This window comes from Oncorhynchus mykiss, chromosome 10, assembly GCF_057628025.1.
Source record: "Oncorhynchus mykiss isolate SJ-2025 chromosome 10, ASM5762802v1, whole genome shotgun sequence".
NCBI classification, from domain to species: Eukaryota; Metazoa; Chordata; class Actinopteri; order Salmoniformes; family Salmonidae; genus Oncorhynchus; species Oncorhynchus mykiss.
Window position 1 is genome coordinate 14,008,738 of NC_143031.1, and position 131,273 is coordinate 14,140,010.

Genomic DNA, 131,273 nt, shown 5'->3' on the forward strand with positions numbered 1-131,273 from the left:
AAAGATATAAAACTGTATTTTTTTGTGAAGAATCAACAATAAGTGGGACACAATCATGAAGTGGAACAACATTTATTGGATATTTCAAACTTTTTTAACAAATCAAAAACTGAAAAATTGGGCGTGCAAAATTATTCAGCCCCTTTACTTTCAGTGCAGCAAACTCTCTCCAGAAGTTCAGTGAGGATCTCTGAATGATCCAATGTTGACCTAAATGACTAATGATGATAAATACAATCCACCTGTGTGTAATCAAGTCTCCGTATAAATGCACCTGCACTGTGACAGTCTCAGAGGTCCGTCAAAAGCACAGAGAGCATCATGAAGAACAAGGAACACACCAGGCAGGTCCGAGATACTGTTGTGAAGAAGTTTAAAGCCGGATTTGGATACAAAAATATTTCCCAAGCTTTAAACATCCCAAGGAGCACTGTGCAAGCGATAATATTGAAATGGAAGGAGTATCAGACCACTGCAAATCTACCAAGACCTGGCCGTCCCTCTAAACTTTCAGCTCATACAAGGAGAAGACTGATCAGAGATGCAGCAAAGAGGCCCATGATCACTCTGGATGAACTGCAGAGATCTACAGCTGAGGTGGGAGACTCTGTCCATAGGACAACAATCAGTCGTATATTGCACAAATCTGGCCTTTATGGAAGAGTGGCAAGAAGAAAGCCATTTCTTAAAGATATCCATAAAAAGTGTCGTTTAAAGTTTGCCACAAGCCACCTGGGAGACACACCAAACATGTGGAAGAAGGTGCTCTGGTCAGATGAAACCAAAATTGAACTTTTTGGCAACAATGCAAAACGTTATGTTTGGCATAAAAGCAACACAGCTGAACACACCATCCCCACTGTCAAACATGGTGGTGGCAGCATCATGGTTTGGGCCTGCTTTTCTTCAGCAGGGACAGGGAAGATGGTTAAAATTGATGGGAAGATGGATGGAGACAAATACAGGACCATTCTGGAAGAAAACCTGATGGAGTCTGCAAAAGACCTGAGACTAGGACGGAGATTTGTCTTCCAACAAGACAATGATCCAAAACATAAAGCAAAATCTACAATGGAATGGTTCAAAAATAAACATATCCAGGTGTTAGAATGGCCAAGTCAAAGTCCAGACCTGAATCCAATCGAGAATCTGTGGAAAGAACTGAAAACTGCTGTTCACAAATGCTCTCCATCCAACCTCACTGAGCTTGAGCTGTTTTGCAAGGAGGAATGGGAAAAAATGTCAGTCTCTCGATGTGCAAAACTGATAGAGACATACCCCAAGCGACTTACAGCTGTAATCGCAGCAAAAGGTGGCGCTACAAAGTATTAACTTAAGGGGGCTGAATAATTTTGCACGCCCAATTTTTCAGTTTTTGATTTGTTAAAAAAGTTTGAAATATCCAATAAATGTTGTTCCACTTCATGATTGTGTCCCACTTGTTGTTGATTCTTCACAAAAAAATACAGTTTTATATCTTTATGTTTGAAGTCTGAAATGTGGCAAAAGGTCGCAAAGTTCAAGGGGGCCGAATACTTTCGCAAGGCACTGTAGAGAATTTGTTTCACTGGCCTCCACACAATACCCCATAATGTCAAAGTGGAATTATGTTTTTCCAAATTTTTACCAATGAATAAAAAATGAAATATCTTCAGTCAATAAGTATTCAACCCCTGAATATGTTCAGGTGTAAAAATGTGCTTAACAAGTCATATTAAGTTGCCTTGGCTCACTCTGTGTGCACTAATAGTGTTAGATAACATATTTGTTTAATGACTACCTCATCTCTGTACGCCACACATACAATTATCTGTAAGGTCCCTCAGTCGAGCAGTGAATTTAAAAACAGATCCACCATAAAGACCAGGGAGGTTTTCCAATGCCTCGCAAAGAAGGGCACCTATTGGTAGATGGGTAAAAAAAAAAAAACAGACATTGAATATCTCTTTGCGCATGGTGAAGATATTAATAACACTTTGGATAGTGTATCAATTCACCCAGTTGTCAGTGACTTCTGCCGATGTCAATGCCTCTCCTTGTTCGGGCAGTAGACGTCACCGGTCTTCTTGCCATCATTGATCCATTTTCCATTGGTTTTGTCTTGTCTTCCTACACACATGGTTCCAATCCCATTCATTGCCTGTTGTGTATTTAACCCTCTGTTTCCCCTCATGTCTTTATCAGAGATTGTTTGTTATTATTTTTGTGTTTGTATTGGTGCGCGTGAGGTCCTCGTACCCACTTTGTTTTGTGTATTTTTTCATGGTTTTGGAGTTATGTTTTTACATCATTAAACTACTCTATTTTACCAAGATAAATTATCCTGCGCCTGACATCCTTGCCACCTATACACACACCTATGACAAAGATACAGGTGTCCTTCCTAACTCAGTTGCCGGAGAGGAAGGAAACAACTCAGGGATTTCACCATGACACCAATGGTGACTTTAAAACAACTACAGAGTTGTGGACAAACTCTTTACAGACGGACAGCTCTTCCGAGACAGCTCCAAAACACCATGGCTGTACTAAATTATACGGGGACGTCAGGTTACAGAAAAAGATTATGGGGCCGTTAAAAATATCTGAACATTAATCATTTGAAATGCCCACACGCACACACAATTACACTGGGGCTCTTCCATGCCGTCCCTAGGAGGGGTGCGTCACTTGAGTGGGTTGAGTCCCTGACGTGATCTTCCTGTCCGGGTTGGCGCCCCCCCTTGATCTTTGTGAGATCTTTGTGGGCTATACTCGGCCTTGTCTCAGGATGGTAATTTGGTGGTTGAAGATATCACTCTAGTGGTGTGGGGGCTTTGCTTTGGCAAAGTGGGTGAGGTTATATCCTGCCTGTTTGGTCCTGTCCGGGGGTATCGTCCGACAGGGCCACAGTGTCTCCCGACCCCTCCTCTCTCAGCCTCCAGTATTTATGCTGCAGTAGTTTATGTGTCGGGGGGCTAGGGTCAGTCTGTTATATCTGGAGTATTTCTCCTGTCTTATCCAGTGTCCTGTGTGAATGTAAGTATGCTCTCTACTTCTCTCTCTCTTTCTCTCTTTCTTTCTCTCGGAGGATCTGAGGCCTAGGACCATGCCTCAGGACTACCTGGCATGATGACTCCTTGCTGTCCCCAGTCCACCTGGCCGTGCTGCTGCTCCATTTTCAACTGTTCTGCCTGTGACTATGGAACCCTGACCTGTTCACCGGACGTGCTACCTGTCCCAGACCTGCTGTTTTCAACTCTCTAGAGACAGCAGGAGCGGTAGAGATACTCTGAATGATCGGCTATGAAAAGCCAACTGACATTTACTCCTGAGGTGCTGACCTGTTGCACCCTCGACAACAACTGTGATTATTATTATTTGACCCTGTTGGTCATTTATGAACATTTGAACATCTTGACCATGTTCTGTTATCTCCACCCGGTACAGCCAGAAGAGGACTGGCCACCCCTCATAGCCTGATTCCTCTCTAGGTTACTTCCTAGGTTCTGGCCTTTCTAGGGAGTTTTTCCTACTCACCATGCTTCTACACCTGCATTGCTTGCTGTTTGGGGTTTTAGGCTGGGTTTCTGTACAGCACTTTGTGACATCAGCTGATGTAAGAATGGCTTTATAAATACATTTGATTGATTGATTGATTGATTGGTATCAGCAACATACACTACATGACCAAAAGTATGTGGACATCTTAGCTAATGTCAAAGTCAATATAGCTTATAGAATGAACACCTTAATAAACCTGCTACAATCAGTACAGTGTAAGGGCAGCAAGCAGCTTAGCAGTTACACTGGCAGGTCTCGGTGGCAATAAATTAATAAAAACAAAAGCTTACCAGTGTAGCGTTCATTTCCCTTCACTTGAACTAAGGGGCCTAGCTTGAACCATGAAAAACAGCCCCCAGGCTATTATTCCTCCTCCACCAAACTTTACAGTTGGCACTATGCATTAGGGCAGGTAGCGTTCTCCTGGCATTGGCCAAACCCAGATTCATCCATCGTACTGCCAGATGGTGAAGTGTGATTCATCACTCGCGTTTCCACTGCTCCAGAGTCCAATGACGACGAGCTTTACACCACACCACACAATGCTTGGCATTGCCAGCAGCATACCACCCTGCGTACCACTGCTGGCTTGCTTCTGAAGCTAAGCAGGGTTGGTCCTGGTCAGTCCTTGGATGGGAGACCAGATGCTGCTGGAAGTGGTGTTGGAGGCCCAGTAGGAGGCACTCTTTCCACTGGTCTAAAAAAATATCCCAATGCCCCAGGGCAGTGATTGGGGACACTGCCCTGTGTAGGGTGCTGTCTCTCGGATGGGACGTTAAACGGGTGTCCTGACTCTCTGAGGTCATTAAAGATCCCATGGCACTTATCGTAAGAGTAGGGGTGTTAACCCCGGTGTCCTGGCTAAATTCCCAATCTGACCCTCAAACCATCACGGTCACCTAATAATCCCCAGTTTACAATTGGCTCATTCATCCCCCTCCTCTCCCCTCTAACTATTCCCCAGGTCGTTGCTGCAAATGAGAAGGTGTTCTCAGTCAACTTACCTGGTAAAATAACGGATAAATAAAAATAAAAATTGTGCATGGTGATCTTAGGCTTGTGGGCTGTCATGTACTGTCATGTTGTGTCTTGTCTCTGTCCTTTCCCTTCACCCTGTCTCCCTCTGCTGGTCGTTGTTAGGTTACCTTTTCTCCCCCTCTTTCCCCCAGCTGTGCCTTGTCTCCTCCTAACCACCTCGTCACCCCTTTTCCCACCTGTTCCCTTTTTCCCTCTGATTAGGTCCCTATATCTCTCTCTGTTTCTGCTCCTGTCTTTGTCGGATTCTTGTTTGTTGTGTTTCATGCCTGAGCCAGACTATCGTCATGTTTGCTGTAACCTTGTCCTGTCCTGTCGGAATCTGCCGGTCTATCTGAGCCTACCTATGTTTGGTTATTAAAGAAGCTCTGTTTAAGTTAGTTCGCTTTTGGGTCCTCATTCACTCACCATAACAGAAGAATCCGACCAAGAATGGACCCAGCGACTTCGGATCCTCTCCACTCAGCCGTCGGAATCCAGGGAGCGATGCTAGGCAGACACGAGCAGGAAGTGTCTGCTGCTCGACATGCCGTTGAGACCCTGGCCACCCAAGTCTCCAACCTCACAGAACAGGTTCACCATCTCCGCCTCGATCCACCGGCCACTTCCAGGGCTTTCGAATCTCCGGAGCCCAGAATCAATAACCCGCCGTGTTACTCTGGGGAGCCCACTGAATGCCGCTCGTTCCTCACCCAGTGTGATATTGTGTTTTCTCTCCAGCCCAACACTTACTCCAGGAGCACTGCTCGTGTCGCCTACGTCATATCTCTCCTTATTGGACGGGCTCGTGAGTGGGGCACGGCAATCTGGGAGGCAAGGGCTGAGTGTACTAACCAGTATCAGGACTTTAAGGAGGAGATGATACGGGTTTTTGATCGATCTGTTTTTGGGGAGGAGGCTTCCAGGGCCCTGTCTTCCCTATGTCAAGGCAATCGATCCATAACAGACTACTCTATTGAGTTTCGCACTCTTGCTGTCTCCAGTGGCTGGAACGAGCCGGCCTTGCTCGCTCGTCTTCTGGAGGGTTTCCGCGCAGAGGTAAAGGATGAGATTCTCTCCCGGGAGGTTCCTTCCAGCGTGGATTCCTTGATTGAACTCGCTATTCGCATTGAGCGACGGGTTGATCTTCGTCACCGAGCTCGTGGAAAGGAGCTCGCGCTCTCCGTCGCCTCCCTCTCCGCATCACTACCATCTTCCTCTGCCGGCTCGGGTGCTGAGCCCATGCAGCTGGGAGGTATCCGCATCTCGACTAAGGAGAGGGAACGGAGAATCACCAACCGCCTCTGTCTCTATTGCGGTTCCGCTGGTCATTTTGTCACTTCATGTCCAGTAAAAGGCCAGAGCTCGTCAGTAAGCGGAGGGCTACTGGTGAGCGCTACTACTCCTGTCTCTCCTTCAAGATCCTGCACTACCTTGTCGGTCCATCTACGCTGGACCGGTTCGTCAGCTTCCTGCAGTGCCTTAATAGACTCTGGGGCGGAGGGCTGTTTTATGGACGAGACCTGGGCTCGGGAACATGACATTCCTCTCAGACAGTTAAAGGAGCCCACGGCCTTGTTCGCCCTGGATGGTAGTCCTCTCCCCAGGATTCAGCGTGAGACGCTACCTTTAACCCTCACTGTTTCTGGTAATCATAGTGAAACCATTTCTTTTTTAATTTTTCGTTCACCTTTTACACCTGTTGTTTTGGGCCATCCCTGGCTAGTTTGTCATAATCCTTCCATTAATTGGTCTAGTAATTCTATCCTCTCCTGGAACGTCTCTTGTCATGTGAAATGTTTAATGTCTGCTATCCCTCCTGTTTCCTCTGTCTCTTCTTCACAGGAGGAGCCTGGTGATTTGACAGGGGTGCCGGAGGAATATCACGATCTGCGCACGGTGTTCAGTCGGTCCAGGGCCACCTCTCTTCCTCCACACCGGTCGTATGATTGTAGTATTGATCTCCTTCCGGGAACCACCCCCCCCCCCCCCGGGGTAGACTATACTCTCTGTCGGCTCCCGAACGTAAGGCTCTCAAAGATTATTTGTCTGTAGCTCTTGACGCCGGTACCATAGTCCCCTCCTCCTCTCCCGCCGGAGCGGGGTTTTTTTTTGTCAAGAAGAAGGACGGGTCTCTGCGCCCCTGCATAGATTATCGAGGGCTGAATGACATAACAGTGAAGAATCGTTATCCGCTTCCTCTTATGTCTTCAGCCTTCGAGATCCTGCAGGGAGCCAGGTTTTTCACTAAGTTGGACCTTCGTAACGCTTACCATCTCGTGCGCATCAGGGAGGGGGATGAGTGGAAGACGGCGTTTAACACTCCGTTAGGGCACTTTGAATACCGGGTTCTTCCTTTCGGCCTCGCTAACGCTCCAGCTGTCTTTCAGGCATTAGTCAATGATGTCCTGAGAGACATGCTGAACATCTTTGTTTTCGTTTACCTTGACGATATCCTGATTTTTTCACCGTCACTCCAGATTCATGTTCAGCACGTTCGACGTGTCCTCCAGCGCCTTTTAGAGAATTGTCTTTTTGTGAAGGCTGAGAAGTGCACTTTTCATGCCTCCTCCGTCACATTTCTCGGTTCTGTTATTTCCGCTGAAGGCATTAAGATGGATCCCGCTAAGGTCCAAGCTGTCATTGATTGGCCCGTCCCTAAGTCACACGTCGAGCTGCAGCGCTTTCTCGGCTTCGCGAACTTCTATCGTCGTTTCATCCGTAATTTCGGTCAGGTGGCAGCTCCTCTCACAGCCCTTACTTCTGTCAAGACGTGCTTTAAGTGGTCCGTTTCCGCCCAGGGAGCTTTTGATCTCCTCAAGAATCGTTTTACATCCGCTCCTATCCTTGTTACACCTGACGTCTCTAGACAGTTCGTTGTCGAGGTTGACGCGTCAGAGGTGGGCGTGGGAGCCATCCTTTCTCAGCGCTCCCTCTCTGACGACAAGGTCCACCCATGCGCGTATTTTTCTCATCGCCTGTCGCCGTCGGAACGTAACTATGATGTGGGTAACCGCGAACTGCTCGCCATCCGGTTAGCCCTAGGCGAATGGCGACAGTGGTTGGAGGGGGCGACCGTTCCTTTTGTCGTTTGGACTGACCATAGGAACCTTGAGTACATCCGTTCTGCCAAACGACTTAATGCGCGTCAGGCGCGTTGGGCGCTGTTTTTCGCTCGTTTCGAGTTCGTGAGTTCTTATCGTCCGGGCTCTAAGAACACCAAGCCTGATGCTTTGTCTCGTCTCTTCAGTTCTTCAGTAGCCTCCACTGACCCCGAGGGGATTCTCCCTGAGGGGCGTGTTGTCGGGTTGACTGTCTGGGGAATTGAGAGGCAGGTAAAACAAGCGCTCACTCACACTCCGTCGCCGCGCGCTTGTCCTAGGAACCTTCTTTTCGTTCCCGTTCCTACTCGTCTGGCCGTTCTTCAGTGGGCTCACTCTGCCAAGTTAGCCGGCCACCCTGGCGTTCGGGGTACGCTTGCTTCCATTCGCCAGCGTTTTTGGTGGCCCACCCGGGAGCATGACACGCGTCGTTTCGTGGCTGCTTGTTCGGTCTGCGCGCAGACTAAGTCCGGTAACTCTCCTCCTGCCGGCCGTCTCAGGCCGCTTCCTATTCCCTCTCGACCGTGGTCTCACATCGCCTTAGATTTTGTCACCGGACTGCCTTCGTCAGCGGGGAAGACTGTTATTCTTACGGTTGTCGATAGGTTCTCTAAGGCGGCTCATTTCATTCCCCTTGCTAAGCTTCCTTCTGCTAAAGAGACGGCACAAATCATCATCGAGAATGTTTTCAGAATTCATGGCCTTCCGTCAGACGTCGTTTCGGACAGAGGTCCGCAATTCACGTCTCAATTTTGGAGGGAGTTTTGCCGTTTGATTGGGGCTTCCGTCAGTCTCTCTTCCGGCTTTCACCCCCAGTCTAACGGTCAAGCAGAACGGGCCAATCAGACTATTGGTCGCATCTTACGCAGTCTTTCTTTTCGTAACCCTGCGTCTTGGTCAGAACAGCTCCCCTGGGCAGAATACGCCCACAACTCGCTTCCTTCGTCTGCGACCGGGCTATCTCCTTTTCAGAGTAGCCTCGGGTACCAGCCTCCGCTGTTCTCATCTCAGTTCGCCGAGTCCAGCGTCCCCTCCGCTCAGGCTTTTGTCCAACGTTGCGAGCGCACCTGGAAGAGGGTCAGGTCTGCACTTTGCCGTTATAGGACGCAGACTGTGAGGGCTGCTAATAAGCGTAGAACTAAGAGTCCTAGATATTGTCGCGGTCAGAGAGTTTGGCTCTCCACTCAGAACCTTCCCCTTAAGACGGCTTCTCGCAAGTTGACCCCGCGGTTCATTGGTCCGTTCCGTATTTCTCGGGTCATTAATCCTGTCGCAGTTCGACTTCTTCTTCCGCGATACATTCGTCGCGTCCACCCGGTCTTCCATGTCTCCTGCATCAAGCCCGTCCTTCGCGCCCCCGCTCGTCTTCCCCCCCCCCCCCCCCATCCTTGTCGAGGGCGCACCCATCTACAGGGTCCGTAGAATTTTGGACATGCGTCCTCGGGGCCGTGGTCACCAGTACCTCGTAGATTGGGAGGGGTACGGTCCTGAGGAGAGGAGTTGGGTTCCCTCTCGGGACGTGCTGGACCGTGCGCTGATCGAGGATTTCCTCCGTTGCCGCCAGGTTTCCTCCTCGAGTGCGCCAGGAGGCGCTCGGTGAGTGGGGGGGTACTGTCATGTACTGTCATGTTGTGTCTTGTCTCTGTCCTTTCCCTTCACCCTGTCTCCCTCTGCTGGTCGTTGTTAGGTTACCTTTTCTCCCCCTCTTTCCCCCAGCTGTGCCTTGTCTCCTCCTAACCACCTCGTCACCCCTTTTCCCACCTGTTCCCTTTTTCCCTCTGATTAGGTCCCTATATCTCTCTCTGTTTCTGCTCCTGTCTTTGTCGGATTCTTGTTTGTTGTGTTTCATGCCTGAGCCAGACTATCGTCATGTTTGCTGTAACCTTGTCCTGTCCTGTCGGAATCTGCCGGTCTATCTGAGCCTACCTATGTTTGGTTATTAAAGAAGCTCTGTTTAAGTTAGTTCGCTTTTGGGTCCTCATTCACTCACCATAACATGGGCGGTTGCTCGGTCATGGAAACCCATTTCATGAAGCTCCCGACGAACAGTTATTGTGCTGACATTGCTTCCAGAGGAAGTTTGGAACTCTGTACTGAGTGTTCAATGACATTCTCTGTAGACTCTCTGCTAATAGCCTGTGAGCCGCGGCTTTAGGGTTTGTCCTTACTTGACCAATGGGACCTATTCCTCCCTCCCCCAGCAAACAGGAAGAACCCCGCGGGACCTTAACCCAACTCTACCAGATGCAGACCAGACATGGAGACAACTGTCTAATATTTTGTACTTGTCTCATTGGATGGAAACATGGTACCAAAACCAGTACATGTATTGTCTCTACATTCTCACTAACAGGGATGTAAAGACATTTGTGCATAACATTTGAGAGAAATAAGCTTTTTGTGCGTATAGACAATTTCTGGGATCTTTTAATTCAGCTCATGAAACATGGGACCAACACATTACATGTTGTGTTTATATTTTTGTTCAAATGATTACTAAGTAAACTACATCAGGCCTACATTTTTTAAAATACATGTTTTATTAAATGCTCCACACATTACTCTGGTGTGAGTAGCCATAGCAACTGCTCCATTTCAAATAAAATAAAATCAAAGTGTATTTGTCACCTGCACCGAATACAACATGTGTAGACCTTACAGTGGTGACATGCTTACTTACAGGCTCTAACCAATAGTGCAAAAAAGGTACTAGGTCAACAATAGGTAGGTAAAGAAATAAAACAACAGTAAAAAGACAGGCTATATACAGTAGCGAGGCTATAAAAGTAGGGAGGCTACATACAGACACCGGTTAGTCAAGCTGATTGAGGTAGTATGTACATGTAGATATGGTTAAAGTGACTATGCATATATGATGAACAGAGAGTAGCAGTAGTGTAAAAGAGAGGTTGTCAGGTGGTGGGTGGCGGGACGCAATGCAGACAGCACGGTTAGCCAATATGCGGGAGCACTGGTTGGTCGACACAATTGAGGTAGTATGTACATGAATGTATAGTTAAAGTGACTATGCATATATGATAAACAGAGAGTAGCAGAAGTGTAAAAAGAGGGGTTGGGGGAGCACACAATGCAAATAGTCCGGGTAGCCATTTGATTACCTGTTCAGGAGTCTTATGGTTTGGGGGTAAAAACTGTTGAGAAGCCCTTTTGTCCTAGACTTGGCACTCCGGTACCGCTTGCCATGCGGTAGCAGAGAGAACAGTCTGTGGCCGGGGTCTTTGACAGTTTTTAGGGCCTTCCTCTGACACCGCCTGCTGTAGAGGTCCAGGATGGCAGTCGGCTTAGCCCCAGTGATGTACTGGGCCGTACGCACTACCCTCTGTAGTGCCTTGCGGTCGGAGGCCAAGCAATTGCCGTACCAGGCAGTGATGCAACCAGTCAGGATGCTCTCGATGTTGCAGCTGTAGAACCTTTTGAGGATCTCAGGACCTATGCCACATCTTTTTAGTTTCCTGAGGGGGAATAGGCTTTGTCATGCCCTCTTCACGACTGTATTGATGTGCTTGGACCATTCTAGTTTGTTGTTGATGTGGACACCAAGGAACTTGAAGCTCTCAACCTGCTCCACTACAGCCCCTGTAGTCCACAATCATCTCCTTAGTCTTGGTTACGTTGAGGGATAAGTTGTTATTCTGGCACTACCCGGCCAGGTCTCTGACCTCCTCCCTATAGGCTGTCTCGTCGTTGTCGGTGTTGTGTCGTCTGCAAACATAATGATGGTGTTGGAGTCGTGCCTGTCCATGCAGTTGTGGGTGAACAGGGAGTACAGGAGGAGACTGAGCACGCACCCCTGGGGAGCTCCAGTGTTGAGGATCAGTGTGGCAGATATGTTGCTATCTATCCTCACCACCTGGGGGCAGCCCGTCAGGAAGTCCAGGATTCAGTTGCAGAGGGAGGTGTTTAGTCCCAGGATCCTTAGCTTAGTGATGAGCTTTGAGGTTACTATGGTGTTGAGCGCTGAGCTGTAGTCAATGAAGAGCATTCTCACATAAGTGTTCCTTTTGTCCAGGTGGGAAAGGGCAGTGTGGAGTGCAATGGAGATTGCATCATCTGTGGATCTGTTTGGGCGGTATGCAAATTGGAGTGAGTCTAGGGTTTCTGGGATAATGGTGTTGATGTGAGCCATTACCAACCTTTCAAAGCACTTCATGGCTACGGACGTGAGTGCTACGGGTCTGTAGTCATTTAGGCAGGTTGCCTTTGTGTTCTTGGGCACAGGAACTATGGTGGTCTGCTTGAAACATGTTGGTATTACAGACTCAATCATGTTCAACTCATGTTGAAAATGTCAATGAAGACACCTGCCAGTTGGTCAGCACATGCCCGGAGCACACGTCCTGGTAATCCGTCTGGCACCGCAGCCTTGTGTATGTTGACCTGTTTAAAGGTCTTACTCACGTCGGCTATGGAGGGCGTGATCACACAGTCATCCGGAACAGCTGATGCTCTCATGCATGCCTCAGTGTTGCTTGCCTCGAAGCGAGCATCGAAGTGATTTAGCTCGTCTGGTAGGCTCGTGCCACTGGGCAGCTCGCGGCTGTGCTTCCCTTTGTAATCTGTAATAGTTTCCAAGCCCTGCCACATAAGATGAGTGTCAGAGCCGGTGTAGTATGATTCAATCTTAGCCCTGTATTAACACTTTGCCTGTTTGATGGTTCGTCGCAGGTTATAGCAGGATTTCTTTTAAGCTTCCGGGTTAGAGTCCCGCACCTTGAAAGCGGCAGTTCTACCCTTTAGCTCAGTGCGAATGTTGCCTGTAATCCATGACTTCTGGTTGGGGTATGTACATACAGTCACTGTGGAGACGACGTCCTTGATGCACTTATTGATAAAGCCAGTGATTGATGTAGTGTACTCCTCAATGCCATCAGAAGAATCCCGGAACATGTTCCAGTCTGTGATAGCAAAACAGTTCTGTAGTTTAGCATCTGCTTCATCTGACCACTTTTTTTATAGACCGAGTCACTGGTGCTTCCTGCTTTAATTTTTGCTTGTAAGCATGAATCAGGAGGATAGAGTTGTGGTCGGATTTACCAAATGGAGGTTAAGGGAGAGCTTTGTACGCATCTCTGTGTGTGGAGTACAGGCGATCTAGAATTATTTTGGTAGAACTGATTTAAGTTTCCCTGCATTAAAGTCACCAGCCACTAGGAGCGCCACCTCTGGGTGAGTGATTTCCAGTTTGCTTATTTCCTAGTGCCGCATTTGGCTGCTCCATTTGGCTGCTCCTCAGCGCCAAGAGACTGTTGCCTATACAGTGTACACACGGCTGATAAGATTTTGGCAATGAAGGCAGTCCTTCTATTTACCCAGAGTCTGAATAACTCATGACATAGACATATATAATTGTGCATATCTCTGCTTGCATCTTAGGTAAGTGACTGGAGTGAGACACGCCGAGAGTGAGCCGGGGGAGGGGGGACATTAAGATTTTTTTTTTTATGACTATGTTAAGCCTACAATTTTTTAATTAAATGCTCCACACATGACATATTTCTCGTCCTTTCTGGTCCTGCATCTTTTGCATATTCTGACCTATGGAAAATAGTACAACAATGACATAGCAAATTAAGATGCGTGATGCAAGCCTTTTGTTTTGATGACAAAACAAAGTAGCCTTCAGACCTGTGGAAGTCTTGTCTTTCAGGGTCCAGCTCCAACTGACAGGTTGAATACCATGTGCCTTTGTTTTTGTTGTTGTTGAAGGGGTAAGGGGGTGGGCTCTAGATGATTCTATCAACCAATCAGACCTGTATGTAAATGTATTCAAATTTATATCACCACGCCAACATAGTCGGACTGAACATTTCAGTGGTCCAAGGAGGCTCACTGAGATTTAGTAGACAAAGTGATGATTAAAAAATAAAATGAAAAGGACTGAATTGGGGCATTAATAAAATACACTGTTTATTGTGGTTCACATTTTCCATTTTTAAAAATGTCACAATCATACGGTGTAATAATTTAAGCATTCTGTAAATGCAAATGTAGTGGACAGAAAACAGTAAGTTCTCGTTGGGTTGTGCTGTCAGTATGTGATTATGCATGTCATTTTTTTTAAACAAAAAATCATAATGCTAAACAAAACAAGAAATTAGAGCCTTTAACGCTATATACCCACAGTATATTCACATATCCACCTCCTTTTATCTGTATAGGTACTGAAGAGTCAAGACTCAACTCAATGTTAAAAGCCAGAATGGATACCACAGTAGGGTGTGTGTGTGTGTGTGTGTGTGTGTGTGTGTGTGTGTGTGTGTGTGTGTGTGTGTGTGTGTGTGTGTGTGTGTGTGTGTGTGTGAGTGTGTTTGTGTGTGTGTGTGTGTGTGTGTGTGTGTGAGTGAGAGAGAGAGATCAATAAAATGTTCAGGCACTGTAGGTAGAGTGTACACCTCCAGTCTGAGGTCAGTGGTGAGAGGTTTGGTTCAGTCCACTTCTGTCAGGCCACATGGCCTCCTAAACTCTTGACCTCGCTCATGGATCCATTTGTTGGACACTGGCAACAGAGAGAAATATAAAATGTCAGTGCCAATCTCAATTCTCTCCAATGTGCCAGACTAAGGGCTCTCCAATGTGCCAGACTAAAACCTACTACTAACGGAACGACTCAAAGCACGATTACAGTGAAATTCCTTTCTTGTAAACTCTTTTCCCAACAATGCAGTAATCAATATATAGTACTATAAAGTAAAGTAGAACAAAAACACATGATAAATAGATACAAGAACAGAGCTAGCTAACCAAGCAAACCAGATGACAGGTTTCAATACAACCTCACCAGATCAAATTAATGCTAGTTCATGTTAGCTAGCAGACTTGTTTCAACCTTGATTTGCAAGCTAATGTTAGCTAACGTTAGCTAGCTATCATTCGAGGACTGACTGTTCTCATAAAAGTGTATTGTGCAGTGCAAAAATAAATGAAGGATCCATCTATAGTGGTAATTCGTGTCATGTCTGACTACTGCAGTACTGCTTGTCATTGTGATAGCTAACAGTCAGCAACAAGCCCAGACAACCTAGCTAAACGTGGTGTCAGCATTCAGCGGTGATTAGCTGGCAGTTGCTTAGTAAACCTGGGCTGTGAAACTGAGCTCGAATTTATCCCTAATTTGGCCTTAATTCAAAGTGCCAGTGGAAATGGGGTTAAGGGCTATGTTGAAACATACTACTACCAGGAAGACTCCACTCACAGGTAAAGGCTTCCTATTATCAAAGTAAGTGTATGTGCCATCAGAAGTTTGTAAACAAAAACACTGCCGTAACATTGCTATGAAGGTTTGATTGCAGCCTACATGAGGGATACATTAGAGAAACACAAGGAAGACTGACTAGGAAGTAGTCAAATAAACACATCAAATGACTGACACCAATAAACATATTGAGATTAGAGAGGCTGCTTGTGTGTTAAGATTCAACTCTCCATCTGACTCACCCCATTTACTTCCTACTAACACAGGACAGGCAGCGTGTCTGGTCCTGTAGTCTCCCTCTCCACTCCTAAAGAGGTTGTACCAGAAGACTGCAGTTCCCTGTGGACACACATTGAGAAGACATACCCTGTTCAGTACATGTAAGTCACCACTGCATCAACGTAATGGCTCACTATAAGATAGTGTGGGCCCTCTCAACTAAGGCTAACATTGTATGATGGCTACGGCTAGGAGATTTCTCTGACCGTGTGACCTGACCAATAGTTTTTCCTGGCCCCTAGTGCTGAGGGCTGTGCTTGGCAGCAGTCACATTGTTTATATCTCACCTTTTTGGGATAGATAGCTGCTCCAAAGTCTGGAAACACAGTGGCTCCTCCAGCTTCAACATCACTCATCTGTCAGGGAAAAGACTGCCTTGTGAGCTGGCTTCACTAATACACTGAAGTACTCCACCTAATACCATTTACTGTAGCCTACTTCTCTAAGGGATGTGTTCTGTATTTACATAAAAAAATGTAATGTAGCAGGTGTAATCATACAAATTATAGTTTCCAAGTTGTAAAAATATATCTGTAGCAATTCTAAAGTTTACTGAAGATCTGAAGAAGGGTTTTGAAAGTCTTGAAGTCTTGAAACTATGACAACATTGTTTAATAATACTAAACATAACACCAAATCCATAATAACCAGTCATTCAACTAGACAGAAGTGCAGTATAAAAAGTAGTCATCCAAAAGCACTGTAGTTCTGCAAAGCATGGCATTCTACCTCTATTTACACACTCACATCATATTTATAGTATTAGCATGGGCCATTAAATGAGATAGAATGTTATGGTGTACTGTAGGGCAGGGGAGGGCAATTCCAGTCCTTGAGGGTCTGATTGGGTACAACACAGAAATTAACTGACAGACTCCAATTGTCAATTTCCAGTGTTTGACAAACTTTTTTCCCACCACCATCTACTGTAGCAATGTTAGTGGCCGTGTCCAAATACCCATACTTGCATCCTAAATAGTAGGCATTTTTTTATTTCTTGGCTAAGAGTTGAGGAGAGATTGACTGCATCACTTCATCTTTTTATTAGAAACATTGTTGAAAATCCCAAATTGTTTGCATAGTCAACTTACACACAGCTCTGACACACAATTACCCCACCAGACATTCCACCATGGGTCTTTTCACAGTCCTCAAATCCAGGACAAATTCAAGAAAGTGTACAGTATTATATAGCGCCCTTATTGTATGGAACTCTGTTCCATCTCATATTTCTCAAATAAACAGAAAACCTGGTTTCAAAAAACAGATAAATTAACACCTCGTGGCACAATGCCTCTCCCTTATTTGACCTAGATAGTTTGTGTATGTATTGGTATTGAAATGTAGGCTACATGTGTCTTTAAAAAAAACGTTTAATTGATGTAGTTCTGTCCTTGAGCTGTTCTTGTCTATTAATGTTCTTTATTATGTCATGTTTCATGTTTTGTGTGGACCCCAGGAAGAGTAGCTGCTGCTTTTTGGGACATCATCTCTGTGTTTTAATGGACACCACCATGATAGCCCTAACTCAAACCAGCAGTTATAGCAAGATCAAGTATGTTTACCACCACAACTCCCATCAGTTTCTATACTACGTTATAGTTGGCTGTGATAGTCTGGCTATAAACAGCCTGAGTAGGCCTATAACTCCATTCCTATTCTTTTCAGAGTTTAGAGAAAATAACTATTATCAGGCTGGTTAATGCGATGCATGTCTGTTGAATTTGAAAAAAATACACCCGCACTCAGTTCCGCCCCACCTACTCAGCCTGTCAGGAGTCGCTACTGCATTGCGGCCGTGGCCTGCTGTATACTTTTTACTAACCGGTACGTGATAAATAGTATGCGACGACGAGTACATAGTATGAAGTTTAAGTATGTAGCACACTAGTATGTGTGTTCGGACACGGCCAGTGATTTTATGAGTATGCGGTAACATTGATTGACATTCCATGTTTCTCAACCATTTGGCAATCAATTGAAGTCCAATATTGAAATGGAGGTCATGGATCTGCGAAAAACAATTATGCAAAACAGAGAGCCACAAAGAAGAATCTAATGGCTCTATTCAATCTGTTAAGGTAATTGCCGATTGAGCCGACATATGCAGCATTCAACGTGAATGCAGACTCCGCTAAAGCGGGAACATTGCCTTTAAATTTCAATCACTCTGTAATGTTGAATAGAGCCCTAAATCATTAGCTGCTACTGTAAGTTGACAGCAGCAACTGGATTCCCATACTTACGTAATTTAAAAAAGTAGCCAGACGATTTCCAGTGCCTAATGTTTTGAAAGCATCAGGTTCCTCTTTCTATGAAGTAAAACACAAGTTGAATACACACAGGGACATGTACTTACGTAGTTCAGGAAGGTAGCAAGTCTATTTCCATCGACCATGATGTCCTGAGGACGCTGCAACAAATGTTTAGAACTTTTAACCCAGACTAAAATGTCTGTTGGATCCCGCCATTAAAGAAATCCTTTGTGACCAAATTGATTGTTAATATCTGTTTGACTTAATTTGGTTATTGAAAATCATTGGGATAAATTGACTAATTTCACAAAAATATGAGCAACAATTGAATATTTAGTATATTAAATATAATCTAATATTGAATCCTTTGATTATAGATTAGATTAAGTGGATATATTTTCATGTAGTCCAATTGATACAGTACGTTGCGCACTTCAACTGGGTGCCGCTAAGAATCAGTAGAGCCACTGTCTACCACTGGGTTGAGGACCTGAGCATCTTGCGTGCAGTCTGGAATCTTCCTAACGGAAGAAACATACTCACTGAATATAAAACCTGAGGTCCCCAAGGCTCAAAGTGCAATCTTCATCATGCTGTGATCTGCATGTCAACAACTTCAAACCAGCTTCTGACGTTGTGTTGAATGTCTTTTTTTTTGCATGATTCACTATTTCTTCTCAAGTAAATTGAACTTGAGAACTTTTGGTGTGTGCACATGTATTTGTCTAAACTTAAATTGAGATTTTTCACTTCAAAGTAAAAAATGACCTGGACTAAATGTTACAAAATTCAAATGAATTTGGTTGGAGGTAAGGATTCTTGTTTATGATGTCGTTTATTTCACCTGTGGTAGGTTGCAGGTGCCTACAGGGTAAAAATAGCCATTCAACCAGTTTTGAATTGAGAAAACAGAACATTCTGCTCCGTTGCACTCCATTGTAAAATGCAAGGCTGCCAATATATCTGTACATACTGTTCCTAACTATTCTTACTCTACTAGGAATATGCCCTCTGAGTTATTCTCCTTCTAGGAATATGCCCTTGGGGTTATGGACTTGGTTGAACTGTCATCTAGGTCTCCTTTGGCAATCTGCCATTTAAGAATTCAGGGCCCCTCTTGGATACACACCACTCTATCTGTGCCACAAATGACACTGTATTCCCTTCACTCGATAGTGCACTACTTAAGGAATAGGTTGCCATTTGGGAAGCAGACTCTAGCAGTCGGTGAGAGCCAGAATCCCCCTAATTTTACAGGTCCACATTGACCTTTGACACTGTCTTGCATGTTGACAGCTAAATGTGCAGCTCTAATTTATTTTTAGGTCAACATATATTGTCATTGTAATGGAGAAAAACAACATAAGCAAGTGGCATGTGGCTACACGTGTGAAAACGTACTTCTCTATAGATCACAGCAGGATAAACGACTACATGACTGTTAAATCTCTTCCCAGATGCAACAGAGAGCACACTTTAGTCCCCGTCTAGAGGTTACCCTTACCCTGGAGAAATCAAAATGTGGCTCGTATTGTCCTCCGACCCCATAGTTAGCAATCTGTTTAGTGAGACAAAGAGTAGAAGCTAAGTTATTGGACAACCTCTGGGCCTCATCATTCAGAAGTTAACTGATCGGATTTCTTGAATCGGATAGGATTAAAGTCGTAGAAATATAATTAACAGAATGGGCGTCCCCATTCAAGTCAATGATACGCCTGCTCTATTCATTCTATTTCTATGCATTTAATCAAATCCGATTGCCGAAATCCGATCAGATAACTTTTGAAGCCTGAAGTTTACAACGACTCACACAAAACCAGATGACTGTTAAATGATCAGCTAAGTTTCACAAAGTGAAGAGGGGTATTCTAACATGATGCCCAATGTTGATATGAGTGTAACAGGTAAACTACAGTATACCCCTGTCTAACACGACTATATGTATAGTTATCTATGTCTACCAGGTAGGCTCATCGCCGCAGGAAGTAGGGGTGCTGAGGGGATTGCAGCACCATCTGATAAATTGAAATTAACGCCCCAGCCCCCCCTCTCACGGCCATGGGTAGACTGTATGTATTATGTATGTGATCGGTACCTGGAGTAGTTCGGCAGTCTGCGTTGTCAGACCTGTGATGTCCTCTATCCTTTGGTTGACGCGTTCAATAACAGGGTCCTCTTCCCCCTCCAGCCACGCACTGAAGGACAAGACATCCACTGACTCAACCCAACAACATGACTCATTCACCCAGAGATGAGTCATGACTAAACATGATCTACATAATGACTCACCTTTTGGATACCCTGTAGTTTGCTGTGGTCAGAATGCCTGTTATGGGGTCTCTAACAGTAGCTCTTGCAAGCTATACAAAGACATACAGTATAAATTAATATTGACACCATAGTGTGTTTCTGAGACATTCTCTCTCTTATGATAAGATGTTTCAATACTACCACTGAGACATACGGTATAGTATTCCATCTACTAACAGAGACAATCTAAGGTTATAGTGGAACTGGAACTGGCCCAGTTTGCTGCTCCTCTCACCCTGGGCTTGGCCAGCTCCTTGATCTTCTCTATCTCCTGGTCTGACAGAGCGTTGAGGTAGCGGACGATGTGTGGGCTGTCCCACTCATCCTCCTCCTTCATGGGCTGGAGCAGCAGACGAGGGTTCCTGTTCCCGTCATGGTAGCGGCAGTACAGCCGGCTGCGCCTCTCAGTGGTCTGGATGGGTTGGAGGGTGGAATGGGTTGGGAGTGTGAGTTAAAGTGGAATTCACATCTCATCTCCAAAACCCTGTTAAGTTACCTCACATCTCCTCTCCAGTGCTTAATTTGTAAATTGGGAGGTGCCGGAACGAAAAGGGAGGTGAGTTGGGTGTGACCTGAGGGGTTCTGAGGTACCGGAACACCAGAAAAAACAACAACTTTATAATAAAACTTTGCATGCATATCATGGCTCTTGCGTGTTGGCATAGAGCAGTAGAGTGGAGGCGCATTCAGAAGCTGCACACACCGGGGGGGTGTAAGCCTAGAGTCTGAGAAAAACTGGGCCATTTATGAATGCATTTCATGCAATTCTACAAATTTTTGATAATTGGAAACTTTAGCTGAATCTTTTTTAAAACATCACAAATGATCGAAATGACAGGGTACTTTCACACTGACAAACTGAGAATCAGAGATCAATAAAAACGTCCTTGTCTTGAATCCATCTGTAGCTTAGACCTAGGTGTGTGGAGACACACATAATGTACAATATGAGGAGGAAATTATAGTCCTAAAAAAGCTTTCCAGTTTCACTGACTCACCGAATGATGCGTAGCTCACTCACCGGCGATGGCCGATGCGCTCGTGCCAAAAACTTATATCGCTCTTGTTTAACTTTCTAAAACAATTCTCTTCACTCAATAGGCCTATTTGGAAGTTGATAACTATTTGGCAGCCTACAGTCAGATTAGTCATCTCTTTCCAGCAGGAACCATTTGCTTTCCAACTTGTGTTTTTCCCGCGATTGTATTCTAAATATTGCGAAAGGCTTGTTTTGGCGGCTGTATGCTGTTCACTGACAGATGTGCATTCTTGACTGTAGGCATGCCTTGTGATTGGGCTACACACAATCCACAGATAGGCAATACATTATTATTATTTATTTTTTTACAAGCTATTGTTGATCCTCTGTGGCTAAATTATAGGTCTGCTTCTTGTGCAGTATTCTGAATTATTTAATTTATTTCTGAACAGACAGCAGTAATTCTATAACTTTGGCAAATGTATTTCAATATATCAGGGGTGTTGAAGCACCTCCAGCCAGTGGTGTAAAGTACTTTAGTAAAAATACTTTAAATATATGACTTAAGTAGTTTTTTGGGGTATCTGTACATTACCCTAGTATTTCCCTTCTTTACACATTTTACATCACTACAATCCTAAAGAGAACAATGTACTTTTTACTCCATACATTTTCCCTGACACCCAAAAGTATTTTTTACATTTTGAATGCTTAGCAGGACAGGAAAATGGTCCAATTCACACACTTATCAAGCGAACATCCCTGGTCTTTCCTATTGCTTCTGATCTGGTGGACTCACTAAATACACATGCTATGTTTGTAAATTATGTCGAAGTGTTGGAGTGTGGCCCTGGCTACCCCTCAATAAAATGCCTACCACTTTGAAGATGCAAAATATTTTTTATTGTGATACAAACAAGATATAAGACAAAAAAACTGAAAACTTGAGTGTGCATAACTATTCACCCCCCTCAAAGTCAATACTGTGTAGAGACACCTTTTGCAGCAATTACAGCTGCAAGTCTCTTGGGGTATGTCTCTATAAGCTTGGCACATCTAGCCACTGGAATTTTTTCCCATTCTTCAAGGCATAACTGCTCCAGCTCCTTCAAGTTGGATTGGTTCCGCTGGTGTACAGCAATCTTTAAGTCATACCATAGATTCTCAATTGGATAGAGGTCTGGGCGTTGACTAGGTCATTCCAAGACATTTAAATGTGTCCCCTTAAACCACGCAAGTGTTGCTTTAGCAGTATGCTTAGGATCAATGTCCTGCTGGAAGGTGAACCTCCGTCCCAGTCTCAAATCTCTGGAAGACTGAAACAGGTTTCCCTCAAGAATTTCCCTGTATTTAGCGCCTTCCATCATTCCTTCAATTCTGACCAGTTTCCCAGTCCCTGCCGATGAAAAACATCCCGACAGCATGATGCTTCCACCACCATGCTTCACTGTGGGGATTGTATTCTTGGGGTGATGAGAGGTGTTGGGTTTGCGCCAGACGTAGCGTTTCCTTGATGGCCAAAAAGCTTCATTTTACTCTCATCTGACCAGATGGTCATATGTTTGGGAAGTCTGCCACATGCCTTTTGGCAAACATCCAAATGTGTTTGCTTATTTTTTTCTTTAAGCAATGGCTTTTTTCTGGCCACTCTTCTGTAAAGCCCAGCTCTGTGGAGTGTACGGCATAAAGTGGTCCTATGGACAGATACTCCAATCTCCGCTATAGAGCTTTGCAGCTCCTTCAGGGTTATCTTTGGTCTCTTTGTTTCCTCTCTGATTAATGCCCTCCTTGCTTGGTCTGTGAGTTTTGGTGTGCGGCCCTCTCTTGACAGGTTTGTTGTGGTGCCATATTCTTTCCATTTTTAATAATGGATTTAATGGTGCTCTGTGGGATGTTCACATGTTTTTTTATAACCCAACTCTGATCTGTATTTCTCCTCTATGCATGGGTGTCAGAGCTGTGTGCCAGTAGTTTAGACAGACAGCTCAGTGCATTCAACATGTCAATACCTCTCATAAATAAAAGTAGTGATGAAGTCAATCCCTACTTCACTTTCAGCCAGGAGAGATTGACATGCATATTATTAATATTAGCTCTCTGTGTACATCCAAGGTCCAGCTGTGCTGCCCTGTTCTGTGACAATTGCAATTTTTCTAAGTCCTTTTTTTGTGGCACCTGACCACACGACTGAACAGTAGCCAAGGTGTGACAAAACTAGGGCCTGTAGGACCTGCCTTGTTGATAGTGTTGTTAAGAAGGCAGAGCATCGCTTTATTAAAAACAGACTTCTCCCCATCTCAGCTTTTACTGCATCAATATGTTTTGACCATGACAGTTTACAATCTAGTGTTACTCCAAGCAGTTTAGTTATCTCAACTTGCTCAATTTCCACATTATTTATTACGAGATTTAGTTGAGGTTTAGGGTTTAGTGGGTGTTTTGTTCCAAATACAATGCTTTTAGTTTTAGAAATATTTAGCGCTAACTTATTCCTTGCCACCCACTCTGAAACTAACTGCAGCTCTTTGTTGAGTGTTGCAGTCATTTCAGTCGATGTAGTAACTGATGTGTATGGCGTTGAGTCATCCGCATACACTCTGGCTTTAAAGTTAGTGGCATGTCATTAGTAAAAATTTAAAAAAGCAAGGGGCCTAAACAGCTACCCTGGGGAATTCTTGATTCTAACTGGATTATATTTGAGAGGCTTCCATTAAAGAACACCCTCTGTGTTCTGTTAGACAAGTAACTCTTTATCCACATTATAGCATGGGATGTAAAGCCATAACACATACGTTTTTACATCAGCACTGTGAAATAGCATTGTATCTAGTCAATCACAGGTTTACTTAGGGTTGATGAAGATGCAAAGGTGGAGAGATGAATGTTGCAGGCTCATGTCTATCAGAGCAGAGAGATATCATAGAAAGGGAATCTCATTCCAGTTCTGTGAGAGATACAGGCGCAAGCTTCTCTTACCACAGCAACGGTCACGCGTTGGTCTATAGGCTTTAATGTTGCTCAAACCATAAACCCGGGCCGGCCCAACACAAATCAATTCTTAGAATATCAGGTACGTTTTCACATTATGTTTTTTAGGGGACAGGATCATTAAAGAGGAGGCAAATTGAATTAACCCTGATTGCTTTTTTGGAAATTTGTACATTGCACATAGTGAAAATTATTTTTCATACCACGAGAGGTACTGGGTCCTTGAAAATGGGTTCCAGAACAAAACAGTCCGGCAGGATCCAGCTCAAATTAAGCACTAATCCCTCATTCATGTCACCACTTGGACAGTTTATTCATCATGGGCCTCTCTCTAGATTGACATTATCGAGGCATAGCCATACAGATTGTAAATCTAACTTTTGGCCATTACCCCTAATCAACTGTCTTAGAAGAGTCTTAGACAATCAGTCTCTTACCATTTTGACTCCCTCTCCCCTGCACAGGGCCTCGTAGATCTCCCTTTCAGGCAGGTAGTCATTGGGTCTCTTGTAGGTCCCCAGCTGGATGGGCTCCTCTGTGGCTGGCTCCTGGCCCTCCTGGTTCAGCTCGTTCAGCTGCTTGGACAGCAGCTTCTCAAAGTAACGCAGGTTTCCTCCTGCCCTCTGGTGGCTAGAGTCTGTAAGAACACCACGGGTCATGCAGTTACGCAGACTAACAGGACATGGGGAATATGAGGGAAATATATTAGAATCAGCATTAATTCATTGTGTGATTGCACAATTCAACAATGTGTAACTCTCATCACTGGTTTGAGTGAATAACAACTGTCTCTCTCTACATGCTACTAAAACATGTATTTTTTTTATTTTCTTTTCAAGGATAGAAACACTTACATTGAATGTCTGAAATAAGATGCCCTCTTGTGGTCTTTAGAGTCAGTCAACTGCAGTTATTTCATAATTGCCATTACGTGTTATGAGATGAGAGGCAAGACTAGGGATTATATGGCAACATTGCATTCAGTTACAGTGCATTCGGAAAGTATTCAGACCCCTTGACTTTTTCCACATTTTGTTACATTACAACCTTATACTAAAATTGATTGAATTGTTTTTTCCTCATCAATACACCATAATGACAAAGCAAAAAAACAGAAATATCACATTTACTTAAGTATTCAGACCCTTTACTCAGTAAAGACCCTTTACTCAGTACTTGTCTTGGCTATGTGCTTAGGGTCGTTGTCCTGTTGGAAGATTAACCTTCACCCCCCAGTCTGAGGTCCTGAGCACTCTGGAATGGGTTTTCATCAAGGATCTCTCTGTACATCACTCTGTTCATCTTTCCTTACTAGTCTCCTAGTGCCTGTCGCTGAAAAACATGCCCACAGCATGATGCTGCCACCACCATGTTTCACCATAGGGATGGTGCCAGGTTTCCTCCAGACATGACACTTGGCATTCAGGCCAAAGAGTTCAATCTTGGTTTCATCAGACCAGAGAATCTTGTTTCTCATGGTCTGAGAGTCCTTTAGGTGCCTTTTGCGGGCTGTCATGTGCCTTTTACTGAAGAGTGGCTTCCGTCTGGCAACTCTGCCATAAAGGCCTGATTGGTGGAGTGCTGCAGAGAGGGTTGTCCCACTCGAAGGTTCTCCAATCTCCACAGAGGAACTCTGGAGCTCTGTCAGAGTGATCATCGGGTTCTTGGTCACCTCCCTGATCAAGGCCCTTCTCCCCCAATTGGTCATTTTGGCTGGGCGGCTAGCTCTAGGAAGAATCTTAGTGCTTTCAAACTTCTTCCATTTAAGAATGATGGAGGCCACTGTGTTCTTGGGGACCTTCAATACTGCAGAAATGTTTTGGTACCCTTCCCCAGATCTGTGCCTCGACACAATCCATTCTCGGAGCTCTACGGACAATTCCTTCGACTTGGTTTTTGCTCTGACATGCACTTTTAACTGTGGGACCTTACATAGACAGTTGTGTGTCTTTCCAAATCATGTCCAATCAATTGAATTTACCATAGGTGGACTCCAATCAAGTTGTAGAAACATCTCAAGGATTATCAATGGAAACAGGATGCTCCTGAGCTCAATTTCAAATCTCATAGAAAAGCATCTGAATACTTATGCAAATAAGGTATTTCTGTTTTTTTTGCAAACATTTAAAAAAAAAACTGTTTTTGATTTATCATTATGGGGTATTTGTCACGACTTCCGCTGAAGTCGGTCCCTCTGCTTGTTCGGGCGGCGTTCGGCGGTCGACGTCACCGGTCTTCTAGCCATCGCTGATCCACCTTTCATTTTCCATTTGTTTTGTCTTGTCTTCCCACACACCTGGTTTCAATTCCATCATTACATGTTGTGAATTTAACGCTCTGTTCCCCCCATGTCCTTGTCGGGAATTGTTTATTGTTGTGCTTGTGCACGTTATGCTCGTGTGTAACGGGTTTTGTTTCCCCATTGCTTTATGGTTCTGTTTATGGTGGTTTTGTTTATTAAACTGCGCCGTTGGAAATCAGTTTTTGCTCTCCTGTGCCTGACTTCTCTGCCGCCAGTACGCACCCCCTACAGTATTGTGTGTAGATTGATGAGGGGAAAAAATTATTTAATCAATTTTAGAATAAGGCTGTAACGTAACAAAATGTGGAAAAAGTGAAAGGGTCTGAACACTTTCCGAATGCACTGTATTTTAGTTAGGTCAGTTACAGTTACCTTGACAAAAACAATCTACTGACAACTCCCTAGTACGGTATTTCCCTTAATATACTTAAAACGCTTTAAACGGTTAAAAGTAGCACTTTTCCAGCCACAAACACACAAAAACATATCAAAACTAGGGAAAACTACCCGGCAATATGTTAATCTAGCTAACTACAGTTGCTAATGTTACTCTTTTAAATCTGATTCTTTCCTTGGTAAATATGACAGCGCTGGTAGATTTTCCTAGCTGTTCGCCTTCGGGTTTGGTCCATTTAACTTCACATTCAAACAAAGCAACCAGATCGCCATAATTGCAGCCTTCAGCACACAACATCACTGATGCAGTTCAAAATAGTAAACCATGACCACTCTCTTGGTTACACCCTGGAACTATGGAAGATGTATATGAGAGTTGGTGAGATGGTGATTATGTGAGAATGCATGAGAATATTAGATTATGTGAGGAATCTGTGTGAGAGAGTGAGAGTATAAGAGATTGAGATAGTGAGAATGTGTGAGGGAGAGTGAGAGTATAAGTAATTGAGATAGTGAGAAATTGTAACAGAGAGTGAGAGTATAAGAGATTGAGATAGTGAGAATATGTGAGAGAGAGTGAGAGTATAAGAGATGGAGATAGTGACATTGTGTGAGAGAGAGTAAGATAATAAGAGATTGAGATAGTGAGAGTATAAGAGGTTGAGATTTAGAGAGTGAGAGAGAAAGATGTCTCTCGTGTTCTCAAACACCCCTAAAAATAAGCTGGATATTAAACAAGTTCTGAAGATGTTTCAGTGTTATGTTGCGTGTGTGTCCTACCGATGGCCACTAGGCGGCGTGTCAACTCGATGGCGCGGGGCAGGTCTCCCATCTGGTAGACGGAGTAGCTGAGATAGTCCAGGACATCGGCCTTGGACACCACGTGCTCCTCCTCTGCATCCATCTGCCTGAGGGCCTGCTGCATCCACAGCACTGCGTGGTAGTAGTCTGCCTCGTTGTAAGCCGTCTTCCCCATATCGTAACAGTCATCCACTGTCAGGATGGCGTTGTGGTGCATCCCTGCAGTTATAGTATAGTATAGTTAGGGTTGCAAAATTACAGTAACTTTCCTAAAATTACCAGGTTTTCCAGAATTCCCAGTTGGAAGATTCCTGGAATCAGGAGGGAATTAGCAGGAAATCCGTGACTCCTCCAAACAGGATTTCTGCAAAGTATTGGAATTTGGGGAAATGTTGCCAACCTTAGTATAGTGTAGTACAGTATAGTATTAATGCACCATTTTGTTCTTAGCACTTCATAACAACTTCCATGAATAAGACTATCTATAACCAGTTAATGAACTGTTTATGAGGTTTACTCCATAAATCCATAATGGTGCTGTGATACTGTAGATTATGTTGCTATTGCAACAATAAGAGGGGCATATCAAAACACTTTGCTTTTTATCCTTTTTCTGACAGAGTTGTCAGACTTGGTGGGGTAGAATCCTAAGAAAGGATGCACATTTGTTGTAAAACAAATATACACAGTGAATGTGTGGCCAAAGCATCTGCTCTTGGTGTCAAGGCTGTTCTGGTTTAGCTTGCATTTCTGGAGAGGTTAGACATCTGTCTGGAAGAAATAGAAACCAATCTGCAGTAGCACTTAGCTTGTTCGAAGCGTTCTGGAAGGGCCAGGTTGAGATACGCTCAGCTCACACACTGTGATAACACATATGGAGGCTTCTAGAATCTTCCTTGGCAGCATTGGAGTGATTTTATCTGTGTCTGCAGGGAGTCAGAGAGAGAATAACAACACTCCTTCTTTACCTGGCAGTTTGCCCCTGGCGAAACTCTCAGAGTCCAGTTTGTACGTGTCCTGGAGACGCATCAGTGCCTTGGCAGCACCTTTCTCATCCTCCTGGTCAGGGAAGTACTGCCTGTGTACTGTCATGTTGGAGATAAACCCTGAGGGACCACAGTGATACATACACAGAGTGAAACGGTTTAAAATGATTCAAATCTTGTGAGTCATCGAAAGCTTTGTCCCAAGTACCACTCTATTCATTTTATACTGGACTACTTTTGACCAGGGCACATAAATAACAAATTGACCAGGACACATAAATAACAAATTGACTGTGAGCTCGATACAAAGTTTCTGTAGAAATAAATCAAATCAAGCCTGAACTGTGCAATGTAGGGAGTAGGGAGTAGGGAGTTGTAGTTTCAAACAGGCCAATATTCTACATAGTTTAGAGCAGAAAACACGACAATTAACTACAATGACCATAATCCTTTGCATGCCCGCTTACTTGTCCGTTCTGTGTGGAGCAGACACGGAGACGGAGAGAATGTGCGAGAGGGATAGAAAGCAGTTGCTTCGCGAGGTATCTTTACCTGAAAATATATGATCTAAGTGATTGATAGTTGCTATTCAGAGATCATAAAAGTATGCCTTATTTACGTTAAAAAACGACTAAAAATGTTATTTTGTCAGACAGCATAGGCAGCAGCTCTATAGAGATGAGATGATGACTTGGAATAAAGTCATTAAATAAAACAAATATTTTATTAAAGTAAAGTCATATGAAGAAATGATGGTTAATAAGTGATAAGCAGTAATGGGCAGTCACTAGCATCATGGGACTTTTATAATTGTTTTATTCTGTGTTGTTAGAGAATTCCCCCCACATAACGCATAGTGCATTTACTGTCTAAAAAAATGACTGAAATCAAAAACAGTAATAATTTGAAGTAAATTTGAAATGAAACCGAACCGACCTCAAGCAGCACTAATCGCTCAGCAATAATAAGGTGCTATTTGGGATGTATACAAATAGTCGAAGGCACCAAGCACAGAACATCTGCAGTGGAGCTGCCTGGTGTGCAATGATAAAATATGTGATCTAGTGTGTGAGGTTCAGATAACTAGAGAATGTAAACAGTGATTCTAGTCACGTATAGCAGTGGTTCTCAAAGCTCTCCTCAGGGAACCCAAGACATTTCAATATTTTGTTGACTCACCTGATACACCTAATCAGGGGTTTGCTGATTAGTTGACAAGATTAATCAGGTGTGCTGGCTCTGGAATATATCAAATACATGGAACGGCTTGGGGTCACTGAGGAGAGGTTTGAGAACCACTGACGTATAGGCTAAGGGAGACTAGCTGATATAATAACGGTATCTACAGGTAGTTTTGTTGCCTCTAGTGATGGCTAGATAACAAACACACAGAGTGTGTTACGATCCAGCCCTAATATCAAATACACTGGACCTTCCATTTAGCCTCCTTCCAGACATCTGACAAGACCAAGTTGGTGGGTCCACATTTATGCTCGGTTGCATGGCTGTGCATACAGCATGCAAAGACAAACATATAAGTAAGACAGAAGACAATTACACACACGCACACGCACACACTGAAGACGTGACCAATGTAAACTGATACAGTTACAGCTGCACAGCCAGTGTTCTCTCTCTCAGCTCCACTCTACTCTGCAGATGTGGGGTTGGAGCATGATGGATCACAATTGGCCCCACACCCCTTTCTCCACAAGCCTCCACACACCCACACAGAGAGAAGCTATATAGAAGCTGTAACCTCTCCCTCTCTCCATCCCTATCGTACCGTCTGAAGGGTCCTGCAGCACCAGGCTCTCCAGCTCGGACCACTCCGTGTTGAGCCTCTTCATCAGCTTGTAGGCGTTGACGGGGTGGGCCAGGTAGCCCTCCGGGTCTAAGGTGGAGGCACGCGTCAGCACGTCCAGCTTGTTGGCCCAGCTACAGCACATGGAGGGAAAGAGTCAGGTTCAGGCTAGTAGAATAGTATCTCCAGTCGTGCTACAATCCGATCATTGATCATCTCTCAAACTGACCTATTCCATCTGTCAGTTAGGCATATTCTGGCAAATGAACATCATTGGGAAAAAAAAGGCTAAAAGGATTCTATGGTTACAGATTCTATGGTTACAGAGTCTATGGTTACAGAGTCTATGGTTACAGATTCTATGGTTACAGAGTCTATGGTTACAGATTCTATGGTTACAGAGTCTATGGTTACAGAGTCTATGGTTACAGAGTCTATGGTTACAGAGTCTATGGTTACATATTCTATGGTTACAGATTCTATGGTTACAGAGTCTATGGTTACAGAGTCTATGGTTACAGATTCTATGGTTACAGATTCTATGGTTACAGAGTCTATGGTTACAGATTCTATGGTTACAGATTCTATGGTTACAGAGTCTATGGTTACAGATTGTAGTGTTCACCTTTTCACAGCATCTAGTTTGGATTCCTCTGCTTTGATGTATTCTTTCAAGGACTGAACCAACTCCTTCTCTGTGTATATCAGGTCTGTCATTTGACCTAATAGAAGGTTTAAGGGAAAAAAGCAATTATGTGAAGTTGAAAACTGAAGACGACTCATTCAATGTCCTGAATCTTTTGTGTCATAACAGACTACTGTACACCTATGTTATAAACGTGTTAGGCAACCAGGTCGAGTCATTTCCCATGATCATCATTTCCTGAGAGAAAGTGGATGCAGAATGTGCTTCGGTTTAATGGTCTGTGAAATATTTAAGCTATTTTCTGAACAGTTTCCGACACAGACTTTAGTAAGTGAAAACGCAAAAAAATGCTCAACACGTAGCCTCCTCTGCTGAGATTGTGTAGTATTATGTGTCCAACCACACCGCATTATAAATACCCATGTGTCTTTGAGGTAAGGGGGTGTGGCTCCCGATGTATGCAGAAAACAATTCCATAGCAACGCTGGACAGTTAGGAGTGAGCTCAATGCGGTTGCCAGGAGGACAGTGAAACAGCTTCACGGCACATTTGTATCTTAGTCTAATGTCTGCCAAACTAAGCAAAGTAAAGTAAATTACTACTTCAACTAACATTATACAGGCTGCTAGTGCCCCTTGGAGTGAAATTAAGTTCAAAATGTTATTTCAGAAATTGGACTGAATAAGAACAACTTCTACTTGCTTAGTTACTAACATTTGTTGTATTGAGAAAATCTGTTAATAAGGCTGCTTTAAACGATGTAAACTCTCCTAAGCTTTGTCTGATGCAGGCGTTTCCTTCCGTTGATAGCTTTGCTGCTTTTATGCTGCTTTTATGCGGGTCAGATGTGAGAAGAGTTCAGAGACTTAGAAAATGTGATCGAGATAATTATTTTATTGACCTATGCCATGTTCTTATGCTATCTGAGTGACTCAAACATTATAACAAAATCAATGTGGGTCCCATGCCATGACAAAATACTCCTGAATGCATCATCTTTGGCATTTTAGATTCTCCCTGGCGGTCTAGCTTTAATTTGGTGATTGTTAGTTCTCAAAGATTCTTTATTTAAATACTATATAGGAACCTTATCTTTTTTGCATACTTTATATCTGGTTTAAGTTGTTTAAGTTTACACTGAAAAAGTTGTATTATCATTTGATTTTATAGTTTGGACTTAGGTGGTCAGAAAAAACATTTAGGTAGCCCACTCAATACTTTTCTACACAAAAAACCCTGATGTTATGTCATACATATAAGGGTAATGGTATAGGTATACTTATAGATTTGTAGTGGTACAGGCATACACTCCAGAGGCGTAATGGTATAGGTATACAGTACATATAGGCTTACCTATAGAGGTGAAAACTTCAGCCTGTACGCTACAGTAGCAGCAGACCAGAGCCAGGGAGAGGAGGGACGGGTATTTTCTCATTGTACTGGTAGACAAGACCTGCAATGACATCACACAATCACGTCAGTCAGTCATTCAATTCAATTCAACGTTATGTATCCCCTCAGGGGCGATTAAGAAAGGCATGTCAGTTAGTCATTCAGGCATATCCTTTTCATTATCCACACAACAAATTACATTAGGCTTTCAGAGATGCAATATGAGAAAAATTGTTTAACTGGCAATGTTTCCATTATTTGAAAGTTGTCTGTGCAATAATGCTGTGTTAATAGTTTCCAACAGGCCTTTCCTAATATGTGAGCCATTACTGGCCAGTTGTTACTTGGTAGGCCCTGTGCTGTCTGGCGTCTTGTCATCTGAGTCTAAAATGGCTGCAAAACCAAGGGCCTTCATTGGGGCTGGCCCGTCACGTGCCAGATGAGAAAGGATGACTAATAGAGTGAATCTCAAAAGAATTTCCCTTGACTCATCATATACGCTCTCTTCGCCTCCTAAAACACATCAGAGGGAAGCTAGTGGAGCTTTGGAGTAGAAGACTGCTAAAAGGTCTGGTAACCAACTACAGTATGTCTGGAACTTGGGTTCATGGGGTCTTGGGGTTAGGGGACATGCAGAGTGTACTAGACTGCTGCTTCATTTGCTTCCCTAATGGTTAAGAATCCCCAAAATCTGTCTGGCTCACAAATACAGAGGAATTACTTGGTTGAAAGAAGTACTCATTCGACCAAAGACAAAACAACATGTTCCACTTTCTCTCTCCTATATAAAACCCCACATACTGTTGACATAGACACTCAAAAGACATACTTCAGAGAGAGAGATAGAGTTTACAGTGAGGTTATACAGGGTGTGAAGCAGCATTGTGCAGTGTGTTTCTGAACTCTCTCCAGCTGCTTCACCATATAATTCCTGTTATGACTGTTTACTGACAGTTTGTCTAATAAATCACAGCTCACTCCAAACTGTCTGGACCCCTTTCTTCTCCTTAATCCAGCTCGAATTTGGGATTACCACCACCAACAACGTCTAGTAAAATACAGTGTGATATCTAATTGTCAAACAGAGCTCATGAATCTGAAGCATGCTAAATGTGTTCTATGGAGTTGGGGAAAAACTAGCTTAATCAATAACTGTTTGTGTCTAGTTTTGATTTAACCGTGAAAGCTATGACAATGGATTTAAAATTCTTAAATATTTGTAACTAGTTCTACATTATGCTTCCAATTGTTTATTACTATGCTATACTTTTAAAAGTGAAACACTGAAAAGGGAGGGCAGAATTGATAGATTTATACGTACAGTATATGCCATAATTTTGCAATTCATTGTTTTCATCAAAATTATACCAATCCCTTGAGTCTTTCCAGATGATGAGTCCAATAATAATTTGTGTGATATTATGAGCAGAGGGAGAGGAGGAGGTGCAGAGATGGCTTCTAGCTACAGCACTACCTACAGTGCCTTCGGAAAGTATTGACCCCTTGACTTTTTCCAAATGTTGGAAATAATTTGACCCTGAGCTTGCGAAACCACGATTTAAAAAATAAATAAATAATATTTAACCTTTATTTAACTAGGCAAGTCAGTTAAGAACAAATTCTTAAGATTGAGCTCTTAGCCTGAATACCAAGGACGTCTGGAGGAAACCTGGCACCATCCCTACAATGAAACATAATGGTGGCAGCATCATGCTGTGGGGATGTTTTTCAGTCGCAGGGACTAGAAGACTAGTCAGGATCGAGGCAAAGATGAATGAAGCAAATTACAGAGAGAACCTTGATGGAAACTTGCTCCAGAGTGCTCAGACTGGGGTGAAGGTTCACCTTCCAACAGGACAACGACCCTAAGCACACAGCCAAGACAATGCAGAAGTGGCTTCGGGAAAAGTCTCTGAATTGTCCTTAATTGGCCGAAAGAGCCCGGACTCGAACCCAATCGAACATCTCTGGAGAGACCTGAAAATGGCTGTGCACCAACGCTCCCCATCCAACCTGACAGAGCTTGAGAGGATCTGCAGAGAAGAATGGGAGAAACTCCCCAAATACCAGTGTGCCAAGCTTGTAGCATCATACCCAAGAAGACTCGATGCTGTAATCACTGCCAAAGGTGCATCAACAAAGTACTAAAGCGTCTGAATACTAATGTAACTGTGATATTTCTGTTTATTATTTTTTTACCAGCAAACATTTTTAAAAACCTGTTGTGCTTTGTCATTATGGGGTATTGTGTGTAGATTGATGAGGGGAAAAAACAATTTCAGACATTTTAGAATAAGGCTGTAACGTAACAAGATGTGGAAAGTCAAGGGGTCTGAATATTTTCCAAAAGCCCTGTATATCTGTGATATAGGTTGTATCACATCCGGCTGTGATTGGGAGTCCCATAGAACGGAGCACAATTGGCCCAGCGTCGTCCAGGTTTGGCCGGGGTATACGGTCATTGTAAATAAGAATTTGTTCTTAACTGACTTGCCTAGTTAAATAAAGGTTAAATAAAATAAATAATGACAAAATATCGGCATGGGTAAGTTTTGTCCCCCCCAAATAACGGAATTGGTATCGGACCCCAAAAAAAACATATCGGTAGGGCTCTAATTTATATACCAATCTAGCTACTGACTGATTGTACATTATATTTATTTTTGCTTAACATTTTTTTTAAAATTTTTTAAAAATTTTTATTTCACCTTTATTTAACCAGGTAGGCAAGTTGAGAACAAGTTCTCATTTACAATTGCGACCTGGCCAAGATAAAGCAAAGCAGTTCGACACATACAACGACACAGAGTTACACATGGAGTAAAACAAACATACAGTCAATAATACAGTATAAACAAGTCTATATACGATGTGAGCAAATGAGGTGAGATAAGGGAGGTAAAGGCAAAAAGGCCATGGTGGCAAAGTAGATACAATATAGCAAGTAAAACACTGGAATGGTAGATTTGCAATGGGAGAATGTGCAAAGTAGAAATAAAAATAATGGGGGTGCAAAGGAACAAAATAAATAAATAAATAAAATACAGTAGGGAAAGAGGTAGTCGTTTGGGCTAAATTATAGGTGGGCTATGTACAGGTGCAGTAATCTGTGAGCTGCTCTGACAGTTGGTGCTTAAAGCTAGTGAGGGAGATAAGTGTTTCCAGTTTCAGAGATTTTTGTAGTTCGTTCCAGTTTCAACATTGACCAGAGGCTGGGATGAACTCACAGTGAAACTGTTGCTGTGTAAAAATAGATATTCTCTAGTTAATCTGGATAAATGACCTGATCAAGCATAAACACACACACCCTCCCCAGGCTGAGAACATGCTGAGACAACCCACCCAAGCCTCAGACTTCACCTTTCCAGATATCTGTCATTTCCTAACATTAACTCATTACTCACAACACACTGCTAAAACATTCATCCCACAACACCTTTCACCTCAGGAGTAAAATTTCCCTCAAATTTTTTGGGGCGCTGAGCAAATTTCAGGTCTGCTGAGTGCAAACTTCAACGTTGTGAAAATTCTGTGTGTTTACTGTGAAAACTGAGGCTGTACCCCCTTTACTGTTTCAGACAGTGGTCAAGTAGATTACTGTGGATGATGATAATGTAGACCTACCAGAGTGGCCTACCATCTCTCATCTCATCTCAAAAACAATGGAGAAAATGCATCCCTTAACATGGAAATAGCTGTTCAATCCTTCAGCCTAAAGCAGCAGCCAACGTGTGGTGTTCAATGTAGTTCTACATCCCATGAGACTGAAAAAAACATGCAGGGCTGTTTATACACATCCCATACCATTATTACAGAGAATCAGACAAATCATGCAACCCTACCTATTGGCTACTTAGCTTATTCAAACCAGTCTCAAAACTCAACACTGCCCCTTTAAGACAAAAAAAAGCTCTTTACCCCACTTGCCTTTCAAAGTTGTCTAGAAATGTACACGTTTTGTGTTCTTGTAAGAAGCAATCACTCGCCCATTGCTGACTGCAAATTATCTATAACTGGACTAATTACTCACAAACTAGCAAAGGATATGAACAAATGTGCACACATGGCTACATGCAGCTCTCACTTTGATCTCTAATCAAATCAAATAAAATTTTATTTGTCACATGCGCCGAATACAACAGGTCTGGGTAGCCATTTGATTAGCTGTTCAGGAGTCTTATGGCCTGGGGGTAGAAGCTGTTAAGAAGCCTCAAGCACTCACGACCGCTCATTCTGTTAACACAGTCCAGTTCAAAGTGAATGGCACAGATCTATATTTGCATATAGGCGTGCTGCAACTCTGATTGGTTATGGTGCACCGGTCTGTGTCGAGTACAAGCCTGAGTCGTGCCTGTCAATGCAACAGAAACCTACTCCGATGCGTTTTGCATACTAAGTCTTGCATAGTTGTTTCGGGCACGTTGCATTGAAAGTGGCTCAAATTGCATTGATTCGATTACAATTCCCACAGTAAAGCAAATGTTGATAGTGTTACCTATGGGGGAAAAGTTGAATATTGTGCTTCTCTGCGCAGGCTGATAATTCTTCTGGGCGGCAGTCTCCAGGGAGCTGCACGCCCCCGCAAAGCTTAGAGGGAACAGGAGGCCAACCCGCTCACTCCCTTCCATCTCGGCAGCACACTAGTAAAAAATGTTTTCTCTGTGTTACTTGAGTTGAAAGAAGGAGATGTGTTCAAGAATAGAACTCTGAACTATTCCAGAGCAGTATTGGCTAGCAAGTGACCTCTCCAATATGTATGATGAGCTGAGATCCAGTAAGTTTGATAAGGGTCCAGAGTTGACAAAAGGTCAGGGCTAAGTGATCAAGATCCTCAATACAGTCCAGGTCTTACTGCAACTGTTTGTTGTTTGTCAGCCTGAGCAACCTTTGACGTGAGCTCCACAATGAACTGCAAAGCATCTAATCAAGGACGCAGCAACACTGTTCAGCATTCAGCCTCATGATGTCACTGCTAGCTCACCTCTATTTTGGCATTTATCTGGATATCTGTTTATACAGTTTGACTCAAGCAGTGCAGGCACTCATTACACAAACTTGATCTAACAAGAAGCTCCCTCCTGGCTGTGTACACATATGGGCTCAAATAATTCCGGTGTTATATTGCAGTAACATTCGCAAACACTTACACCGCACACAGACGTACGCACACGCACACGCACACAGACTCACACGCTCCCACAAGTAATGATGTTCTTTAAACAGAATATTGAGATGTAAACCTACATTGTAGTAGAGTCTCTGTACACAGATAATGAATGACATTGCAAATAAGAAATGTCCTTTGCAAGTTTCTTCCTCCAATTAAATTGAATTTGTTTCTGGGGAATGATGACTTTGTTCCTTTGTCTTATTTGAGCAGTTCTCTCTGACAGTAGGGCTATAGAGGAGTAAATGACGTCAATGACGACTTGTCAATGACGACTTTACTGAGTCTGATGGATTATAGAGCAGAAATGGTTCAATTCAGTCTGAAAATGTGTAGACATTTTCTTATTTCTTATTTCTCAAACTGATTGTTTTGGGATGCTTGCTTCTTAGTTTTCTCAGTTCTGTAACCTGCATTGCTGCTTGCCATATCTGCAGCCAGAATGCACAAATATGTACTAAAAGTAAGAGGTTCCACCTATGGCAATATCAAATATGCATTGTAATACCGTTATAACTAGGCTACTTAGCCTATCGCGGATCTTTCTATTGTTTCCCTGTTAAACAGATAAATTAGATATGTGTATATTTGATTCACGGATCAAAGTAAAGTAAAGTATCCAATAACACTCCCCAGCATAAGGACAAAAATAACCCAGACCGGCTGTCTCAACGTCTGGAAATCACATCTTCTTGCTACTTCACGCCGTTACAATGCCAGTGACGTCAGCCAAGACACCGACTTTTCTAGAAATCCCCGTCACTGGAACACTTCTGGGTCTCGTGAATGTAAATTGTTCTGAAATCGCTCTATTTTTTTTATGTTGAGAGAAAGGTGAATGTATATGTAATGTTATAAATACCTATTGCTTACCTACCCCTCAAAAACCTGAAGTTATAATGGCATTCTGCAATATTGGCTAAAACTTTTAAAACTTTCTCTGCAAGTAATGTTAAATTTTTGCTGCATTATGCTACAGTTGCCAACAAGGCACGTAAAGCAAACAAATGCGCAAAAGCGAGCAATTCACGATTTCATTAAATAATTCGGCAGAAATCCCAAGTTTAGCATCAAGAATGTCCCATAAAACGGGGCAGTTGTTATTGACAACCATACACAGCATGTTAAAGTAATAACATGATGCGCGCCTCGGTGTGGATATTACATATTAGATCAAGTAAGATATCATGACAGTATGCATTTGGAACATGAAAATGTATATGAAATCTTACCGTTTCTTTCCCTTGCAAGACTATCCTACACCTTTAACCGCATCAGAACATATATTCAAGACCGCCCGGGGTAGGCGATTAGCACGAGTATTCTGCCAGCAGCACAAATGATGACGTCAGTTTTATGTGGTAATGACACCTTCAAAATAAAACACCCTCATTTCAAAACAGTGCAACTCATTCAGATTATATTGAATTTGTATACATTTTTATGAGTTTTTTTTTAATCAATGGCCACAGGGGTGGTGGAGAACGAAGTGCTGCTGGGTATGTATGACACAGTCCCCCTCCAAAAATAACTATATTTGGTTAGTAGAGACCCTACTTTCCCATCTTACTTTAGTTGAGGCAGGTAGATTCGTTATCTCTTTTACAAGCCAATAAACATCTCGTATACTGTGTATTGAAGTGAATGGAGTGGGTGGATTAAGGAGTCACCAGTACTCTGTATTAACGCCGTTACGCAGCACAAGAGACCCATTTAAATTTTGCAGACTCTATTGAGTAATTCAAATACCTTATATTTGTATTTTATTAAAAGTGTATTTAAAAATATCTATAAATTAATGAATAGCTTTCAACATACCAGTATTTGAGTAAACGTTCAAATGCTTGTATAAATACTACAATATCTATTTTTAAATACGTCAATTTATCCTTTTCATTTTTTTAAGGTGTTTTCAATGCTGTGAAAAACAGTTGTACTACACTAGAGTGCAAAACAATTGTGATATTACAAAGTTTAACATGTCTTTGCAGGGGGACTCTTGTTCTTTTTATAATCCACGATGATAATGCGAGGATAATATCCTGCTGCCAGGAGAACGGTAGTGTGACGAGCAGAGATGTTATCCCTGCCACGTACAGAACCTCCTCTCATCCGTAGAGAAGGTCAAAGACCTCCTACAAAATGCGCACTTCATTCTGGGACACTTCAACCCCACCGGTGGTATTAGCATTAAATCAGACTCTTATAGTTGGCTACTGATGACAAACCGTCATAGAAGGGCTGTGGATACCATGGCGCACTTAATGGAAGGAAGGTCTTTATTACCAAAATTATACATTATAAAAAGGTAGCACACCTACAACCTAGCGCACAATGGTCAAAATTCCTTCTTGTAGGCTACTTTCCAGCGCATGTCTGAAGCCAGTTTAACTGGAATGTTATGTAAATAATGAGTTGGTTCGAGCCGTTCGACACGTCTTGGAAGAGAAAATACATTTTGGGATATAGACTAGGCTACAGATGCAACCAACATTCATACTGCTGTCTGGACTGAAGGTAATTACGGTAATATAATACATGCCCAGCTGCACGTTTACACAGTCCAATTTTTTTTCTAAAGCACTAAAGTTCTACATCATTCTGGAAACTCAAGACATTCCACCAGAACTCCTGCTTCACTCGGCCTAGTTTGCATTTTTAGACCTGTAAAGTGCCAATCTTTTAGGTCATTTGGTTATTCATGATTAATTGCTGACCACTCAGTAATGAAGTTAACAATTAGGTAACAAAGAACTGATTCCGATTTTGAGGTCAGTTTTGTGCATGCAGCTACAGCCTGCATGCCTACAAGCAACAAGCCTATTGATCAATTTTGAATGAAAACCATAAAGGAAAATGCAACACTGTTGCATATAATCTGTCTAACTATAAATTGCGTACAAACTAGTAGACTGTTTCCATACTCATTATATTGACATTAGGCCTTATACATCAGTAAATAGGTCTATATGTTAATATTAATTACAAGAGCCTGTAATCATCTACTAATCATGAGCAATAGCCCTTACGCATGTATGTTTATTTAATTAAGCATTAAATGAACTACACTATAATGTTTATAGAAAGATTATTTGAAAACAGACTCAAATTAAGTGTTACTAAGCTTAGGGTTCTTGCGCAGGTTAGGTTATTTCCTTATAAACACTTACTTGGGATGAATAAATGGCTCTAAATTACTCAAATGTGAATGTAATTAATATATCATTTAAATCTGAATTTAAAGATATGTTGTCTCCTGAACTACTTACCTTTGAAAAAGGGTTGTTGTCAAATACTATCCTTATTTATGGAAACGTCAAACTCCACTTTTTGATGAGTATATTGTATTTTCATTATTTTCTACTTTATGAACCACAGTATTGTTTCTGAATGTAAATCAACTCTTCAACAGTTCACCATGGAATTGAGGGGTGAAACTCTATTTTTGAGAGAAATCAAAGATTATCTAGTATATTGACAAGATAGCCGAGTGACCGCTCTAAGAATGGAAATACATGTCCTTAATGATTGAATGCAGGCCAGATCAGGTGGGACCATTCTAGCCAATGAGAGGGCAGATACAGGTGTGAACAACAGTCACAACTAAGTAATTTTTCTCAAATCAAATTGTATTTGTCACAAATTTTCCCCAAATACAAGGGTGTACATGTTACCATGAAATGCTTACTTACGAGCCCTTTCCCAACAATGCAGAGTTAAAAAGTGTGTGTGCCAGTGGAGGCTGCTGAGGGGAGGACAGCTCATAATAATGGTTGGAAAGGAAGGAATGGAATAGTGTCAAACACATGGAAAACAAGTTACCTTCGATCCACAGAAAAAGGACAATGTCAGAATTTAATTCAATAAGACAAAAGCTGTGAAATGGAGAGTTGAAAATAAAGAGAAGAGAGGGACAGAAAAGGAATGTTTGTGGTAAAAGAGGATGATAGCAGTGCCGACTATGTTATGTGTGATGATAGTGAGGTACTATACAAATTTGACAGTCACATGACGGGGACTTAAAATAGGCCTATGGCACTTCAAGGGAACGGTTGCCGACTGTTCAGATGGGTTAAATTGAAACTGAAATCTGGACACTGACTGTAGGACCATAATCTCTGACATATCCTAATATGAACTCCTGCAGAATTAAGCATTTTTTTGCAGTAACATGATACACCAAATATAGGCTACATTTTGACTTGGGAACATTGACGTTAGTGGAGAAATATTATTTATTTCTTTCAGCATCTTGAGAGAATTAGATATCATCTGTAGAGGTGATATCTTTATCAGCATCATAAAATCTGATAGTATTTCCACCAGATAAAATGTGCATCCAAGCCAAACTAAAATTTTATCAGAAACATGTTGGGTTGTTTTCACTGATTCCTATTTCCTTACAACAGGTCAGATGATGTCATTTGGACATTTTGCACAGAAAATATTACCTGGTTTTTTTTGGTTATTGCATTTTCTCCCTGGTCCTTAAACGTCTTTGCTCCTTGAAAGAAGCAGAGATCCCAAAGAACTTTAACTAGATTGAAGCATTCATTCTATCGATTTATGATTTATGACATTATTCTGGTGAGCAAGGGTTTATTTAGTCTTCTAGGGCAACATATAATGACAGCTGCAAGTTTCTATTTATAGACAAGTTTAGTAACAAATAGCTTACCAAAATGTTGGAAATTAAAAGCAGAAAAAAATGATATATATATACACTCATACATACATACATACCCACAAACATACATACATACATACATGGGGTGGCAGGGTAGCCTAGTGGTTAGAGCTTTGGACTAGTAACTGGAAGGTTATAAGTTCAAACCCCTGAGCTGACAAGGTCGTTCTACCCCTGAACAGGCAGTTTAACCCACTGTTCCTAGGCCGTCATTGAAAATAAGAATTTGTCCTTAACTGACTTGGGAGGGACAGAGTAAAAATTCCCTGTCTTAGGTCAGTTAGGATCACCACTTTATTTTAAGAATGTGAAATGTTAGAATAATAGTAAAGATAATTATTTATTTCAGCTTTTATTTCTTTCATCACATACCCAGTGGGTAGCCTTGTATTTGGTAGCATTGCCTTTAAATTGTTTATCTTGGGTCAAACCTTCCACAAGCTTCCCACACTAAGTTGGGTGAATTTTGGCCCATTCCTCCTGACAGAGCTGGTGTAACTGAGTCAGGTTAGTTGGCCTCCTTGCTCGCACACGCTTTTTCAGTTCTGCCAACAAATTTTCAATAGGTCAGGGCTTTGTGATGGCCAATCCAATACCTTGACTTTGTTATCCTTAAGCCATTTTGCCACAACTTTGGCAGTATGCTTGGGGTCATTGTCCATTTGGAAGACCCATTTGCGACCAAGTTTTAACTTCCTGACTGATGTATTGAGTTGTTGCTTCAATATATCCACTTAATTTTCCTGCCTCGTGATGCCATTTATTTTGTGAAGTGCACCAGTCCCTCCTGCAGCAAAGCACCCCCACAACATGATGCTGCCACCTCCGTGCTTCACGGTTGGGATGGTGTTCTTCGGCTTGCAAGCCTCACCCTTTTTCCTCCAAACATAACGATGGTCATTATGGCTAAACAGTTCTATTTTTATTTCATCAGGCCAGAGGACATTTCTCCAAAAAGTACGATCTTTGTCCCCATGTGCATTTGCAAACCGTAGTCTGGCTTTTTTTTACGGCGGTTTTGGAGCAGTGACTTCTTCCTTGCTGAGCGGCCTTTCAGGTTATGTCGATATAGGACTCGTCCCATGGTGTTTATACTTGCGTACTATTGTTTGTACAGATAAATGTGGTACCTTCAGGTGTTTGGAAATTGCTCCCAAGGATGAACCAGACTTGTTGAGGTCTACAATTTATTTTCTGAGGTTTTGGCTGATTTCTTTTGATAATCCCATGATGTCAAGCAAAGAGGCACTGAGTTTGAAGGTAAGCCTTGAAATACATCCACGGGTACACCTCCAATTGACTCAAATGATGCCAATTAGCCTATCAGAAGCTTCTAAAGCCCAGACATAATTTTCTGGAATTTTCCAAGCTGTTTAAAGGCACAGTCAACTTAGTGTATGGAAACTTCTGACCCACTGGAATTGTGATACCGTGAATTATAAGTGAAATAATCTGTATGTAGACAATTGTTGGAAAAATGTCTTGTGTCATGCACAAAGTAGATGTCCTAACCGACTTGCCAAAACTATAGTTTGTTAACAAGAAATTTGTGAAGTGGTTGAAAAAAAAGTTTTAATGACTCCAACCTAAGTGTACACTTCTGAATCCAACCTAAGTGTATGTAAACTTCCGACTTCAACTGTATATACAGTATATATATGTATGTGTGTGTGTATGTATATATATATATATGTGTGTGTGTGTGTGTGTGTGTAAACTTTATATATGTAAACTTCCGACTTCAACTGTATATAAATATATTGAAGTCGGAAGTTTACATACACTTAGGTTGGAGTCTTTCAACCACTTCACAAATTTACACATATACACACACACACTAGTGGTGTGTGGGCCAACAGTTTGTTTACCTGCACCCGCCCACAATTTCAAATAACCACCTGACTATATGTGATGAAGTGAAAATCTGAGGCCAGCATCCAAACCTAACCCGTTATAGAAAATGCACTGTAGGCTACAGTCAGAGACAGTGTATGGATTTTTCGGCAGGGGGTGCAGGAATTTCTATATATATATATATTAACAAACTGGTTTTGGCAAGTCGGTTAGGACATCTACTTTGTGCATTCCTGCATCCCCTGTTGAAAAATCATTACACTGTCTCTGACTGTTGGCCCACGCACCACTAGTGTGTGTGTGTGTATATGTTTAGTCCAGTGAGTGTGCACAGAATCAGTGCAACAAAGGGTCAAGGCAATAGTCCGCGTAGCCATTCAATTAACTGTTCAACAGTCTTATGGCTTGGGGGTAGAAGCTGTTCAGGTGCCTTTTGGTCCCAGACTTGGTGCTCCAGTACTGCTTGCCATGCAGTAGTAGAGTGAACAATCTATGGCTTGGGTGGCTGGGGTCTTCGACAATTTTCTGAGCCTTCCTCTGACAGGTATAGAGGTCCTGGATGGCAGGGAGCTCAGCCCAAGTGATGTACTGGGCCATCCACACCACCCTCTGTAGGGCCTTGTGATCAAGGGCAGTGCAGTTGCCATACAAAGCGATGATGCAGCCAGTCGATGCTCTCAGTGGTGTAGCCGTAGATGCTCTCTCAGTGGTGCAGCTGTAGAACATTTATTTTTTTACCTTTATTTTACTAGGCAAGTCAGTTAAGAACACATTTTTATTTACAATGACAGCCTACACCAGCCAAACCCAGATGACGCTGGGCCAATTGTGCACAGCCCTATGGGAATCCCAATCACAGCTGGTTGTGATAGAGCCTGGAATTGAACCAGGGTGTCTGTAGTGACACCTGCAGCACTGAGATGCAGATCCGTAGACTGCTGCGCCACTCTAGAGCCTCGGTTCCATGCTGCATCTTTTCAACCTCCTGGAGGGGAAGAGGCGCTGCCCAATATAATCTATTATTTTGCTCTGTTTGGTTCTTAAACGGTAAACGGTTTCCGTAATGAATACACCCCTGGTTAGATACAAGGCTGCATTATTCAGTTACATCCATTGGGTGTCAGCAATGGTCCATGTGTGAGAAAAGAATAATGTTCTGAAATGGTCATGTCTCAAATAAAGGACCATGTTCTTTCCTTATTGTACCTTGGCCCTACAGGGCCTCTATACAGGTATCATAATAGGCTACTAACATTGATTATCAGGTATATATTATTATTACATATCATATCATTGTAATACCGTTGAAGATACTAAGGTCAGCAGATGTCACCCTCTACAGAACTTTCTGAACTCTGAACTCCATCAAATGGCAGAGTAAAGCTTTCCATCATAAAATTGGTTTATTCACTTGTAGTTGTTTATCATGTGCGACGTAGGCTATAATATGTATGTTTTGTAGTCTGGGTCAGTTTGATTGTATGAATATTCCGATATTTTGCTATTGTTTATTTACGTCAGGCCTCACCTCTCTTTCACCTTTCTCATTGTGACCCTACATGAGGAATCACATCTTGTTGACTCAAACAGGTGTCTCATTTATTCTTAACTACTAAACACAAAGGTATTCCGTCACCTCAGTTGATTTTAAGGAATAATATGCCATTGGGTGTATTTTACACCTTAGCAGAGGCTCTGAAAGCTCTGACTGAGACAGTGATTTAGTAATTACGTGTAAAGCGGCGAAGGCATGGTATGAAACCAAAGACAGTAGTCCTCTATGGTCCTCTGTAGCTCTGTTGGCAGAGCATGGTGTTTGCAACACTAGACTAGTGGGTTCATTTCCTGGGACCACCCATATGTAAAATGTATGCATGCATGCATACAGTGGGGCAAAAAAGTATTTAGTCAGCCACCAATTGTGCATGTTCTCCCACTTAAAAAGATGAGAGAGGCCTGTAATTTTCATCATAGGTACACTTCAACTATGACAGACAAAATGAGAAAAAAAATCCAGAAAATGTAATTGTAGGATTTTTAATGAATATATTAGCAAATAATGGTGGAAAATAAGTATTTGGTCAATATCTCACGATACATGGCCCCATTCATTCTTTCCTTTACACGGATCAGTCGTCCTGGTCCCTTTGCAGAAAAACAGCCTCAAAGCATGATGTTTCCACCCCCATGCTTCACAGTAGGTATGGTGTTCTTTGGATGCAACTCAGCATTCTTTGTCCTCCAAACACGACGAGTTGAGTTTTTACCAAAAAGTTATATTTTGGTTTCATCTGACCATATGACATTCTCCCAATCTTCTTCTGGATCATCCAAATGCTCTCTAGCAAACTTCAGACGAGCCTGGACATGTACTGGCTTAAGCAGGGGGACACGTCTGGCACTGCAGGATTTGAGTCCCTGGCGGCGTAGTGTGTTACTGATGGTAGGCTTTGTTACTTTGGTCCCAGCTCTCTGCAGGTCATTCACTAGGTCCCCCCGTGTGGTTCTGGGATTTTTGCTCACCGTTCTTGTGATCATTTTGACCCCACGGGGTGAGATTTTGCGTGGAGCCCCAGATCGAGGGAGATTATCAGTGGTCTTGTATGTCTTCCATTTCCTAATAATTGCTCCCACAGTTGATTTCTTCAAACCAAGCTGCTTACCTATTGCAGATTCAGTCTTCCCAGCCTGGTGCAGGTCTACAATTTTGTTTCTGGTGTCCTTTGACAGCTCTTTGGTCTTGGCCATAGTGGAGTTTGGAGTGTGACTGTTTGAGGTTGTGGACAGGTGTCTTTTATACTGATAACAAGTTCAAACAGGTGCCATTAATACAGGTAACGAGTGGAGGACAGAGGATGCCTCTTAAAGAAGAAGTTACAGGTCTGTGAGAGCCAGAAATCTTGCTTGTTTGTAGGTGACCAAATACTTATTTTCCACCATAATTTGCAAATAACTTCATTAAAAATCCTACAATGTGATTTTCTGGATTGTTTTTTCTAATTTTGTCTGTCATAGTTGAAGTGTACCTATGATGAAAATTACAGGCCTCTTTCATCTTTTTAAGTGGGAGAACTTGCACAATTGGTGGCTGACTAAATACTTTTTTGCCCCACTGTAACTAAGTTGCTTTGGATGAAAGCATCTGTTAAATGGTGCAGTGGTCTATGGCACTGCATCTCAGTGAAAGAGGTGTCACTACAGTCCCTGGTTTAATTCTATGCTGTATCACATAGGGTGTTGCACAATTGGCCCTGGGTTTGGCCAGGGTAGGCTGTCATTGTAAATAAGAATTTGTTCTTTAACTGACTTGCATAGCTGTCTAAAGTTAACTTTTAAAAATATATGTTACTGTAGGAAGATGTATAATATTTATAGATTGTAGAATGTATATAGTATGTTCCATCATCTGACACTCTGATGACTATGTACTGAATATGTTGGTGGCTTTGTCTACTCGGGTATCAGGTAGCTGAGTATTGTGCATATAGTGACAGAATTGCTCGAAAAAACGTCATTCCTTCCACCTATTTACTTAAGTTAACTCTAATAAACTTTTATCAGTCATCTGAAGGAACTGTACTTGAAGGTATACCTCTACTACTCCAGAACCTTTTCTCCAGAGCTGATCGTTCTGCCTGGCTTCCAGAACACAGAACATGACAGAGAAACAAAAGGCAGGGAACAGGAGATTTAGGCTGGGTGAATTAGTGTGTCCAGCCCCCCAGCCAAGGAATGACTCAAGGGCAATCTTTCAACGAGAGGGATCAGGTTACAAGCCGTGTCTGTCATTACAGCTCACTCTCCAACAATAGAGCTAATAGTCTTTTTGTTGACGTTAAGCTGGTAGATCATTTCAATCAGTTGGTGACATCACTCTGGCAGAGAAATTAAGTATGATTTGTGTGATTGCGTTTATTTAGTGAGCAGGCTTTTCTGATCCCGATCCTATATCTGGAGTACTTACGCACTGTTTGTGTGTGTGTGTGTGTGTGTGTGTGTGTGTGTGTGTGTGTGTCGCTTGAGTACGCACCCATGCAAATCTATTAGTGTGTGTGTCAGTAATGGCACTCAAACACCACGTACTGTTTAACATATCACTTTGTCTTTTGTGTATTTTGTATTCTTCTGTAATATTTTATGGACACGCTGCTATTTCCCTGTTTCGCCTTCTTGCAAGGTCGCCCTCGCAAAATAGTTTTTTAACCTCAATGGGTTTAACCTGGTTAAATAAATGTTTAATTAATTATTATTATTATTTTTAAGTTATGGCTTCACGACCCTGTCACTCAAGCATCCTTTACTGTTTAACATATCACTAAGTTATGGCTTCACGACCCTGTCACTCAAGCATCCTTTACTGTTTAACATATCACTAAGTTATGGCTTCACTAATATTGACTCAGTTCTTTCCTGAAAGAATAAATAGCCAAGCCAGATGGACAAGCAGGTTGCCACCCATTACAGTGGTAAAATACAGGTGAAAACAAGGGAGAGGCTTTTCCTTAAATAACCACTGAGTACTGACCCAGGTCAGAGAGGGACCTCTCAGTAGGGAGTAGCTCTCAGCACCAAGCCCCTGATTCAAAGGCCTCTAATGAAAGTGTTCTGTAGGTCCTATCTGGTTTATAGTGGCACAGAACATAGGCAAGGAACCCAATAATAAGAAGAATATGAGGATGAAATATAACTTAACCTAAAGAGACTCCATCTCTGGAGGGATAAACATCCACGATACGTCAGTACAGATGTAGGATCTTCGATTGAACACTATTATGTTGCTGAGAATTTTCCTGCACGGCAGGAAATGCAAAATTGTAGTGTATTTTAGTTTTAAAAAGGCTTCTAAAGTTTGTCATTTCCACTTGGAAAATTCAGACTTCATTTGCCCCGACAAAAAATGTGTCAACCTCTACAAAAATGTTCACACATAATAATTTACATTTCCTGTTACTGCAGGATTATTTTCCTGCTGAAGCAAACTGGCTCAAATTATGATCCTACATATCTACCACACAAGGACTGGAAATCACCCTTCTGGCATTCCCAGAAATTCCCACAGCAATAAAAACAGTGAATGAGAAAGACAGATTGACAGACACTGCTGCAGAACTGCTTTTCAATCCGGATAGCATGTGGCTAATGCCACAACTCTCCTCTTTGAGATCTGAAATCAGGTCAAAGAATTTCCTATTACAATGTTAAGCCCAGAGCCCACAAAATACAGTTTTACGCGTCTCTAGGTTTGGGACAGGCTCTTTTATCATCAAATTACATCTATGGTACACTATATGACCAAAGGTATGTGAACACCTGCTTGTCGAACATCTCATTCCAAAATCATGGACATTAATATGGAGTTGGTCCCCCTTTTGCTGCTGTAACAGCCTCCACTCTAATGGGAAGGCTTTCCACTAGATGTTGGAACATTGCTACTGGGACAAGAGCATTAGTGAGATGGTTCCAATTCATCCCAAAGGTGTTCGATGGGGTTGAGGTCGGGGCACTGTGCAGGCCAGTCAAATTCTTCCACACTGATCTCAACAAACCATTTCTGTATGGACCTCACTTTTTGTATGGGAGCATTGTCATGCTGAAACAGGAAAGAGCCTTCACCAAACTGTTGTCATAAATTTGGAAGCACACAGAATCATCTAGAATGTCATAATATGCTGTAGCGTTAAGATTTTCCATCAGTGGAACTAAGGGGCTGAGCACGAACTGTGAAAACCAGCCTCAGACCATTATTCCTTCTCCACCAAACTTCACAGTTGGCAGTATGCATTCGGGCAGGTAGAGTTCCGCCAAACCCAGATTCGTCCATCGGACTGCCAGATGGTGAAGCGTGATCCATCACTCCAGAGAACTCGTTTCCGCTGCTCCAGAGTTCATTGGCGTCAAGCTTTACACCACTCCAGCCGACGCTTGGCATTGCGCATGGTGATCTTCGGCTTGTTTGCAGCTGCTCGGCCATGGAAACCAATTTCATGAAGCTCCTGACGAACAGTTCTTGTGCTGATGCGTCTTCCAGGGGCAGTTTGGAACTAGGTGGTGAGTGTTGTAACCAAGGACAAGCGATTTTTATGCACCACACGCTTCAGCATTCAGCGGTCCAGTTCTGTGAGTTTGTGTGGTCTAACACTTCGCAGCTGAGTTGTTATTGCTCCTTGATGTTTACACTTCACAATAACAACACTTACACTTGACCGGTGCAGCTCTAGCAAGGCAGAAATTTGACTAACTTGTTGAAAAGATGGCATCCAATGACAGTGCCACGTTGAAAGTTACTGAGCTCTTCAGTAAGGCCATTCTACTGCAATTATACTGTTTTTCCATGTAGACTGCATGGCTGTGTGCTTGATTTTATACACCTGTCAGCAATGGGTGTGGCTGAAATAGCTGAATCCACTAATTTGAAGGGGTCCACATACTTTTGTATATATAGTGTATATGGCTATTCTCATTTGGAAAGGGTGCTTGACTAGCAACACTCAGGGTGTAATATAAATATATAGAGTAGAGGAGGCATGGGCAGTGTTTCAAAGAGCAGCTTAGAGAGGGAATCCAGACCCCCAGGTCTTCTCTGCATTTCACTCTAAATCCTATTTGACCACATAAGACCAGAAACCATGAATCTCTAACCACGGTCTGTTATAAAAAGCCAACGTAGTTCCTTCCTGAGTGAAAGATTCCACCACTCAGCACAAAATCCTTGAGGCCTGCAACTCAAAACAAATATGCAATTGTAATACATTAATTGACAGGCCAATTGTGCGATACCCAAACCTGCACACCACACATCAAAGAAAAATAAACATTTCTGAGTATTTGACTTTTGTTTCATTGGCTATCTAATATGAAACACACCAAGACATGTTATGTCATGTTATGTTGGTAAAGTGTGTAAAGTACCTGAAGAAATAAGCAGAATATAATGGAAAACATGTGTGCACCCATAATTACATTTCCTTTGCATGGCAGTAGTGGAGATTTCCACAGATAGTGAAGTATTGCATTTCACCAAAGGGTTAGATGAGGACGGTACAGTGGACTGATTGTTGAAGCTCATCTGTTTGAATCTCTGAAGTTGGCCATAAAAGGTTGTTAAGGATGTCTCTCACCGAGGATCAACTCACTGATGTTTCTTGACAGAGGTATGCAGCTTAACGAGAAGGAAACAGCAGATAGTCTGGAAGTAATTATGCAAAGAAGGTAAGGCATTCTCTTGCAAACTCCCCCTAAAGCCACAAAATACTTTCCATTCCTTAAGTCTGGGGCCGTAAATAAGGGTCAGAGCTAGATTCCCTTCCATCACTCAAAGGTATGTCGACACATGCTCGTTGACCATCTCATTCCAAAATGAGATGGGCATTAATATGGAGTTGGCCCCCCCTTTGCTGCTATAACAGCCTCCATTCTTCTGGGAAGGCTTGCCACTAGATGCTAGAACATTGCTGCGGGGACTTGCTTCCATTCAGCCACAAGAGCATTAGTGAGGTAGGGCATTGATGTTGAGCCATTAGGCTTGGCTCGCAGTCGAAGTTCCAATTCATCGATGGAGTTGAGGTCAGGGCTCTGTGCAGACCAGTCAAGTTCTTCCACACCTTTCTCAACAAACCATTTCTGTGTGGACCTCACTTTGTGCACAGGGATATTGTCATACTGAAAAAGGAAAGGCCTTCCCCAAACTGTTTCCACAAAGTTGGAAGCACAGAATCGTCTAGAATGTCATTGGATGCTGTAGCATTAAGATTTCCCATCACTGGAACTAAGGGGCTTAGCCCGAACGCCCCAGACCATTATTCCTCCTCCACCAAACTTCACAGTTGTTACTAGACATTGGGGCAGGTTGCGTTCTCTTGGCATCTGGCAAACCAAGATTCATCCATCGGACTGCCAGATGGTGAAGCATGTTTCATCACTCCAGAGAACGTGTTTCCATTGCTCCAGACTCCAATGGCGGCGAGCTTTACACCACTCCAACAGATGCTTGGCATTGCGCATGGTGATCTTAGGCTTGTGAGCGGATGCTTGGCCATCAAAACCCATTTCATGAAGAGCCCTACGAACAGTTCTTGTGCTGACATTGCTTCCAAAGGCCGTTTGGAAATCGGTAGTGAGTGTTGCAAGCGAGGACAGACAATTTATATACGCTACACGCTTCAGCACTTGTGGTCCCGTTCTGTTAGCTTGTTTTGCCTACCACTTCACAGCTGAGCCGTTGTTGCTCCTAGACGTTTCCATTTCACAATAACGGCACTTACAATTGTCCGGGACATCTCTAGCAGGGGTGAAATTTGATGAACTGACTTGTTGGAATCAAATCAAATCAAACTTTATTTGCCATATGCGCCGAATACAACAAGTGTAGACTTAACCGTGAAATGCTTACTTACAAGCCCTTAACCAACAGTGCAGTTCAAGAAGAAGAAAATATTTACCAAGTAGGCTGAAATAAAAAGTAATAATAAAAAGTATCACAATAAGAATAAGAATAACAATAACGAGGCTATATACAGGGGGCACCGGTACCGAGTCAGTGTGCAGGGGTTCAGGCTAGTTGAGGTAATCTGTACTTGTAGGTTGGGGCGAAGGGGGGAGAGGGTGTAACTGTAAATTGTCCAGTGGCAATTTTGATTAATTATTCAGCAGTCTAATGGCTTGGGGGTTGAAGCTGTTGAGGAGCCTTTTGGACCTAGACTTGGCGCTCTGGTACTGCTTGCCGTGCGGTAGCAGAGAAAACAGTCTACAGCTTGGGTGACTGGAGTCTGACAATTTCATGGGTTTTCCTCTGACACCGCCTATTATATAGGTCCTGGATGGCAGGAAGCTTGGCCCCAGTGATGTACTGGGCTGTTCGCGCTACACTCTGTAGCGCCTAACGGTCAGATGCCGAGCAGTTGCCATACCAGGCGGTGATGCAACTGGTCAGGATGCTCTTGATGGTGCAGCTGTAGAAGCTTTTGGAGGATCTGGGGGCCCATGCCAAATTTTTTCAGTCTCCTGAAGGGGAAAGGGTTTTGTCGTGCCCTCTTCACGACTGTCTTGGTATGTTTGGACCATGATGTGGACACCAAGGAACTTGAAACTCTCGACTAGTTCCACTACAGCCCGTCGATGTTAATGGGGGCCTGTTCGGCCCGCCTTTTCCTGCAGTCCACGATCAGCTCCTTTGTCTTGCTCACATTGAGGGAGAGGTTGTTGCCCTGGCACCACACTGCCAGTTTTCTGACCTCCTCCCTATAGGCCGTCTCACCGTTGACACACTGTTGTGTAATCAGCAAACTTAATGATGGTGTTGGAGTCGTGTTTGGTCACACAGTCATGGGTGAACAGGGAATACAGGAGGGGACTAAGTACACACCCTTGAGGGGCCACAGTGTTAAGGATCAGTGTGGCAGACGTGTTGTTACCTACTCTTACCACCTGGGGATGGCCCGTAGGAATGTCCAGGATCCCATTGCAGAGGGAGGTGTTTAGTCCCAGAGTCCTTATCTTAGTGATGAGCTTCATGGGCACTATGGTGTTGAATGCTGAGCTGTAGTCGATGAACAGCATTCTCACAAAGGTTTTCCTTTTGTCCAGGTGAGAAAGGTCAGTGTGGAGTGTGATTGAGATTGCGTAATCTGTGGATCTGTTGGGGCGGTATGCAAATTGGAGTGGGTCTAGGGTGTCGGGAGTATCCTGTGGATGTGAGCCATGACCAGCCTTTCTAAGCACTTCATGGCTACCGACGTGAGTGCCACGGAGCTGTAATCATTTAGGCAGGTTACCTTTGCTTCCTTGGGCACAGGTTCTATGGTGGTCTGCTTGAAACATGTAGGTATTACAGACTCGATCAGGGAGAGGTTGAAAATGACAGTGAAGACACTTGCAATTGGTCCACGCATGCTTTGAGTACATGTCCTGGTAATCCGTCTGGCCCTGCGGCTTTGTGAATGTTGACCTGTTTAAAGGTTTTGTTCACATTGGCTACCGAGAGCGTTATCAAACTGTCATCCAGAACAGCTGGTGCTCTCGTGCATGCTTCAGTGTTGCTTGCCTCGAAGCGAGCATAAAAGGCATTTACCTCGTCTGGTGGGCTTGCGTCACTGGGCAGCTTGTATCTGGATTTCCCTTTGTTGTCCATAATCCTGTATTGATGCTTTGCTTGTTTGATGGTTCGTCTGAGGGCATAGCGGGATTTCTTATAAGCAACTGAATTAATCTCCTGCTCCTTGAAAGCGGCAGCTCTAGCCTTTAGCTCGACGCGGATGTTGCCTGTAATCCATGGCTTCTGGTTGGGATATGTACGTACGGTCACTGTGGGGATGACATCGTCGATGCACTTATTGATGAAGCCGATGACTGAGGTGGTGTATTCCTCAATGCTATTGGATGATTCCCGTAACATATTCCAGTCTGTGCTAGCAAAATAGTCCTGTAGTGTAGCATCCACGTCATCTGACAACTTCCATATTGAGCGAGTCACTGGTACTTCCTGCTTTAGTTTTTGCTGGTAAGCAGGAATCAGGAGGATAGAATTGTGGTCATATTTGCCAAATGGAGAGCGGGGGAGAGCTTTGAATGCACCTCTGTGTGTGGAGTAAAGGTGGTCTAGGATTATTTTTCCCCTGGTTGCACATGTGACTTTTAGGTAAAACTGAATGCCACCGGAAAAGTTGGAATCCTATGACGGTAAAACATTGAAAGTCCCTGAGCTCGTCGCTACGGGCCATTCTACTACAAATGTTTGTCTATGGAGATTGCATGGCTGTGGGCTCGATTCTATACACCTGTCAGCAACGGGTGTGGCTGAAATAGTCAAATCCACTAATTTGAATGGGTATCCAGATACTTTTGGTTGTGTAGTGTACATTTAGTCTGTCCCAAATGGCACACTATTCCCTACACAGTGTGCTACTTTCGACCAGACCCTATTAGGTCCTTCCTGGGAGAGCTAGAACAAAGACTTGGGCATAGGTAGTAGGAATTCCTCTTCCTGGGGAGAGCTATACCAAATGCTTGGGAATAGGTAGGATGAATGCCTCTTCCTGGGGATAGCTAGTGTTGACCGTTGCTCCTCGGCTGAAGCCTGACCTCTGTTATTGGAGGATAGAGAGAGACACTAGGATAAACAGACAGATGGCTATTTTTTCTTTTTTTTTCTTTTCTTTTTCAAACTTCTTTCAAACTTTGCAAATGCTTTCTGTCTGACAGCAGGCCAGGGATTTCACAGATGGTTTTCAAAATATATCTGGGAGAAAAACAAACTGTGTTTCCCTGTGGATCACAGCTAAATTCCCCTCCATCAGTCAAAGATACCTTTAGGGGGCCTAAATGCCACCCTATTATGTATATAGTGTGCTACTTTTAACCAGACCCACATGGGTCCTGTTCAAAAGTAGTGCACTACATAAGGAATAGAGTGCCATTTGGGACAAAGTCTCTGAGTAGTTCTACCTTCCATACCCCAAAACAGGGCAGAAAGGAACCAGCAAACAGTAGACAAGCTGAGCGCCAGCAAGCAAACAAACCCTTAGGGTCTGGAGAGCATCAGTGAAAGGCTAGTTGCTCATAGTGGACAACATGTGGGGGATAGATGTCTGAATGATGGGGATCGATTGCCAAAACCACAATAAACACCAATCAGTGTCTCTGCTTTGTTTCTCTGTCATCCACTTTTCTCTATTTAGATATGTACCTTCTTGTGGTAGCCTACAGAACACAACCCACTGTGCACAAACTGGTTGAATCAATGTAATTTGTCAAAGTATTGCGACGTGGAATCTAGGTGGAAAATACAGTGGCTTTGAAAAAAGTCAAAACATTAGTTTTGAGGGTAAAATTTCAACCACAGGATTATGTCATCATTGTAACGAATTTTCAACATTGACAAATCTTGTATAAAATATGTTGAATTTGTACCTTTGAAATAACATCAGATCTCTAACATTATATCCACTATCAGAAGAAAAAAACTATAGGCTGGGCAGCACCTCCTACTGGAGAGTTCTATCTACAGCTATGAATTTGGTTTCCCATGCAGGGTTCTAACAATGCCCAGCCCTACTTAGCTTTGATATCTGTCACTGACTACTACACTAATGTGCTATCGTGAGATTTATCTCTTAAGCGATCTCTTAATAATATTTACTGTTGATAGTGAAGTCAATGCAAAGGGCAGGTTTAGCAGAACAAAGGAAATGTGACCATACTATATCACATCAATGAGATTATTTAGGACTACATAGCATTTTTTTTTTATGTTTTAACTAGGCAAGTCAGTTAAGAACAAATTCTTATTTACAACGACAGCCTAGGAACAGTGGGTTAACTGCCTTGTTCAGGGGCAAAATGACAGTATTTTACCTTGTCAGTTCTTGGATTTGACCTAGCAACCATTTGGTTACCGGCCCAACACTCTAACCACTAGACTACAGGTAGTCAAACTTTGGTTTGCCAAGTCATCAACAGCTACTGTTTCAATTAAACCCAGTGTTGACCAAAAAATAGACAATACATACAGTCCTGGAGTTTGAAGCTTTGGCTGATTTCAAATGTAATCTTCAATTTACAGTAATCATTAATATATTGTATTCACATCTCAATCCAAACCCCAATCTAAGTTTAATAATAGGACTAAATCAAATCAAACTTTATTTAAAGTGCATTTAAAGTTTGTTTAAATTAGATTTAGTCCTATTTTTAACTTGGATTTTTGGCTGAGGAGACATGAATACAATATATAAATTATTAATTTGTAGACCAACTGGAATTAAAGCCAGACTAAGTCAGTGGCACAAAATATACATATCTCTCAAATATTTGATATTTGATTGTGTTGTCAATTAGACTCAATTCAATAATACTTTTGTAATACAGTAAGTAGCCTAAAGTTAAGGCTATTTTACAAACTAATGTAACAGTATTTATTCAACCTTGAAATGAGTAACACATCCATGGCCACATTTTGAGGTTAGCCTAGTGTAACTATAAATGTCTTATGTACTCATAGAAAGCCTGCATTTTCAAGATAGCATGCAAAAGTCACAGGTCTGTGGAGATCTTCGCAATTGCTATAATAATCTGCACAGAATCTTGAACAGCATTGATCGCTTGAACTATTAACTTTTAATGTAATCTCATCTGCAATCCAGGGCATTTGATTATTATATTAAGCACAGTGATAATGCATTACAAAATATTTGACATTTTATTCCTATTTTAACTTTGTTGTTCTTTTAAATGGTTGAAAGCATAGTGATAACACATTGGGAATTCAACACACCTCTGGCTGTCTTTTTGAGTGGGTGAATAAAGGTTGAAATCTCATTGATCAACATTTCAACCAAATATTACCCACATGTCCACGTTAAATGACACGGTGTGCCTAGTAGGAATTAGGTAACTACTGTAACATCATGTCAGCACAGTTAATTCCTCTGACACACAGTTGGTTGGTAAGGCAGGTACAGGCCATACGGCCTCCCAAACAATGGATTGGGAAATAAAAGCCAGACACCAGTCATTTCCTGTAGGTGTGTACCATTTGGCAGACCCTGTATGCCTTTCTCACAAGTGCTGTTTGGAATTCTTGAGGACGGCTAGACCAAAGGCTTGGGTATGGGGAGGAGGAATGCCTCTTCCTAGGGAGAGCTAGTGTTCTGTTGCTCCTCGGCTGGAGCCTGCCCTCTGAGGATAGAGAGGGACACTAGGATAAACAGACAGATGGCTCTTTTTTCAAACTCTTCTTCTTTCAAACCCTTGCAAATGCTTTGCGTCTGACAGTAGGCCAGGGATTTCACAGAGGGTTTTAAAAATACATCTGGGAGAAAAACAAACCTTGTTAACTGTGGTTCCCTGTGGATCACAGCTGCATTCCCCTCCATCAGTCAAAGATACCTTTGGGTGTCTTAAATGGCACCCTATTCTGTATATAGTGTGCTACTTTTAACCAGACCCCTATGGGTCCTGTTCAAAAGTAGTGCACTACATAGGGAATAGAGTGCCATTTTGGATGTAATTGTTGAGGAGTTCTACCACCCATACTCAAATACAGGGCAGAAAGGAACCAACAAACAGTAGACAAGCTGAGTGAAAGGCTATAGTTGCTCACAGTGGACAAAAAATAAATCAAAAGAAATAAGGTTTTGAAGTGTCTGTCCTACATCTGGGAGATAAGAAAGCTCTGGAAATATTTTAGTTTTTTGGACACATATTTAACACCCTTTTTTTTGTTGGTACAAAACTACCTCCATGCTTTCATTAATTTTTAAACCAGTACCAGTTACCTTCAGACGAGTCCTGTGACACTTTTGATGGTCGTAGAGGAAAACATAGAATGGTCAGTTAGTTTGTAGGCAAAAACATAGGTGGATGCGGTGGATTGAGACAGCCCATGCAAAAACCCAAATATCTCTAATTTAAACTGATGGATTTTGATAGGGATTTCTTTATTATGTTACTTTGATTGCTGCACGGGTGCGTTTTTAGACTCTTAAGGATTTAAAAGGGGGCAGCTGTTGAAGTCTGGCAGTATTTCATCCAGTGGTGTAGACCAGGCTTTTGCTCACTTCCCCTCAGAGGTATGATCTCACACAATGTGCAAAACTACAGCTACTGTACCATAAAGCCATATGTTCATGCACTGCTATACAGGCTTCCAGTGGAAAGTCACTACTTTCTCTCTACCGGGTCTTTGCGTGTCAAAAAAGATACACATATAATAACACTATTATGTATGTAAGGGGTGCGTAACCGGTGGGAAGGTAGTCAGACGCAGGAGAGCAGAACTTGGTAATAGCCAGAGCAGTTAAATAGCAAAAACGAACGGCATAAAAATAACAAGATATTTGGGTACAAAAACCCGTCGCACACCAATCAACACGTGCACAAGCACTTACAATAAACAATCCCACACAAAGACATGGTCGAACAGAGGGTTAAATACACAACAAATGATTGAGGGAATTGAAACCAGGTGTGAGGAAAAACAAGACAAAACATATGGGAATTGAAAACTGGATCGATGATGGCTAGAAGACCGGTGACGCCGAGTGCCAAGTGATTGCGGTGGTCAGTCCAGATGAGAAAAGGGTGTTTAGCCCCCTCAAGCCAATGTCTCCATGCCTTCAGAGCCTTGACGACAGCCAACAGCTCCCGGTCCCCCACGTCATAGTTTCGCTCCACCGGGTTGAGCTTCTTAGAGAAGAAGGCACAAGTGACTAAAAGCCCTGTCCGCCTCAGCCGACCACTGCAAATATACCGGGCCCCCCTTCAGCAGTGAGGTAATGGGAGCTGCTACCTAACCAAAACCCCAGATAAACCTCCGGTAGTAATTGGCAAACCCTAGGAACCGCTGCACTTCTTTTACCGTGGTGGGAGTCAGCCAATTACAGACTGCTGAAATGCGGTCACTCTCCATCTCCACCCCCTGCGCACCAGGGACACATGCTCGGCGCGTGTAGCGGAGTATATCAGAATGTCGTCAATATACATCACTACACCCTGCCCGTGCAGGTCCCTGAAAATCTCGTCTACAAAGGCTTGGAAGACTGATGGAGCATTCATCAACCTGTACGACATGACGAGGTACTCATAATGCCCTGAGGTCATACTGAAAGCCGTCTTCCACTCGTCTCCGGATACGCACCAGGCTGTCAGCGCTCCTGAGATCTAGTTTGGTGAAGAAGCGCGCCCCATGCATTGTCTCCGCCTGTGAGAGGGGATACACGTGACTCCTGGGAAGTGCAGCGTCTACCAGGAGATTTATCGCACAATTGCCCCGTCGATGGGGTGATAATTGAGTAGGCGAGAGCCAAATCGGCATATTCAGGGGGAATGCGCACGGTAGAGACCTGGTCTGGACTTTCCACCGTAGTAGCACCAACGGAAACCCCTAAACACCTCCCGAGCACTCTTGCGACCACCCCGTGAGAGCCCTCCCATGCCAAGAAACAGTGGGGCTAACCAGGGTAGTCTTAGCACCACGGTAAATGCAGGAGAGTCAATGAGGAAGAGACTAATTCTCTCCTTGTGAACCCCCTGCGTCACCATACCCAGAGGAGCGGTGTTCTCCCTAATCAACCCTGACCCTAATGGTCGACTGTCTAAGGCGTGAACGGGGAAGGGCACAGCCACGGGAACAATGGGGATCCCTAAACTATGGGCGAACAATCTGTCTATAAAATTCCCAGCCACGCCTGAATCGACGAGCACCTTATGCTGGGAATGCGGGGAAAACTCAGGGAAAGAAACATACAAAAACATTTGTGCAACAGAGTGCTCTGGGTGAGAAGGGTGCCGGCTCACCTGGGATGACACCAGAGTGCCCTGCCTGCTGCCTCGATCCCCAGAGGAACCAACCCGGCACCGACCGGCAGTGTGACCTCTGCGGCCACAGATGGTGCAAGAGCTGGAACCTCCTCCAGTCTCCCTACTCACAGCACCTCCCAGCTCCATGGGTACCGGAGCGGTGGTGCTGCGGGATGGAACCGATAGAACCCGATCTGGATGTCCGTGGGTGACCAGCAGGTTATCCACCAGAATGGACAGGTCCACCAGCTGGTCAAACGTGAGGTTGGTGTCCCTGCAGGCCAACTCCCGACGGACGTCCTTGCGCAGACTGCAGCAATAGTGGTCGATCAGGGCCCTATCGTTCCATCCCGCGCCGGCATAAAAAAAAGCTAGCTAAGCTCATGGATGCAGACAATGTTCTTCCCCAAAAACATAGCAAAACGACATAATCTGTTCCAGGAGGTATAGTTAGCTATATATAGCTAGCTAACTATATAGCTAGGTGTCATCATCTAAAATAACCCTAATTTATAAAACATTTCTTATTTGATTAATGGTGGTCGGACCCATCTATGTGAAGCTAGTGACAATAAGGATTAGCCACAATAGTGGACTTTGCGGTTAACCTTCAAAATAAAAGTATGTCATTGACAGCGATGCAAATTAATACAAATAGTAGAATTATGCCATAATTGAATAGATCCTGCTAAATGAGGTTGGAATGTTGTTCTATGAAATCAATAAAAGACAATAATTTGTTAATTTGACAAAAATCTGTTGAAATCACACTGGGATGTATACTTTAGAATTGCATTGGGGGCATACTTATTTACATTTACATTAGCATTGTAGCTCTTATTACGGGACTCTGAAACAACTGTGAATTGAGCCAGATTTATTGTCAACCTATGTGTATTGAACAGTATTCCAGAGGAAAAACGTTGAGAAAGAATATCTTGGGTATTGGGTAGACTGATACCCCATTTCATTGATCCCCAATCATTAGGTAAAACTAGACAGTGCAAAATGAATGTCAATACACACAATAGGCTGACTGGGGATGGGATTTCACACAGTCACAGTCCCGCGATAAGAGCTACAACGCTGATATTTGCATAAACTCTTCAGAGCTGTGTTCTGTGGGTGTCACCGAGTAGACTGATACCCAATTTCATTGCTTCACATTCCAACCTTGTTTAACATGATCTAATCTAAATATGGCATGATTCCACCAATTGTAACCTTCTGCATCACTTTCAAATAGGTACTTAAAATTTGAAGTCAAACCCCAAAATCCACTATTGTGCCTAATCCTTATTAGTGATGGGCATTCTGTCTCTTTTCAGTGAACCGGCTCATTCGGCTCAGCTCACCAAAAAGAGCCGGCTCTTTCGGCTACCGAACAACTCTTTTAAAAAAACATGTTTTGTATTTTTCCAAGTCAAACAGTTTGTGATAGTTTGACTATGATTGGTGTTAAAACAATTCTAATTAAATTATTAAATGAAATCATACTCTACCTTAATCACAATATATTTAAAAACCTCATCAATCGCTCTGGCATCACTGAAGGCATTGACAATGGCCAGGGTAGAGATGATGGCATCCTTTGACTCAAGAAACCGCTTAAACATATAAAATGTTGAATTCCACCTTGTAGTGCAGTCTTGTTTAGGCCTCAGCTCAGGCATCCACATCTGGCGTTGTGTAGACTTTAGTTTTTGGAAGTATTCCACAGCTGCTTTCACTTAGTCCACAGTGGGCTTCATCACCTTCAGAGCATCTCTTACAATAAGGTTGATTGTGTGGGCAAAACATGGATGATGGGTCCACATTTTCATGGCTTTGGTTATGTTAGCTGCATTGTCGCTAACACAACAGACCACTTTTCCATCTACTTGCCATTCTCTGGCCACTCTCAACAGTTCCTCTGCCAAGTTCTCTGAGGTATGTCTGTCGCTGAACTTTAAGCAGTCCAGAAGACAGCTAGACATCAAAAAATCTTCAATGAAGTGACATGTAACCGACTTGTAAGAAGTGGTTACCCTTGATGTCCAGCAGTCAGTGGTAAGGCAAACTGCAGTAGCTTTTTGGACACTTTCCCGCACTGAAGCCTGTGTGCTCTCGTACAGTTGTGGAATAAGTGATTTTAAAAGGGTTTTCCTGCTTGGCATTGTGTACGTTGGATTTAGACTATTGCTATAATTTCTAAAACCGCTGTCATCCATGATCGAAAATGGCTGGAAATCGGTGGCAATCATTTTAGCCAATTCAATATCAATTTGACCTTGTTTTGCTACAGACATAGACTTTGGCATAAACTGGTCCATAGAAGACTGCGTTGCCATGGGTCGCGGAGTAGACCTACTTGACTGAGTGGATACATCTCCACGTGTGGAGGTGCTGGCTCCACCACTAACACTAGCACGCCCGCTAGTTTCTCGAAGCTCCGCTACAGCTAGCTTCACAGTTGGGTTCACAGTTCACATATGCCTGTGAAGGTTGTGCCTAGAACCGGCTTTAAATTTGATTTTGTTTTGGCAAATTCTACACTGTGCTCTAACATTGTCTACATTATTAAAATGCATCCAAATGCTACTATGCTTCCAACTCATTTTCCAGCTGTTGTTTTCACAGCTGTCCTTCCTCTCTCTCCTCGGCTGCTAAGTGTGTGACTGTGAGTGAGTTGGCTCGGCCCTCCCTCACGCATCTTTGGTTCATTGGTTGACACTGCGTGTCTGATTGACAGGAACAACAGGTGAGGCTGTTAGTCTGAGCAGACAGTCAGAATGAATGCATGTGCGCTAGAGCATTTAGGCCTATATTATTTTATTTATTTTTTCATTCTTTGAATTCGTTCATTCTATTCATTTATATATTTTGACTATTCATATCTTAATTTAAAAAATATTTGTATAAATAGATTCGGCACTTCTGATATGCGAGCTGGCTCCCAACGTTCACCTACAAGAGCCGGCTCTTAGAGCCGACTCGTTCGAAACAACCCATCACTAATCCTTATTGTGGCTAGCTTCACAAGACATAACCCGGTCGAGTCTCATGAAGCTAGCTGGCTGCTTATAGCGTTAGCTTTGGGCAACAGGGTTAAGTAGCTGGCTAGATATTTACAGTGCCTTGCGAAAGTATTCGGCCCCCTTGAACTTTGCGACCTTTTGCCACATTTCAGGCTTCAAATATAAAGATATAAAACTGTAATTTTTTGGGAAGAATCAACAACAAGTGGGACACAATCATGAAGTGGAACGACATTTATTGGATATTTCAAACTTTTTTAACAAATCAAAAACTGAAAAATTGGGCGTGCAAAATTATTCAGCCCCTTTACTTTCAGTGCAGCAAACTCTCTCCAGAAGTTCAGTGAGGATCTCTGAATGATCCAATGTTGACCTAAATGACTAATGATGATAAATACAATCCACCTGTGTGTAATCAAGTCTCCGTATAAATGCACCTGCACTGTGATAGTCTCAGAGGTCCGTTAAAAGCGCAGAGAGCATCATGAAGAACAAGGAACACACCAGGCAGGTCCGAGATACTGTTGTGAAGAAGTTTAAAGCCGGATTTGCATACAAAAATATTTCCCAAGCTTTAAACATCCCAAGGAGCACTGTGCAAGCGATAATATTGAAATGGAAGGAGTATCAGACCACTGCAAATCTACCAAGATCTGGCCATCCCTCTAAACTTTCAGCTCATACAAGGAGAAGACTGAGATCAGAGATGCAGCCAAGAGGCCCATGATCACTCTGGATGAACTGCAGAGATCTACAGCAGAGGTGGGAGACTCTGTCCATGGGACAACAATCAGTCGTATATTGCACAAATCTGGCCTTTATGGAAGAGTGGCAAGAAGAAAGCCATTTCTTAAAGATATCCATAAAAAGTGTCGTTTAAAGTTTGCCACAAGCCACCTGGGAGACACACCAAACATGTGGAAGAAGGTGCTCCGGTCAGATGAAACCAAAATTGAACTTTTTGGCAACAATGCAAAACGTTATGTTTGGCGTAAAAGCAACACAGCTGAACACACCATCCCCACTGTCAAACATGGTGGTGGCAGCATCATGGTTTGGGCCTGCTTTTCTTCAGCAGGGACAGGGAAGATGGTTAAAATTGATGGGAAGATGGATGGAGCCAAATACAGGACCATTCTGGAAGAAAACCTGATGGAGTCTGCAAAAGACCTGAGACTGGGACGGAGATTTGTCTTCCAACAAGTCAATGATCCAAAACATAAAGCAAAATCTACAATGGAATGGTTCAAAAATAAACATATCCAGGTGTTAGAATGGCCAAGTCAAAGTCCAGACCTGAATCCAATCGAGAATCTGTGGAAAGAACTGAAAACTGCTTTTCACAAATGCTCTCCATCCAACCTCACTGAGCTCGAGCTGTTTTGAAAGGAGGAATGGGAAAAAATGTCAGTCTCTCGATGTTCAAAACTGATAGAGACATACCCCAAGCAACTTACAGCTGTAATCGCAGCAAAAGGTGGCGCTACAAAGTATTAACTTAAGGGGGCTGAATAATTTTGCACGCCCAATTTTTCAGTTTTTGATTTGTTAAAAAAGTTTGAAATATCCAATAAATGTCATTCCACTTCATGATTGTGTCCCACTTGTTGTTGATTCTTCACAAAAAAATACAATTTTATATCTTTATGTTTGAAGCCTGAAATGTGGCAAAAGGTCGCAAAGTTCAAGGGGGCCGAATACTTTCGCAAGGCACTGTATTTTCATGAACTGAAGTTCAATTTCAATAGGCGAACAACAAGTGACCACCTAGCTAATACTTACTCACAAGGATTCTTAAATCATTGCTAAGAATAATGAAAATGACTGCAGTTTCTACTGGTCATTGTTTTCAGGCTGGTTGTATTGGTGCCAGCTAGGTACCAAGCTAAAGCCAGCTAGCTACACCAGAAGTTGCTGTCCAACAAATAATGCCTTATTACCAATGCATTATTGTACAGCTTTGACAGTGCTACTGATAGTAGTGGTGGCACTTGGCTTGCACGTACAAATTAAAATTATCTTTTTTAAACACGCAAAGACCCAAACTGCGTTCCAAACTAGCTGTCTCTGTTACATCTGGGCCTGGGAGGTAACATGACTCCTGTGTGCGGACACTGTCCTGCTCTCCTCACAAACAGTAGAGGAAGAGCTGTCACTCTGAATGAAAGACTGTGATCCTGCCTCGCCTTCCTGTTAAGTTTATTGTGTAATTGCCTGTCTCAAATTCAGGACCTGACATGTCTAACACACCCTGCTGTTCTGTCCTGCTGTTGTGTGGGTGGGAACTTCACTTCAGACTGGGTAAGATGTAGCGTGAGGCTGGCTGACTCGACTATGACAACTGTTAGTCCATTTCCTCTCTAACTCTGGTTTGTCAGCTACTACTGTGTGGATTGTTGGGGGGACTTAAAGGGGAGTGGAAGATGCTGAAGAGCAATAGATGCCTCCCCACACACACACACACACACACACACACACCTGCTCATGGCTATTGTCTTAGTCATAACTCTGTGGAGCCATAGGGTGAGGTCAGGTTGTGATGTGGGGTGGGCATTCTATGTTTTGTATTTCTTTGTGTTTGGCCGAGTGTGGTTCCCAATCAGAGGCAGCTATCTATCGTTGATTGGGAATCATACATAGGTAGCCTCTTGTTTTTGTACAGCTCTTGTAGCCTATGGAACGGTTTGTTTGTTTTGGTTTCACTTTGTTATTTTGTTGCTGGGTCTCATTTAAATAAATATGATGACCACAAATTATGCGGTGCCTTGGTCTCCTTCAAACAACGCATGTTACAGTAGATCCCACTACAAAAAGACCAAGCAGCGTTTTCTGGAGGAGTGGATATGGGAGGAGTTACTGGAAGGCAAGGGTTCCTGGGTGCAGGCTGGAGAGTATCACCGTCCAAGGGAGGAGATAGAAGCAGCTAGAGTGGAACGGCGAGGATACAAGGAATTAGAGGAGCGGCAACTATACAGGGGGTCTATTCGGCCTAGGATATCCTGCACCGGCTCTGCGCACTGTGTCTCTGGTGCGTCTGCACAGCCCAGTGCATCCTGTGCTAGCGCCACACATTTGTCGGGAGAAAGCAACCATCCAGCCAGGAAGGGTTGTGCTGGCTCTACGCTTGAGACCTCCATTGCGCCTCCACGGCCCAGTGTATCCGGTGCCTGCTCCACGCACCAGGCTTCCAGTGCATCTCCCCAGTACGGTGAGACCTGTTCCGATTCCACGTACCAGGCCTCCAGTATGTCTCCCCAGCCTGGTAAGCCCTGTGGCAGCTCCAGCCACCAGGCTTCCAGTACGTTTCCTCAGTCCGGTGAGACCTGTTCCGGCTCCACGTAGGAAGCCTCCAGTGATGATCCATGGCCCGAAGCCTCCAGTGATGATCCATGGTACTAAGCCTCCAGTGATGATCCATGGCACAAAGCCTCCAGTGATGATCCATGGTACTAAGGCTCCAGTGATGATCCATGGCACAAAGCCTCCAGTGATGATCCATGGCACGAAGCCTCCAGTGATGATCCAAGGCACGAAACCTCCAGTGATGATCCATGGCACGGAGCCTCCAGTGATGATCCATGGCCCGGAGCCTCCAGTGATGATCCAAGGCATGAAGCCTCCAGTGATGATCCATGGCACGGAGCCTCCAGTGATGACCCATGGCCCGTAGCCTGCAGTGAGGATCCATGGCACGAAGCCTCCAGCATGGATCCGCTGTCCGGAGCCTCCAGGGACGACCTCCAGTCCGGAGCCTCCAGCGACGGTCCCCAGTCCGGGGCCTGCGACAAGGATCCCCAGTCCGGGGCCTGCGACGAGGGTCCCCAGTCTGGGGCCTGCGGCGAGGGTCCCCAGCCCGGGGCCTGCGGAGAGGATCCCCAGTCTGGGGTCGGCGACGAGAGTCCCTGCACCAGGGGCGCCACCAAAGTAGGGGGAGCCAGAGGTGGAGCGGGGTCTCTTTGTGTTTGGCCGAGTGTGGTTCCCAATCAGAGGCAGCTGTCTATCGTTGTCTCTGATTGGGAATCATACATAGGTAGCCTTTTTCCCACCTATGTTGTGGGATCTTGTTTTTGTACAGCTCTTGTAGCCTATGGAACGGTTTGTTCGTTTTGGTTTCACTTTGTTATTTTGTTGCTGGTTCTCATTTAAATAAATATGATGACCACAAATTATGCGGCGCCTTGGTCTCCTTCAAACAACGCACGTTACACCGTTGGTTTTTAGCCTGTGTCATTTTTAATATGTAGTGTTCCAGTACACCCGTTCCTGTACCGCGGCTTGTCAATGACAATGCTGTTGAGCGTTTGAGAGTCCATTTTGTGTCTGGCAGTTTGAAAGGACTTGTTTGAGATTAATTGTCTGCTTACTGTGCTTCCTTAGAGCTTTCAGATAATTAATATCCACCGCACTGTCACACTGGAGAGTACAAAAACATAAATCTGAATTGAAGAGTATTCATGTCATTTGTTTGCTGCTTTAGGTCTCACCAGATATATTTTAGGCTTATTCATTTTTAACCACAGATTGTTAATGCGTTTTATGAGATTTAGAAAGTTTACTGTATTTAATCCCACTGTCTTCTAATTTCTGTCATTTACAGCAATATATTGTACTTAACCCCGCTGTCTGCTAACTGCTGTAATTTACAGCAGAATATACTGTTCTTAATCCCGCTGTCTGCTAATTTCTGTAATTTACAGCAGAATATACTGTTCTTAACCCCGCTGTCTGCTAACTGCTGTAATTTACAGCAGAATATACTGTTCTTAATCCTGCTGTCTGCTAATTGCTCTAATTTACAGCAATATACTTACTCCTCATTTTCAGTTTGGTTCAGTGAATCAGGTATTTGATGTTTCTGTAATGTCAAATTCACTGAATTGAACACGCCTCATCTAACAAGATTTGTGTACACGTAATGGAAGCTAAATTAGCATACATACTGTATGTATGTATACATACTGTATGTATGTAAAGAAAACTACTGTTTGACCTACCTGTAAAACACACAACAGAGCAAATGTAATGGCATCAAACACCTGCAAACCAAGTGTTTAATGTATTTGATACGGTTCCACCTATTCCGCTCCAGTCATTAACGAGAGCCCTCTCTCCCATTTTAAGCTGCCACCAACCTCCTGTGCTGTAAAATTGACCTGATTATTGCTCCTTTCCTCTGTTATCATACAGTAATAATAGGATACCAAATCTGATCAAGTTGATATCATGCCCCCTCCTTTTCCTCTCCGCTCTATCTGAGATGTCAGTGGACATTATAAACGGCCCAATCCAGCGGGTGACCTACTGTGGTGTTTGTTAAGTAATTTGCTTTTTGTCCACCAGCTGCTACACAATCTGTTTGGATCATGCATCCAAGATGGCTGCTGTTGATGAGAGAGAGTGAGAGATTGAGGGGGAGAGAGAGAGAGAGAGAAAGAGACAGAGAGAGAGAGAGAGAGCTGGCATCAGTTGCACTCAGCTGTATGGTTTGTGGGAAGAACAAAGCAGCGAGAAGGCTGAGCTCAGCATCCAGTATTGCGGTGGGGTGTGTTAACCAGACCCTGTTAGCCAAGTCTAGTATAGCAGAGTGTCTATCCGGTCCTCCCTCCCATCACTCACAGGGGTTTAGGTCATGGTTTATTGGAAGCATCCGCAAGCATTTTGGCGCTCATTGGGAGTTAATGAGAGGGTTGGTGTCATTAAAGTTTGTGTGACCCCTGTAGAGATGCAGCTGATGCCAAGACAGAGGTCATCAGAGCACAGGGTTCAAATAAACGTTTTATTAGGCCATTCTAGAAGCATCCATGCACGGATACAGTAATACCCTTTTCATACACAGACAAAGGTCCCACTAATGTATCATGCCTGCATCTTTTTTACCCCTTTTTCTCCCCAATTTCGTGGTATCCAATTGTTTAGTAGCTACTATCTTGTCTCATCGCTACAACTCCCGTACGGGCTCGGGAGATACACAACCCAACCAAGCCACACTGCTTCTTAACACAGCGCCATCCAACCCGGAAGCCAGCCGCACCAATGTGTCGGAGGAAACACCGTGCACCCTTGGATAGCACGCACTGTGCCCGGCCCGCCACAGGAGTCGCTGGTGCGCGATGAGACATTTCCTACCGGCCAAACCCTCCCTAACCCGGACGACGCTAGGCCAATTGTGCGTCGCTCCACAGACCTCCCGGTCGCGGCCGGTTACAACAGAGCCTGGGCGCGAACCCAGAGTCTCTGGTGGCACAGCAACTCCCGTACGGACTAGGGAGAGGCAAAGGTCGAGAGCCGTGCATCCTCCAAAACACAAACCACACTGCTTCTTGACACAATGCCCACTTAGCCCGGAAGCCAGCCGCACCAATGTGCCGGAAGAAAACACTGTGATACCATGATACCATACCACTGCACCCAGCCCACCACAGGAGTCACTAATGCACAACTAGTGCACAATGGGACAGCCAAACCCTCCCCCAGACAACACTGGGCCAATTGTGAGCCACTCCATCACAGCCAGCTGCAACAGAGCCTGGACATTTTATTTAACTAGGCAAGTCAGTTTAGAACAAATTCTTATTTTCAATGACAGCCTAGGAACTGCCTTGTTCAGGAGCAGAACCACATATTTTTACCTCCTCAGCTCAGGGATTTGATCTTGCAACCTTTCAGTTACTAGTCCAAAACTCTAACCACTAGGCTACCTGCCACCCTAAACCACTGCACAACTCAGGAGGCCTGATTCCTGCATTTTCACAGACCCTGTAACCAAAATACAGGTATCGGGTCTGTATCAATGATTATCTCCTTTTATGCATGCAAATTCATTAAGACTTCCATTGTTTAACACCTCCCTAATTTGAAATGCAAACTGCCCCAATGGTTTAGCAACACCAATTCCGATTTGTCAGTTACCCACTGATATGCATGAAAGGTGTTATTTAAGGGGCTGTTTGAAAGGGGATCATATAAACATAGCCTTATATGTTTTACAGGCAATATACCACAGCTCCTGTCTGAAATGGGTATAAGTTGTTTGTGTGTGTGTGCGCATGCCTGTATGTGTGTGGGTGCACATGTTTGTGTGTGTGAGTGAGAGAGCTAGGGAGAGAGACAGAAAGAGTGTCTGTTTGTGTTTGTGCCTCTGTTTTGTATATACTGTTGCCTGATCCTCCTGTGAAGGGTACTTACAAACACATTGACACATGACCTTGCTCTTATTCTCATTTGATTAAATGACAAATGAATGAGCCATGTTCAAATCCATTCACACCTGTTTATTGTTCCAGCAACCTTAACCAAGCACTACATTAAACATTCAACTGGAACACCTGGTGTCTGTATGGGTGAGTGAAAAACAGAGCTGTTTGATTACATATATAGTGATGGATAGCAATGTAAATTGACTCTACCCTCAGTGAGCAGGGAAGAGCTACAAATAGTTCCTATTCATCATGACCATCACCACAACTCACTGTACTGGTGAGTCCTGGCTGATGAGCATGTTGTATACACTATAAACTTAGGCTAACTAGAGATACTTTGGCCCTGTGGTTATCTAACGATTACATCTGCTTCTAATCAAGACCTTACCGTGAAATGCTTACTTACAAGCCCTTAACCAACAATGCAGTTCAAGGAATAGAGTTAAGAAAATATTTACAAAATAAACTAAGTAAAAAATGTAATAAAAAGCAACACAATAAAATAACAATAACTAGGCTATATACAAGGGGTACCGGTACCGAGTCAATGTGCAGGGGTACAGGTCAGTCGAGGTAATTTGTACATGTAAGAAGGGGTAAAGTGACTATGCATAGATAATAAAAAGCGAGTAGCAGTAGGGTAAAAACAAATGGGGAGGGGGGGTGAATAGTCTGGGTGGCCCTTGTTCAGCAGTCTTATGGCTTGGTGGTAGAAGCTGTTAAGGGGCATTTTGGTCCTAGACTTGGCGCTCCGGTACCGCTTGCCGTGCGGTAGCAGAGAGAACAATCTATGACTTGGGTGACTGGAGTCTTTGACAATTGTTTGGGTCTTCCTCTGACAACGCCTAGTATATAGGTTGTGGATGGCAGGAAGCTTGGCCCCAGTGATGTACTGGGCCGGACGCACTACCCTCTGTGATGCCTTACGGTCAGATGCCATACCAGGTGGTGATGCAACCAGTCGGGATGGTGCAGCTGTATAACATTTTGAGGATCTGGGGACCCATGCCAAATTTTTCTGAGGGGGAAAGGTGTTGTTCCACTCAGCATTTTTCTAACCACATGAATTACACTTAATTTCTCTATTTAGATAGTGGAGTTGCAGTGCCATCATTGTTTCCACTGTGTCACACTGTCTCATACTGTATGACGAGGCATCTGCAACACTGGCGACATAAATCTCTGAAACAAGCTGTGAGCCACAAATATACTTTTTTTTATTTTACTGAAAATGTTACCATTTGTACATCTGCAGGCCATACACAAGGCCTTAAACTGGTGGTGTTGATCAGATACATTTCCACTGTTTAATAGGGAGAATAGGCATCAAAAACATATATTGTTTTCAAATAGAAGGGTTGATGATCAACAGTTTATCCAACACTTGCACTGACACATATGAAGTCATTCTCCAGACACTGGCATTGTGACAGAGCTGTACAGCTCATGCTTGAAAGACAGCTGATTAACCTCAGTGTCTCCTATAGGTGTACTATGGCTCCTTAGTATGTAGGGCACATAGAACATCACTGGTTTGATATGCTCTCATTGACACACACACATACACTGTTGTTCAATACCATTAGATATGTTATCAATAGAAATCAGTTACATCTGTCAGGCTACTCTGACACAGGTAGGTATGTACCCCAGACTCACTCTGACTCAATAGTGTTCACAAGCATACCCTCAGACACTTCTTCAATTCCCATGTCTGTTTTGTACAGACACAGGGCTAGCCTAGCCATGCTGGAATGTCTATGAGGTCATAGACTCACAGACAGAAATCATACTCAGTGAGTCACTGTATAATTGACTGGGTAAATCAGTGAAGAGACAATTAATTAACATTTCCTGTTTTTGAATGCATCCACATTGTAATGTTTTCAATCAATATCAGCTGTTGACATGATAACTTTTCAGTTGTATCTATTGTTCAGTTGCTTTCTCTGACATAGGTTAAAGTCCTCAATGGATTTAGTCTCCATAGTCTAAGTCAGGGTTTCCCAAACTCGGTCTCCCCTCTGCACCCAGCGGGGGCCCCAGGGCCGAGTTTGGGAGGCCCTGGTCTAAGTCAGGGATGGGCAACTCCAGTCCTTGGGGCCGGAGTCAGGGCCGGCTTCAGGCATAAGCCTTCGCTTAGGGCTCTCGGACGCTTTTTGTAGGACCTCAGTAGGGCTCTCAAATTGCTATTGAGAGTAAGAGCAGTAAAACACACCAGGTGCAATTTTGAAATGTCATTGTGCATCAGCAGTTTCTCTTGCTATGTCAGTCACTCAATTAGCTGGCAATTAGCCATGTACATTTTTAGATTGGTAGTTAGTCTAGCCAGCTATCGGAAATAGGCACGCAGGGCATGTGCCCAGGGGCCCTGACCTCCAGGCACAGTCCCCCCATTGATTTTGTTTGTCATTCTCACTCAGATATCATATTAACATGGCATAAGTCATGGAAAAATATGTAGAATTGTAGGAATTTTGCTTGAAAACAGCTATTTTTCTCTCTCTGCCCCATTGTAAAATGTGCAGAATTGCAGGAAATTAACTTTAAAACGTAAATGTTTTCTTCGTTGTCAAGATTGGGGCCAATAAAATGTTTTCCCTCGAGGTGGAGAGCCTTAACCAAATCTCACTTAGGGCCTCCCTGGCCAGAGGAGTCACACTTTTCCCCCATCCATAGCAAACACGACTGACTAAACTAATTGCATTCTAAACTGAAGATCCTGATTAGTTGATTGTTGGAGTAAAGTGTGTTAGTTTGAGCAAAAGTGTGACACCAAGCAGGCTCAAACTGCATTTACACAGGCAGCCCAATTCGGATGTATTTTTTTTCAGTAATTGGTCTTTTAACCAATCAGATCATATCTGAAAAAGAGCTGATGTGATTGGTCAAAAGCCCAATTAGTGGAACAAGATCAGAATTGGCTGCCTGTGTATATGCAGGTGTTAAATTTTTTTTTTTAAACACTATACACATGCGCCTACTAACTGGACCCTGGGAACTGAACTCTAATGTCCCATCTATCCCAATCTTTAGTTAAAAAACTACAATATGTTCTTCTAATCTAGATGGTCTGTCAATCTAAACCAATAAAGAGTGGACCGTTTCCATGGAACCGCGTTTCGTTGCACCCTCCCATTCATATTAAACTCTGTGCGAGGCGGGCAGTCAGGCGGCTTCACACAACAACTCCCAATCACACGTCAGAGGCGGTTTCATTATTTAAAGTTGAATCAAGTGGAGAAGAAAGTTTTTGCGACAGAGACAGTGTTGCCTAGCAGCTCATAGGTGGTGAACCTAGTTGTTTTGCACAGTTTATCGCACAGTTCCTACGGATATAATTTTTCTAAATCAACTATGCCCCAAACCGTGACACTGAAGGGACCCTCACCTTGGGGGTTTCGACTGGTCGGTGGAAGGGACTTTAGTACTCCGTTAACTATTTCGAGGGTATGTAGCCTAAATGTGTTCCCATTCATTTATTTTAATTTCAAAATACGATTGCTGCGTTGCGTCTAATGATTTTTGTGTTATTTGTCACCACCCCTTATTGTGAATTGATGTTGAATTTCGACAAAGAATAATGCCAATATTGATCCACAAATGAGGCTGACACATTTCACCGATCGACTGTACGTCTCAATCCTTCTAAAACCACAGATTTTCATTTGACCATTCACATCCAGGTGTTTACGTGATTGTGTTGTCAGCATATTCTCGGAGACTCGCAGTCCCGCTTCCTATAGTTCCAAGTCAGACGGTGAAAACTATCCTCCCGCTCGTGGGTCGAAGTTTATTCAAGTGTGGCACTCACCACATTGTGCCGTTGTAAGGCTGCTGTTTATTACCCCAAACACCCACACATTCTGTATCTATTAGGTGTTCACTTTCCATGTAGTATACAATTTAACTGTTAAGGTCTTCTCGCATGGTAAAGTAGCCAACTGTTGAATGAAGTGTAGCGTGTTACCATGCGGTCATTGTGAAATGCGACGGTTGTTGTTAATCTGCTCTGCCAACATAGAGAATGGGCGCGTTCGAGGGGATCACTTTTATTGTCATCGCGGTTCTAAGTGTTGCATTATAGTTGTGTGCGACTACGTCGACTGCACGAACTTCACAAAAATCATGTGATCAAAGGTCATGCAATTTTGAACGAGTTGCTGCAGTTGCTTCTCACCAACTGCATAATGCAGCCATCACCTGCATTATGGAGGGGCGCTGTTTGTCAACCAATCATTAGGTTATTTTTGTATGACCCACGCGAACAGTGGCCAAATACATGCTGAAACAGGAACCAACTTTGTTCGAAAACTACAGGGGAAGCGATAGACTTCTCTAACCAATTAATTATACACACGTTATGTTTCCAGTTTGAGTGTTTGATATGGGGGTATAGGAAAGTTTATTTCGACATTGATACAAAAACTTTTAAAAATAAAAGCCGCTATGTCAACCTGGACTCGGGAGTAGACGTAACATAGCAAATGTAAACTGGGGACAGTCCAATTATGTTTCGTATTGTAATGAAACAGCAGGGAGCAGGTTTCGAACCCTCGAAAAGCATACTCTTGCGGTAGTTGATTTCCGTACTTATAAACCCAGGGTCCTTACAGTATGTATTAATTATGGATGTTCATCCACTACGTATGTGTTAAATTATAATTTGTATGATATGTTGCAAATTGAAAATTCCAATTTGTTGCTAAAGTTATCTAGATGGCCAATGTTCGTAGAAGGGTTATCTAACATGTAAAGTAGCGAAAAAGTAGTAAGTATTTGTTAAAATGCTAAAGGTCAGCGATTGCATCTAAACACGCAATTTTTGGGTTGCTAGACGTTTCACATTTTTGCCTTAAGTAACCGGTCTTATGTAACCATGCTTAACATATACTAATTTGAGTGTTCCAGATATACATTTATTATGTTACGTCTGAGAGCAGGCTGGCTATGTTGATTCCCTGTTGAACCCCTACAGTGTCCAACTTTCGGTTGTCACAGATACTGTTCCCCCGATTTCACTTGCATCCTTTGGTCTACTGTCGGCATCGTTAGGCTTACTGCTTGAATACACCCAACGATAGAAGACTAAGGCCCAAAAGCTTATTTTAGCATAGGCAGTGCCCAATGACTGTATATGAATGGACAAAGCCATTGCTCACGTGACACCATTCATTCCTATGTGAAGACTATTGCGCATTGAAGCCATATGAAGTGGGTTAAGAGCGCATCTGATGGACCCATACAATGCTAATTTTGAGCTACACCTGGATGTGACGTAGCAGACTAGCTCAGTGCTGCCCTCTCATTAACTCAAGTTGAAGGCCGCCCGGGGTACTGCAGACTGCCATTAGCAGTTTGGGGTGGCAGGTAGCCTAGTGGTTAGAGCATTGGGCCAGTAACCGAAAGATTGCTAGATCGAATCCAAGAGTTCACAAGGTAAAAATCTGTCATTCTGACCCTGAACAAGGCAGTTAACCCACTGTTCCTAGGCTGTCATTGTAAATAAGAATTTGTTCTTAACTGACTTGCCTAGTTAAATAACTAAAAATGTTTTTTAAAATATATATATATAAAAATTAGCAACTCAATTATTCTCAACTTCTGTGCTTTTTTTTTTTATTCAATTTTTTTATTTACACGAAGATTGACCATTTGACCTGTTTTCTGAAAACAATGCCTGCAGTACCGTGGTTGGCCTTGAACGTCCGTGGCAGTCGTTCTCCCCTGTTGAGGACTAAAACCATTTTGATGGAATTATTATTACTATTATTACTATCTAGGTTGTCAAGAGGGATCAGCAAATTAATTGTATTTGTGAGTAAACATTTCTTAACTGCAGGTGGCAGTAAAAGCTTGGCTTTATACCTGTTCAAACAATGCACTCCAGGTGGTAGTATGCATCCTTTTTACTTTGTTTACCAACTCATAGAAGTCGTAGTTGAAGAAAATTGACTACTTCAAAATTGAGATGGCCTCAATGATGCCGCCTGTGCGCTCAGACGCCATAATGAGACTGATACAATGACGAGGCCGCTATCATTCTGTCTGCCAAGAAGACCCAAACAAACTTGCTACAATGTTGCCACATGATGTGGGGAAGAGTGTCTATTGGCCCACATGATATACTATTAACCAAAATATGGGTAAAGGGTTGATTTCTAAGGTTCTGAATGAGTCAGGGGGCCAGCAGTGGATTTGGCAGTAGCCAATGGTTGTTCTCAGTCAAGGGTAAACTGTGGTGGGCTCCTGGAGTGGGCCAGGTGTTGACATTTGTTTTTAATCAGAGATTGTGGCGCTGCTGAGGGATTCCAGCTGTTGTCTCAGCTGTAAGATTCCAGACCCTTTAACTACCACTCCAACCAAGGATGTAATTTTTTGATTCATGAGAGAAGACTGACTCCAGGTCAGCTGAAGGTACCCTCTTTCATGTTCCAGGCCATTGACATAATCACTTGGCCTAGTTTTTTTTTTTTTTAAAGGCCTGAAGAGCTTTAAGTTTACAGTACCTTTACTCTGTGCATTGTAAGGACTGATCATCTGATGTCATGATTGTGGTTTTACCAAGACATTATTAGACTTTCTCAAATCTTCCTTAGGCCGGTGAGATCGATACCACACTATAACAAGGCTATGATTCAAGCTTTGTCAGATTTTGGCTGATGTCACTGGTCGTGCGTCCCAAATGGTAGAAACTAGTGCACTATATGGGAAATGGGGTGCCATATGTGATGTTAATCACAGGGTAGAGTGAGATCCAATGGGGCTTAAAAGAGCATCAGACCCAGTCCATAACACCAAGTCAAAGTGTCGTATGTAGTCAACTCCAACTTTAAAAAACTCATAATGGTGGGAAAGGAATCCAGCTGGGCTTATCCAGGGCGACTGTTCTGAAGCATTATATTTTAGTTTTTGCCCTAGCACTACGCATTGGATTCACACCAACTCATCAGGCTTTGGTGATTTGAATCAGGTGTTTAGTGCTATGGAAAAACATTGGCACCCCTTTGGGTCCCCAGGACCAGGCTTGAGAATCACTGAACCAGGGGGTTAGTTATATGCTACGGTAGATCTATTGTTCAATTCTGCTGATATAGTATTCCCGGCTTGCTATTAATCACATTCACTGCATTCCTGCTATAATGCACCATGAGTGTACGTACTACACCATATGCAGTGCTGATGTAGCAAGGTTACAATGAGGAATCCACATGGGGACATTTGGACAACCCAACCCCCACATGGTTCAAGCTCAGCATAACCATTTAGGAAAAAGCAGAGAAGACATGCCTAACCGGCGAGATATTTCAGTGTTTTTCCATCCAAGTGCTCAGCGGCACTCTATTTTACACAGAGGGAAGATTCCCCTGCGCATATCTGAGTTCATGATCTAGAACACCTGCATTCTGAGACAGTGAAAGTTCTGGGTCCCAGTACACAGTCCTGATAGCAGCAGCTGGTTTGTAGCTAAAGGTGCTAATTTTCTGAGGTTGGGGAATTGGGCCGGAGTTGATGAATGTGAAGTCCATAGGACTCGTGCATCTAAATTGCCAGCCAGTGTACCCAGCCAGGTCACTGACGTAATTGCCAAAGCACTTTGAAGGGATGTGTAGAAAATGGCAGTTGTGGGAGAAGACCTTGTTAAATCAATGTCAATTCAACTCTCATGCACGATATGACGCAAGTGGCTAGCCAATGGTGCCAATTCACAAGCAGTTTTCCTCTGAGACAGTAGTTCACTGCTCCATGTAATGTACATTTAATACAAAAATGTGTGTTTTATTAAGGATTATTCACAAGTTTCCTTTTCTGAGAATGGATGATTCCCAGCTAATACAGCACTTTCCCTAAAGGTTATATTTAGGTAAAATAACCTAACTTCCCCACAACATTCTTGGAAACATTTGTTCGCTAGGTAGGCTATACAGTTGTTGTGGCCCTACACACTGATGCCAAGGTCAGATCCAGTTCATAAGGTCTATACATATCAAGCCTTTACAAACCATTGTCTTGTGTATTTTCTCTACTGACTGACTGAGGTAACTAACTTTTACTCTTTATCAGAGATGTATTGTCTCTGAGTAGATAAAGCTGGAGTCTCCTGTACTTGACTCGTAATGTCTAAGTTTCCTCCTTTCAAATGTAAGGTGAGGTTTACTTCACCGACATTTGAACTCTGTTTAATTTTCCTTTCCTCTGAAGTTACATCCTTATCTCTTAAAATAACTTGTATCTACCAGGCAGTAAATCATTATTTTTCCTTCTCCTGGTTCTTCCTAAATTTGATTTATAGGCCTTTCTTGTTCACTTGCTGTTTTATGATTGTTTTCCCTAACACCATAGTGCTGAACACATTAGCTGTGTTTGAATGCCCATACCAACATATAGTATGTACTCATTAAGTATGTAGTATACAGTGTCATTTTAGTATACTGTAAACTAACAGTATCCTTTCAGTTGAGTGTACTAGCTCTTTGCCTGTCTACTAGAAGTTGACTTTGTTGCTATGCAACCTCTAGCTAGCTAGTTAGCATAACAAATTACTAGTTTGGGTGTGTTAAATTCAGTCTGGAGTGCCAGAGTATGCTCAAATTCAGAGCGTTGTCAGATTGTCCGTTTTGTAAATTGAGCTTTTTACTCTTGGAGCGCACCTTGGACGCTCGGGCCGAGGAGTAGGGTTGATTTTTAGCGTTCTGACCTTTTAACATCAACCAAGCACCCAAGCTAATGTTGGCTGGCTTGCTAGCTTCTTCCAGACACAAATGAGACCACTGACCATTTTACTCACCCTAGCAGAGCTGGTTATTCAGAGTGTTGGTGACTGTGCTGCTGGCAACCATTTAATTATGCTTTTTTGCTTACGTTTACTGGCACTGGCCATATTCAATGGGTGTTGCGCGCTCATTATTTCATTATTCTGTGCTCTGAGAGTGCTCTGAAATCGGAGTAGATAGCTGGAGTGAATTTACAAAGGCAACCGAATGTCCATAGAGAACGCACAACGACTTTACCATTTAGCTACGCTAAGAATGACGGGAATAATCAAGTCAAACAATGTTGGGTAGTTAGAGGTCAACCGATTTCAAGTTGTCATAAGAATCAGTAATCGGCATTGCCGATTACATTGCGTTCCACGAGCAAACTGCGTGGCAAGCTGACCACCTGTTACGCGAGTGCAGCAAGGAGCCAATGTAAGTTGCTAGCTAGCATTAAACTTATCTTATAAAAAAACAATCAATCTTCACATTATCACTAGTTAACTACACATAGTTGATGAAATTAGTAGGTTAACTAGCTTGTCCTGCGCTGCATATAATCAATGCGGTGCCTGTTGATTTATCATCGAATCACAGCCTACTTCGCCAAATGGGTAATGATTTAACAAAGGTGCATTGGCGAAAAAAGCACAATCGTTGCACGAAAGTACCTAACCATAAACATAACGTAACACCCCGGCCATCCTACAAACGAAGCTTGATGCCCCCAATCTCACACAAATTATCAATGAACCTACCAGGTACAACCCCAAATCAGTAAACACGGGCACCCTCATAGATGTCATCCTAACTAATTCACCCTCCAAATACACCTCTGCTGTTTTCAATCAAGATCTCAGCGATCACTGCCTCATTGCCTGCATCCGTAATGGGTCTGCGACCAAACGACCACCCCTCATCACTGTCAAATGCTACCTGAAACACTTCTGCAAGCAGGCCTTTCTAATCGACCTGGCCGGGGTATCCTGGAATGACATTGACCTCATCCCGTCAGTAGATGATGCCTGGCTATTCTTTAAAAGTGCCTTCCTCACCATCTTAAATAAGCATGCTCCTCTCAAAAAATTTAGAACTAGGAATAGATATAGTCCTTGGTTCACGCCAGACCTGTCTGCCCTTGACCAGCACAAAAACATCCTATGGCGTTCTGCATTAGCATCGAATAGCCCCCGTGATATGCAACTTTTCAGGGAAGTTAGGAACAAATATACACAGGCAGTTAGAAAAGCTAAGGTAAGCTTTTTCAAATAGAAATTTGCATCCTGTAGTACTAACTCAAAAGTTCTGGGGCACTAAAGTCCATGGAGAATAAGAGCACCTCCTCCCAGCTGCCCACTGCTCTGAGGCTAGGAAACATTGTCACCACCGATAAATCCACTATCATTGAGAATTTCAATAAGCATTTCTCTACGGCTGGCCATGCTTTCCACATGGCTACCCCTACCCCGGTCAACTGCCCGGCACCCTCCACAGCAACCCGCCAAAGCCCCCACCATTTCTCCTTTACCCAAATCCAGATAGCCAATGTTCTGAAAGAGCTGCAAAATCTGTACCCATACAAATCAGCCAGGCTAGACAATCTGGACCCTCTCTTTCTAAAATTATCTGCCGAAATTGTTGCAACCCCTATTACTAGCCTGTTCAACCTCTTTCGTATCGTCTGAGATTCCCAAAGATTGGAAAGCTGCCGAGGTCATCCCCCTCTTCAAAGGGGGTGACACTCTAGACCCAAACTGCTACAGACCTATATCTATCCTACCCTGTCTTTCTAAGGTCTTCGAAAGCCAAGTTAACAGATTACTGACTATTTCGAATCCCACCATACCTTCTCCGCTATGCAATCTGGTTTCAGAGCGGGTCATGGGTGCAGCTCAGCCACGCTCAAGGTTCTAAATGACATTATAACCGCCATTGATAAGAGGCATTACTGTGCAGCCGTATTCATCGACCTGGCCAAGGCTTTCGACTCTGTCAATCACAACATTCTTATTGGCAGACTCGACAGCCTTGGTTTCTCAAATGATTTCCTCGCCTGGTTTACCAACTACTTCTCTGATAGAGTTCAGTGTGTCAAATCGGAGGGCCTGTTGTCTGGACCTCTGACAGTCTCTATGGGTGGGCCACAGGGTTCAATTCTCGGGCCGACTCTTTTCTGTATACATCAATGATGTTGCTCTTGCTGCTGGTGATTCTCTGATCCACCTCTACGCAGACGACACCATTCTGTATACTTCTGGCCCCTCCTTGGACACTTAACTAACCTCTAGACGAGCTTCAATGCCATACAACTCTCCTTTCGTGGCCTCCAACTGCTCTTAAACGCAAGTAAAACTAAATGCATGCTTTTCAATCGATCGCTGCCCGTCCAGCATCACTACCCTGGACGGCTCTGACTTAGAATACGTGGACAACTACAAATACCTGGGTGTCTGGTTAGACTGTAAACTCTCCTTCCAGACTCACATTAAGCATCTCCAATCCAAAATTAAGTCTAGAATTGGCTTCCTATATAACAAAGCATCCTTCACTCATGCTGCCAAACATACCCTCGTAAAACTGACCAGCCTACTGATCCTCGACTTCGGTGATGTCATCTATAAAATGCCTCCAACACTCTACTCAACAAACTGGATGCAGTCTATAACAGTGCCATCCGTTTTGTCACCAAAGCCCCATACACTACCCACCATTGCGACCTGTACGCTCTCGTTGGTTGGCCCTCGCTTCATACTCGTCACCAAACCCACTGGCTACAGGTTATCTACAAGTCTCTGCTAGGTAAAGCCCTGCCTTATCTCAGCTCACTGGTCACCATAGCAGCACCCACTCGTAGCACGCGCTCCAGCAGGTATATCTCACTGGTCACCACCAAAGCCAATTCCTCCTTTGGTTGTCTTTCCTTCCAGTTCTCTACTGCCCATGACTGGAACGAATTGCAAAAATCTCTGAAGCTGGAGACTCACATCTCCCTCGCTAGCTTTAAGCACCAGCTGTCAGAGCAGTTTACAGATCACTGCACCTGTACTTAGCCCATCTGTAAACAGCCCATCTATCTACCCACTTCATCCCCATACTGGTATTTATTTATCTATTTTGCTCCTTTGCACCCCAGTATCTCTACCTGCACATTCATCTTCTGCCGATCTACCATTCCAGAGTTTAATTGCCATATTGTAATTACTTCGCCACCATGGCCTATTTATTTCCTTAACTTACCTCATTTGCACTCACTGTATAGACTTTTTGTTTTCTTTTGTTCTACTGTATTATTGACTATGTTTTGTTTATTCCATGTGTCGAATTGCTACGCTTTATCTTGGCCAGTTGCAAATGAGAACTTGTTCTCAACTAGCCTACCTGGTTAAATAAAGGTGAAATAAAAAAACTTAAAAAAAACTGCATATTTAGATAAAGGAAATGCATGTTAGCAGGCAATATTAACTAGGGAAATTGTCAGTTCTCTTGCGTTTCATTGCACGCAGAGTCAAGGGTATATGCAACGGTTTGGCCCGCCTGGCTTGTTGCGAACTAATTTTCCAGAATTGTACATTGAAGGTTGTGCAATGTGAAAGCAATATTTAGACTTAGGATTGCCACCCGTTTGATAAAATATGGAACAGTTCCGTATTTCACTGAAAGAATAAACGTTTTGTTTTCGAAACGATAGTTTCCGTATTTGACCATATTAATGACCAAAGGCTCGTATTTCTGTGTTTATTGTATTATAATTAAGTCTATGAATTGTTAGAGCAGTCTGAGTGATGGTTGGTAGCAGGCTCGCAAGCATTCATTCAAATTTTACTGCGTTTGCCAGCAGCTCTTAGCAATGCTTGATCACAGCGCTGTTTATGACTTCTAGCCTATTAACTCCTGAGATTAGGCTGGCAATATTGAAGTGCCTATTAGAACATCCAATAGTCAAAGGTATATGAAATGCAAATGGTATAGAGCGAAATGGTCGACGCGTCATAATTCCTGTAACTGCAACATAATATTTCTTTACTGGGAATATTGAAGAACTGGGAATATTGGAGCACCAGCTTTCATATGTTCTGAGCAAGGAACTTAAACGTTATCTTTTTTACATGGTGCACTTTTACTTTCTTCTCCTACTTTTATTTTTTTTTATTTTTTTCATTATTAAACCAAATTGACCATGTTTCATTATTTGAGAGTAAATACATAAATACAATCTATTATATTAAGTTAAAATAAGTTCATTGTTCATTCAGTATTGTTGTAATTATTTCAAATATCGGCCGATTTAATCTATCTGCTTTTTTTGGTCCTCCAATCTGTATCAGCGTTAAAATCCTAATCGGTCGACCTCTAGTAGTTAGTTAGCCTATAGTTAATATACTTGCATGTTTTTTTGTATAAGTAACGTTAGGCAACTAATGTTAGGTAGCTAACGACAAACATACCGGTACATACTGCTGTAATGATATGCAGTTCGTAAGGACATCGTAGCTAAGAAATTGTCAGCCAACATAACTTGCAAGGTAACTTATTTGAGAAGTCATTACTTTATTACATTGCTCAACATTTGTCATAATTAAAGCAATGAATTTGTATCTGCTCTCATTGTACTTCAGCTGCATATATTCTGCCATTTTCTTCAAATCTGAAAACAATGTAAAGCAACGCCTATTTCCTAAAGAATTGCCTTATGGGCCCTAAAGTACGAAAATAGTGTCCTCTGCGTGTATACTTCATATTTTGGTAAATTTAGTACGACATCCGGAAACTTTTGACATACTAACTATATCCATACTATGACCAATAAGTGTACTATATACTCAATTCACGTCACACATAGTATGGTTAGTATGAGTATTCGAACCCCGCTATTGTCTCTGTGCCCCTAAGCATCCTGTCTCTGTGCTGCATACCTAAGAGCCATGTGGCTTACAGCCAAATTAGATTGACTTACTTTTTGTCTGCCAATATTTTCCTGCAGCCATTTCCAGCACTTGAGGCATTCAACATGGTTTCAATTACCGTCATACAAATGACAAATTCATTTATACAATTCTAGCACATACTCAGTAAAGAGTCACAAATAAAATAATGGATATTGGTCAATGGACTGCACTGCAAGGAGTGGACTCATTTGTAATGAACAGACATTTAGCTACACCGATTGGAATCAGAGCGTTACTCAATGACTGACGCCATGGTCATGTACGCAGCATAGTAGGCGACAACATCCCCCCCTTGGCTGTATTGAAGTTCAGGCGCTCTCTCCCTGGCTTTGCCATCTCATTAGAGAGCCAATGTATTTACTCATAAGCTGTTCCATTGTTTATGGCATTGGCTCATTTCAACTCCTTTGTAAGAGTGCGACAATTAAACGGCATTGGGAATAATGTAAGTAGCACGTAATGCTTTTCCGTAAGCGTCTCCATCAACAAGCAAGCAAACAAAGTTGTTTGTCTGGTTGCCATCATTCCTGTGTTTCACCATGTGAGCCTTTCTGTTACCTTGCCTAGTTGTCAGTCAGGCCCACAGGGCAAAACTGTTCAGATGAATGCTGCTGTACTGTGGCACACAATGATGACACTAAACAATACTTTGACACTGCCTTATTTCACACCTCACCAAGCACTGTTGATCCTGCTGTTTCCAAGCAAACACTTACTGTACGTTGGGGGATGAGCTCAGTCTTTGGCAGGCCCTATTGGCCTTTGTGACATTAAAATGTAATATGCTAACTGTTATCTGACTGAATGTGTTACTGATTAACTGTGTCTCATTGTGTGAAGGGACCACATTCTAGAGTGACTCAATGTTTTTAGATTGCTCAAGGAATGCACTGAATATACAGGCAATCGATTTTCATAAAATATGCTTAAGAAGGGATCTGGAGTCAGCATCTGAACCTTTCACCAAACACCCTCCATACATTTAAACAGAGACTGCTGGTTTTACTAATAGCATTTGTGTAAATGCATCCGAGCGTGTGTTCTGGATAATTAAAGGCTTGTTGTGGAGGCTTGGTGTGAGAGCATGAGTGAGTCTCCTATGGATGGCCATTCATGCCCTGACCCTGGTCTTTGTCCCTCTACAATAACAACACAACCTCCTGCACCGTGACACAGCCACATTCATAATACACCTCTGTTTTCTCAGGCGCAGTCAGACCCCATGGCAGTGACCCTTAAGTTTACCGGAACTGGGACTGCCTGTGACCGAGAGGGGAGTCAGAGGCTGTAAATTAGGCATTCCACACTAAAACTCTTGTCTCGGCTATTAGTTTTTCATGGGCCATGAATTTATATGCTTTTCCTCTCAAAGCACTGCTCAGTGTGCTGGCCTGCTCTCCTGCTGTGGAATCACTTTTTCTCCATAGATATTGTGAAGTGCTATAGATCAGGGTTTCCCAAGAACATTAACATTGTTCTTAGATTATTAAACTGCCGGCTGCCATTTTTATTTATAATGGGCTGTGTCATAATATTATTTTAACACAATTGTGTTCCAACCATTGGTCCCAATGATAATCTGTCCTATTGTAACTTGCAGACAGCATTCAGAGTAATATGCCATATTGAGATCAAGTTGCGATTGCTCTTTTATGAAGTGAGAGCTGTGCAAGCACATAAATAAATTGATTACAGAATAGTGACACGTCTGACATTTACAAACATCTTCACTCTGCTTGAAGTATGAATTGGTTAGGGTTCGGTCCAACAAAGTTCATGTCACAGGAGGTAAAATATTGCATTCATCCATGTGTCATAGAGAAAGGATATTGATGGCCACCCCGCTTGTATACTGAGTATATCATGTACAATTGTAATTGAAAATATATTTTTTTACTTATTTGTGGTGTGGTTTTCATATCAGCCCTTTTGTTCTTCCAACCTCACCTACACACTGTTTTTCATCTGTACTGTTTTCTTTCACTACTTTTCTTTTGGTGCAAACAAAAAAAAAGTGCACCCTCCTATGGCTGGTCTAGTTATATGGGGGGACGGACTTGTGATGCTTGGTTTCATTTGACCTCTGTCTGCCAAATCGAGATGTCTGGTAATGGAGTCATGGAAAAAGATGGGCGATGGAGGGGGGTAATTATGTAAACAAGTGTCTGAAGGGGAAATGTACTCGGAGGAAGGAGGTGAAACCTTGAGTGAGGACCATAGAGAGGAACCTGCACTGTATTTCAGTGTTAGACAGGTCTCGTTAGAGGGCCGTTGTTCGAATGGACAGCACTCATTGGCTGGGTGCGTCTTTAAATAAACTATTCCCTATATAGTGCACCACTTTTGACCAGAGCTTTATGAGTCCTAGTAGTACATCATACAGGGATTTGGGTGGACTACTGTTGACATCCTGTAGATTTGGGTGATTTTATTTTATTTAGGTAGTGAGGCACATTTTGTCTTCCACTGTTGAATTTCATTGTTTTAGAACCTGCTTGTCATATAATAATGGTGGCTATCATTGCCTTGACACTCATTTCACAATTTGACAACAAGTTGATTCCACAGTTCAAACTACCAAGCCTTAACAATAACGATTTAAGTGGCTGCCTGCTCATTTTGCTGTGTCACTCGCTGCTGCTTGCGGATATGTAAACCTATAGTCCTAGGGTAGGTAGCATGACAACCTGACTAGACTGTCAGTATTATTGCATTTTGGCTGGGTGTGGCACTTCCACCCTAATACACAAAATAATATATCTTTGTTTGGTGGTTAGGTAACACTGGACAGTAAGGCAGCACAGGGGGACCTGTGTCCTGGGGACACCATCCTGGCCATCAATGGCGACAGCACAGAGACCATGACCCACATGGAGGCCCAGAACAGGATCAAGGCCTGCACGGGGGAGCTCACACTGGCCGTCAGCAGGTAAGTCTACATGGTACTGTTTGAGTCCCATATGGCACTCTACCACCTACATAGCTCTGGTCAAAATATAGGGAATAGGGTGCTATTTGGGGGCGCACCCTTCAGACGCTATACTGTCCTCAATCATTTTGTCTCCTAAAGTTGTTTTTAGAGAGGAAACCAGACAGCATTGACAAGAGGTCTGATTGGAATGAATGACACAATGTATTAGCTTGAATTGTCCCACGCAGCCATGTATTGTTCTTTTCAAGCACATGGAAGCCAGTCAGTGATAAATTCTCTACCCTCACAGAGCACTCTTGCATCACATTCATTAGTTATACACATTGTGGCACAGCATGGCTTCTGAAATGGACCGTTGGATTGATATTGTTTATTCAGCCCATGATGGGTGAAACGGCTCTTTCCACTGCTTACACCAATGCATAATTCTTAGTTCAGCAACATTTGCGACGAGTTATTTGGTGTTGGGGAGAACAGGAGCTACATGTTGTAATGCAATATAGTTCTCTAATTCTCTAATCCAAAGAGAATGGTCAGGCTAAACAGCCATTTGGAACAGAGAACTCAGAAATGGGGACAAAGCAGTGGAAGATTTTTTTTTGTTGTTGCTTTTTCCAGCTTTCCAATGGAGGGTTTGAAATGCCCAGATGAGAAGAGTAGCTGGCTACTGCGGTTTGGGATAACAACAGATCCAGGTTGAACATATCCTGAGTAGTAAAGTGAAGAGTAGACACAGAATTGTAATACACTTCAGCCTGGACAGACTTTGCACATGCAATGGAAATGGAAAGGAGAATCAGCCTAAATTCCACATGCATGGGTAACCTGATCCATCAGATGAGCAGGAGTCATGGAGTTGTTTGAGCTCAATGTTTTATCCCGTCAGAAGAAACTTTCCACTTTCCGTTTGTGTATCTAGAATGTGCTTTCCCCGAAACGCTCCGGCCTCTGAGAAACAGTCCATTTATCAGACTGAGCATTAAGTGCTATATCCACATAGGAGTTGTAAATTTATTTAACCTGTTATGGCTGCGATCCCTGTACAAGGATCAACATCAGGGGAAATTTGAGTGACAACTAAAAATACAACTTCGTAACATTAAACATTCTTGAAAATGCAAGTGTCTTATCCCATGCTTTTGTTTGAGAAGAGCAATCAACAACAAACATTTTCCGCCATGACAGTTTTTACACATTCACATCTGAAGGTAAAATTATGACTTACATTCTGATATCTTGCTCTTATTTCTCTTCCTGAGGGTCCCAGTGATCAAATGAAGTGCCGGTTTCTTTGATAAAATCCATTTTTATAGCCTAAATCGAAACATTTTGTAAACCGTTTGTGCCGTGAATTCCATCTCTATCAATTTTTTAGAGCACTCGACGTGATTACACACCGTAAACAATCGTTTATCTAGTCATGGTTTGTTTCAGTGCATTCCTCTGGATGTTTGCAACACAGCCAAACGTCATTGTTTTTTTTGCGAGGAGTATTGACCGAAGTGAACTGATTTGAAGACAAAGAGCAATGACTACCTTACGCACCAATAATTTTAGCGAAGCTTCATTGATTGACTATATTTCTGCCCAATGACCACTGATCTTCTTGAAATCTAGCTGGGTAGATAGCCAATGAGCTGAGGTAAACGGCAGTATGTAATGGTTTGGGGTTGGACCACAATTCCTTGTTTGTAATCGCACGCGCCTTGACGATCAGAGTTGCTGCTGTAAGGCTTTTTTTACGCGCAGCTGTATTTCGGAAAGTTGAAGTTTCAACGATTTCATTGAAGATATCATGGCGAATAAATCATGGAATAGCAAAGTCTAAAGTGAAAGTGAGATTTTTTTTTTGAGCAATCTTGGAGTGTTATGATTCAAACGAACTGAGGAGCTGTTTCTGCAAGGACAGGACGTACTTCTGGACGGGTAAGTGCTAATGCCATTTTATGAAATATAAAAGTATATATACACTGCTCAAAAAAATAGAGAACACTAAAATAAAACATCCTAGATCTGAATGAATGAAATATTCTTACTAAATACTGTTTTCTTTACATAGTTGAATGTGCTGACAACAAAATCATACATTTGATTTCCATTGATAATTTTTGTATCAACCCATGGAGGTCTGGATTTGGAGTCACACTCAAAATTAAAATGGAAAACCACACTACAGCCTGAGCCAACTTTGATGTAATGTCCTTAAAACAAGTCCAAATGAGGCTCAGTAGTGTGTGTGGCCTCCACGTGCCTGTATGACCTCCCTACAACGCATGGGCATGCTCCTGATGAGGTGGCGGATGGTCTCCTGAGGGATCTCCTCCCAGACCTGGACTAAAGCATCCGCCAACTCCTGGACAGTCTGTGGTGCAACGTGGCGTTGGTGGATGGAGCGAGACATGATGTCCCAGATGTGCTCAATTGGATTCAGGTCTGGGGAACGGCGGGCCAGTCCATAGCATCAATGCCTTCCTCTTGCAGGAACTGCTGACACACTCCAGCCACATGAGGTCTAGCATTGTCTTGCATTAGGAGGAACCCAGGGCCAACCGCACCAGCATATGGTCTCACAAGGGGTCTGAGGATCTCATCTCGGTACCTAATAGCAGTCAGGCTACCTCTGGCGAGCACATGGAGGGCTGTGCGGCCCCCCAAAGAAATGCCACCCCACACCATAACTGACCCTCCGCCAAACCGGTCATGCTGGAGGAATGTTGCAGGCAGCAGAACGTTCTCCACGTCGTCTTCAGACTCTGTCACATGTGCTCAGTGTGAACCTGCTTTCATCTGTGAAGAGCACAGGGCGCCAGTGGCGAATTTGCCAATCTTGGTGTTCTCTGGCAAATGCCAAACGTCCTGCACTGTGTTGGGCTGTAAAGCACAACCCCCACCTGTGGACGTCGGGCCCTCATAGTCTGTTTCTGACCGTTTTGAGCAGAAACGTGCACATTTGTGGCCTGCTGGAGGTCATTTTGCAGGGCTCTGGCAATGTTCCTCCTGCTCCTTCTTGCACAAAGGTGGAGGTAGCGGTCCTGCTGCTGGGTTGTTGCCCTCCTACGGCCTCCTCCCCGTCTCCTGATGTACTGGCCTGTCTCCTGGTAGCGCACCCATGCTCTGGACACTACGCTGACAGACACAGCAAACCTTCTTGCCACAGCTCGCATTGATGTGCCATCCTGGATGAGCTGCACTACCTGAGCCACTTGTGTGGGTTGTAGACTCCGTCTCATGCTACCACTAGAGTGAAAGCACCGCCAGCATTCAAAAGTGACCAAAACATCAGCCAGGAAGCATAGGAACGGAGAAGTGGTCTGAAGTCACCACCTGCAGAACCACTCCTTTATTGGGGGTGTCTTGCTAATTGTCTATAATTTCCACCTGTTGTCTATTCCATTTGCACAACAGCATGTGAAATGTATTGTCAATCAGTGTTGCTTCCTAAGTGGACAGTTTGATTTCACAGAAGTGTGATTGACTTGGAGTTACATGGTGTTGTTTAAGTGTTCCCTTAATTTTTTTGAGCAGTGTATATATTATATATAAAAAAATATTATAATTTTTTTGCAATGAAATGTGTGGTTTGTGTGGTGTGTGTGTGTGTGTGTGTGTGTGTATATATACATACGTACAACAATGGCCGGAGTTGAATGGAACAGCACTTCACCTTTGTGACTGTTCCCTCTGCTCTATACAATACATATCTGTTTATTTTATGTGATGATAAAAGGCTCATACAATACAAATATTTTTTTATGTTTTCTTTCAGTGATAGCGACTCAGACTGGGAGCCCACGGTGCCAAGCTGCCCGCTCTACCTCTGCCCCAGTGGTGTTCATATGCCACAGTTCATTACTGCAGGCATGACTGTGCCTCAGGGCCAAAAGGGCACAGCATGGAGGCGTCGTTGTGTTCTGTGTCGCATGAAATGCCCCACTTGTTCAGTTTGCCTCTGCTTTACATCAGAAAGAGACTGCTATGGGACAAGGCACAGGCAGCAAAATATTGTGACGAGGACTTCCAAGGGGTGTACTGTTTTTTTGGGGGGGTTTTAAATTTTTTTTTGTGTGTGTGTTAGAATTGCTTTTTGATATGTTGTATATAGTTATTTGCACTGCTGTATATAGTTATAGGTCATTTCACCAATTCGGCCACTTGGGTACATTTGGGCAACTTGTGTGGGACATCTGGGTGACTTCATGCTAAATGTCATGTAGCTTACCCATTCCTGAAGTTATCAGTCTGAAACTTTGCACACCTACAGTTGCCCTCTTGTGTTATCCATCACAATTATCCCCAGCATCCTATCTGACTGCGTGGCTATTCTAGTACATGTGAAAGATGATACTACAACAATAAAAAACAGAAAACGTATGCTCTTTCTTTCTCTTTTCTTCCACCAGATCTACTGTGTTATATTCTCCTACACTCAAAGAACATTTCCACAAACTTCAGAATGTTTCCATTCAAATGATACCGAGAATATGCATATCCTTGCATCTGGGGCTGAGCTACAGGCAGATAGATTAGGGTATGTCTTCAGGCGGAAATTGAGAACAAAGGGATGCAGCCATAACAGGTTAAGGATACTCAAGGTTGAGTTCAGTGCGATCTCGAGTGTGAACTGAATGGCCCATTGCTGTAGGAAAGCTCAACTTGTGTCTTTCTATGTCGAGTTCACATAAATGTACTTTAATGCTTTTAAGTGAATCTTGGCTCTGACATATTTCATCAAGCAATATCAACCAAAAATATTATCTTTATTTTGTTAGCCTCTACTCCATCAAATGCATGCTCTTTTCAATCAGTCAGGAGCATGAGCAAATGATTAGGGAAACCATAACTGGAGGTTAGAGATGAAATGCCATCCAACCTCTCCTGCAGAACCAAATAAGTGAATGCTGTTTCACATTCATCCATCTTTTCTATTCTCCACGGCTTAATGAGAACATCCAAAAGGCAGGTCACATGACGGTATGGTGAACACAGCAGCACGACGCCCCGGTATCTACTGGCATGTGACCTTTTTCACTACACCATTGAGTAATTTCTGTTGGCCTGAGTTGCTGACTCTGGATGGTGTGTTGCGCCGATAACTATGCACCCTTTTCTCCAGCCCCAGCTGAAATGAGCTGCTAGCATTCAGTGCTAGGTATGGAGCTGGCGGAATGGGGAGGCGGGGAAAATCCACGTGGGTATGAGAATGTTACTTTACGGGGCAGATTTGTGCTGTGTGTATGACTGGAAATTCAATTACATTGACTGCATGTATAGTGTAGTTTAGCATTGGATTTCTCTCTTATCCTTTTGTGACTAGGGGGCAGTATTTTCATTTTTGGATAAAAAAACGTTTGCGTAGTAAACGGGATATTTTGTCAGAACAAGATGCTAGAATATGCATATAATTGACAGCTTAGGATAGAAAACACTCTAAAGTTTCCAAAACTGTAAAAATATTGTCTGTGAGTATAACAGAACTGATGTTGCAGGAAAAAGCCTGGGAAAAATCCAATCCGGATGTGCCTCATGTTTTGAAAGCGCTGCGTTCCAATGCATCCCTATTGAGCAGTGAATGGGCTATCAACCAGATTACTCTTTCTCCGTATTCCCGAAGGTGTCTACAGCATTGTGACATAGTTTTGACCATTTATGTTGAAGAATAGCTGTAGGCGGCTACATTGCGCAAGTGGTCACCTGATGCTCCCAGAGAGATTCTCTCGTAAAATACAGAGGTAGCCATTACTCCAATCGGTCCTACTGAAAAACGAATTGTCCCGATGGATATATTATCGAATAGATATTTGAAAAACACCTTGAGGATTGATTATAAACAACGTTTGCCATGTTTCTGTCGATATTATGGCGCTAATTTGGAATATTTTTTTGCCGTTTTCATGACTGCAATTTCCGGGCGATTTCTCAGCCAAACGTGAAGAACAAACGGAGCTATTTCGCCCACAAAAATATTTTGGGAAAAAAGGAACATTTGCTATCTAACTGGGAGTTTTGTGAGTGAAAACATCCAAAGCTCATCAAAGGTAAAAGATTTAATTTGATTGCTTTTCTGATTTCCGTGACCAAGTTACCTGCTGCTAGCTGGACAAAATGCTATGCTAGGCTATCGATAAACTTACACAAATGCTTGTCTAGCTTTGGCTGTAAAGCATATTCTGAAAATCTGAGATGACAGGGTGATTAACAAAAGGCTAAGCTGTGCCTCAATATATTTCACTTTTGATTTTCATGAATAGGAATATTTTCTAGTAATATTTATGTCTGTTGCGTTAGGCTAATTAGTGTCAGATGATAACGGTCCCATTCATGGGATGGGGTGTCACTAGAGGTTAAACCCAGAGGATATAGGGCACTTCAAGTCCCTCACTTTATGTAATGTGTGTTACATATTTGACCTGTATTTGAAACCTCAGAAGGTACATTCCTTTCACACTTACAGTAAGCAGAAGGGAGGGGAGATTTTGGAGGGCTTAATATGGATAATGCTAACTTTATTGTTTTCTTGACAACAGGAATGTTGTTGCATGTCAAAATCAAAAGTATTTGTCATGTGCGCTGACTACAACCGCTGTTGACTTTACCATTAAATGTGTTTTACTGTATTGGCCCTTTCCCAACAATGCAGAGTTAAAAAGTAAGAAAATGTTGATAAATAAAAAGGAAATATTTTCATTGTAAAATAGCAACAATGACACTATATACAAGGAGTACCGGTACTGAGTCAATGTGCAGGGGTATGAGGTAGTTGCGGTAATATGTACAATGCCTTGAGAAATTATTTATACCGCTTATTCTGTACAGGCTTCCTTTTCACTGTCAATTAGGTTAGTATTGTGGAGTAACTACAATGTTGTGCCATCTCCAGTTATCTCACAGCCATTAAACTTGAACTGTTCTCAGTCACCATTGGCCTCATTGTGAAATCCCTGAGCGGTTTCCTTCCACTCCGGCAACTGAGTTAGGAAGGGTGCCTGTATCTTTGTAGTGACTGGGTGTATTTATATCAAGTGTTATTAATAACTTCACCATGCTCAAAGGGATATTCAATGTCTGTCTTTTTTTTTTTTTTTTTAATTTTTTATACCCATCTACCAGTAGGTGCCCTTTGGGAGGCATTGGGGAAAACTCCCTAGTCTTTGAAATTCACTATTCCACTGTGGTACCTTACAGATAATTGAATGTGTGGGGTACAGAGATGAGGTAGTCATTCAAAAATCATTTAAAATACTATTTCTGCACAGTCCATGTAACTTAGGACTTAAACATATTTTTACTGCTGAACTTATTTATGCTTGCCATAACGAAGGGGTTGAATACTTATTGACTCCAGACATTTCAGCTTTTAATTAGTAAAAATATAGAAAAACACAATTCCACTTTGACATTGTGTGTGTACTTTTTGAAGGCACTACATGTAGGTAGGGGTAAATGTGACTAGGCAATCAAGATGGACAATGAACAGAGTAGCAGCAGCATATGTGACGATTGCTTGTGTGGTTATAGTCCAGTGAGTATGCATGGTCAGTAAAAAAATAAATAAAGGGCTCAATGCGAATCATTTGGGTAGCCATTTGATTCATTGTTTAGCAGTCTTATCGCTTGGGGGTAGAAGCCTTGTTGGTCCCATACTTGGTGCTCTGGTACTGCTTGCCATGTGGTAGCAGAGAGCGTCTATGACTTGGGTTATGTTTCCCGGGGAGATGGAAGTATTGAACTTGCAGATGTATTTTTGTTTGGAATGACCAGAAGAGGCGGAGGACAAGTTGACCCAGAAAATAATATTTTTGAGAACAACAGACCAAGCCCTCATTAAAAGACTCTGCTATAAAGGACTCACTGTGAGGCTGGAGAGGCCTGTAATTTTCTGGTGCTGCCGTTGGATAAATATATCAGCATACATCTCTGCTTGTGAACCAAAATGACATTGGTTGCAGTGAAGCTTGAAGCACTTAAGTACAAGAAAGTCTAAGTTATACCTCTGAATTCATTACTTTCATGACTATTTTTTTCATAACCTGTTTTTATAGAGCCTTCATAGAAGCCCTTAGTAGCTAACCAGAGAGCCTCATGAAAGCAAGTCAAAGAAATCTATGCAGTTCATAACTGGGCTTGGAAGAGCAGCTGTTTTTGGAAAAGACATTTGTCACACAGCAGTTGGAAGGAAAGAGAAAGGCGGAGGAAGACATGCCAGGGCCCGGTTTCCCAACAGCAACTTAAGGCTAAGTTCATTGTTGGAACCTTCATAGGCGCATCGTTAAATCTCTGCACTGTTTCCCAAAACCACCGTTAACGTTTCAATTGAAAACGCTCGTAATCGAACACATGCCTCACCACTCGCAGGAGAGGATTTGTTGTATATTTTTTTGTGTTGCCCTCCTGTGTATAAATCACATCTCAATTAAACATAGAATCGCATGGTGTAGCCGTCTGTCTGACTCCAGAACAAAGTTGACCACGCAGTTGCTAATGTCTTTGCAATTGATACAAACAAGCAACGTAGAAAAAGATACAAATGAAAACCGAGATGACTGCATTCAAATATAAAGGGTAACCTTTAGGTACATCTCAATATGATTGAAATGTATTTAATGTTCAATAAATTGAGTTATTTTGCTAATTGTAGGCTGTCTAATTCGTCTCAACTTATTTCATGATGCGTAGCCTAACATTTGCGCAATGATGTGCCAAATCTACATTAAAATAAGCCACCTCAATATTTGCAGCCGTAGGTAGTAATATCTCTCTAGGAGCTGATCCGTCACTATTGTGAAGGACAGATTTGAATGGAGAAAGCTATCGAAAGAGATCGCATAGTGCTGTGTTGCTACCATGCAGTGTGTCATGTTTTGCTGCCTTGCTATGTTGTCTTGGGTCTCGCGTAATGTAGTGTTGTCTCTGTTTTGTCCTATATTTATATTGTATTTATTATTTATATATGTGTGTGTGTGTGTGTGTGTATATGTGTATGTATGTGTGTGTGTGTGTTTTTAAATCCTAGGCCCCCGTCCCCGCAAGAGGCCCTTTGGTAGGCTGTCATTGTAAATAAGAATTTGTTCTTAACTGACTTGCCTAGTTAAATAAAATATCAGTATCGACACATTCTAAGACGCACTTAGCGACCGTTCTTTCTGCGTAGTGTTTTGGGAAACGCGTGTTACGTCTTTGGCCGGTTTGTAGGAAAGATGCGTTGTTTAAACACACTATCGTGAACCCAGGCCCAGCTTCAGTAGAGCTTGACACAGTCACCACTTCAACCCATCCAACCCCCTTGCTTAATTTCCAGCCCCTGATATGCTCCCTCAGCACTGCGCTGTGAGGTAAAATGGCTCTGCTAGTTCGGCATTTCTGGCAGCCTGATCTAAAGGTGTGTCTCGCAGGGAGACTGGCCGTTACTAAACAGGCCCCGCTCCAAGTTCACTGTGGCGTCAGCTTCGGGCGGACAGAAACCTGGCAGGTCAGGGCCGTATTGAAACATGTCATGTCTCCCTTAGCTGGACTGTATATCTTGAGCCTCAATGAAGACACGGACCAGCTGTGGTGCATCTCACTTCTCAACTAATGAAGTCATGAGACCAGTGGGGTGGGGGGAGGCTGAGAGGGGTACAGAGACTGAGGGTGAGAGCAAAACAAAGCGGGAGAGGAAGTTTTGCCACCGTTGTCCTGGTCTGACTGCCTGGACAGTGAGTCAAAGCTGTGGAATTATGAATGGTACAGGGATTTGACGCACAGTACCCCTGCTAGGGAGGAAGGGGACAGCCAAAGAGGGGAAAAGTCATCCCAGGGCACTGATGTTGCGGTTGAAAATGCCACATCAAGTGAGCCGGTGGTCAGGAGGGGAGACTCCAGCCCTGCTGCTGCCATTTGATTTGTCTTCAAAATCAGGAATCTAGTAAGTATCCCCCAGGTCTGGTGAGGAGACCCCATAAGTGTGGTTTCAGCCAGTCTCCAAGATCAGAGGCTACATTTGATCTTGTCATGTTACTGATAACGAAGTAGCAGCATGATGGTTTTGATTTATAATGGTGTAATATCAAAAGACTGGTTTTCAGTGGGATCAGGAGGAGTCCAGATTCATTTGATAACAGGAAGACGTTGATGTAATGCTGTTGCTCGTCATCTTGTTCTGAGGGTAGCTTCTCCCCTCTAGTCAATGCGGCATGAAATTTCTCACAGCTGCCGAATTAAACCATCCATATTCTGGGATTGTAACATACTCTGTTTCACTGAAAAAATGGCTAGCTTGGGACATGCTGTCGGAGTCCGTACAGCCAGCAGGATTTTCAGTGCGTCGCGCCAACAGGAATAAACTTCTCTCTGGTAAGAAGGGCGGGGGTGTATGTTTCATGATTAACGACTCATGGTGTAATTTTAACAACATACAGGAACTCAAGCCCCTTTGTTCACCTGACCTAGAATTCCTTACAGTCGGCATTTGATTGCATCTCCCAAGAGAACTGTCCTCCGTTATTTTCACAGCCGTGTATATCCCCCCACAAGCGGATACCAAGACGGCCAGCATGGAGCTTCACTGGACTTTATGCAAACTGGAAACCATATATCCTGAGGCTGCATTCATTGTAGCTGGGGATTTTAACAAAGCTAATTTGATGACAAGGCTACCTAAATTCTGTCAGCATATCGATTGCAGTACATGAGAGTAACACGCTCGACCTCTGCTACTCTACTCACCCCTCCTATAGGCAAAACTAAAACGGTAAGCGCCAGTGCTTAGGTCATCCAACGCTGGTCTGACCAATCGGATTCCACGCTTCAAGATTGCTTGGATCACGTGGACTGGAATATGTTCCAGGTAGCCTCGGACAACAGCATTGATGTATACACTGACTCGATGAGGAATTTTATAAGGAAGTGTATAGGAGATGTTGTACCCATTGTGACTATTAAAACCTTCCCTAATTAATGGCAGCATTCGCGCAAAACTGAAAGCACGTACCACCGCATTTAACCATGTGACTGGGAATATGGCCGAATACAAACAGTGTAGTTATTCCCTTCGCAAGGCAATCAGAATATCAGTGTAGAGACAAAGTGGAAGTGCAATTCAACTGCTCAGACACCAGACTTATGTGGCAGGGTCTACAGACAATCGTGGATTACAAAAAGAAAACCAGCCTCGTCATGGACATCATCTTGCTTTCAGACAAATTAAACAACTTCTTTGCGTGCTTTGAGGACAATACAGTGCCACTGACGTGAACCACTACCAAAGACTGTGGGCTCTCCTCCTCTGTGGCCTACGTGAGTAAACGTGTTAACCCTCGCAAGGCTGCCGGCCCAGACGGCATCCCTAGCCGCGTCCTCAGAGCATGCGCAGACAAGCTGGCTGGTGTGTTTACAGACATATTCAATCAATCCCTATCCCAGTCTACTGTCCCTGCATGCTTCAAGATGGTCACCATTGTTCCTGTTCCCAGGAAAGCCAAGGTAACTGAACTAAATGACTATCACGTAGCACTCACTTCTGTCATCATGAAGTGCTTTGAGAGACTAGTCAAGGACCATATCATCTCCAACTTACCGGCCATCCTAGACCCACTTAAATTTGCTTACTGCCCCAATACGTCCACAGACGATGCAATCGCCATCACACTGCCCTATCCCATCTGGACAAGAGGAATACCTATGTAGAACGCTGTTCATTGACTACAGCTCAGCATTCAACACCCTATTACCCTCAACTCATCATTTAAGCTTGAGTCCCTGGGTCTTGACCCTGCCCTGTGCAACTGGGTCCTGGACTTCTTGATGGGCAGCCCCCAGGTGGTGAAGGTAGAAAACATCTCCACTCCGCTGATCCTCAACACAGGGCCCCACAAGGGTGTGTTCTCAGCCCTCTCCTGTACTCCCTGTTCACCCACGACTGCGTGGCCATGCAGGCCTCCAACTCGATCATCAAGTTTGCAGATGACACAACAGTGGTAGTGAGGGCTCCCAGAGTGTGGTGTCAGGAAAAATAACCCCAATGTCAACTAAACAAAAGAGATGATTGTGGACTTCAGCAAAAGGGAGCACCCTCCCTATCCACATCGACTGGGCAGCAGTGGAGAAGGTGGCAAGGTTTACATTTTTATTTTATTTTTTATATTCCTTGGTATACATATCACTGACAAACTGATAGTCCACGCACACAGACAGTGTGGTGAAGAAGGCGCAACATCGCCTCTTCAACCTCAGGAGGCTCAAATAATGTGGCTTGTCACCAAAAACCTTCACTAACTTTTTTACAGCTGCACAATCGAGAGCATCATGTCGAGCTGTATCACCGCCTGGTATGGCAACTGCACTGCCCACAACCGCAGGGCTCTCCTGAAGGTAGTGTGGTCTGCACAATGCATCACCGGGTGCAAACTACATGCCCTCCAGGACACCTACAGCACCTGGAGTCACAGGAAGGCAAAAAATATAATTTTAAAAAAAAATTTAATTTCACCTTTATTTAACCAGGTAGGCTAGTTGAGAACAAGAACTGCGACCTGGCCAAGAAAAAGCATAGCAATTCGACACATACAACAACACAGAGTTACACATGGAATAAACAAACAGTCAATAATACAGTAGAAAACAAAGTCTATATACAGTGAGGGGAGATATTTAGGTCAGTTAGGATCACCACTTTTTTTTAAAGAATGTGAAATAATAAGAATGTAATAATAGTAGAGTGATTTATTTCATATTTTATTTCTTTCATCACATTCCCAGTGGGTCAGAAGTTTGCATACACTCAATTAGCATTTGGTAGCATTGCCTGAAACAATTTAAACTTGGGTCAAACGTTTTGGGTAGCCTTCCACAAGCTTCCCATAATAAGTTGGGATCTCTTTGATCGCACACGTTTTTTCAGTTCTGCCCACACATTTTCTATAGGATTGATGTCAGGGCTTTGTGATGGCCACTCCAATACCTTGACTTTGTTGTCCTTAAGCCATTTTTCCACAACTTTGGAAGTATCTTGGGGTCATTGTCCATTTGGAAGACCCATTTGTGACCAAGCTTTAACTTCCTGACTGATGTCTTGATGTTGCTTCAATATATCCACTTAATTGTTCTGCCTCATGAAGCCATCTATTTTATGAAGTGCACCTGTCCTTCCTGCAGCAAAGCACCCCCACAACATGATGCTGCCACCCTGTGCTTCACGGTTGGGATGGTGTTCTTCAGCTTGCAAGCCTCCCCCTTTTTCCTCCAAACATAACAATGGTCATTATGTCCAAACATTTCTATTTTTGTTTCATCAGACCAGAGAAAATGTATCCAAAAAGTACGATCTTTGTCCCCATGTGCAGTTGCAAACCAGTCTGGCTTTTTTATGTTGGTTTTGGAGCAGTGGCTTCTTCCTTCCTGAGCGGCCTTTCAGGTTATGTAGATATAGGAGTCGTTTTACTGTGGATATAGATACTTTTGTACCGGTTTCCTCCAGCATCTTCACAATGTCCTTTGCTCTTGTTCTGGGATTGATTTGCACTTTTTGCACCAAAGTACATTCATCTCTAGGAGACAGAATGTGTCTCCTTCCTGAGCGGTATGACTGCTACGTGGTCCCATGGTGTTTATACTTGCATACTATTGTTTGTACAGATGAACGTGGTACCTTCAGGCGTTTGGAAATTGCTCCCAGGGATAAACCAGACTTGTGCAGGTCTACAATTTTTTTTCTGAGGTCTTGGCTGATTTCTTTTGATTTTCCCATGTCAAGCCGAGGCACTGAGTTTGAAGGTAGGCCTTGAAATACATCCACAGTTACACCTCCAATTGACTCGAATGATGTCAGTTAGCCTATCAGAAGCTTCTAAAGCATGAAGTTTTCGTGAATTTTCCAAGCTGTTTAAGTCAACTTAGTGTATGGGAACTTCTGACCCACTGGAATTGTGGTAGAGTTAAATAATCTGTCTGTAAACAATTGTTGGAAAAATGTCTTGCACAAAGTAATGTCATAACTGACTTGCCAAAACTATAGTTTGTTAACAAGAAATTTGTGGAGTGGTTGAAAAACAAGTTTTAATGACTCCAGCCTAAGTGTAAGTAAACTTCCGACTTCAACTGTACACTCATTTATGAGCAAGGGGAGATGGAGAAGGAACAGACCCAATACAGTTAGTTCAGCCATGGAATCAGGCTCTGAAGATCTTCCCTATACAGTACATGTCTCCCTTTTGGGTTATTGGCACTGCAAGCCAGTGAGCAGAGCGTAGGAGGCTGTTTGTTGTTGGCGCTCTGCACAGCTCGGATCCCTTTGCAGACAGTTTCTCCACTAATCCCTCAAACGCTGACTCTATTGGAGCACACGCTAAACTAGATCACTGAAAACAATATGTTCCATTGTGCCTGGCCTATTGGTGTGTATCATATTGTCTGCCTCTCCATCGGCCTCTGCCTCTGTTTCCACTCGTACGTCTTTGGTCCTCCTCACGGCTTTCTTAAAATCAAATCAAATCAAATTGATTTATATAGCCCTTCGTACATCAGCTGATATCTCAAAGTGCTGTACAGAAACCCAGCCTAAAACCCCAAACAGCAAGCAATGCAGGTGTAGAAGAACAGTTGAAACTGGAGCAGCAGCACAGCCAGGTGGACTGGGAACAGCAAGGAGTCATCATGTCAGGTAGTCCTGGGGCATGGTCCTAGGGCTCAGGTCCTCCGAGAGAGAGAAAGAGAGAAGGAGAGAATTAGAGAACGCACACTTAGATTCACACAGGACATCAAATAGGACAGGAGAAGTACTCCAGATATAACAAACTGACCCTAGCCCCCCGACACATAAACTACTGCAGCATAAATACTGGAGGCTGAGACAGGAGAGGTCGGGAGCCACTGTGGCCCCATCCGACGATACCCCCGGACAGGGCCAAACAGGAAGGATATAACCCCACCCACTTTGCCAAAGCACAGCCCCCACACCACTAGAGGGATATCTTCAACCACCAACTTACCATCCTGAGACAAGGCTGAGTATAGCCCACAAAGACCTCCGCCACGGCACAACCCAAGGGGGGGGGCGCCAACCCAGACAGGATGACCACATCAGTGACTCAACCCACTCAGGTGACGCACCCCCTCCAGGGACGGCATGAGAGAGCCCCAGTAAAGCCAGTGACTCTGCCCCTGTAATAGGGTTAGAGGCAGAGAATCCCAGTGGAAAGAGGGGAACCGGCCAGGCAAAGACAGCAAGGGCGGTTCGTTGCTCCAGAGCCTTTCCGTTCACCCTCCCACTCCTGGGCCAGACTACACTCAATCATATGACCCACTGAAGAGATGAGTCTTCAGTAAAGACTTAAAGGTTGAGACCGAGTCTGCGTCTCTGACATGGGTAGGCAGACCGTTCCATAAAAATTGAGCTCTATAGGAGAAAGCCCTGCCTCCAGCTGTTTGCTTAAAAATTCTAGGGACAATTAGGAGGCCTGCGTCTTGTGACCGTAGCGTACGTGTAGGTATGTACGGCAGGACCAAATCAGAGAGATGGGTAGGAGCAAGCCCATGTAATGCTTTGTAGGTTAGTAGTAAAACCTTGAAATCAGCCCTTGCTTTGACAGGAAGCCAGTGTAGAGAGGCTAGCACTGGAGTAATATGATCAAATTTTTTGGTTCTAGTCAGGATTCTAGCAGCCGTATTTAGCACTAACTGAAGTTTATTTAGTGCTTTATCCGGGTAGCCGGAAAGTAGAGCATTGCAGTAGTCTAACCTAGAAGTGACAAAAGCATGGATTAATTTTTCTGCATCATTTTTGGACAGAAAGTTTCTGATTTTTGCAATGTTACGTAGATGGAAAAAAGCTGTCCTTGAAATGGTCTTGATATGTTCTTCAAAAGAGAGATCAGGGTCCAGAGTAACGCCGAGGTCCTTCACAGATTTATTTGAGACGACTGTACAACCATTAAGATTAATTGTCAGATTCAACAGAAGATCTCTTTGTTTCTTGGGACCTAGAACAAGCATCTCTGTTTTGTCCGAGTTTAAAAGTAGAAAGTTACCATGTTCTATGGTTCTTTTGTATTTAAGCAAATGTCAATTCATTTGCCGCCAATTGACTTTCTCAATAGAGCGTTCATATGTATCCAAGGAAACATCCTGGGATATAAAGTCTTGATATAAGTAGTGGGAAGGTCAGATCATCCCACGCAGTCTGCAGCTCATCCATCAAACACTTGCCCATAAAGCAGCCTTGATACGAACACCTCTGTGCTCATTTTTGAGGCATTGCCTCATGTGGCCGCAGCCATGCCAGCTGAATCGAGTGACCTCATCCTCCAGTTTTGAAGTTTACACCAGTGGAGAACTCAGAGGAATCATTGTTTTCTGCTGCCCCAGAGGCTTGCCTGCGTCTATGTACGTAGGTGTGAATGAATAGCTGTCTGACTTACTGAGTGGAGGGAAAATCATCTTTGTTCCTCTACATACGCACACTGCCCTCTGCTCCCTCGCTGGGGCTGGTGTGATGACATGACATTGGCCTTTTGGAAGCTGCCCACATAACAGCAAATAGTCAAGCAATGGCACCCCTGACATGTTTGGAAAATGGTTCAGGAATTCTAAAAAGCATTACTCACTACTCCCTCAAGTCTTTCACTACCCCCTCAAGTCGTTCACTACCCCCTCAAGTGTGCCATTAAATGCTGTATAATGCCATGCCAATTTGGATTTCACCTTTTTATTACCATATGGTTTTATGCGTAGTTCTAAATCTGGCTGATGCAATTCTGTCTGGGATGTGTAGCACAGGGCATGTAGACTAGCCTATTGCATGTTTAAAACAGGACAAACGTACAGTATACGAACAGATTCTGTATTTAGTACATAAATGGGCCTAGCCATGATAGGAAAAAATCACTTTGTACAATAAACCCCATTGTCCTTCATTCACTGTCATCGGACACAGAGAGCAGACTATCCTTATTTAAGCCTTTCCATCCTATTGTTTCTGTCCACCTGGATGACTGTCTTAACATGTTGAGTTAATCTAATCACAAGATGTACTGAGTTCATGGCATAGTTTTGCTGATCTGCTGTAGAGATGACTATCATTAGTGTACTGGAATGTGGTCACCTTTAGCTGCCAGTGTTATGCCTGCCAAACAAAGAACCATGCCACTTGCTACTGTGTGAAATAATTTTTTGGAGGGCAGTGCACAATCTCATCCCATGGCGTACGCCATTTATATTCAGCAGTGGTTAGTGGTATTTAATATGAATGTTCAAGTCTTTCTTTGTTAACTTAACTGTTATGGTGTACGTGTCCTGAGTTTCATCCCTTTTATTCCACGCTAACTATCATATCCAGAAATGTTATTTTAAGAGCATCTTCTTAGTGACTGCTGTGAGCAAATAACCTGCAAACACAAATTGATTGAAGCAGATATGACCTCTTTAATACCCTCTGAGCATTTTTATAGATAAACAATGACTAACGTAGCTCTCTTTCCTGGGTATTGTTTTTCAGGTGTGAAGACAAAGTCTGGTCTCCAACTGTTATTGAAGATGGCAAGACCAGTCCATTCATGGCTACGTTGGAGTCTGAGTCCCCACAGGTATGAGCTGCACTTGTTTACATGGATACGATTATACAGATCTACTGATAAACTACTGTTTTTCACATGATTTAGAGTTCATCTGTCAGTTGGAAAGTATTGAAATTGGGCCTCAATTTGTTTTAAAACAATTATCTGCCAAATGTGTACTCAAGCAAGCCAAGCCCTTGCCGTTGAACTTTTCAGAGTTTTCCCGACACTGACCAGTGTGAGGCAAAACTAGCAGACAATGCGTGTATTGTGGCTGGGACATCTGAGAAATGACCATTCCTCTTTAATTGTGGGCATTGGTTGTCATGTTGGTCGTTTTCCCATGTCGCTTCAGTGGGGAAATCCCTGTCAACTGGGCTGAATGGTCACACAAAGGCCTGAAATGAAAAGCATCGGTCATCAATTGAAGGTTGAAACTATATACAGCAGACCGATGCCTGTATTGACTTCCACATCAGTAGGCAGGCTGGTGGACATTTTTTAATGAAACAGCTTCAATACATAGGAAGTAAATTCTTTCATTGATATCACTGGAGGTGAATGGGACAGCGACGTTTCATTGATATCACTGGAGGTGAATGGGACAGCGACGTTTCATTGATATCACTGGAGGTGAATGGGACAGCGATGTTTTTGTCTATGTAGCTGAGCCTGAGTTTACATTTAGTATTTTATTCTTGGGGATTTGTCTTCAGAAATATTGACATTTTATTGATTTAATATGTGTGACATCCATTACTAAGTCAAAGCCACTGATCCTAACTCTAAATATTTCAAATGGGCTTGGGGTACATGGTTGATATCCTATTTTTGCTAGCATGGTATCAATAAGATATAAATCTGCCTAGTGATGAACAAGGTGAAGGACCACCCCCATTTCAGCCTTGAGGCAATCCAAGGAGACTGTCAGTTTTCCTGAGAAGGGGTCCTGGGGATTAGGACCTCTTTTTGGATTTCACCATCTCAACACGAGCTGAAGTCTTGTCTTGATTAATACGAGGAAATACCAGACCTGAACGAGGGGGAGCAATTAACTCAAACTTTGTATATAAACAGACATGCATGCTAGCAGTACCTCTGTGTTTGTAATCAGAGAAGGTTGTACTCTCTATCTCCTGGAAAAGTTAGAGGGAGGTTTGGAAACCTTGTATCCACTCTCTACTGAAAGACTCTGGTCTCATTTTAATAGAGTTAAAGTGGAACTAGAAACAGCAAAGTGAGTACCATTTTGGCTCATTTGCTTCAGGGGGAGGGAAATGGTTGGTCCCTTGAGTTAGGCTAAATGAATGACCCAGGTTATTTCCTGCTCCAGGCTAGTGTAATATACCTTGAAAGAGGTTACCGGCGTTGAACAATGCTGATTGTGTTTTCCAGACATATTAGGCACCACACGTGAACTCCCTACCAGCAGCTGAAGTCATTGGAAATTCCAAACTAGCATCTGGGAATTCTAGGTAGCAGGAAGTGACACGGTGGTGTTTCCTTGAACAAGGAGAACATGGAAGATTCTCAAAGTTGAATGACTGCATTTTTGGATCTGAGCCTGAACAGCTTTGAAACGAAAACTATTTGTGGGGAAACAGGAGGAAAATTTAGTATTTCCATGAACTCGTCTTACTCATCAACAGACAAGAGTTTTGTAAGATTACCAGAAAGTATGACTCATTTTGACAGTATTTCTAGAATAAATGGGGACTTATGCCTGTGGTCTACAGTGTGATGAAGTAGATCTACAGTGTGATGAAGTAGGTCTACAGTGTGATGAAGTAGGTCTACAGTGTGATGAAGTAGGTCTACAGTGTGATGAAGTAGGTCTACAGTGTGATGAAGTAGGTCTACAGTGTGATGAAGTAGGTCTACAGTGTGAAGTAGGTCTACAGTGTGGTGAAGTAGGTCTACAGTGTGGTGAAGTAGGTCTACAGTGTGGTGAAGTAGGTCTACAGTGTGATGAAGTAGGTCTACAGTGTGATGAAGTAGGTCTACAGTGTGATGAAGTAGGTCTACAGTGTGATGAAGTAGGTCTACAGTGTGATGAAGTAGGTCTACAGTGTGGTGAAGTAGGTCTACAGTGTGATGAAGTAGGTCTACAGTGTGATGAAGTAGGTCTACAGTGTGATGAAGTAGGTCTACAGTGTGATGAAGTAGGTCTACAGTGTGATGAAGTAGGGCTACAGTGTGATGAAGTAGGGCTACAGTGTGATGAAGTAGGGCTACAGTGTGATGAAGTAGGGCTACAGTGTGATGAAGTAGGGCTACAGTGTGATGAAGTAGGGCTACAGTGTGATGTAGGGTTACAGTGTGATGTAGGGCTACAGTGTGATGTAGGGCTACAGTGTGATGTAGGGCTACAGTGTGATGTAGGGCTACAGTGTGATGTAGGGCTACAGTGTGATGTAGGGCTACAGTGTGATGTAGGGCTACAGTGTGATGTAGGGCTACAGTGTGATGTAGGGCTACAGTGTGATGTAGGGCTACAGTGTGATGTAGGGCTACAGTGTGATGTAGGGCTACAGTGTGATGTAGGGCTACAGTGTGATGTAGGGCTACAGTGTGATGTAGGGCTACAGTGTGATGTAGGGCTACAGTGTGATGTAGGGCTACAGTGTGATGTAGGGCTACAGTGTGATGAAGTAGGGCTACAGTGTGATGAAGTAGGTCTACGTGTGGCCAACCGCATGCCTCTGCATTGTTCCCTCAGACTCATTGGAATCACAATTGTGGCTTTTGCAGTGGGCTTGGAACGTATGGACCTTTAGAATGTGGAAACAATGGGACTTGCATCACGATGGTTCCATTCTCAAGCTGCATTGGCAAGAGGGAGAGAATTCTCCCTCCTAGCATTTGAGAACTGACAATACCATCTAATTGTGATGTACTTATAGGATCTTTCTATAGGGGTTTAGTGCGCTGTTCCATACATACTCTACCTCTGTCAAACATGTTCAATTATGACACTTTTCCTCAAAATATACAATCAACACAGTGCTATTGAGAGTTCACATTCACTGCACCACATTCACCCAGGCCTTCAGATCGTAAACTTGTGACCCCACATATTTAGTTGTTAGTTTCCAGTAATGGGTGAAGTAATAACTAATGAGCTGGTAATCCCCATAAATGTCTATCTGTATTTGGGTTGACCAAGAAGTCCCTCTCCCCCTGTCAGCACACTGGGGAGGGGATGGGGTCATGGAGAGCAGAGAATGGCGCGCTAGCTAGCCCGTTGTTTGTCTAACAGGCTGCCTACTTCCAGCCAGCTCTGGACACACTGTCCCTGTGCCTGCCTCTGGGATAGGAACAGGGATAATAAAGAGCTCGTTTGTGGTTGGTTAGCAATGCAGAGTGCTTTGTGAAAAGCATAATTTCCATGGGGAGGTGTAGTATAAGGGGGAAACTGTTAAGCAGGAATATTATTTGAATAAGGGTCCTCTTCCTCCCCTTCCTGCTCTATACCTCTCCCTGACCAAACTCTGCAGTGTGTCGACTTGGGTAACAGCAGTAAATATCTCGTCCCCCTCTTTTCTGAGTCCTTATTACTATAATACATGTAGCTTTAAGTCAGAGTTTTTTTTTCTCTCCCAGGAGTCCTGTGGTTCTGTCTAAACGGTCCCCAGTCTGAAAGGCATAACCCCCCCCTGCCTAGTCACACAGGCTCAGTAGCCAGTCACCCAGAACCAAGAGCCATGCTTATTCACTATTGTAAAACAGGTCAGTGAAATCTGATGACTGACAGAATTTCTGAGCAGACAGAACTGCTTCTCATAAATACTTGCTGCTTTCTCTCGAGTGTTTCTGAGCTGGAGTCAAGGATTGAAGAAAGGGGATTTCACTTTTTCCCATGTAGGAACTGAACTGTATGTGAGCGAAAAAGAGTGCCTGGTAGTACTATAGCAACATTAGTTTTGATTGCGTTGGTTTAAATAACAAGATAAGGTTACTAGGTGATGTTATCTGGTGATTTTAGATATGATTTAACAAAGCACACACTGTGGAAGGAGTGCCACCAGTTGGCACGATCTCCATGAACTATTTTGTGCTGTTTTAAAATCCCCATTACAGACCGGCATAGGTACAATAAATCAGTTTAATGGGACAGTCTGCTTACTGTGATTTATTTAATGAAAGTAATGGTTACTTCCATACCTAAGAGCAACTTAAAAGCACTTACAGGTCCTAAATGTTACCAACCTGGCACTTTTAAAAGCTATGCACCAGATGTGCTGCCTTTTTATAAATCTGCCATCCACTCGTATCTTTTTGCTGCAGACACGAGGCCATATAACTGCATATTATGCAGAAAAAAGTCTCTTCCAACTAGTGGTCTCTAGAGTGGTCTCGGCATTCAACAGACATAAACATGTGTGCCAGGGATTTGAAGCAGACTTTACTCTCTTGGTCTCCCTAGCTCCATCGGTTAATGTGAAAATTGCCACTAAACAGGCAACATCCAAACATGTTTGTTCATTTAACATGCTTGAATACAGTAAATAATCACTGACGTTATCTGCACTCACTCTCATGAGGGTTTGGTGTAGCCAAAGTGTTTGCCAAGCATTTCAGCTTGTGGCTTTTCCCTCTTGGTTTCCCTCTTTCCCTCTTGGTGAGCTCGCTCAGGGCCCTGTGGCTTTTCCCTCTTGGTGAGCTCGCTCAGGGCCCTGTGGCTTTTCCCTCTTGGTGAGCTCGCTCCGGGCCCTGTGGCTTCTATTGTAACTGTCTGAGGGAGGCGCTGGAATCCATCCACACGTCATGTTTACACAGATTAAAGAAGTCGTAAAAGGCCAAGTTTACTGTCATGTCACTGCAGGAACACTTCGTAATACAATGCACTCTTATTATTTTTCTTGCCCTCTCTTGTACTTTGTTGCCAAGACCAGAAAATGAAAGGCTTCCTGGTACAATTACTGACGGTTATCATTGGAATGAGAGGGGGAGGGGCTGGGGGAGGGGTTGGGGAGCGATGGTGTAGGGGTTGGAGGACGAGGGGGGGGCAGGCAGGCAGGCAGTGGCTGGCGGTGGCGGACGGGGGAGGGGTTGGACTGCTGGCTCAGATACAGCTACACTCACCCTTGCTCTGATGGTCTGGTGGTCCTCTCCTTGTCACCCCCTCTAGGAGCTACTTGTCTGGGCTGGGGAGAGGGCTGGCTATATGGCCCAAGCCCAGGGTTTGAAACACAGCTTGGGGTTGGGTATGGTGTCTAGGGCTCGGCAGAGGTAATTTAGAAATGGCCTATGCGTGGGTGGTCCGGGCCAGCCAGGGAACAAGGATCAGGCCACATCTGCTGAGATGACAGACAGGGATCCTGCTGCCTGCCCGGAGAGTCTGAACCTCTGTTTCCTGGGACCAACCAGTGAATTCACCCACCACTCAACACACACGCATGCGTTAATCAACGGCCTTGGCTGGATGTGTGGGATGACAACTATGTCTTGCACAACCATTTAAACAAGTCACTGCATTTGACATATTTACAGAGGATTTCTGATTTATGATTGTGTGCCCCTTACAACAGCCATTAAGTCACTGTCTCTTGTTTGACAGTCATGCCACTAAAATCAACTGTTAGAAAAGTGATAACATCAACAAAAGATTGCAATCTGTAGCTTGGAGAGATGAACACACATGTAGCACCCACTACACTGTAGATTATCAGTGTAGTTTGTAGAAGTCTGTCTGCAGAAGTAAACGTTGAAGTATTTGGTTACGTCATTGTATAGGTTGTGCAGGTCCTTGCTAAATGTTTTGACCTCTGTGCCAACCGTCACCTTCATGCCTTGGAGATGATGTAATTCATGTTCCCATAACTGTTAGGTGACGAACAAGCAGACTATGACAGATATAGAAGTGCATTGGAAACAACCATACTTTTCTTAATGGCTCCTCTGCTCTTTCCTTCTCCAGAATTTCCGACCAATCAGCACTGGACCAATCACCGGTGGATACATCAGTGGCTACAGCAGCGGTCACAACGGCAGTGGATACAGCCGAAAACCCTCCTACATCTCCGAGGCGCCGCACCTCAACAACGGCACCTCCAAGCAGCTCAACAACATGCAGTACAACAACCCAGCCGGCCTGTACGCACACAACAATGGCAGCAATGGAGACCGAGACAGGGTCTTGCCAAAACAAATGGGCAGCCTGAGTCTGAGCTCCCCACACAGGTGAGGCATATGGTGGCCATGGAGGAGTGGAAAACCACTGCAGTAGTTTCAAGATATCATGGTATATCCATCATGTCAATGTGAAGACCACGTATGAAGTGTTGTATAACTTGTTAATGTTACAGTATCTTCTGGGATTTTTACTTTGTTAAACTGCATTTTCTTTTTACCCTAAAAATAAGTTGTGTCACGGCATTTACGAATTAAATCTAAAGACAATGCAACATTTAGTGGAGGTGTTTCAGTCATAAAAGCTGTTGATCACACTGAATTCAGACTAAAAACGACTTAATTTGTTATCTCTTTCAGCCCTGAGCCTCCGACGCATTCTCCTCTGGGACGTAATGGGAACGGTCCTAGTTTTGAAGTCACCACAGAGTCAGACGTGTATAAGATGCTGCAGGACCCAGAGGAGCCAGCCTCTGCACCCAAACAGTCCGGCTCCTTCAAATACCTACAGGGCATACTGGAGGCAGAGGATGGAGGTACCCTCATTTGTGGCTCTATATGACTGTCCATTTATTTAGCGGTTTGTACATGTCATTCACTCTATAGTTTATTTATTTATAAATGTGCGTATATGGGTCTCTCCCTTGAATGCCTTCTTTATCTGTACTACTTTCTACATTGTAGAATAATAGTGACAACATCAAAACTATGGAATCATGTAGTAACCAAAGTGTCAAACTAAATTAAATTTGAGATTTTTCAAAGTAGCCACCCTTTGCCTTGGTGACAGCTTTGCACCCTCTTGGCATTCTCTCAACCAGCTTTACCTGGAATGCTTTTCTAACAGTCTTGAAGGAGTTCCCACAAATGCTGAGCATTTGTTGGCTGCTTTTCCTTCACTCTCAATTGTCTCCTTCAGTCTCAATTGTGTTGAGGTCGGCTGATTGTGGAGGCTGATTGTGGAGGCCAGGTCATCTGATGCAGCACTCCATAACTCTCCTTCTTGGTCAAATAGCCTTTACACAGCCTGGAGGTGTGTTTTGGGTCATTGTCCTGTTGAAAAACAGATAGTGGGACTAAGCGCACACCCGATGCGATACGCCATCCCTGCAGAATGCTGTGGTAGCCATGCTGGTTAAGTGTGCCTTAAATTCTAAACATTGTCACCAGCAAAGCACCAACACACCACCACCTCCATGCTTCACTGTGGGAACCACACATGCGGAGATCATCTGTTCACCTATTCTGCGTCTCACAAAGACACAGTGTTTGAAACCAAATAACTCATCAGACCAATGGACCGATTTCCACGGGTCTAATGTCCATTGCTCGTGTTTCTTGGCCCAAGCAAATCTTTCTTTTTAGTAGTGTTTTCTTTGCAGAAATTCGACCATGAAGGCCTGATTCTCAGTCTCCTCTGAACAGTTGATGTTGAGATGTGTCTGTTACTTGAACTCTGAAGCATTTATTTGGGCTGCAATCTGAGGCTGGTAACTCTAATTAACTTTTCCTCTGAAGCAGAGGTAGCGCTGGGTCTTCCTTTCCTGTGGCGGTCCTCATGAGAGCCAGTTTCATCATAGAACTTGGTGTTTTTTTGAGACTGCACTTGAAAACCCTTTCAAAGTTCTTGACATTTTCTGCATTGGCTGACATTCATGTCTTAAAGTGGGCTGTCATTTCTCATTGCTCATTTGAGCTGTTCTTGCCATAATATGGACTTAGTCCTATTTGGCAAAATACCATCTTCTGTATACCACCCCAACCTTGTCACAACTGATTGGCTCAAACACATTAAGGAAAGAAATTCCACAGTTTAACTTTTAACAAGAGACACCTGTTAAAATGCATTCCAGGTGACTACCCCTTGAAGCTGCTTGACCGAATACCAAGTGTGCAAAGCTATCATCAAGGCAAAGGGTTGCTACTCAAACATACAATTCAGATTTGTAACACTTTTTTTGGTTACTGCATGATTCAATATGTGTTACTTCATAGTATTGGTGTCTTCACTATTCTACAATATAGTAAAAATAAAGAAAAACCCTTGAATGAGTAGGTGTATTCAGACTTTTGACTGGTACTCTATGTGTGCATATTCTGTATACTCATGATTGTTTGTGTACATTTAGATATGTTTGTATATTTGAGCTAAATGGTTTCCGTTGGAAGTGTAGTGTGTGATTTATTTCCAGACACAGGACTGTGTGAAGTTTATTGCATAACAACCTGAGAAATGACTTCCTGGTGTTTTTTGAACTATTCACATTCCAAGAAGTAGGCCTAGGCTCTCTGAAGTCCTTAGGAGTCATGTGATGTTTTAGGATCAGCTTCTTCCATCATGGCCATGCCCTAGCTCCTCAAGGAGAACCCAAACAGACCAGATAATCCCTAGGAACCTGGCATCCTGTCTGTCGAAGCTCCCTGAGAAGGTTTTGGATGAACTGCAGGCCTTGTTATTCTTTGAATTTGTCGCTAATCACTTGCAGGTGTTACAGGAGTTTAAGGAAGAGAAGTCAATGGTTTCAACAGAATTTGATTAAATTGCACCAGGACGATTCAACTGCAGCAGGGTTTTAAATGTTTGTTTGTTTTTCACGACCACAAAAGGCGTAATTGACACTGGGTTAAGCTTCTGGTAAGATGCTGACACCTTGAAGCTCTGTTTGTTGCTCTCGGCCTAGAAATCCTTGTTTTGTTCTGAAGGATTTTATACTCTTTTCCAGCTCAGTGTTGATGTTAAGACCGAGAGGAGCGTTTGACTGCGTGTGATATTGTCATCCTCATCCTTTTCAAAATAAAACGTTCCGCTTTTGAAAATGTCGGCATCCCTGGGATATCAAGGGAGAACAAACTAATTGGTCTGTTATGCTTGAGCCCAACAGGCTCGGATCTTACCATCTGTGGTGTCAGACAGGGTTGTTGGTGGAGACGATGGCATGACGGATTCGGTTTATTATTACAGTGAAATCCCTGGCTATAGCAATCACTGAAAAATCCACTACTTTACAGTGACATATAATAGTCAGATATAGGAGGGAAGTGATCATTTATTTACTTTGCTTTTGAGGATGCAGATGTGGCACACACTGTACTGCCTGTAGTTGAAAAATAAACAAGTCAACTCTGAAGTCTCTGCCAATACCCTGTGTAGGAGTGTAACCCTTTTGAGGTTGTTCAAAATAAGAAATATAGACTGGGTTACATAATGTTTTATTTAGTTTGTTTATCTAGGAATGTTACTCCCATTAGCCACTGTGGGTAGCCATGATCTGGTTCTAAAAAGCTGCTCTAATAACTAAGATAAATAGGTGGAAACTCCAGGTACCGGATCTACAAGTTGGGGGGGGGGGGATCACAAGCTATGAACTTTATTCATAAAGACTTCTTAGTAGATGTCATTCCCACAGATACAGCATCTTATTTGACCTATATTGTCACAGCAAAATAATCCTTTAGTCCATAATGTTGCTTGATCAGTGGTTAGCCTACTTTTGGCCAGCTAATAACCTATGTAAAGTGCTATACTGTTAACGCTCATCTGCACTTCCTGTGGTGCAGGAATATTCTCAGTAACAAGAGTGATCAAATTAAGATCCTACCATCTGTATGTTACATCCTCTCCTATGGAGTTTATGGATGGGAGTATCATGGGGGCAGCTCTCCAGAATAAGACGATTGTCTGAGACATGAAGTGTATCTGTCAAATGACGCTAGCGCTGCTTAGTAGCTCTGTACAAGTCCTATGATTGAACCTCCCTCTCACTTGTGAGCATCCCATGAGAACTTCTGACTAGAATTTGAGTGTAATGATGACTAGATGCGTAATATACCAATTATTACGGCAAAAATAGACCCTGTTATTACTCAAACCTCAAATAGTCACAGAGCATTAGTGGAGTGATGGAAACTTCTTTGTCAAGTACCAGCAAGCATGCTGGGTTAATGGGGCATGTTGGCACCTCATCACTCCGTGGTTCAGGGGGAGTGTGATTGTAGCACTCTGGTGTGATGGTCTGCTCCTTAATGTGGAATGTTTGCTCTGCCAGGCAACTGCTTATTTCATCTCCTAATTGATGTGTTCCTGCTGTGTGTCAGGTCCTGGCATCCCTGGTATGTGGAGGAGGGGGGGAGGCACAGGTAGAGAGGTATAGAGAGAGCAAATTAAGAGATGGGGAAGAAAGAAGAAGTGGCTAGCAGTGTGAGTGCTGCTCTGGCCCTGTGCCTGTACCCCTGCCATGCCCTCTGAGGGTAACGCACAAAGGGAGTGAAGTGGTGGCTGAGGAGTGATGTCTCTGTGGTGGATGGGAGCTGACCTTGGTGTCTCCCTGAGCCAAGTGTGAACACCCTTAATTCTTCGTCATCTTTTCACTCAGAGCTGATCACTGCTTTCTGAGCTCATACTGGTGTAGGGTGAAGTTGCCCCTAGACTGATCATGGGTCAATTTGTCATTTTCCCCAACTAATAGTCCAGGTTAGGATCAGGGGAAGCTGATCCTAGATCTGGTCCTAGGTGAAACTTCACCACGTAGCCTTATACAGTACATGACCTGGAACATTACCTTCACCCTGTAGCCTCATACATTACCTTCACCCTGTAACCTCATACATTAAATGGAACATTACCTTAATTACCTTCACCCTGTAATCTCATACATTAACTGGAACATTACCTTCACCCCGTAGCCTCGTGCATTACCTTCGCCCCGGTAGCCTCGTACATTACCTTCAACCCGGTAGCCTCATGCATTACCCGGAACTCTGCTGGTCTTAACTGAGGTGTTTTCTTTGTCCACAGGTGTGTCCCCCACTGACAGGTCTGGAGTGAGAAGCCTAAGGTCCCCAGTTCAATCCCCAGTCCCTAAATTGGGCAGCCCCATTCCTGGTCCCATGGGCCCCATGCCAGGCCTACAGAAACTCCCCCAGTGCACGCGCTGTGGCAACGGCATAGTGTGAGTCATTATAAAACCGAAAAGATGACAACGATACGGTAGACTAGGTGTGCGTCACCAAATTGCACCTTTTTCCCTCTAGGCCTATGGTGTGCTACTTTTGACCAGAGACTGCATAGGGGATAGGGTGCCATTTGTGACACAGTTTAGTCCTGCTCCAACGGGTCCAAGCTTATAAGATGTTCATATATCACTTTTTTAATAATTCAACCTCTGCACCACACCCTCTCCTCCTCAGGAACCCAGATGTGCTGGTAATCCCCACACTGCTCAAGCACCATGGATAAACAGTGATGTCATTTGAACAAGACTGTTGTGGAGGCTTAGCACAATGGATCTGTTGTATAGAGCGTTTACACTGGGTTTTAGGCAGGGCACTAAAGAATGAACCTACTTTTATAGCAGTAGTTGGTAGGATAAAGGGCTGGATACAGGGGACGTTTAAATTCAACCAAAGTTGTGGCTGTTTTTGAAGCTATTTAGTCCTTATTGGTTATGCAAATGCTCACATCCATGAATGGCATACTTGTAACTTGAATAAACAGGGATGTACTTAAGAAAATGTATGATATTCAAATAGCTCTTAATTGCTTCTCAATAATTATATAAATTATCTTTAACATTTTACTAACGTATGCACTTTGACAACTGCTGATGTAAAAAGGGCTTTATGAAATGCATTTGATTGATTGACTAATAACATGGTCTGTATAGGGGCACCATCGTGAAGGCCAGAGACAAACTGTACCACACAGAGTGCTTCATGTGTGATGACTGCGGCCTGAACCTCAAGCAGAGGGGCTACTTCTTCATTGAGGAGAACCTGTACTGTGAGACCCACGCCATGGCCCGTGTCCAGCCTCCAGAGGGATATGACGTGGTTGCAGTCTACCCCAATTCCAAGGTTGAACTGGTCTGAGCTGGTCAGGCTTTAAACACGACCCCCCCCCCCCCTCAGTCTTATCCACAGCTCCCAGCAGGCAGCAAGGTTTTCCAATCCAATGCGCTACATGTCCAAGCTATCGCCGGAAAATATCATGTCAGTATAGAGTGGGAGAGTGGTGTCCAGAGGTTTCTAGTCTCTCTCTAGCTCTTTCACACATAATGTACAGCATGCTATTCATTTTTTCTGACAGACCTTACATTTTTACTCCTGCTGAGTACAAAAAAAATGGAGGGCTTTTCTTTGTCAAGAGCACTTTTAGATCTTGTTGAAACATAAGCAATATTCAACAGAACGACATCTCACATCTGGGGGTGGTGTTCTATTTTTAACCCTGCTGACAAAAATGCAGTTAATGGAATTAGGGTCAAGCACCTGACTGAGAATGGAATTGAACTTTTACTGCTTCTCACACGGTTACTACAGTTAAAGAACACCAGCTTTATTACAGCTGGTGAAATACATTCCAGTGCCACAAGACAAAGCCTTTTGTATCTCCACTGTTGCAGTGTTTAAAAAGCTGTGGGGAGTAGAGTCCCAAGACAAGGACATGGAAAACAATGACTCTAGGATCTAGCCTGTGAATCTAGGAACATGCGGGAATAATCCATCTGTTTAGGTTCTTTGGCACATTCTGTAGAAACAGACAGTGCTTGTTGGCTGAGAGCCGGTATTTGAAAGTGTATTTTGTTTTCTTGTTTGATATATATCACAGCCAAGTCCTCTGAATTAATCAGACTTCTACATGTCCAGGGAGGGCATTTATGTGCTTTTGGAAATGACAAAAATATTCATGTTTGCAACAGTCTCTTCCCCTGAAATTGTAGGATGAATTAGGATGAGGATTGTGGACCTGTACAGAATCATGCAGCCTGAGGGACGGCAAACAGTAGTTGGATGAAAAGTGCTATTTGTAAAATATTTGATTCTTTAAAAAAAACAGTTTTAATTGTATTTTAACTATCTTAAAGTGCTTGTTATTCAATATCCATCATGACCCTAACGTTTAGCTACTGGAATGCCAACTAGGACAGTAGTTTGTAAATTATGTGAAATGATTTTGGTGTTTTTAAGTTCTAATTGTACATATTTGTTTCATGTCTAACAAACTTAACTAGTCACTGCCTTCACATGTCTGTCCTTTTTAAATGCTTACCGTGTGTAGTCACAGAATCCCCTCGTGTTTAACTTATTGTTTTGTAGACACATTTCACTCTGGTTTCTTCTATTTGTTTTTTAAGATATAATAAAGTGAGAAATAAATCAAATCATACTCATGATTCAGCTATTTATTTGTTCACAGGCATGCTGTATATAATGTGAACTTGAGAATTGTAGTTTAACTTGCCTGTGGAAACACAGCATAAACATAGCAAGGGGTTCCAATTTGTGAAGTTCTGTCCCTGACAAGGCACTTTACCCAACAGCATGTATTTTGACCTCCAACTTGGAGTTGAGGCTTGTCCCCCAAATTACACACTATGCCCTACATAGTGCACTGCTTTGGTGCCATTTGGGATGCACAGAAGTTGACTGATCCAGAGACATCCACTTCCTAGAGACCCTGTATTTGTTTGAAATTCCAGTGCCACAAAACGGGTTTCATGTTTTCATAACATTGTCTCTTACGTGTTTATGGGTTGTGAGAACAAGTACTCAATGGTTTTTAATTTGTCACAAGCACACTTTAGTGCTAGACGTTTAACACAACTGCCATTTTGAATAGTGTTCTAAATGGTGGGATCAAAAACCTGCACAACATTAAAGTAATCATTTATTGTATGGTGAATGTTTGATTTTCCTCCCTCAAAATGTTTCAGGACATTTTGGGTCACTTGATAGAACATGAGAAGCTTGAGGGTTGTTTAAGAACAAATGTCAAGTTTACCATACAGATGTATGGCTGAGATTCAGTGGTTTACTATAATCTGTAACATAAGGCGGGGGAGCCCTTCATACCCCATTAAATATGTCTTCATGCCGTATTGACGCGTTCAAAAACCACAATGGGTGCAGAGAGCGGGAGGGAGTAAGACAGAGGGAGAGAGATGCACGAGGAGGGAAGAGGGAAATTGGTTGGTTTTAATTAAGTCTGTTAATAGCACAGTGATGTGGTTTAGCAACATGGCCAACAGTTAGTGACTTGATTCCAAGGCTTTGAACACTCCTCTTAAAAGACCGTGTGTAATATTTTCCACATTGGTGGCATGTTATGCCGTTAATCACAAGTCACTCACCAAACAGCAGCAGCAAGGAACATGGCATCTAGGAAGCTCGTCTCTCATACTTTCATCATGCATGGAGAACATGATAGACTTCAGACGTAGTATAAGGGGGAGCTTTCACAGCAGCTGAAATCGCTCACCATTAGGTTAGAATGCTTTACTCTTCATTAATATATTTGCATGTACAGCGCCCTCGTGAATTATTGGCATCCTAGGTAAATATGATTAAAGAAAAACTGACATTTGGGGACTAGCAGCTTGATCTCACACTCAATATCATACTGTATGACTCCAACCTTTTTAAGTTAAAATTGTTCACAGAAAAATCGTCATCAATGTTTTTGAATAAAATAATTGGTATTTTATTGGCACCCCTGCATGTAGTACTTTGCACCCTCCCTTTGCCAAGATAGCCACTCTGGGTCGTCTCCAAGAATGTTTGAAGTGGGAGAACACCCCTTTTGCCAAGAAAACCGCTCTGGGTCGTCTCCTAGAATGTTTGATGAGGTGGGAGAACACACCTTCTCTTTTCCAAGATAACAGCTCTGAGTCATCTCTTAGAATGTTTGAAGTGGGAGAACACATTGGAAGGGATTTGAGTCCATTCCTCCATACAGAACCTCCAGACTCCCAGGTCCACACTTGTGGACTATCCTCTTCAGCTCATTCCACAGGTTTTTAATGGGGTTTAGGTCAGGGGACGTCCATTGCAAAAGCTTGATTCTATGGTCAGTGAACCATCTTCGTGTGGATTTGGAGGTATGCTTTGGATCATTTTATTTATTATTTATCCGTTATTTTACCAGGTAAGTTGACTGAGAACACGTTCTCATTTGCAGCAACAACCTGGGGAATAGTTACAGGGGAGAGGAGGGGGATGAATGAGCCAATTTGTAAACTGGGGATTATTAGGTGGCCGTGATGGTTTGAGGGCCAGATTGGGAATTTAGCCAGGACACAAGGGTTAACAGCCCTACTCTTACGATAAGTGCCATGGGATCTTTAATGACCTCCGAGAGTCAGGACACCCGTTTAACGTCCCATCCGAAAGACTGCACCCTACACAGGGCAGTGTCCCCAGTCACTGCCCTGGGGCATCGGGATATTTTTTTAGACCAGAGGAAAGAGTGCCTCCTACTGGCCCTCCAACACCACTTCCAGCAGCATCTGGTCTCCCATCCAGGAATTGACCAGGACCAGTCCTGCTTAGCTTCAGAAGCAAGCCAGCAGTGGTATGCAGGGTGGTATTCTGCTGGAAGATCTAATGACGACCCAGTTTTAGCCACCTGGCAGAGGCAGACAGATTTTGGCCTAAAATCTCCTGATACTTGGGAGTCCATGATGACATGTATCCTGACAAGGTTCCCAGGGCCATTGGAAGTAAAACAGCCCCACATCCCAGATCCACCATCATACTTCACAGTGGGGATTAGGTTATTTTCTGCATGACCATGGCTCTTTTTACACCAAACCCACCTCTGGTGTTTGTTGCCAAAAACACCATAACCTGGTTCCAATCAAAGTTCCAATGACATTAGCAAATTCCAGGTGGTAAAGTTTGTTTTAGTGACAGCAGAGGTTTTCATCTAGCAACCCTTCCAAATAACTTGTCATGGAGGTTGCGTCTAATTGTAGTTTTGGATACTTTCTGACCCCAAGATGTAACCAACTTATGCAATTCTCCAACTGTGATCATTGGAGATTTTTTTTTTTTGCCACTTGAACCCTCCTGACTGCGTGGGGGCAAAATACCGTTGCGTCCTCTTTCAGGCAGGTTCATCAGAGCTCCAGTTTTACATTTCTTAATTATTACCCTAATAGTGATGGGTATTTTCAGGGGTGTAGCTAGCTCGTTTTTTATAGCCATTACCTGATTTGTGAAGGTCAACAACCTTTTGTCTCATTTCTTTTGTGTGTTCTCTGGCCTCTCCTATGTTGATGGATGACTGAGTTTAGCCTGGTGTCACCTCATATTTATACTTCAGTGAAACAGGAAGCCATGGATGACCACTTACGAGTTCCCAAAGACTCAGATGAACTTTGTATTTTTTAATCTTAATCGGAATACACATCAATAAGATTTTAGTCATAGGAATGTCTAGGAGTGCCAATAATTGATAATAAAATTATTTGTTGATGTTAGAAGTTAGATTCATATGTTGAGTGTAACATCCTTTTTTGTTCATATAGGTTGCCAATAATTCAGGTCACTGTACATTAAAATGGAGTGTAGTGTAATAATACAGTAGATACCAGAGGCACAAATACCATATGTAGTACTGAAGTTACTCGACATAACAGAGGGAGAGCGAGCGAGAGAGAGACGCAAAGAGAGTACTTGGAAACTCCATGGAAAGACTTGTGAGCTCCAGTATTTAAACTAATTTCGGTTCTGCTGTAAACACTGAGCTATGCTGAAGCTAAACACTTCATGTCTCCGTAACCGTCTGTCTTATGTAATGTGGCCAATGTCCCTGCTTCGGCATCAGCTATCTGTCCATCAGAATAAACACGATGTGAGGGGTCTTTTGGGAGAGCTTCAAACCCCCCAAAACATGACAAACGCCGGGCTTCTGTGAGGCATATATATATATATAAAATCTAATTGTCACTGAATCAGGTCGTATTGGCCTTAGATCCATTCAGCTTGAGAGTTCTAACTTCTAAGGTCTAAACAAATCCATCTTTACTTTTAAAGCTCAGAGGAAGATAAACGTGCTGTATCTGGAAAGCATTGGCTGTGTGGTTCCTCTCCCTCCACATGCACGTTCCCATGGTGTAATTCATCAACAGGATCAGATAGGAATGCAGCTCATTCACTTGATGTGGAGGATGCCTGTCACCCCATTGTACTTATGGAGCCCACTGTCATTTGGGCTTGGTTCCAATTAGTTTCTAAAACCAGGCCTCACTCAATCGTTCACTCACTCATTCCATCTCGCCTTTCTTCAGTGCATTCCTGTCCTCCCCTTCCATACGGTACCAACCTGTTGTTTCTGACAGCTGTGATTTGTAGTATCTTATTGGATGGGTGCCTGTAAAACCTGGGTTTAAGCACTCTACATACTAGGGTACTAAAAATGGGCATGTCAGTTATTCCCTATCCACCTTTGGAACATTGCAGCTTGAAAGATGCAGCTGAACTTGAAAGATGGAAAAATATATTGAATATATGGAAAAATATATTGAATGATAGAGGTTATAAAGAAACTCTTTCTATGTTCAGTATCAGCGGACATTTCTGAGATGCAACCAAATTCTATTCCGATATGCCTGTCACTACGACAACACTTGAGAAGTTTGATCCTTGCACCATTTGCAAATAAGACTTAAGTTTAGATTGCATTATTGTGCAATGTGAGAACGCAAGAATAGCAAGGCTAGAGGAGCATCATGCCCCATCTTGTGTGTCTTGTTTGGTTTTGTTTATTCAACCCCCTGTATTACAGAGATTTGTGCCCTGAAAGTTGAAAGCAGTTTTGTTTGGGAGGATTCTGGGAAAGAAAGCCATAACGATCATCCAAATGTTTAGCTAGTTCTTGTTGGGAGGAGCTGTGCTCTTAGACTCGTGAGAATGAGATTGAGAATAAAGAGTGACCTTGACCTCCCCCCAACTCTTGGGAAAGGAAACTACATTACTTTTGAATAAGAATATAAAGAAAGGCTGTCCATCAGTGGAAAAAGCACGAATGCACATGGTATTTTGTTATTGTTGAGGGCACATTGAGCATCCATTGCCCTGTAGTTAATATGACACAGAGGGAATCTATCCTTAGGAGTTTGTTTACATCCAGTGTGAGCAGCCAAGGTCTGATAGTGGCTGAGATCCATCTTTGAGATATGTGGTTATAGACCGATGCAATACACTAAATCTCTACCTTCTTAGAGTTGTGTACATAAAACTGGATATGAAAACCAAACAGATGGCTTTAGGTTTGATAAACATGTCAGCCCCACCAAACATGGCTAAAAGACGAGGAAATTAGTCAAATGGGATGACACCAGACACAACCTCTCCTTTGGAGTACCTTTCGCCCCAAAAATCCCATTCTAATAATTAATTCCACTCCATTTCCAATCTGTGATTTGACTGCTTAGATAAAGTAAAACATCATCCAAGATCCCTCAAACATACAGGATATCCAAAATATTCACATATACAGCATCAATCAAACGTTTGGTCACACCTACTCATTCAAGGATTTTTCTTTTTAAAAATGACTGAGAACACGTTCTCATTTGCAGCAACGACCTGGGGAATAGTTACAGGGGAGAGGAGGGAGCCAATTGTAAACTGGGGATTGTTAGGTGACCGTGATGGTTTGAGGGCCAGATTGGGATTTTAGCCAGGACACCGGGGTTAACACCCCTACTCTTACGATAATTGCCATGGGATCTTTCATGACCCCAGAGAGTTAGGACACCCGTTTAACGTCCCATCCGAAAGACAGCACCCTACACAGGACAGTGTCACTGCCAATCACTGCCCTGGGGCATTGGGATAAAAAAAAAAATTAGACCAGAGGAAAGAGTGCAGCCAGCTTCATGAGGTAGTCACCTGGAATGCATTTCAATTAACAGGTGTGCCTTGTTAAAAGTTAATTTGTGGAATTTCTTTCCTTAATGCGTTTGAGACAATCAGTTGTGTTGTGACAAGGTGGGGGTGGTATACAGAAGACAGTCCTATTTGGGAAAAGACCAAGTCCATATTATGGCAAGAACAGCTCAAATAAGCATAGAGAAACGACAGTCCATCATTACTTTAAGATATGAAGGTCAGTCAATACGGAACATTTCAAGAACTTTGAACGTTTCTTCAAGTGCAGTCGCAAAAACCATCAAGCGCTATGATGAGGACAGCCACAGGAAAGGAAGACCCAGAGTTAACTTATCCTCTGCAGCAGAGGTAATTACAGTTACCAGCCTCAGAAATTGCAGCCCAAGTAAATGCTTCACAGAGTTCAAGTAACAGACACGTCTCAACATCAACTGTTCAGAAGAGACTGTGTGAATCAGGCCTTCATGGTCGAAATGCTGCAAAGAAACCACTACTAAAGAACACCAAAAAGAAGAGATTTGCTTGGGCCAAGAAACACGAGCAATGGACATTAGACCGGTGGAAATCTGTCCTTTGGTCTGATGAGATATTTGGTTCCAAACGCTGTGTCTTTGTGAGTCGCAGAGTAGGTGAACGGATGATCTCTGCATGTGTGGTTCCCACAGTGAAGCAGGAGGAGGAGGTGTGATGGTATGGGGGTGCTTTGCTGGTGACACTGTCTGTGATTTATTTAGAATTCAAGGCACACATAGCTGTCATTAAGGCAAAGGGTGGCTACTTTGAATAATCTAAAATCTAAAATATATTTTGGTTTAACACCTTTTTTGGTTACTACATGATTCCATATGTGTTGTTTCATAGTTTTGATGTCTTCACTATTATTCTACAATGTAGAAAATAGTACAAATAAAGAAAATACCTTAAATGAGTAGATGTCACCTTTTGACTGCTTCTCTCTCTCTCTCTCTCTCTCTCTCTCTCTCTCTCTCTCTCGCAGTCAAAAGGTGACACATCTCATCACATGACTCATTGAAGGGTTTTTCTTTATTTTTGCTATTTTCTACATTGTAGAATAATAGTGAAGACATCAAAACTAAGAAACAACACATATGGAATCATGTAGTAACCAAAAAGGTGTTCATATATACATTTGTATATGTATATATTTGTATATGTATATGTATATAAATATAAACATATATATATGTATAAATATATATATATATTTCACTGTAATTAGAGCAATGTAATAATTTGATATCAAAGTTGTACATTATCGGTGACTGTGCAACCTGATTCCCTGGTTGAACATGCACATTAAAGTGTAGCATACATACTTCTACTAACCTCTGAAAAACAAAAACACAGCTATCAGGGCAGACTTTCCTTTGGTGTTTTTTGGTCATTATTGTTATCGGATGTTTTCCCTAAATTCCAGCCGAGTGTCTGAGGATAAGTGACTGATGCAGACAGGAAACAGGAAAGACCAGCTCAGCTGTCCCAAACATCAGGCCGGAGTAGGCTGTAACGCCGGAGATCCCCTCTAAGGAACAATAGGAGCTGCTCACAGGAGCTGCTCTCTTGCTCGCTCTCCTTCCTTGCTTCTCCTCCCTCTTTCTGTTTCTTTCACATTGATACACTCTGTCCCTACCCCTCCTCTCTCTCTTTCCCTCTCCCTTTCTCTCTTAGAGCAGCTGGCAACATGTTTTAGTAGTGTCCATAGCAACCACATGAAAAGTGCCACACCAGCGGGCAGTGAGACAAACAGGTCAGTCGTGGGAGTGCCCCTCTGCCACTGTGAGAAAGAGACAAGGCTTCCTTTTCCTTAACAACTTGGCCTCAACTTCATAAGATGGTCCTGTGTGGCTCAGTCGGTAGAGCATAGCACTTGCAACTCCAAGGGTTGTGGGTTCAATTCCAGCTGGGGCCACCCATACGTAAAATGTATGCATGCATGACTGTAAGTTGTTTTGGATAAAAGCGTCTCCTAAATGGCATCTATTAGATAGCCATGATACAATCATCTGTGGGGTCAAGTCTGGACTAAATACAGCAGGGAGTGCCTTTTGATCTTGAAGAGAGAGGAAAGACAAAGAGAATGTCTGCCTTTGTCATTTAGACCCAGGTGACGTTGTTCCTCCAAGCATCAAATAATTGGACAAATTCTAACTTATCAGGCGTACTTGAAGAGTAAATCTAATTTACCATGCTAAAAATGTATATTCATGAGATTTCCAAACATATTTTCTTCTGCACACTACTGGTAAGAATGATCATAGTCTTTTTATGTGGAATGTAAACAGCTTCCATATGATTTTGCACACATCATTATTCGTTCTTGTATGACTTGCGTTTTGCTTTCTCTTCCCCTTTTGTCAGCCACTAAAACACTGACCACGATATGAAGATCATGAAAAGAAAAGAACCTCCTGGACGTACATCCAGAACACCAAAAACCCTCGATACTTCTCATCCAGTGTGCTACTCTCTGAAATGACATGGGTGGTGTAATTATAGCTGAGTTAATATGACATAATAGCCAAGCCATCCGCAGATGTGCTGAGGTTTCCTAAAGACAGCATGAGTTAAACCAAGTCTGTATATTATGTTGTTAGAAAGCATTAACTCATTACCAGCTAATGGCAAAATGAGACTTGCAGCCCTAGGAGGCTGAAAGTTTGAACACTGAGCGAGAGAGAAAGTGTGTTGAAACAATGAGTTGTTACTGTGAAGATGCACAAATCATGGCACTCCAGTTGAGAGGATGCCATGATCCTCTGAGGGGTAATAACGAGGTGGCTGGATGAATAGAACTAGAACCAGAGAATAGAGGCAGGGATCCAGACATGCTGCTGGGATCCAAACACAGACAGTCTCTATTGATTGATGTCCTTAAGGTGCTTACGGCTCCACACTCCTGGCATGGAACCCAATACAGACCCTTGAGGAGCACCTAGCCCAGCTCCAGCTGTTACTGCAGGTGTTCCATACACTGGCGGTTCTAATAGCTCTAGATCTTTTTTCCTTTACTTCTTTAATAATTTGGCGTACCACAGTTTCGTGGGGCGCCCTCAAGGTCAGAGCAAGGGCTTTTTTTTCTCCATGTTTTTTTTTTTTGGGGGGGGGGGGGGGGGGGGGGGGGGTGAACAGCTAGTTCTACACATTTGCCAGAAGACTGAGTGAAAATGTTGCTGTTTTAATGAGGCTGAGAGAATTTGGAATTATTAAACTAATTTCCTGCAATTCTAGATATATTGCCATGGTGCTGAGAGAAATTGTTACAGTTTTACAGCTAATAGACGTTATTTATTTTTGGGGTTGGGGCCCCCAGAGCCCGTCGTCCCCTCCTCCTTGTGGGGGCTGTAGTGGTGTGTGGTACGCCAATGATCCTGGTGCCATATGTTCATATCTGCTACGAATCAACTTCCTGCCCAGGAAGGGCATCGCTGAGAGACATGATAATATGCTACTTATACCATCACCCCCCTCCAACCCCATCTTCTCCCAATGATGTTTGTGTAGCCTTGCTGCTTACAGTGGTAAAGACATTCCGCTATGCTTCTATTGAAACAATGACAAAGTAGGAACCCTGCCTCTGTTTTGGTAAAAAAGCTGAGGGATGGGCCTGGAGAAATGTAACCACTCTCAAATTCATAGACGTTGTGGATGCAAGGACTGACCATCCATGATATCAACATTATCATCAGAACCATGTTTTGAGGCTATACAGTGTTTGTTTACATTTACAATGTTTACAAACATTGAAGTAACACACGCTTTGGGTTCTGATGGAATGTTATAGTTGAACTAAGATCACGCAGCATTTATAAGTTACATTCTTCAAGAATCAATGGTGTATCATTCATTTATAAGTCCAAAAATGTATGTAGCAACGGCAGATTGCCCCTTTAAAGATATGGTTCATAAATACATTTCATTCATCTCTGTCATTTTGTCCTGTGCAATGAAATGAAAACAACATCAGGGCATGCCTATTTTTCCCCATTTGGATGGTCAAGCATTGTGTTAGCTAGGCTACAATTTGCTTGTCGAGATGACTCTCCAAGGGGGAATCTTCAAGTATGTAAAAAGTAATATCTAGTCATCACACAGTGCTATCTGCACTAAAGACAGCTGCTACTCAGCTCTACACACAAGTATTTAGATGAATTCAGAATACATTTCTCTTCTCTTTCATGGAGCACATTATGAAAAGCCCCCCACTTCAACTGTGCTGAGTCAGACATCTCTGGCAGCAGGGATCACAGCAGGGATCACACATCCTATTTTCAAGGGGGGGGGGACGTTTTCCTTGGGTCTTGATGTGGGGGGGACATCTAAAAATAAATTGTGCGTGTTGTACATAAAAAAGACGGTCTCTCCCATCAATCTATCTCCCCACAGTGAGCCTGCATCGTCTGGGCCTGTCTGGCAGACAACCAAGCAATATGGTCTGACTCTGGGGTCTGCTCCTGCAGTCATGAGAGGAGAGCTGTAATTCTGTAAACAGTGGTAGAACTCACAGTCCAGAGCAGCTGCTGCTGCAGCCAAACCCATATACCACATAACTGCTTTAAGGGGATGCCTGGTCTAAGGCTCTAAGCAGTGAACAGAATGCTTTCACATATTGACATACTGTATCATGGTTGGAAGACATGGAAATGTTTTGTGTCCATGTTGCAATCATACAATGCATAGTAAACAGCAGAACAGGGATTATAGATCAAGAGTTTCTGGGGGATTCATTCATTGGCGACCCGTCGTTCAGGGCAGGTAGGGCAGAGCAAAAGTACCAGTCAAACGATTGGACACCTACTCATTCAAGTTATTTTTTTGTGGGGATTATTTTCTACATTGTAGAATAATTAGTGAAGACATCAACTATGAATCATGTCGTAACCAAAAAAGTGTTAAACAAATCAAAATATATTTTAGATTTGTTACGATCATTTAGAGAAGAATTAGACCAAGGTGCAGCGTGGTAAGCATACATCTTACTTTATTTGATGAACACCAAAAAACAACAAAATATAAAGAATGTACCGTTCTGCAGGCTACACAGTAACAATACAAAATCAAGATCCCACAACTGATGGTGGGAAAAGGGCTGCCTAAGTATGATCCCCAATCAGAGACAATGATAAACAGCTGCCTCTGATTGGGAACCATACTAGGCCAACAAAGAAATAGAAACATAGATTTGCCCACCAAGTCACACCCTGACCGAACCAAATAGAGAATAAAAAAGGCTATCTAAGGTCAGGGCGTGAAAATATTTTAGATTCTTCAAATTAGCCACCCTTTGCCTTGATGACAGCTTTGCACATTCTTGGCATTCTCTCAACCAGCTTCATTAGGTAGTCACCTGGAATACATTTCAATTAACAGGTGTGCCTTGTTAAAAGTTAAATAGTGGAATTTATTTCCTTCTTAATGTGTTTGAGCAAATCAGTTGTGTTGTGACAAGGTGGGGATGGTATACAGAAGATAGTCCTATTTGGTAAAAGACCAAGTCCATATTATGGCAAGAACAGCTCACAAGTAAAGAGAAACGACAGTCCATCATTACTTTAAGACATGAAGGTCAGTCAATGCAGAAAACGTCAATAACTTTGAAAGTTTCTTCAGGTGCATTCGCAAAAACCATCAAGCGCTATGATGAAATTGGCTCTCATGAGGACCGCCAGAGGAAAGGAAGACCCAGAGTTACCTCTGCTACAGAGAATAAGTTCATTACAGTTACCAGCCACATAAATTTCAGCCCAAATAAATGCTTCACAGAGTTCAAGTAACAGACACATCTCAACATCAACTGTTCAGAGGAGACTGCGTGAATCAGGCATTCATGGTTGAATTACTGCAAAGAAACCACTACCAAAGGACACCAATAATAAGAAGAGACTTGCTTGGGCCAAGAAACACAAGCAATGGACATTAGACCGGTGGAAATCTGTCGTTTGGTCTGATGAATCCACATTTTTGATTTTTGATTCCAACCGCCATGTCTTTGTGAGTCACAGAGTAAGTGAACGGATGATATCTGCATGTGTGGTTCCCACTGTGAAGCATGGAGGAGGAGGTTGTGATGGTGTGGGTGTGCTTTGCTGGTGACACTGTCTGTGATTTATTTAGAATTCAAGGTACACTTAACCAGCATGGCTACCACAGCATTATGCAGCGATTCGCCATCCCATCTGGTTTGCGCTTAGTGGGACTATAATTTGTTTTTCAACAGGACAATGACCCAAAACACTCCTCCAGGCTATTTGACCGAGAAGGAGAGTGATGGCGTGCTGCATTGGATGACCTGGCCTCCACAATCACCTGACCTCAAATCATTTGAGATGGTTTGGGATGAGTTGGACCGCAGAGTGAAGAAAAAGCAGCCAAAAGGGGCTCAGCATATGTGGGAACTCTTTCAAGACTGTAGGAAAAGCATTCCTCGTGAAGCTGGTTGAGAGAATGTCAAGAGTATGCAAAGATGTTATTAAGTCAAAGGGTGGCTATTTTGAAGAATCCAGAATATATTTCGATTGAACACTTTTTTAGTTACTACATGATTCCATATGTGTTGTTTCTTAGTTTTGATGTCTTCACTATTATTCTACAATGTAGAAAATAGTAAGAATAAAGAAAAACCCTTGAATGAGTAGGTGTGTTCAAACCTTTGACTGGTACTGTACATGTATGTATATTTTTTTTGGGGGGGTTACCTCTTTTGCATGTTATTTTGGCATTAATACGTGTTACATATCAGTTTGCAAACAATGTAGAAATAATAATAATTATCATTGAGTTAATAAAGCCTCATGGTCTGTTTTTTTGCTTTCTTGAGTAAGGCAGCTCCAAAATGCAGGTGTTTCAGCCTAGCTCAGAGCTTTCTGTGGTGGTGGGGCAGCCAGCGGAAAATATGGAGCGTAGGGGTCGGTAATGTTCTCTAGTTGCGCTGTGATTGGCTCAGCGTTCTGTCACTCATGGGGACTGCTATAGAATTACATTAGAAGTGCCCATCCAAGAAGGCTCAAGGTCATTGGCCACCGATAGTATGATGTCAAATCACGTTATACTGTAACTACGGTAGCTTTGATTGGACTGATCATGTCGACATCATACTTTCAAAATCTTAGCTAGCAGTCATCATCATGAATCAAGTCGACAATCTACTGGTAAATCCGTTTTAATCCTTGTCATATGAAGAGAAATTATAGATAAAACGTATCGGTGCTCAACATCCATTGGACATGAACATTACACAAGTTGGAAATTCAACAATGAGTGGTTTGGAAGGAATCAGTGACTTAACTGCAAGGATTACAAATCCATCACGAGCCTGCTATTCAGTGGAGTGAGGTGTGTGGTCCCAATTCTTGGTTTAAGGTTCTCTTTTCCAAGCTTAAAATTATAAACATTCAACATTAGCCATGCTGTCAATCCAGCATGATTTCTGACGCGCTCAAAACAACTGTTAACTCAGAACTGAGAAATCTGACTTCAGTGAGTTCAAGATAGCTGGGAACCCAGGAAAAAACTCAGGAAAAAAAATGTTTTGAACAGTCATCCAACTCGGAATTGTAAGTCAGTCCTCTTTCTAGAGCTATGACCTGAAGATCACTGACGTCATCATGATTCAAACTGTTGTTCCCAGTTGCCTTGAAAGCACCATCAATCTAGAGAATGCCTGACTTTGATGACAAACTTTGATTTAAAAAATTGCCCTTGAAGGAGCACTGCGCCACCTTCCTGTTCAAGTGAGCACAGCACAACAAGGTGAGTCCAAAAATGTCTTGTATGCTGCTGCATGAATTATGTAATATGCCAGGGAGATATGTACAGTGGCAAGAAAAAGTATGTGAACCCTTTGGAATTACACGGATTTCTGCAACTTCACAACAATGGTGTGCTTAAACTAATAACATACAAATGATTGTATTTATCTGTCTACATTGAATACAGAATTTAAACATTCACAGTGTAGGTTGTAAAAAGTATGTGAACCACTAGGCTAATGACTTAGGAGTCAACATACCTGTAGTCCAATCAATGAGACAAGATTGGCGATGTTGGTTAGTGCTGCCTTGTCCTAT

At 42.9% G+C, this 131,273-nt stretch overlaps 2 protein-coding genes and 1 pseudogene across 7 annotated transcripts; 2 read left to right on the forward strand and 1 right to left on the reverse strand.

The window, feature by feature from the left end:
* Positions 1-13,561: 13,561 nt before the first annotated feature.
* On the reverse strand, positions 13,562-38,536 carry LOC110533369 (prolyl 4-hydroxylase subunit alpha-2). 6 transcript variants are annotated; one of them, XR_016483574.1, is made up of 15 exons: positions 38,409-38,521; positions 31,971-32,070; positions 30,597-30,693; positions 29,954-30,105; positions 28,150-28,287; positions 27,161-27,400; positions 24,120-24,319; positions 19,951-20,127; positions 19,695-19,765; positions 19,501-19,600; positions 18,910-18,963; positions 17,397-17,563; positions 15,438-15,506; positions 15,114-15,210; positions 13,562-14,175 (listed from the first exon to the last, which is right to left on the reverse strand). XR_016483574.1 is itself a non-coding variant. In XM_021617498.3 (15 exons), the coding sequence occupies exons 2-15, from the start codon at positions 32,050-32,052 to the stop codon at positions 14,105-14,107; spliced, it is 1,614 nt and encodes a 537-aa protein (XP_021473173.1). In that variant the 5' UTR covers positions 32,053-32,070; positions 38,409-38,536; the 3' UTR covers positions 13,562-14,104. The 6 variants fall into 6 exon arrangements, 5 of the variants coding, with proteins under 5 accessions (XP_021473173.1, XP_021473174.1, XP_090041993.1 ...); XM_021617498.3 differs by having other exon boundaries at positions 17,397-17,462; positions 38,409-38,536; XM_021617499.3 differs by having other exon boundaries at positions 17,510-17,563.
* A 26,825-nt stretch (positions 38,537-65,361) lies between these two features.
* On the forward strand, positions 65,362-67,111 carry LOC149979938 (uncharacterized; annotated as a pseudogene).
* Positions 67,112-73,345: 6,234 nt separating this feature from the next.
* Positions 73,346-117,679, forward strand: LOC110533370 (PDZ and LIM domain protein 4). Its single transcript, XM_021617501.3, has 7 exons — positions 73,346-73,676; positions 86,706-86,857; positions 104,325-104,412; positions 110,303-110,565; positions 110,875-111,050; positions 115,310-115,463; positions 116,178-117,679. The coding sequence occupies exons 1-7, from the start codon at positions 73,584-73,586 to the stop codon at positions 116,380-116,382; spliced, it is 1,131 nt and encodes a 376-aa protein (XP_021473176.3). The 5' UTR covers positions 73,346-73,583; the 3' UTR covers positions 116,383-117,679.
* Positions 117,680-131,273: the final 13,594 nt, after the last annotated feature.

Excerpts from the sequence above, each read along its gene's own strand:
- LOC110533369 (XM_090185866.1), bottom strand. The coding sequence starts at position 32,336 with ATGGCTCACATATTAGGAAAGGCCTGTTGGAAACTATTAACACAGCAT. Across the intron at positions 18,964-19,500 it reads AGACTGCCGAACTACTCCAG|ATTGCTAACTATGGGGTCGG; the intron begins GTACCGATCACA and ends CTCACTAAACAG. Across the intron at positions 14,176-15,113 it reads GTTAGTAGGAAGTAAATGGG|TGTCCAACAAATGGATCCAT; the intron begins GTGAGTCAGATG and ends CTCTGTTGCCAG.
- LOC110533370 (XM_021617501.3), top strand. The coding sequence starts at position 73,584 with ATGCCCCAAACCGTGACACTGAAGGGACCCTCACCTTGGGGGTTTCGA. Across the intron at positions 86,858-104,324 it reads CTCACACTGGCCGTCAGCAG|GTGTGAAGACAAAGTCTGGT; the intron begins GTAAGTCTACAT and ends ATTGTTTTTCAG. Across the intron at positions 115,464-116,177 it reads CGCTGTGGCAACGGCATAGT|GGGCACCATCGTGAAGGCCA; the intron begins GTGAGTCATTAT and ends TGGTCTGTATAG.